Below are 141,737 nucleotides of genomic sequence, written 5' to 3'. Positions count from 1 at the left end.
TTCAGAATCAAAGGGGTCGTGACTAGGCTGTGGCGCCGTATATAGAGCATTGGACTGAGATGCAAAGGACCCAGGTTCGAAACCCCGATGTGACCACCTTGAGCGTTGGCTCATCTGGTTTGAGCAAGGCTCACCAGCTTGAGCCCAAGGTCGCTGGCTTGAGAACGGGAACACTCACTCTGCTGTACCCTCCTCCCCCCCCCCCCCCCGGGTCAGGGGACACATGAGAAAGCAATCAGTGAATGACTAAGGTGCAGCAATGAAGAATTGATGCTTCTCATCTCTCTCCCTTCCTGTCTGTCTCTATCTGTCCCTTTCTCTGTCTCTGTCTCAATCAAAAAAAAAAAAAACCCAAAAATGAATCAAAAGGAAAGACATAAGGGGGTTACATGAAATGCATTGGTGATAGAGTAGGGAGGAAGAAAGCAATGCAGGGATATCTCTGGGGTTGCATCAAAAGTGAAAATGGCCTGACCAGGTGGTGGCGCAGTGGATAGAGCGTCGGACTGGGATGCAGAGGACCCAGGTTCGAGACCCCGAGGTCGCCAGCTTGAGCGCGGGCTCATCTGATTTGAGCAAAAAGCTCAGCAGCTTGGACCCAAGATCGCTGGCTCCAGCAAGGGGTTACTTGGTCTGCTGAAGGCCCGGGGTCAAGGCACATATGAGAAAGCAATTAATGAACAACTAAGGTGTGGCAATGTGCAACGAAAAACTAATGATTGATGCTTCTCATCTCTCTCCATTCCTGTCTGTCTGTCCCTGTCTATCCCTCTCTCTGTCTCTGTAAAAAAATAAACAAATAAAAAAGAAAGTGAAAATGAATAGAGATAATTTTTTTACTTTGACAGTGTTTGAGGATGGAGACATATTAAAGTGGAGACTCCTTTGTGCATCAGTGTGGAGCTGTGGAGAAAGTGCAGGTTTTGGTGGCAGTGGTTAAAAATAGCCCATTTTAAAGAGGGTTTTCTTTTTTTCCCCCTAATAGGGGTTTCTGGTCCTCATAAGTGCATGTGAGGGGGAGGAGTGATAGTGATGTCACAATGGGAGAGATGGTGATCTCTGAAATGGCCAAGGTTGATTATGATGGCTGTCGAGGCAGACAAGGAGTAGACATAGGATGATACCGAGGGCAGGGCTTTGTTTCCCCTTCAGAATTTTGTGTGGTGCTTCTGTGGGGTTGGGCTGGTTACAGTCTTTTTTTTTTTTTTTTTTTGTGGCCTAGACAGAGTCAGAGAGGGATGTATAGGGACAGACAGACAGGAAGGAAGAGAGATGAGAAACATCAATTCTTTGTTGCAGTTCCTTAGTTGTTCATTGATTGATTTCTCATACATGCCTTGACCGGGGGGCTATAGCAGACTGAGTGACTCCTTGCTTGAGCCAGCCACCTGGGTCAAGCTGGTGAGCTTTTTTTTTTTTTCCTCAAACCAGATGAGCCCGCGCTCAAGCTGGTGACCTCGGGGTCTCGAACCTGGGTCCTGCACATCCCAGTCCGACGCTCTGTCCACCACACCACTGCCTGTTCAGGCTGGTTTTAGTCTTCCCTGTGGATAAGGTCATGGGCAAATGTCGTCATTTGTGGGTGTCACTCTTCCTAAAATAGATACCAGTGGTAGCAGATATTTTTTAAAAGTTTGAGTAGAGGGAAGAATGTTGTGGCTTCTGAGGGGACAGCAACACAGAGCAGAGTGGAAAGGAGTTATTCGTGTCTGAAATTCCCATGTGGATGTGAGTGGCAAATATTGAAGCAAAGATCAGAACAAGTCAGGGTACATTTTAGAGCCTCATTTGGGACTTTTCCTAGCTGTGGGTGCCCTCAGAGGATTGGGGTTGTGCTGGACCCTGTGTGCATATGTCGTGCACTCTCTGGGTGCCATGTGCCAAGTATATAGGTGTGTTCAGAGAGATCCCTGTGGTGTGGAATAGGAAGGTAACTGAGCCTGGGGTCTGAACATATGAAGGAAATACGGTTACTCACTCAGTGGTGTGCACAACTAGAGGAAGTTTAAGGTGATGGTGCTGGGTTCCTCATCCGGAGACTTAAGGGTGAAGTATAAGCTCATGATTTACTATGTCTTAGAGGCATGATCAAGGAGTTTGTAGTGGATTTTCTAGGCAACGATGATGGAACCCAGGTAGCATGGCCCAGAACTAAGGTGACATTTGTCTGCTCCCTCTTTCCACCCCCAACTCCACCCCATCTTCATTTCCATTTCCCTGTGTGCTTTCGCTGAGGGAGATAGAAGTGATGACAGGACTGAGGTGACCAGGCAGGCAGCGCTGCACCAAGCCGTGGTGTCTTCTCTAAAGTGTGGAGCCCTGGAAGGAGTGAGCGTGGGGAAGATTTTTATGGAGTTGGAATGCGGGTGCTCAGACAGACTGTTTCTGATTCACTTGTATTAATTCTGACAGGTTGATGTGACCTTTGAGGATGTTGCCCTGTACTTCTCCAGGAAAGAATGGTGCCTCCTTGATGAGGCTCAGAGACGCCTGTACCTTGAAGTGATGGTGGAGAACTTCACACTTATATCCTCTCTGGGTAAGATTTCCCCGGTGGCCTGGACTAGACTGTGCATTTTCCATGCCCCCAGTTCCCTCGGGGATGCTTCGTTGTCAGCAGGTGGACTGTGGGCTCTGCTGCTTCCCCAGTGTTCTGGGTACTTGCCGTCTTGGTAAGGCTTGTTTGTTTGCACCTCCCTCCCTTCCCCCTGCAGCCCCAGTAACTGCTGTACTGAGCTTTCATTGGGCAGGATTTGTAGTTGGTCATCTTGCAGTGGCCCGAATAGGTTTCGTCTTGATTAATTAGAAAATACATTATTTATATTCCTGTTGGTCATTTGTATATAATTTTGAGAAAAATGTCTCTACATCTTTAATCCCATAATTAACTACTTTTGGGCTCATGAGTTTTGAAAGGCTTTAATTTTTTATATATTAATTCCCATGAAAAGTATCAAGTCATCTTTGAATGGTTGGTAGAATTCACTAGTGAAGTCATTGATCCTGAGTTTCATTTTTGCTGTGATTCCTAACAGCAAAGTTTCCTTGGGGTTTTCACAGAACCAACCACTAGGCTCAAAGCTAACACAGCACAGTGGCTGCTAGAGGTAACTCTGGCCCTTGTTTTTGAACCTAGCCATCTTGACATGTGTTTGCTAATTTGGTCTCCCAATTAACCTTTCTGTGCAGGTCTCCCTCTCTGGCTCTTCTGTGTTGATATTTGTCTCTGCTGGGCTCTTATTCTTTCTTCTATGTTTGTTTTTTTCATGGACAGGTGTCTACTTTATGTGAAGAGGGGAATGAGTTGTATCTCCTCTTCTGCCATCCTACTGATGTCACTTTCATAAATCCTTTTTCTATGGCCAGTTTAGTGCTTTCTGACCATCACTCTCATAAGGTTTTGGGGGGATTTTTTTGTTTTTTGTTTTTATTAATTCATATGATCCGAATCCCATTAGTGGCTCAACTAGGGTTAAGGAGAATAGTCATTTGTGGATCACAGGAGGCACATGACTCCACCCTTAGCCAAGTGGGTTCAGATGGGGTTTTGGCTTGGTGAATGGCAGTTGCTGAGGATTTCATGCCAGGGCTTTAAGGTTGTAACTTTGGCACTAATTTGGCTTGATAGCATTTTGTTGACATTGTCATTGCCATAATTTAATCTGTTTGTCCTTGCTTATTAGTTAATCTATTTTTCAGCTTATTTTGGACACTTTGCCAATTATATCTAACAGTTGTCATTTCTACTCATATTTCAAACCCATTGGTAATCTTCACCTCTTTAAGCTTCACATGCCCATCTTTCCACTCACAGACCTTCCTTTACTACTTTACAACCCTGATCCGTGCCAGCAGAACCTTGAAGTTTACACATGCTCTTGTATTGGTGTTTACATCATGTGTTCTAATATAATTGATTTTTATGGGTTTGAGTACAGTTAGATTACTTCTGAAGAAAAGTCCTCCAGGAAGCTTCTTGCAGAGAAAAAAGTAGTGGACCCGGCCTTTATTTTTTTGTCTGATTATCTGCTGGCATCTTTCCTTGGTGAGGTCTCCACCACTGACTAACTTGTGGGACTAAGCCATAAGTAACTACCATTTCTTCAGAGTTTAACCTACTTTTCTTAAAGATTAGCCCATAGAACCATGCCTACCTGTAACAGATGTTCGTTTATGTTGAGAAATCTTCTTTCCTATAAGATCAACATGTAATTCACCAGCATTTCCTTTTGTTCAGGTTGCTGCTGTGGAGCAGAGGATGTGGAGGCTCCCACTGAACAGAATGCTTCTGAAAGGGTGTCACAGGCAAAGGATCCTAATCTGGCCTTGTCTTCCCAGAAGAGCCACCCCTGTGAGAGTTGTGACCTTGTCTTGAGAGACATTTTCAACTTGGTTGAGAAGCAGGAATCACACCTGTTGAAATCTGGCACATGTGGAGAACGATTTTATTTAAGTACAAAGTGTCAGCACCATGAGAATCCGTACGTGGAAAAAAACCATTTTGAAAGAAATGTGGACAAAGTCTCACTCACAAAGGGCCACAATGTCAGTGTGTCCCAGATGCTTCTTACCGGCCAAGTGGTAGGGCTGAACACCCTTACTGAATCAGGACATCTCCAACAACAGACTACTCCTACCAGGAACAGGCCAGATGAAACCTCAGAGTCTGGGGTGACTTTGCAAATAAGAGAAACTTATCATGAGAAAGTTTACACAGGAGAAAGACCCTTTGAGTGCAGTGAGTGTGGTAAATCCTATTTTAGTAGCAGTGGCCTTCGTTATCATCAGAGAGTTCACATAGGAGAAAGGCCTTATGAGTGCAGTGACTGTGGGAAATCTTATTTCTGTAGCTCTGTCCTTCGTTATCATCAGAGAGTTCACACTGAAGAAAGGCCTTATAAATGCAGTGAGTGTGGGAAATCTTTTATTAGCAACTCTAACCTTCGTTACCATGAGAGAGTTCACACTGGAGAAAGGCCTTATGAGTGCTGTGAATGTGGAAAATCTTTTATCAGGAACTCTAACCTTCGTTATCATCAGAGAGTTCATACTGGAGAAAGGCCTTATGAGTGCAGTGAATGTGGGAAATCTTATTTCACTAACTCTAAACTTCGTTATCATCAGAGAATTCACACTGGGGAAAGACCTTATGAGTGTTGTGAATGTGGGAAATCTTTTGTTAGGGAGTCCATCCTTCATTTTCATCAGAGAGTTCACACTGGAGAAAGGCCTTATGAGTGCCATGAATGTGGGAAATCTTTTATCAGGAAGTCTAACCTTCGTTATCATCAGAGAGTTCATAATGGAGAAAGGCCTTTTGAGTGCAGTGAGTGTGGAAAATCTTTTTCTAGTAGCAATGGCCTTCGATATCATCAGAGAATTCACACTGGAGAAAGGTCTTATGAGTGCAGTGAGTGTGGAAAATCTTTTCCCTTCAATTTTCAGCTGTCTAAGCATATGAGAGTTCACATTAGAGGACAATCTTAGAATGTAGTTTTTTAATAAGTGTTAACAACAGTGTAGGTAACTTGAAGGCTCCATTTGTCTAATTTTAATTATATGCACCCAAATGTCAATGGTATGGAGATTTTCCATAAGTTTTATTTAGATGAGAGGCATGTGTGTCTGTGTTATACTTTCTAAGGTGTTCAGGACTTTCCAGATTTATGTCTTTTTAAATTTGTGTTGCCAAAGGTAGTTCACCTGTACCATCTAGCAGGTGTCCACTGTTTACATCAGCCACTATCCTAATATCCTTAGAGAAGCTGATTTTTTTCTCTGATTTGTTGGAGGAAATGATCATGTAGCATGAGGTATTAGGGGATCAGCATTTATTTAACTGTGATAAGTTGTGACATGGACCTGACTCAGTGTTGACCTTAGAGTACATCATCTGCATTCAGCTTGCAGATGGAGCTGCCTTTTCAGGGACCTGGTTTCCTAAATACCTGTGATGAATATTTTCAATGTTGAAGTCACCAATGCAAGAAATGCCACAGCCATGATTCATGGTTTTGGAATGTTTTATTTACTGTGTTGTTTAGGTTATAAGTAGATTTTGTCTCTAGGGGCGTGAAGATGTCAAGAACTTTTTTTTATTATTATTTTTTTATTTTACATGAAGCTGGAAACGGGGAGAGACAGTCAGACAGACTCCCGCATGTGCCTGACCGGGATCCACCCAGCACGCCCACCAGGGGCGAAGCTCTGCCCACCAGGGAGCGATGCTCTGCCCACCAGGGAGCGATGCTTTGCCCACCAGGGAGCGATGCTTTGCCCCTCCGGGGCGTCGCTCTGCCACGACCAGAGCCACTCTAGCACCTGGGGCAGAGGCCAAGGAGCCATCCCCAGCGCCCGGGCCATCTCTGCTCCAATGGAGCCCTGGCTGCGGGAGGGGAAGAGAGAGACAGAGAGGAAGGAGGGGGGGTTGGAGAAGCAAATGGGCGCTTCTCCTATGTGCCCTGGCCGGGAATCGAATCCGGGTCCCCCGCACGCCAGGCCGACGCTCTACCGCTGAGCCAACCGGCCAGGGCCAGATGTCAAGAACTTTTACATGGCCTGACCAGGCAGTGGCGCAGTGGATAGAGCATTGGACTGGGATGCAGAGGACCCATGTTCAAGACCCCAAGGTCTCCAGCTTGAGCGCAGGCTCATCTGGCTTGAGCAAAAAGCTCACCAGCTTGGACCCAAGGTCTCTGGCTTGAGCAAGGGGTTACTTGGTCTGCTGAAGGCCAACGCTCAAGGCACATATGAGAAAGCAATCAATGAACAACTAAGGTGTCAGAACGAAAAACTGATGATTGATGCTTCTAATCTCTCTCCGTTCCTGTCTGTCTGTCCCTATCTATCCTTCTCTCTGACTTTCTCTCTGTCCCTGTAAATAAAAAAAAAGAACTTTTACACGGGTCTCAAACTTTCTCTGCCTTCAAAGGCACAGTGTGGTGCTGAAATCAACTTTTGCCAAATTTTTATTGTTGCCCATATCCTCCTAGAAAAGTGCCAAAGTGCCTGATATGTGGCCCTCCTGTAGAGCCTGTGTGCCGTGACTTTTTGGAGATTCAGATATCATTTTGGAATGTGAGTTGGTGTCACAACATCAGTTGCTTCTGGGAACACATGACATTTATTCTTGTTTACAAGGACTCCAGTATTAGTGAAAGAAAACATTTTTGGAATAGTTGCACAGGGCTGTGTGTTTTTCTTTTTTAATTCAGTGAGAGAAGGAGAGACAGAGACAGACTTCTGTATGCTTCCTGACTGGGATCCACCTGGCAATTTCACTAAGGGGTGATACTCTGCCCATTTGGGGCATTGCTTCATTGCTCAGAACTGAACTCTTCTTCGCGCCTGATGCAGTGGAGCATTGCTCAGGAGCCCAGGCCAACTCACTCTAATCGAACCATGGCTGCAGGAGTGAGAGAGAGAGACAACCAAGAGGGGGAGCAGTGGAGAAGCAGATGGGCACTTCTCCTGTGTGTCCTGACCAGGAATCAAACCTGGGACATCCGAATGCTGGGCTGATACACTACCACTGAGCCAACCAGCCAGGGCTAATGTGTGTTCCTCTTATCTTAGTATGTGGCAACAGTACAGCCTGCAGTCTTTGTCAGCTGATATCTTTTGCTGAATGGCTGGTAGGCTACACTCTGAAAGTGCTCCATCCCCTCACAAGGACCCTGACCTGAGCGGTTGTGCTGGATCAAGGTGTCATGAACCTTGCTATCTTCTAAAACCTGAAAGAACTTCCACCAGTCTGAATGGGGGAAATGGATGTCTGCTGTATTTGAAATGGAGGTCTGCTGTATTTGAAAAGTGGATAAAAGCATTTTTAATTTTTAAATAAGAGAAAGCTTCTTAGAGGATTACTATTGATTTTTAATTTTTATTGCATGGATACATACCCATAGTTTTTAGTTAGGTATAATATTTCATGTGATGTCAAAAAGATTCTGTGCTATTATGTAAGTCATTTTTCAGTATGACTATACCTCTTCATTCTAACTATAATTTGTGAATATATTACTAATCTTATTGCATTGACAATGCCATCCATCTCATCATCTTACCTATATATTTTTATTTATGTTGATTTTAGAGAAAAGAAAAGTTTGATTTGTTACTCCACTTATGCATTCAGTTGTTGATTCTTTCATGATAAAACTTGCAAACTTGGCCAGGGCTTCACATATAAATCGTTAAATATGTCTAACTCAGAAATTATGTTTTTATTCATTGACTTTAGAGATGGAGGAAGGGAAATAGAGAAAGAAACATTAATCTGTTTCTCTATGTGCCTCTGCAAATCGAAATGATGCCCTAATCAAGCTAAGCTAAACTGAAGTTTTCTTTATCATAATTACAACTTTTTCTTTCTTTCTTTCTTTTTTATTAAGCAATAGGCAGAGAGGAAGAGACAGAGTCCTGCATGTGCCCAGATTAGGGTCCATCTGGCAAGCGCCCTACCAGGATATGCTTGGCCCGCTGGGGTTGCTGCTCCATTGCTCAGCAACCAAGCTATTTTAGCTCCTGAGGCAAAGCCTCTGAACCATCCTCAGTGCCTGGGGCCAACTCCCTCAAACTATTTAAACCATGGCTGTGGGAGGGAAAGGGAAAAAGAGAAGAGAGGGGGGTGTAGAAGCAGATGGTTGCTTCTCCTATGTGCCCTGACAGGGAATTGAACCTAGGATTTCCACACACCAGGCCGATGCTCTCCTGCTAAGCCAACTAGCCAGGGCTAACATATTCACACTATCAAAGATACCAGTAATTATGCTTCAAAATAGAATTTTCTGTATTTTCAAAAATTTATTTTTCTCAATTGATATATGATAAACTCCCATTTTATGTTTACAGTATGCATCTTAGCTTTTTTGTTTCAAATGTTTGTCCTACATTATTGTGTTAGATTTGTCATATGTATGATGGTGTAACTACATCAATTGTTCAGTAAAATTTTCCAGATTCTCCAATGTGGACATGCATTGCTTGACTGAGAAGTGCTCAGTTGACCTTCACAGATAACAAATTTTAATAAACATGAAGTCAAAACCCTCTACCTGCAACATGATTGTAACTCAGTGAAGGCTCAGATGATGGTTTGCATTTTTTAGAAATAAGTATTTTAATCAAAGTATGTACATTATTATGTTTGACATAATGCTTAGGCACGCTTAATAGACTATAATAGTGTATGGTGTGAACATAAATTTTATATGCACTGGGGAACCAACAAATTAGTATGACTAGCTTTAGTGCCATTATTCACTTGGTTACACTGGAACAAAACCCACATTATCTCAGGAATGCTTGTAATTGCACTCGATGTCGTCAACATGTTTTCCACTTTTTGTAATAAACTAGTGACAGAGGCCTCAGATCAAATATAGGTTGACTAGTCACACCGCTGAATATGCAAAGCTGAGACTTCTGGTAGCATCAAGAGCAGATGTTTTAAGTATTAGCGTGTGTTTTGGGACATTAAGTTTCCATGGTGGGTCCAACTGAGGCGGTACACATAATGTTTTGTTTTTTGTCTACTTTCCTTAATGACATTCTGTTTGAAGGAGCCAGATGCCAGATGGCCAGATAAACAAGAAGCAGGACAGGGTGCCCTACATATTCAGAGCAGATCCTGAAGAAAGATATACAAGAGCCCCAGCTAAAGGAAGTCACACATGCACACCATACACAACTATGCCCCTAATAATAGACCCTGGGCAGTTGGCTCAGTGGACAGAGCATATACCTGCAGTACAAATGTCCCTGGTTCGACTCCTGGTCACAGCACATTAGAAATGACCATCTGCTTCTCTTCTCCTCCCTCTTTTCTTCCCTCTCTTCCCCTCTTGCAGCCAATGGCTCAAATGGTTCAAGTGTCAGTCCCAGGCACTGGGGATAGCTTGATTACTTGGAGCAACAGCCCCAGAGGGAGGTTGGTGGGTGGATCCTAGTAGGGGCGCATGTAAGAGTCTGTCTCTTTTCTCCTCACTTAAAAAAATTATCTCTCCTGGGTTGCATTAGAAAGCTCAATATTTTTGGTGTATTTTCAGGATGTATGCCCCAATATCCACACTGGGCAGGCCAGAAACTGAGAACAAGGCCCATGCTCCAGGCTGGAAGCCAGACCTGTTCTTAACCTTCTATATCTATCTGTCTCTTAACTTCCATTATCTGCAAACAAAGCAGTATAAATATCCCAACCCCTTACTCCATCTAAGCACTCATTCTTGGGGCAACCCAACCCCCCTTTGTTCAATAAGTACTGTATTTCTAATAAATATTCACTATGCTTGTTTCTGCAGTTGCCTTGTCTGTGAATTCTTTCTCCCAAAGAACACAAGACTGGAGGCTGAGGATTGAGATCTACTTTTGGAACGACCGTGGCCTGAGTGAACAGACAGTACAGCTCTTTTCAGGGTTTTTCATCCAATGTCATGTTTATCCACTGGACTATTATCTATTGTGCCAGCTGTCATTGAGGGTATTTGGTTAATGGTTGATGGTTAAATTTATGACTTTGCACTGTTTAGACATGCCTGTATATTACCTAATTTTATCAAGACATCTACGTTTATTACATAGAAAGTATCCATAGAGAAGAAAAATTTCTAATTTATATTTGTTTACCCTAAATCGCAGTCTGTGCATCAAAGTGAGAAAAGAGTTTGATACACCGCTTTTTCTGGCCATTTTCTTTTCTTTTCTTTTTCTTTCTTTTTTTTTCTGTATTTTTCTGAAGCTGGAAACCGGGAGGCAGTCAGACAGACCCCCGCATGCGCCCCACCGGGATCCACCCGGCACGCCCACCAGGGGGCGATGCTCTGCCCCTCCGGGCGTCGCTCTGCCGCTACCAGAGCCGCGCTAGCGCCCGAGGCAGAAGCCACGGAGCCATCCCCAGCGCCCGGGCCATCTCCGCTCCAATGGAGCCCTGGCTGCAGGAGGGGAAGAGAGAGAGACAGAGAGGAAGGAGATAGGGAGGAGCGGAGAATCAGATGGGCGCTTCTCCTGTGTGCCCTGGCCGGGAATCGAACCCTGGATTTCCGCACGCTAGGCCGACGCTCTACCACTGTGCCAACCGGCCAGGGCCCTGGCCATTTTCAAAACGTCATTTGGACAGGGACTCTTGAATTTCCCAGCAATTCACCTGGGGGAGGCCGAGGGTCAGCTGCACAAAAACAGAATCCCCGCCTTGGACTGCAGGAACTATATTACCCAGAAAGCGCTGCGCCGACGACCACAGATTACGCCAGAGAAGGTTCCCCACCAGTGTTTCCGCTCAGGCTCAAGGATCAGGGCCGGGCCTTCCGTGGTTCTTTGGCTCGTGGTTGGTCTCTGAAGAACTGTCAGCACTTCCGGGGCACTGAATCGCTGGAGATCGTAGAGAGCAAAGGCGCGAGATTCGAGATCGTGGTTCCCGGTGCACAGAAGGCATTGTGACTCTCAGCAACCCCGCCCCGGGCGACCTGCGCCAGGGCCGGCACCGGAACCGCCGAGACCTGAGCCACCTCCTCGCCCGCCGCTCCTGCCGGGCTCCTCACACCCCAACATCCAAAGGCGATGGCGGCCGCACTGAGGCGCCCGGCTGAGGTGAGTGAGTGCGCTGCTGGGCAAATGAGTTTGTAAAATTTCTGTTTTCTGAATTTCCTTCACTTTTTTGTTTTGTTTTGTTTTTTGTTGTTGTTTTTTTTTTGACAGAGACTGAGAGAGAATCAGAGAGAGGGAAAGACAGATAGGAAAGGAGAGAAATGAGAAGCATCAATTTTTTGTTGTGGCAATTTAGTTGTTCATTGACTGCTTTCTCATATGTGCCTTGACCGTGGGGCTACAGCAGACCAAGTAACCCTTTGCTCGAGCCAGCGACCTGGGTCCAAGCTGGTGAATTTTGCCCAAACAGATAAACTTGCGCTCAAGCTGGCGACCTTGGGGTCTCGAACCTGGGTCCTCTGCATCCCAGGCCGATGCTCTATCCACTGCGCCAGCACCTGGTCAGGCGAATTTGCTTCACTTTTATTGTTAAAAATGATGGCTCTTGCAGGTTAGCTAAGCGGTCGCGATTCAGCCCAGCGTGTGGAACTCCTGAACTCGATTCCCAGGCAGGGCATACAGGAAAAGCGCTCATCTGCTTCTTCACCTGTCCCCCTCTTCTTTCTCTCTGTTCTCTGTTTTCCCCTCCCGTAGCCAAGGCTCTAGTGGAGCAAAGTTAGCTCGTGCACGAAAATGGCGCCATGGCCTCCTCCTCAGGGGCTAGAATGGCTCCGATTGCAACGGAGCAACACCCCAAATGGGCAGAGCATCGCTCGCAGGTGGGCATGGCAGGTGGATCCCGGTTGGGCACATGCAGGAGTCTGTCTGCCCCCACCTTCTCAGAAAAAAATACCAAAATAATAAAATGGCAGTTCAGTGTGTGCTCCCCCGTCAGAGCAAGGCAGCTGATTGCAAATTGCGAGTTGCATTCCTTCTTGGGAAGCGCCATTGTTTGCTAATATTTGCTGGGGGAGAGGATTTCTCGCCAGAAAGTTTTCAAAGGAAAGAACAGAAGTGGAAAAGAGATTCTTCTCTCACAACTGGGAGGTGCAGTAGGATATCTTTTTTCTCCCTGAGAGGAGTGAGGCCCAGGCCCCCTCTTCCCTGAGAAGGAAGAAACAAAAAGAATACAAGAGAAAGGAGCCCGCAGGGGTAACTGATTCAGCCAGTGATAAATCAGCTACATCCCATACTTCGCATAATGGGTGCTTAAGAGTCACTTACAGCCTGACCAGGCGGTGGTGCAGTGGATAGAGCATCGAACTGGGATGCAGAAGGACACAGGTTCGAGACCCCGGGGTTGCCAGCTTGAGCGCGGTTCATCTGGCTTGAGCAAAAAAGCTCACTAGCATGGACCCAAGGTCACTGGCTCGAGCGGGGGGTTACTCGGTCTGCTGAAGGCCCGCGGTCATGGCACATATGAGAAAGCAATCAATGAACAACTAAGGTGTCACAACGAAAAACTGATAATTGATGCTTCTCATCTCTCTCCGTTCCCGTCTGTCTGTCCCTATCTATCCCTCTATCTGACTCTCTCTGTTCCTGTAAAAAAAAAAAAAAAAAAAGAGTCACTTACAATACAAAGCAAGAATAGTAGGATATATATTTAACTATGGCCAGTGATGTGGGAACCCCTTCCCCTTTGCTGACCCCACCGAAACTTTCCCTCCCCTCTCCTTGAGTCCTGGGAATCCTTAAAAAAAGAAATCACATGCCCATTGCTTAGATACTGTAAAGATATATAACCTGTAAGAATATCAAATTTAGGAAGCTCATATTTTAGAGCTACAAGCTTTACGTGCTCTGCTGGCTTTAATAAATTCTCAGTGGTAGTCAACCTAGTCCCTACCACCCACTAATGGGCGTTCCAGCTTTCATGGTGGGCGGTAGCGGAGCAACCAAAGTATAAATAAAAAGATAGATTTAACTATAGTAAGTTGTTTTATAAAGATTTATTCTGCCAAACTTAGCGAAAATCCGACAGAAAGTACTTGGTAAGTAATTATTATTATATGCTTTAACTTACTGTAACTCTGTTTATAAATTTTATAAAGTAAAGTTACTTCCCTACTTTATAAATCACCATTACTGTGGAACCGGTGGGTGGTTAGAAAATTTTACTACTAACAGAGATACAAAAGTGGGCAGTAGGTATAAAAAGGTTGACTACCCCTGATTTAAAGTTATCTGAGCCTGACCTGGAGGTGGCACGGTTGATAGAACATCAGATTAGGATGCAGAGGACCCAGGTTCTAGACCCCGAGCTTGCCAGCTTGAACCCAAGGTCGCTGGCTTGAGCAAGGGGCACTACCTCTGCTGTAGCCCCCTTGCCAAGGCACATGACAAAGCAGTCAATAAACACGTAAGGTGCCGCAACAAAGAATTGATGCTTCTAATTTCTCTCTCTTCCTGTCTGGCTGTCCCTCTCTCTGTCTCTCTCATGGAGGAATAAAAAAAGAATGTTAACTATCCTCCCGTGGGTTGCTTCCAGATACACCTGATCTCTTGCTCTCTAGGGGAAAAGCAGAAACCTGGCTTTCTTGTGGCTTTCCTGTCTTGGGGAGACAATAATAAACAGAATGGTCTACCATCCTTGGGCTCCACTGATTCTTTACCTTCTGCCTGAATTCAGTGAGAAACTTGCATGTGAATGGAATGATGCTGGCAGCCCTTGTCCTACAAGCAGTTAGTCACTGCCTGACTGGGAGGCAGAGGTGCTATTTTAGTGCTTGACGCAAGGCCATGGGGCCACATTCAGCTCCTGGGGCCAACTTGCTCCAGGTGAGCCATGGTTGCAGGAGAGGAACAGGTCATTGGATCTGTAGTATTTCTATAACAGGGTGGTTAACTTTCTCGAGGGCCAACATAAAATTTCTAGTAGATCGGTTCACGAACCAGCAATTGAAAAACACTGGCGAGGGTCTCATTTACCTGCCGTCCTTCATAACCCAGCAATTGTTGCTGAGGGCAATAAGAGTGATTCACCGGGACTGGGCTGTCTCTGAACTGGAGAGTCCTGGAGGGAGTTGTGCATGGGGAAGATTTATAAGAAGTGGAATTGTGGGTTCTCAGAAATATTGTTACAGTTTCATTTGTATTCATTCCTACAGGTTGGTGTGACTTTCGGAGATATTGCCCTGTACTTCTCCAGGAATGAATGGTGCCTTCTTAATGAGGCTCAGAGACGCCTGTACCTGGATGTGATGCTGGAGAACTTTGAGCTTAAGTCCTCGCTGGGTAAGAGCCTCATTATGCTCAGGGACCTGGCCTAGGATTTGCATTTCCTTTTGCCTTCTATCCCTGGAGGATGCATGTGTTCACATGTGCACTGTGGACACTACTTGGTTTTGCAGTTTTCTGGGTACTTGCTGTCCTTGGTAGGGCTTGTTTGTTTGCACTTCCCTCTTCTCTTCCTGCAGCGCCAACACCTGATGTACTGAACCCTCAGAGGGAAGGATTTGAAGTCAGTAGTCTTTCAGGGATCCTGATGAGTTCTGCCTTGATTAATGAAGAAACACATTTTTTTTATTATTGTTGATTCTTTTCCTTCCTTCCTTCCTTCCCTTCCTTCCCTTCCTTCCCTTCCTTCCCTTCCTTCCTTCCTTCCTTCCTTCCTTCCTTCCTTCCTTCCTTCCGCAGGGAAGCAGACTCCTGCATGCGCCCCAACTGGGATCCACCAGGCAAGCCTTTTTCCATGCAAAGCTCTGCTCATCTGGGGGCATTTGCTCCATTACTTGGCAACCAAACTATTTTAGCGCTTGAGGTGAGGCCATGTGACCACACTCAGTTCCTGGGGCCAACTTGCTCCAGCTGAGCCATGGCTGCAGGAGAGGAACAGAGAGACAGAGAAAGGAGAGGGAAAGGGTGGAGAAGCAGATGGGCGCTTCTCCTGTGTTCCCTGACCAGAAATCTATCCTGGGACTTCCACATGCCTGGCTGATGCTTTACCTCTCAGCCAACTGGCCAGGGCTTTTGTTGATTTAGTGTACATAAGTTTTAGAAAATTCTCTCTACGTTCTTAGCACCTTTTTGTTTTTTAAAGAGAGAGAGAGACAAAGAGAGATGAGTAGCGTCAACTTTTAGTTGTGGCACTTAAGTTGTTCATTGATTGTTTCTCATACATGCCTTACTGCGGAGGAGCAGCAGGTGGGGCACCAGCTGAGCTAGTGACCCCTTGCTCAAGCAGGTCATTGGGCTTCAGGCCAGTGGCCTTTGGGCTCAAGCCAGTGACTATGGGATCATGTTCATGATCCCATGCTCAAGTCGCAGCCTCTGGGTTTTTGTTTTTTGTTTTTTTAATAATGTTCATCTTAATCTTTATTTATTTGTTTATTGTGACAAGAACAGAGAAACAGAGAGGGACAGATAGGGACAGACAGGCAGGAAGGGAGAGAGATGAGAAGCATCAATTCTGCCTTGTGGCACCTTAGTTGTTAATTGATTGCTTTCTCATATGTGCCTTGACTGAGGGGCTACAGCAGACCGAGTAACCCCTTGATCAAGCAGTGACCTTGGGCTTCAAGCCAGTGAACTCACACTTAAGCCGGTGACCTCAGGGTTTTGAACCTGAGTCCTCTGCATCCCAGTCCAGTGTCCACCCACTGCGCCACCACCTGGTCAGGCACAACCTCTGGGTTTCAAACCTGGCACCTCGGCGTACCAGGTTAATGCTCTAGCCACTGCTCCACCACCAGTCAGGTTCTAAGCACCTTTTTCAAATGTTTGTTTTGGCTCTTGAGTCCTTTGAATGCCTGGTGTATGTTATATATTAATTTCTAGTTAGATACAGGTTCACATCTTTTTGCACTTTGCTGTATTGTGCTTTGTGAATAATTGCCGGTTTTATCAAATTGAATGTTTTCGGTGAGTCTGTGTTCAGCAAGTCTGCTGCCATCATTTTCCCAGCAGGCTCAGATACTGGTTACCAGTGTTAAAAGTAAAGTATTTTTAATTGAGTTATGTAGAATTTTTTATATAAGGCTATCACATTGTTAATATTGCAGTGTCATGTTAACGTAACTATTATTCACTGGAAAATCAAATCTTTGTGTGACCTACCACAATATTCACTTTGTTATGTTGATCTGAACGAACCCACGATTTCTCCAATGGATAGCTTTTTATGGTTGGCAATATGTTCTCTGATTCTGTAGATGGGCTTTTTATTTCATTTTGTTAATTGCTGTTGTTCTCTGCAAAAGCTTGTTTATTTGCTGTAGTCAGGACTATTTATTTTTGAAATGATTTCTGAAACAAATCTCTGAGGCTTTACTTTTACGTTGTGTGGAAGGAATTCTAAGTTTGAAAGACTGACATTTAATTCTTTAATCCATTTGGAAATAATTTCAACACCATTCATATAAGAAACTATCCTTTCTCTATTGTATGCCTTTTGGTTTTTATCAAAGGTTAGTTGAACATGTGTGCCTGGGTTCATTTCTGTGTTCTTTATTCTTTCCTATTGGACTACGTGTCTGTGTTTTTGTTGATAACCCCTAGTTTTATTGCTTTGGTTTTGTAATAGACTGACATCGGAAGTAGTATTTCTTCTGATTTGTTCTTGCTTAAGATTCCTATTGCTATTTGAGGTCATTTTAGGTTCCATACATTTTAGGATGCTTTTCTTTTCCCCCCCGTGTACAATACCATTGGAATTGTGATCGGGATTGTATTCACTCTGTTCGTTGCTTTGGGTATTTTTTTTAACATGAAATTTATTTTAATTTATTGTATTTACATAGATTCTAGTGTCCCCCCCAAATACATCCTCCCCTCCCTTATGTTCCCCAGAATGTCCACATGCCAGGCTGACAGTCTAACACTGAGCCAATTGGCCAAGGGCAAAAAAATTCTTTTTAATATTTTTAGATATTGATTTTAGGGATGGGATGAGGGAGGGAGAGAGAGAGACACTGATTTGTTGATGAACTTATTTGTGCATTCATTGGTTCCTTTTTGTTTGTGCCCTGGCCAAAGATCAAATGCACAAACAACCTTGGCATATCAGGATGACGCTCTAACCATCTGACTTACCTGGAGAGGGCTGCTCAATTATCATTATTTAAACTTTTCTTTTTAATCACTTTGTTTTGTGCTATCTCATTGTAACTAGGTTGCATTTTCCAAAGAATTCCTGGTGAGCCATTTTTCAGATGTGTTTGGCAACTCCGTATGTTTGATAAAATGTTTGATCATGGGTTCTGCCATATCTGCTATGACCTTTAGTGATTTTTAAATTTTATTTATTTATTAAAATTTTTTATCTTTCTGCCTGACCAGGCAGTGGCACAGTGGATAGAGCATTGGACTGGGATGCGGAAAGACCCAGATTCTAGACCCTGAGGTCGCCAGCTTGAGTGCGGGCTCATCTGGTTTGAGCAGAGCTCACCAGCTTGGACCCAAGGTTGCTGGCTCGAGCAAGGGGTTACTCGGTCTGCTGAAGGCCCGTGGTCAAGGCACATAGGAGAAATCAATCAATGAACAACTAAGGTGTCGCAACAAAAAACTGATGATTGATGCTTCTCATGTCTCTCCATTCCTGTCTGTCCCTATCTATCCCTCTCTCTGACTCTCTCTGTCCCTGTTAAAAAATATATATATATATTTTTTTTTTTTTCTACCTGACCAGGCGGTGGTGCAGTGCATAGTGCGTCAGACTGGGACGCAGAGGACCCAGGTTCAAGACCCCGAGGTCGCCAGCTTGAGCGTGGGCTCATTGGGTTTGAGCAAAGTTCACCAGATTGAGCCAAGGTCGCTGGCTTGAGCAAGGGGTCACTCGGTCTGCTGAAGGCCCCCAGTCAAGGCACATGTGAGAAGTCAATCAATGAACAACTAAGGAACCTCAACAAAGAATTGATGTTTCTCATCTCTCTTCGTTCCTGTCTGTCTGTCCCTATCTGTTCCTCTCTCTGACTCTGTGCCACCAAAAATAAAAAGTTTATTTTTCTTAATTTTTAGTTCTTTTTCCCTTTTTTCCAAGTGAGAGGAGAGGAAATAGTGAGACAGACTCCTGCAGGCACATGGACTAGGATCCACTTAGCAACCCCATCTTGGGCTGATGCTTGAATCAACCAAGGTATATTTAGTGCCCGAGGCTGACGTGCTCAGAGAAACCGAGTAATCCTCAGTGCATAGAGACCGATGCTCACACAGTGGAGCCACTGGTGCAGGAGGGGGAAAGAGAGGAGCAAGGGGCGAGGGAGGGGATAGAGCAAGAGATGGTTGCTTCTCTTGTGTGCCCTGAATGAAAATCAAACTCAGTATGTCCATATGCCGACACTCTATCCACTAGCCACCAGAGCCCCCTTGTTTGTTTGTTTTTGAGAGAAAGAGAAAGACAGGGAGAGAGAGACAGAAATATCGAGTTGCACCTGTGTGTGCCCTTTCTGGGGAATTGAACCGACCACCTTCTTGTTCCAGACCACTGCTCCAACCAACTGGACTATCCAGCAAGGGCAAAAAAAAGTTTATTTATTTTTGAGGGAGAGGAAGGGGCAGAGAGACAGAAACATCTATCTATTCCTGTATGTGACCTAACTAGGGGTCAAACCCACAACCTTTGTGTATAGCAGGGGTCCCCAAACTACGGCCTGCGGGCCGCATGCAGCCCCCTGAGGCCATTTATCCGGCCACCGCTGCACTTCCTGTAGGGGCACCTCTTTCATTGGTGGTCAGTGAGAGAAGCACATTGACCATCTCATTAGCCAAAAGCAGGCCCATAGTTCCCATTTAAATACTGGTCAGTTTGTTGATTTAAATTTACTTGTTCTTTATTTTAAATACTGTATTTGTTCCCGTTTTGTTTTTTTACTTTAAAATAAGATGTGTGCAGTGTGTATAGGGATTTGTTCATAGTTTTTTTTATAGTCCAGCCCTCCAACGGTCTGAGGGACAGTGAACTGGCCCCTTGTGTAAAAAGTTTGGGAACCCCTGGTAGATAGGGATGATGCTCTAACTAGCCGAGCTGCCTGGCCAGGGCCTTTTTTTTTTTTTTTTTTCATTTTGTTTTTATTTTGTGACAGACAGGAAGGGAGGGAGATGAGAAACATTACCTCATAATTGCAGCACTTTAGATCTTCATTGACTGATTCTCATATGTGCTTTGATGGGGGTTGGGAAGGGCTCCAGCTGAGCCAGTGACCCCTGGCTCAAGCCAGGAACCATGGAGTCATGTCTGTGATGTGGCACTCAAGCTGGTGAGCCTGCACTCCAGCTGGATGAGTCCGTACTAAGGCTAGCAACCTCAGGGTTTTGAACTTCGGTCCTCTGTGTCCAGGCCAATACTCAATCCACTATGCTACCGCCTGTTTTGATTATCGTGAATCTTTTTTTTTTTTTTTTTTAACAGAGAGAGGGATAGATAGGGACAGACAGACAGGAACAGAGAGAGATGAGAAGCATCAGTCATCAGTTTTTTATTGCAACACCTTAGTTGTTCATTGATTGCTTTCTCCTATGTATCTTAACCGCAGGCCTTCAGCAGACCGAGTAACCCCTTCCTTGAGCCAGCGACCTTGGGTCCAAGCTGGTGAGCTTTGCTCAAACCAGATGAGCCTGTGCTCAAGCTGGCAACCTCGGGGTCTCGAACCTGGGTCCTCCACATCCCAGTTCGACGCTCTATCCACTGTGGCACTGCCTGGTCAGGCTATCGTGGATCTTTACATAGTATAATATAAAGTCAGGTAGTGAGATACCTTTGGCTTTATTCTTTTTTTTTTTAGGATTACTTTGTATATTTTGTGGTCTTTTAAGGTTCCCTACAAATCTGGTGGTTCTTTTTTTGTTTTATTTCTTTTTTTAAAATGACATTTGGATTTTAATGGGGGTTGCATTAAATTTAACCTTTATTGCACATATGCATTTCAGTAATTGCTTGTTATTTACATTTCTCGTCATTAAACTTTTTTGATTTATACCATACATATCTAAAATTTCCTTATGAGTATGTACTTTATTTACTTTAAATATAATTTATTAACATGTTTGTAATGTTATTACTTTGAGAAAGCCTGACACATCATCTTACTGGACATCTTAGATATATCCGTAAAGGACAAATTATCTTTTACGATGATAATTATAATAGAATGGTTTTAAATGAAAGGAGAGATAGTGAGACAGACTTCTGCAAGTGCCTCCACCAGGATTGTCCCAGCAAACCCTTATAAAGCCATTTTTAGCTCCTGAGAATGGCACTCAACTGAGCTATCTTCAGCACCCATCAAAAACCAATTCAATGTGGCCGTGCCTGTGGGAGGGAAAGTGTTCGGTTAACATTCCCGTTGCCATAGCTTAATCTGTTTGTCCTTGCTTATCGCTTAGTCTATTTGTCAGCTTATTGCTGACAGTGCCAATTACTCAGATCTAACAGTTGTCATTTCTACTCACCTTCAAACCCATGAGTAATCTTTACCTCTTTAAACTTCACATGCCAACCTTTCTCTCACAGGTCTCTCTTTACTACTTTACAACCTTGATCCGTGCCAGCAGAACCTTGAAGTTTGCACATGCTCTTCTATTGGTGTTTATATCATGTGGTTTAATATAATTGATTGTTATGGGTTTGAGCACATTCAGTTTACTCTCTCAGGAAAAGTCCTGCAGGAAGCCGTTTGCAGAGGAAAAAACAGTGGACCTGGTCTTTATTTTTGTGTCCCATTGTATGCTGGCATCTTTCCTTGGTGAGGTCTCCACCACTGACTGACTTTTGTGGCTGAGTAATGAGTAACTACCATTTCTTCAGAGTTTAACTTACTTTTCTTAAAAATGATCCCATAGAATCATGCCTACCTGTGACAGATGTTCGTTTATGTTAAGAAATTGTGTTTCCTATACGGTCACATGTAATTCACCAGCATTTCCTTTTGTTCAGGTTGCTGCTGTGGAGCAGAGGATGTGGGGGCACCCACTGAACAGAATGCTTCTGAATGGGTGTCACAGGCAAAGGATTCTAATGTGGCTTTGTCTTCCCAGAAGAGCCACCCCTGTGAGAGTTGTGGCCCCGTCTTGAGAGACATTTTCAACTTGGTTGAGAAGCAGGGATCACACTTGTTGAAATGCGGTGCATGTGGAGAACTATTTTATTTCAGTGCAAAGTGTCAGCACCATGAGGATCAGTATGTGGAAAAGAAGCTTTTTGAAAGACATGTGGACAGGGTCTCAGTTGCAAAGGGCCACAATTTCAATGTGTCCCAGACGCTTTTTACCTGCCAGGAGGTAGGGTTGGACATCCTTACTGAATCAGGACATCTCCAACAACAGGCTACACATAACAGGGACAGTCCAGATGAAACCTCAGAGTCTGGGGTGACTTTTCATATGAGAAAAAATTATCATCAGGAAGTTCACACAGGAGAAAGACCCTATGAGTGCAGTGACTGTGGGAAATCCTTTTTTACAAGCAATGGCCTTCGATATCACCAGAGAGTTCACACTGGAGAAAGGCCTTATAAGTGCAGTGAATGTGGGAAATCTTTTTCCTGTAGCAGTAGCCTTCGATATCATCAGAGCATTCACACAGGAGAAAGGCCCTATGAATGCAGTGAATGTAGGAAAACTTTTATCTCAAAAACTGCTTTCCATCGTCATCAGAGAGTTCACACTGGAGAAAGGCCGTATAAGTGCAGTGATTGTGGGAAATCTTTTTCCAGTAGCACTCATCTTCATGGTCATCACAGAGTTCACACTGGAGAAAGGCCGTATAAGTGCAGTGATTGTGGGAAATCTTTTTCCAGTAGCTCTAGCCTTCATCGTCATCAGATAGTTCATACTGGAGGAAGGCCTTTTATCTGCTGTGAATGTGGGAAATCTTTTTCCACGAGCAATAGCCTTCATTATCATGAGAGAGTTCACACTGGAGAAAGGCCTTATAAGTGCAGTGAATGTGGAAAATCATTTTCCTGTAGCAGTGGCCTTCGATATCATCGGAGCAATCACACAGGAGAAAAGCCCTATAGATGCAGTGAATGTGAGAAAGCCTTTATTAGTAAAACTTTTTTACATAATCATCAGAGAATTCACACTGGAGAAAGGCCATATAAGTGCAGTGAATGTGGGAAATCTTTTTCCAATAGCTCTTACCTTTATTGTCATCGGAGAGTTCACAGTGGAGAAAGGCCTTTTGAGTGCAGTGAGTGTGGGAAATCTTTTTCCAGTCGCAGTGGCTTTTATTATCATCAGAGAGTTCACAGTGGAAGAAGGCCTTTTGAGTGCAGTAAATGTGGGAAATCTTTTTCTAGTAGCAGTGGCTTTCGATATCATGAGGGAATTCACACTGGAGAACGGCCTTATGAGTGCAATGTATGTGGGAAATCTTTTACCCTCAATTCTCACCTGTCTAAACACGTGAGAGTTCACATTAAAGGACAATTTTAGATCTATTGGAAATGTACATTTTTTTAAATAAGTGTTAACAGTGTAGGTAACTCTCAGGCTCCATTTGTCTAATTTTAATTTTATGCACACAAATGTCAATGGTATGGAAAATTTCCATAAGTTTTACTTAGTTGGGAAGCGTATGTGAGTCTATGTTGTACTTTCTAAGTTGTCTTGGACTCTTGCCAGATCAATGTCTTTGTAAATTTCTGTGGCAAAAGTTAATTTATCTGTACCATCTTGCAGTTTCCTACTGTTTACATCAGGAACCATTCTAATGTCCTTAAAGAAGCTGATTTTTTCCTCTGATTTGTTGGAGGAAATAATGAGTAGGTTGAGCTGTTACAGTATCACCTTTTATTTAACTCTGATAGTTGTGACAGGTCCTGACTCAGTGTTGACCTCAGAGAACATCATCTGCGTTCAGCTGGCAGCTTGCAGATGGACTGATTTTTCTGGGACCTCGTTTCCCTAAAGTTCTGTGATAAATATTCCCAATGTTGAAGTCACCAATGCAAGAAATGCCATAGCCATGTCTCATTGATCTTTAAAATAATGAAGGTCATTTTGTTTGAGTCCCCTTTAATTTTGGATTTTTTATTTACTGTGTTATTTAGGATACCAGTAGATTTTGTGTCTGGAGTCATGAAGAGGTCAACAACTTTTACATGGATCTCAAACTTTCTCTGCCTTCAAAGGCAAAGTGTGGTGGTGAAGTCAACTTTTGCCAAATTTTCGTTGTTGCCCATATCCTTCTAGAATAGACTGTCAGATTATATGGCCCTATGTGGAGTCTGGTTGCCATGAGTTTTAGGAGACTCAGAGATTACTTTGAAGTATTAGTAGGTGTCACAACATCATTGTTTCTGGGAACACATGAAATTTTTTCTTGTTTACAAGGACTGCCAGTATTGGTGAAAGAAATCACTTTTGAAAGTGTTGTCACGAGCTGTGTGGGTTTTTTTTTTAATTTAGTGAGAGAAGGGGAGACGGACAGTCTCCTGCATGCTCCCTGACCGAGATCCACCTGGCAATTCACTAAGGGGCTATACTCTGCCCATTTTGGGCATTGCTTCATTGCTCAGCAGCCGAGCTCTTAGTGCCTGAGACAAATGCAATGGAGCATTCCTCAGGAGCCAGGGCCAACTCACTGTATTCAAGCCATGGCTACAGGAGTGGGAGAGAGAGAGAAGCAAGAGAGGGAGGGGTGGAGAAGCAGATGACTTCTCCTGTGTGCCTTGACTGGGAATTGAACCAGGGACATCAAAATGCCGGGCTGACGCTCTACCAATGAGCCAACCAAACGGCGATATGTGTCCTAATGTCTACAATTTCACACTAACAAAAATACCAGTAATTATGCTTCAAAATTGAATATACCCTATTTTCAAAAATTTATTTTTCTCAAGTGACATGATAAACTATTTTATGTTTATATTATGCATCTTAGCTTTATTTCAAATGTTTGTCTTAGATTATTGTGTTATATTTGTCATGTTTGATGGTTAACTAGGTCAATTGTTTAGTAAAGTGTTCCAGATTCTCCAGTGTGGACATGCGTAGCTTGATTGTGATGTGCTCTGTTGAGCTTCACAGATAACACGTTTTCATAAACTTTAATCAAAGTATGTACCTTATGTTTGACATAATGCTTAGGCACACTTAGTAGACTAACACCGTATCGTGTGAACATAAATTTTATATGCACTAGGGAAACAACAAAGTAGTATGACGCTTTACTGCCATTATTTACTTGGTTACTTTTGGAACAAAATCCACATTGTCTCAGGAATGCTTGTAATTTCATTTCTTTGATGTCTTCTACATGTTCCCCATTGTGTGTAATAAACTAGAGGCAAGGGCCTTCCATCAAATATAGGTTGACTAGCCACACTGCTGAATATGCAGAGCTGAGACTTCTGATAGCATCAGGATCAGATGCTTAAATATTAGTGTGTTTTGTGACATTAAATTTGCACAGTTGGCACAACTGAGGCAGTGCACATAATGCTAGGTTTTTTATTAACTTTCCTCAATGACGTTCTGCTTGAAGGAGCCAGATCCAGATGGCCGGATAAACAAGAAACATGAAAGGGTGCTTGACACCAGTGAGAGCAGATCCTGAAGAAAGATATGCAAGTGCATCTGCGAAAGGAAGTCACACATGAATGCCATACAGAGCCTTGCCCTAAAAATAGGACCTGGCCGTCTGATCAGGCGGTTGCGCAGTGGATAGAGCATTGGACTGGGATGCCGAGGACCCAGGTTTGAGACCCTGAGGTCACCAGCTTGAGCAAGGGCTCCTCTGGTTTGAGCAAAAGCTTACCAGCTTGGACCCAAGGTCGCTGACTCAAGTAAGGGGTTACTCGGTCTGTTGTAGGTCCGCGGTCAAGGCACATATGAGAGGGCAATCAATGAACTAAGGTGTTGCAATACACAACAAAAAACTAATGATTGATGCTTCTCATCTCTCCGTTCCTGTCTGTCCCTATCTATCCCTCTCACTGACTGTCTCTGTAAATAAAATAAAAGTAGGACCTGGCCATTTGGCTCAGTGCATAGAGCATCAGCCTGGAGTACTAACGTCCCTGGTTTGATTCGTGGTCACGGCACACATTGGAAATGACCGTCTGCTTCTCTTCTCCTCCCTCTCTTCCTCTCTTGCAGCCAATGGCTCGGTTCAAGTGTCAGCTCCAGGAGCTGTGGATAGCTTGATTGATTGGAACAGCCCTAGATGGAGGTTGCTGGGTGGATCCCAGTAGGGGCGCATGTAGGAGTCTGTCTCACTCTCTCCTCACTTAAAAAAATTACCTCTACTGGGGGGCATTAGAGACTACTTAATATTTTGTGTTTTCTGTGTGTAGGACCCAGAAAACTGAGGGCAGGCCAGAAACTGAAAACAAGGCTCATGCACAAGGCTGGACGCCAGACCTGTTTTTTGTTTTGTTTTGGTTTTTTTTTGTATTTTTCTGAAGCTGGAAACGGGGAGAGACAGTCAGACACACTCCCGCATGCGCCCGACCGGGATCCATCCGGCACACCCACCAGGGGGCGACGCTCTGCCCCTCTGGGGGGGTCGCTATGTTGCGACCAGAGCCACTCTAGCGCCTGGGGCAGAGGCCAAGGAGCCATCCCCAGCGCCCGGGCCATCTTTTGCTCCAATGGAGCCTTGCTGGGGGAGGGGAAGAGAGAGACAGAGAGGAAGGAAAGGGGGAGGGGTGGGGAAGCAGATGGGCGCTTCTCCTGTATGCCCTGACCCGGGACTTCTGCACGCCAGGCCGACGCTCTACCACTGAGCCAATCGGCCAGGGCCTGTTTTTAATTTATCAATCTGTCTCTTAACTTTAGTTATCTCCTAACAAAGCAGGATAAATATCCAAACCCCTTACTCAATCTGGCCACTCATTCTTGGGTGAGCATCTGTCAGTACTACGTTACCCAGAAGATAATGCGCCAGGGCTCCATTGACGTTCAAGCGTTGAGCCAATGAAAACTCAGGGGATGATCGATTGTGTACTTGGCCCATCACGTCAGGGTGGGACTTCCGGTGTCCTCCGATAGGCGGTCCTTTTGGCGGCACTGGGTTGGGTCTGAAGTGACTGGACGAGAAGGTGCAGGAGGAGTTGTCCCCGTTGCATAGAGACGGGTGACAGGCAGTGCGGCGACTGTACCCGGTCGCCAGCCCCTTTACTCCCGGAGTCCGATGGCGCGGCCACGCTGAGGCGCCCGGACGCGGTGAGTGAGTCTCGAGTGAGGGTCACCTGTCAGGTCCTGCGGCCCAGGCCTGGCGTCCGGGCCCGTGAGACGCGCGTGGGTGACACACGGTGTGACAGGGTAGGAGAGGGTGACCGTGGAAACGTAGAGGGGCGGCCTGGCCGGGAGGATCCGGGAACCCCGAGGTCAGCCCTGTGTGTTCAGAGAACTGAGAATGTGAGGCCCAGTGTTCAGGATGCTGGGGTCCACCGAGAGTTGGGAATAGAAAAGGCCACACTTTCTTTAAACTTTTCTTTTTTTAATCTTTATTTATTCATTTTAGAGAGGCGAAGGATGGAGAGCAAGAGAGAGAGAGAAGGGGGGAGGAGCAGGAAGTATCAACTCCCAAAGGTGCCTTGACCAGACAAGGCCATGGTTTCAAAACAGCGTCCTCAGCGTTCCAGGTCGACGCTTTATCCACTGTGCCACCGCAGGTCAGGTCCCTTAATTAGACTTTTAAATAACTGGAAAGGGGGTATTAGGAGGCAGAGAGGCATTGAGGCTTTGTAGGGTCACTCAGCTGATAAGAGTCAGCACCTAGGGCCTGACCAGGCGGTGGCGCAGTGGATAGAGCGTCAGACTGGGATGCGGAAGTCGCAGGTTCAAGACCCCGAAGTCGCCAGCTTGAGCCCAAGGTCGCTGGCTCGAGCAAGGGGTTACTCGGTCTGCGGAAGGCCCGCAGTCAAGGCACGTATGAGAAAGCAATCAATGAACAATTAAGGTGTTGCAATGCGCAAAGAAAAACTAATGATCGATGCTTCTCATCTCTCCGTTCCTGTCTGTTTATCCCTCTCTCTGACTCTCTCTCTGTCTCTGGAAAAAAAGAAAAAAAAAAGGAGTCAGTACCTAGGGTTAAGACCAAGAAAAAATGCAGTCATCCCAGGTCACGCAGTTCCAAAACTGATGACCTGGGAGCCAAGAAGTCTTTGAAACCTGCTGTGGTCACCCACTTCTCAGGACCTCCTTTTTTTTTTTTTTTTTTTTTTTTTGGACAGAGACAGAGTCAGAGAGAGGGACAGATAAGGACAGACAGACAGAAAGGGACAGAGATGAGAAGCATCAGTTCTTTGTTGCGGCACCTTAGTTTATTGATTGCTTTCTTATATGTGCCTTGACCGGAGGGGCTACAGCACAGCGAGTGACCCCTTGCTCAAGTCAGCGACCTTGGGTTCAAGCTGGTGTGCCTTGCTCAAACCAGATGAGCCCGTGCTCAAGCTGACAACCTCAGGGTCTTGAACCTGGACTTGGGTCCTCCTCCTCCCCCCAGTCTGACATTCTATCCACTATACCACCACCTGGTCAGGCAGGACCTCCTTCACACCGATTGTTACCATCAGTACAGAAACACTTATGGACCCTGCAAAGGTGCGTGAGTGAAGGGTGTTTCAGAACCTCCTTGATCTTGATCCCACTCATGATCGCTGCAATTGTGGAGTCCTGGGAGTCTCTACCTATCTGTCTTCTAGCCCTTTGGAACTTGGACCTTGAACAAATCCTAAGCCCAGGGTCCTCAGACCAGGCTGGGGGTTATATAGTGGTTACTATTGCTAGCAACAAATCACATAAGGTATAAAGGCAGATTGCCCCAGATACAAGGTACGACTACATTTAGACTTGGAGGTGTGGGCAAGGGAACCTCAAGTCTCCTTTCTTTTATTATGAGAACAGTGAGCGAGAGGTCAGGAGTTAGGCCTAGGATGAAGATGTGTGTCTTATTTTGGAGGTGATGGGAACAGTGAGAGGTTTAGAGCAGAGGAGGAAGGTGATCTGACCAAACCATCCTCTGCCTTCCTGTGGCTGCGGCATGGAGAACAGGCTGGAGTTGTGTAGAAGGTGGTAGGAAGACCACGTTGGAAATGAGATGACTAATAGTCCAGGTGAGTGTTGGTGATGTGAACCAATGTGGTCATCTTGGAGGTGATAGAGGTGCATGAAATCTAGATCAGTTTTGTTTTTTTTTCAGTAGATCTACTCTGGTTTTCTGATTTGAAGGGAAAGGAGAAAAAGAAATCAGGGATGACTGCAAGGTTTTTGGGTTTAGCAGCTAAAAGGATGAAAATTTCATCAACTAGGATGGGGAAGTCAGTAGTAGGATTGATTTTCATTTAGTTAACTAGGGGTTTTGTTTTGGTTATCAGGGTATTAAGTGAGCAGGTAGACGTACAGGTCTAGGACTCTTAGGCGGTACTCAGGATGGAGACAATGGCAAAAGGTGGTGGATAGTATATGGACCAGGGTAAAGCTGGGTAACAGCTTGGGCGGCTGAAACAAAATACCTTTGTTTCTCACAGTTCTGGAGTCTAGAAAATCCAAGATCAAACAGCTGGCCGATTCTGTTCCTGGTGAGGAACTCTTCCTGTTCTGCAACTAACTGGACCCTCACATGGCCTTTCCTGGTGCAAACAGTGGTGAGAGCACAAGGTCTTTACCTTTCTCTTCAAAATCTTGCTAAATCTGTCCCATCATGTGGTTTCAAAGACCTCATCATGACCTTATATGAAACTAATTTCCCAAATTCCTACCTTTAAATACCATCACATTGGAGGTTAGTTCTTTCTTTTTTTTTTAAAAAAAAAAAAAAAGCTTATTGTATTGATTTTAGATAGAGGAAGAGAGAGACAGGAACACAATCTCCTCCTGTATGTGCCTTGACTGGGGATTGAACCAGCAACCCCTGTTCTTTGGGACGATGCTCTAACCAACTGAGCTATCTGGCCAGGGCAGCAGTTAGGTCTTAACAGGAATTTTGGGAGGACTTATATATTGTCTGGGACACTGTGGGTCATGTTTAGTAGGGTAGTCCTGGTCATGATGACATTAACAGCACCCCAGGAAGAGGAGAGTGGAGTCTGAGGACTGGGTCTCATGCATGGGCACCTAGGTGGGGCATCGTAAACATCACAAACACAGGTGAAGGAGAGAAGTGGCCATGAGAACAGTGTGGGAAAGGATAACCTGGCAGGTGAGCAAAGTGGCTGATTCACTGCTCTGGGTACTCAACCAGGATTTTGTTGTGACCTTGGTTGTGTTTGGGGAGTTTCACTCAGGTGGGTGGACTCATTTAGGGCACAAATAATCATGAGGCAGGGTCATGAAAAGTGTCTGAAAGGGTTTTTTGTTTGTTTGTTTGGTATTTTTCTGAAGTGAGAAGCAGGTAAGCAGAGAGACAGACTACCATATGTGCCTGACCAGGATCCACCCGGCATGCCCACCAGGGGGCAAGCTCTGCCCATCTGAGGCATTGCTCCGTTGAAACTGGAGCCATTCTAGTGCCTGAGGCGGAGGCCATGGACCCGTCCTCAGTGCCCAGGTCAACTTTGCTCCAGTGGAGCCTTGGCTGTAGGATGGGAAGAGAGAGATAGAGAGAAAGGAGAGAGGGAAGGGTGGAGAAGCAGATGGGCACCTCTCCTTTGTGCCTTGGCTGGGAATCAAACCCGGGACTTCGAAACGCTGGGCCAACGCTCTACTGCTGAGCCAACCAGCCAGGACATGTAAGGGTTTTGAATGAGATTTCGGAAGACGGAGGCATCAAGTGCAGCCCCAGTAAAAAAGAGTTATGGGGGCCTGACCTGTGGTGGCTCAGTGGATAAAGCGTCGACCTGGAAATGCTGAGGTCGCCGGTTCGAAACCCTGGGCTTGCCTGGTCAAGGCACATATGGGAGTTGATGCTTCCAGCTCCTCTCTCTCTCTCTCTCCCCCTCTTCTCTCTAAAATGAATAAATAAGTAAAAATTTAAAAAATAAAATAAAAAATAAAAAAAACAAGCTAAAAAAAAAGTTATGGGTGTATGAGATCCACAGTGATTCTGGGTGGCTGAAGCTAAAGCAAGGAGCAGAGTCAGGCAAGTAGACCTGTGGAGCAGGATTGTGGGTTGCTGATGGCAGTGGGGACCATTGGAGGTCTGTGGCAATACTCGATTCTGTTTAAATTTGCCAACCACTCTATATGCCATGTGTTGAATAACTAGGAAGGACAGAGAGATGCCTGAGTTGGAGGGAAAGGAAGAGTTAGTGACTGAGAGACAGGTGTGGTAGAAAGTGATGTCCACTGGAGAGGGAGTGAGTACTGATGGCCAGGGGGCGCCACCATTGAGGACATACAGTAAAACGTGAGCCAACACCCTTGTTTGTGTCTGGGAGGCATGATCTGGGATTCTAGCAGAGGGATTGCCTGACAAGGGGGAGCGCTTTCCTGCTTGCAGGCCCGGAACTCAGATATCTATTGCTCACCTGCCTGTTGTTACCATGGATGGACATAGTGATCAAAAGAATCATGAGAGCCCTGGCTGGCTAGCTGAGCAGTAGAGCATCAGCCCAGCATGTGGAAGCCCCAGGTTCGATTCCTGGCCAGGGCACACAAGAGAAGCGCCCATCTGCTTCTCCACCCTTCCCCCTCTCTTTCCTTTCTGTCTCTCTCTTCCCCTCCCACAGCCAAGGCTCCATCGGAGCAGAGTTGGCCCGGGCGCTGAGGATAGCTCCATGGCTTCCACCTCAGGTGCTACAATGGCTCAGTTGCTGAGCAATGGAGCAGCACCTCAGAAGGGCAGAGCATCAGCCCCAGATGGGCCTTTCCAGGTGGATCCTGGTTGGAGCACATGCGGGACTCTGTCTCTGCCTCCCTGCCTCTCACTTAAAAAAATATATAAATAAAAAGGCATGTTCATCTAGGATTCACAGAACTTTCATAGAGTTAATTCACCTTGTTATATTTGAACCTTTTGGTGTCTTTCATCTTACAGAAATTGTACACTTAAAAATACTCTCGGTCCTGGCCCTGGCTGGTTGGCTCAGTAGTGGAGCGTCGGCCTGGCGTGCGGAAGTCCCAGGTTCGATTCCCGGCCAGGGCACACAGGAGAAGCACCCATCTGCTTCTCCACCCCTCTCCCTCTCCTTCCTTTCTGTCTCTCTCTTCCCCTCCCGCAGCCAAGGCTCCATTGGAGCAAAGTTGGCCCGGGCGCTGGGGGTGGCTCTATGGCCTCTGCCTCAGGCGCTAGAATGGCTCTGGTTGCAACAGAGCATCGCCCCCTGGTGGGCATGCTGGGTGGATCCCAGTTGGGCGCATGTGGGAGTCTGTCTGACTGCCTCCCCGTTTCCAACTTCAGAAAAATACAAAAAAAACCCAAAAAAACTCTCATTTGCTTATTTTTAACTTTTGGTTTTTGCATTGCTTTTTAAGTATTTGCTGTAACTTTTGTTATAAGAAATATAATTCTATATGGTTTTATTATATGACCAATGAACATTTGTTAGAGCAGTGAATAAACATGACACCTCAAAATCCCTTTTTTATTTTTACTCTTTTGGCTAGTCTGAATGCCCTCTTTAACTCTTTCCCCAAGCTAGAATTGCTCAATGTACTCCTGAATGAGAAAGAAACAAATTTCCTGGCCTGTGGTGGTGCAGTGGATAGAGCGTTGATCTGGAATGCTGAGGTCACTGGTTCGAAACCCTGGGCTTCCCTAGTTAAGGTACATTTGGAAGTTGATGCTTCCTGCTCCTGCCCCTCTCTCTCTCTCTTTCCTCTCTGTTTAAAAATGAATAAATAAAATCTATTTATTTTATTTATTTATTTTTTTACAGAGACAGAGTCAGAGAGAGGGATAGATAGGGACAGTCAGGCAGGAACGGAGAGAGATGAGAAGCATCAATCATCAGTTTTTCGTTGCGACACCTTAGTTGTTCATTGATTGCTTTCTTGAAATATGTGCCTTGACTGCGGGCCGTCAGCAGACCGAGTAACCCCTTGCTCAAGCCAGCGACCTTGGGTCCAAGCTGGTGAGCTTTGCAGAAACCAGATGAGCCCACGTTCAAGCTGGCAACCTCGGGGTCTCGAACCTGGGTCCTCTGCATCCCAGTCCGACACTATCTACTGCGCCACCGCCTGGTCAGGCCAAAATTGAATAAATAAAATCTAAAAAAAAAGAAACCGGTTTTAGAGATTATGTCCTCAGAGTGACCAAGGTTCCAGTAGAGTCACATGTTCAACTGTATTCTAATCTCTTCTCAGACTAACATACTTATCAAATTTCACCCCGTTTTAAACTTTTCACCCTTCACTGGTATTTCCCCAGAGCTTTCCAACTCTATCATTAAAGAACTACATGAATGTTATTTTTGAATTTTGTGCAATTTCTACTTCACAACTATCTTTAGATAATCTGAAAGCTTCGTGCAGTAATGTCTATTCAAAAATAGGAGATGAGATCAGGCACCTTCAGGGTGGTATGGCCGTAGACCAAAAATAGGAGAAATGCTTTTCTCATAATAATGACTAGTGTGACTCTGGCCTGTTACTCAGTGGGTAGAGCATTGGCTTGGTGTTCAGACGTCCCAGATTTGATCCCTGGTCAGAGCACACATAAGAAGCAAACATCTGCTTCTCTTCCCCTCCCTCTTTCCTTCTCTCTTCCCCTTCTCTCTCTCTTTCCTTCTTGCAGCGAATGGCTTGATTGGTTCAAAGTAGGAGCTCCCCGAATTAGATCTTGCAGGTTCTGTACCTTTACAGTATCCAAGCAATGGGCATGTGATTCCTTTAAGGTTTCCCAGGACTCAAGAAGAGGGGAGGACGGCCCTGGCCGGTTGGCTCAGTGGTAGAGCATCGGCCTGGCGTGCAGGAGTCCCGGGTTCGATTCCTGGCCAGGGCACACAGGAGAAGCGCCCATCTGCTTCTCCACTTCTTCCCCCTCTCCTTCCTCTCTGTCTCTCTCTTCCCCTCCCACAGCTGAGGCTCCATTGGAGCAAGGTTGGCCCGGGCGCGGGGGATGGCTCTGTGGCCTGGGCCTCAGGCGATAGAATGGCTCTGGTTATGGCAGAGCAACACCCCGGATGGGCAGAGCATCGCCCCCTGGTGGGCATGCCGGGTGGATCCCAGTCGGGCGCATGCGGGAGTCTGTCTGACTGCCTCCCCGTTTCCAACTTCAGAAAAATACAAAAAATAATAATAATAATAAATTAAAAATAAATAAATAAGAGGGGAGGAGGGAAAGTTTCGGTGGGGTCAGCAAAGGGGAAGCGGCTTCCAGATCACGGGTCATAACTACATACAGATCCTACTTCTCTAAGCAGCTCTAAGCACCTATTTAGAGAACTATGAGATGTAGTTAATTCATCACTGGCCAACTCAGTTATCCCTGCTGGCTCCTTTCCCCTGTATTCTTCTGGTTTCTCCTCTCTCAAGAGAAAAGGGAGGCTTGCTCTCTCTTCAATCCTTGCTGCCCAGACACGGGTGTGGGTCTCAGGGCTGCCTCCTCTGCAGTGGTGGGATTCAAATAATTTAACTGGTTCTCGGGCCTTAATTACCATTTTAAGTATAAAAGAAGTGACATACCAAAAGATATTATTTTATGCATTTAATACTTAAATAAAAACAGTAAGAGGTATACAAGACAAGATTTTTATGAGTTTTTAAATAGTAATGAAAAAATATCAAATAGTGCCTTACAAAAAACAATAACTTATTTAAGATATTCCTATATTGCTTCTTGATTGGCGTCCTCACTAGCAATTTTTTTCACCTGTGGACGGAATGAACGTGACTGTGGGCGCTAAGAATACGCTGTGGCTCAGATGGATGTTAAAAAGGAGTAAGGAATGTCAATTTGTGATTTCCACATGGGGCGGCTGCCCAGGCGCCCACCCTAGAGAGAACCCTGATGACAAGTGCCATTTTAACCACCGGTTCACCGAACTCAACAAAAAATTAGGTGTCGATTCTGCCGAACCAGTAGGAACTGACTGAATCCCACCACTGCCTCTCTGGAGACAATTCTCTTACCCCTGACCCAGATGAATCTCACAAAAGTGACTTAAAGCTTCCCTCTACACATATTTAAAAAAGAAAGAAAGAAAGAAAGAAACAGAAGGGGACTCAGAATGACATTTCATGTGGCACTTAGATTTTGTTCTGGAGCCTTGGGGCATATCTGAGAGAAGACCTCTCCAAACATTTCTTCCATCCCCGGAGACTTCCGCTGAGAGACGCGAAGCCCGGCCGCCTAACTGGAGCCTGGAGGCACCATTTCCCAGCGCTCCTCGGGGTAGCAGAAGGCCTCAGTTCCAGGTTACAGCCCCGGGTGAACTACACGACCCAGAAATTTCTGCGCCGCGCGGTAGCGGAGCTGTATTGGGCATTTTTCTACGTGCGCGGAAAAAGCATGGGCGGGACTTCCGGAACTCACGGCATCTTCCTCGCCGCGGACATCTTGTTCACTCTTGCCATGCGCGACCGTGCAGAGGTTTGCAGTCTCTGCTTCGGGTCTGAGGGGAGGGGAGCGGATACCGCGGAAGGAGAACCCCGGTCCCCATGAGGAAGAGGCTCCGTGGCGGCGGCGGCCGCGCAGATGGGCCTGGCCTAGGTAGGTGCTTTGTCCGCGGACCTTGATGCGGCCCCAGCCCTCCACTGGGAATCCCAAGTCCCCGATGCGCGGTCATCGCTGAGGTCGCCGCAGCAGGCCAGGCTCCAGAGCGTTCGGGATGCCCACCCCTCCCCCATTTTCCAAAAGCCAGCGGGCGGAGTGACTTGAGTCGTGGCTTCTGCAAGGAGCAGCGTGTGAGCTGCGGCGTGATGGGGAGGGGCGAGGGCCTTCATTGCGAGGACGCCGGTCTGTATCCCATTGTTCGCTTGGCGGCGGTGGGGGGGTGATGAGGACAGAGGCAGGAAGGCCGGTGCGGAGGCCACAGGCTTTCAGGAGGAGGAGGAGGAGGAGGAGGTGGTGGTGGTGGTGGTTGTGGTGATGGAGCAGGTGCAGCGTGGGTGGAGGGAGAAGTCATTCACTTTTCTGGAGAGATTTCCCAGAAGCCACAGGATTTGATGCTGGGGTCAGATACTAGTTGTGAGTGGAAGTAGAGAATGGGGGGGGGGGGGAGGTGTCTCCCGAGTTTTTAATGTTTCCCCTCCAGTGGAAGCTAGAGCAGAAGAGCACCTTTCAGGGCGACCAGGAGTGGAATTTGGAAACATGGTAAATCTGAGGTGTCTCACAGTTGGAGGTGTCACATGGGCATCTGGACGCACTGGGCTGCAGTTCTGCAGAGGGAGAGGTGCTGGAGACCCCAGATGGATGAGGCCTGGAGTCAAACCATGGAGATCAGATTTAGGGGAAGAATTGTTTTTTTAAATGTTTTTTAAATTGTTATTGACTTATTTTTAGAAGAGAGGGGAAGTGGGCGAGAGAGAGGAACAGAAACATCGATTTGTTCTACTTATTTATGTATTCATTGGTTAATTTTTGTATGTGCCCGGACCGGAGATTGAATCCCTAACCTTGGCATATGGAGACAACATTCTCACCAACTGAGCTACCTGGCCAAGGTTAGGGGAAGAATATTAGGGATATTTTTTTGTTTGTTTTTGTGACACAGAGAGAGGGACAGATAGGGACAGACAGACAAGGAAGGGGGAAAGATGAGAAGCATCAGTTGTTCTTTGTGGCACCTCAGTTGTTCATTAATGGCTTTCTCGTGTGCCTTGAGTGGGGGGCTACAGCAAAGTGAGTGACCCCTTGCTCAAGCCGGAGACCTTGAGCTTCAAGCCAGCAACCTTTGTGCTCAAGCTAGCAACCATGGGGTCATGTCTAGGATCCCACACTCAAGCCAGACCCCATGCTCAAGCTGGTGAACCCATGCTCAAACCCATGACCTTGGAGTTTCTAACCTGGGTTCTCTGCATAATAGTCCGAGGCACTAGCCACCGTGCCACTACCTGGTCAAGGTTAAGGATGTTATTTTATGTGGCCCCTGAGGTGAGAGAATGGAGGGCAGGGGAGAAAGGGTGGAACATCCCTGAGATTCTCTCCATAAAGTAGGGCTCCTGGCATATGAAAGAGATATGGCTGATGTTAGCAGGAGAAGGCTATACAGTATTAGGAGCGTGACATGGGTGGAGAGCAAGGTGTGAAGTGTTACTGTTTTGCCATGGTGTGTGTACTTAGTGTGACCCATAGCTACTGTCTGTGGAGCAGAGGAATAGTCAGCCAGCCAACTGGAGCTTCATCCAGTCCAGTCCAGGGCCTTGGTACATTAGTTCCCCAGTATCTCAGGTTAGAAGAGATAATGAACATTTGTAATGAATCGCCACTAGCAGGCTCACCTTCAGATGAGTATATGCTAGGCAGGCTGGTTTAGTGAAAGGCAAATATATACCTGGCAAATATGTACGTAAGCAGGCAGTTAAAAATGAAAACATGGCCTGACCAGGTGGTGGTGCAGTGGATAGAGCATCAGACTGGGATGCAGAGGACCCAGGTTTGAGACCCGGAGGTCGCCAGCTTGAGCGCGGGCTCATCTGGTTTGAGCAAGGCTCACCAGCTTGGACCCAAGGTCACTGGCTCGAGCAAGGGGTTATTCGGTCTGCTGTAGCCCCATGGTCAAGGCACATATGAGAAAGTAATCAATGAACTAAGGTATCACAATGAAAAACTAATAATGATTGATGCTTCTCATCTCTCTCCGTTCCTGTCTTTCTGTCCCTATCTATCCTCTCTGAGATAGACTCTCTGTCTCTGTAAAAAGAAAAGAAAAGAAAACATGTAACCTGACCAGGTGGTGGCGCAGTGGATAGAGAGTAAACCTGGGACATTGAAGTCTCAGATTTGAAACCCTGAGGTTGCCAGCTTGAGCATGGGATCATACAGATGAACCCATGGTCGCCGGCTTGAGCTCAGGGTCACTACTTGAGCAAGGGATCACTAACTTGGTTAGAGCTCCCAAGTCAAGGCACATATGAGAAGCAATCAATGAATAAGTAAAGTGCTGCAACTACAAATTGATGCTTCTCATTTCTCTCTTCTGTCTCTGTCTAAAAAATAAAAATGAGAATATGTAGATAAGATAAACAGATTTGTACCCATGCTTAATAATTGATGTTTTTGCCTCTGAGTGCTGTATATTATTACAATGGCAAGTCTCAAATTTCCTATTTCCTTAAAAGGTTAAAAACAAATTCAGAATTAAAAAAAAAAAACCACAAAACTGTTACTTCATTTGCACCAGAACCATCTGCAAAGTGTTAAAGCTCACGGACAGTAAAAGCGAATATAAAGATTTTTGATCTGTACTGACATGTCTGATATAAACAGCAGCTCTGTTAGGTGGGTATCCCTGTTATTACTGCTTAACAGATGAGGATACTAGACACAGATTTTTTTTTTTATATATTCATTGTAGAGAGGAGAGGAAGAGAGAGAGAGAGAGGAGAGACAGAGAGAGAGAAGGGGGGAGGAGCAGGGAGCATCAACTCCCACATGTGCCTTGACCAGGCAAGCCCAGGGTTTCGAACCGGCAACCTCAGCATTTCCAGGTCGACGCTTTATCCACTGCGCCACCACAGGTCAGGCGCCACATCTTCTTTATCCAGTCTTCTATTGAAGGGCTTTTTGGTTGTTTCCATGTCTTGGCCACTGTAAACAATGCTGCAATGAACATGGGGCTGCATGTGTCTTTACGTATCAATGTTTCTGAGTTTTGGGGGTATATACCCAGAGGGATTGCTGGGTCATAAGGTAGTTCTATTTTCAGTTTTTTGAGGAACCACCATACTTTTTTCCGTAATGGTTGTACTACTTTACATTCCCACCTTCCCACCAACAGTGAATGAGGGTTCCTTTTTCTCCACAGCCTCTCCAACATTTGCTATTACCTGTCTTGTTAATAATAGCTAATCTAACAGGTGTGAGGTGGAATCTCATTGCAGTTTTGATTTGTATTTCTCTAATAACTAATGAAGATGAGCATCTTTTCATATATCTGTTGGCCATTTGTATTTCTTCCTGGGAGAAGTATCTGTTCATGTCCTCTTCCCATTTTTTTATTGGATTGTTTGTTTGTTTGTTGTTGAGTTTTATGAGTTCTTTGTATATTTTGGATATTAGGCCCTTATCTGAGCTGTTGTTTGAAAATATCATTTCCCATTTAGTTGGCTGTCTGTTTATTTTGTTGTCAGTTTCTCTTGCTGAGCAAAAACTTTTTAGTCTGATGTAGTCCCATTCATTTATCTTTGCCTTCACTTCTCTTGCCTTTGGAGTCAAATTCATAAAATGCTCTTTACAACCCAGGTCCATGAGTTTAGTACCTATGTCTTCTTCTATGTACTTTATTGTTTCAGGTCTTATATTTAGGTCTTTGATCCATTTTGAATTAATTTTCGTACAAGGGGACAAACTGTAGTCCAGTTTCATTCTTTTGCATTTAGCTTTCCGGTTTTCCCAGCACCATTTGTTGAAGAGGCTTTCTTTTCTCCATTGTGTGTTGTTGGCCCCTTTATCAAAAATTATTTGACCATATATATGTGGTTTTATTTCTGGACTTTCTATTCTGTTCCATTGGTCTGAGTGTCTATTTCAACGTGATAAAGGCTATATATGATATGGCCAATACCATGCTGTTTTGATTGTCGTGGCTCTACAATATAGTTTGAAGTCGGGTATTGTAATGCCCCCAGCTTCATTCTTTTCCTTAGGATTGCTTTGGCTATTCAGGGTTTTTTATAGTTCCATATAAATCTGATGATTTTTTGTTCCATTTCTTTTAAAAATGTCATTGGAATTTTGATGGGAATTGCATTAAATTTGTATATTGCTTTGAATAATATGGCCATCTTGATTATATTTATTCTTACTATCCAAGAACAAGGAATATTCTTCCATCTCATTGTATCTTTTTTGATTTCCCTTAACAATGTTTTGTAGTTTTCTTTAAATAAGTCCTTTGCATTCTTTGTTATGTTTATTCCTAGGTTGTTTTTTTTTGTTTGTTTGTTTTTTGGTTTTTTTTGCTGCAGTCGTTAAGGGGATTATTTTTTTTTTTAGGTCATTCTCAAATGTGTCATTGTTGGCATATAGAAAAGCTATGGACTTTCGTATGTTAATTTTGTATCCTGCGACCTTACTGTATAGGCTTATTGTTTCTAGTAGTCTTTTTGTAGATTCTTTGGGGTTTTCGATGTATAGGATCATGTCATCTGCAAAAAGTGATACCTTTACTTCTTCTTGTCCAATATGGATGCCTTTTATTTCCTTTGTCTTGTCTGATTGCTCTGGCTAGAACATCTAGCACCACATTAAATAAGAGTGGAGAGAGTGGACAACCCTGTCTTGTTCCTGATTTAAGGGGGAAAGCTTTCAGTTTTGTGCCATTTAATATGATGTTAGCTGATGATTTATCATATATGTCCTGTATCACGTTGAGATATTTTCCTTCTATACCGATTTTGTTGAGTCTTAAACATAAAGTTGTATTGTATTTTATCGAATGCCTTTTTTGCTTTGATAAGATCTATTGATAAGATCGTGTGGTTTTTGTTCTGTTTTGTTGATATGGTGTATTACGTTAACCATTTTACGTATGTTGAACCATCCTTGAGATTCTGGGATGAATCCCACTTGATCATGATGTATTATTTTTTTAATATGTTGTTGTATTCGATTTGCTAGTATTTTGTTTAGTATTTTAGCATCTGTATTCATTAGAGATATTGGTCTGTAGTTTTCTTTCTTTGTGCTGTCCTTGCCCAGTTTCAGTAGGAGGGTTATGTTGGCCTCATAAAATGTGTTTGGAAGTATTGCTTCTTCTTCAATTTTTTTGAAGACTTTGAGTAGAATAGGAACCAAGTCTTCTTTGAATGTTTGATGGAATTCACTAGTATAACCGTCTGGGCCTGGACTTTTATTTTTGGGGAGGTTTTTAATAGTTTTTTCTATTTCTTCCCTACTAATTGGTCTGTTTAGGCTTTCTGCTTCTTCTTGACTCAGTCTAGGAAGGTTGTATTATTCTAGGAATTTATCCATTTCTTCTAGATTGTTGAATTTAGTGGCATCAAGTTTTTCATAGTATTCTACAATAATTCTTTGTATATCTACGGTGTCCGTGGTGATTTCTCCTCTTTCATTTTGGATTTTGTTTATATGAGTCCTTTCTCTTTTTTCCTTGGTAAGTCTTGCCAAGGGTTTATCAATTTTGTTGATCTTTTCAAAGAACCAGCTCCTTGTTCTATTAATTTTTTCTATAGTTTTTCTGTTCTCTATTTCATTTATTTCTGCTCTGATTTTTATTATCTCCTTTCTTCGGCTGGTTTTGGGTTGTTTTTGTTCTTCTTTTTCCAGTTCCTTAAGGTGTGAAGTTAAGTGGTTCACTTGGGCTCTCTCTTATTTGTTCATAAAAGCCTGAAGTGATATGAACTTCCCTCTTATCACTGCTTTTGCTGCATCCCATAGATTCTGATATGTTGTATTGTCATTTTGTTTGTATATATCTTTTGATCTCTGCGCTTATTTTTTCTTTGACCCATTCTTTTTTTAAAAGTATGTTGTTTAGTTTCCACATTTTTGTTGTTTTTTTTTCCTCTTTTTTGCAGTTGAATTCTAGTTTCAAGGCTTTATGATCAGAAAATATGCTTGGTACAACTTTGATTTTTCTGAATTTGCTGATGTTATTTTTGTGGCCCAACATATGGTCAATTCTTGAGAATGATCCATGTACACTGGAGAAAAATGTATACTCTGTCACTTTGGGGTGAAATGTCCTATAGATGTCTATCATATCCAGGTGCTCTACTGTTTTGTTTAAGGCCAATATATCTTTATTGATTCTCTGATTGGATGACCGATCGATCTAGAGCCATCAGCGGTGTATTGAGGTCTCCAAGTATGATTGTATTTTTGTCAGTTTTTGTTTTAAGGTAAGTAGCTGTCATATATTTTGCTGCTCCTTGTTTTGGTGCATATATATTAAGAATTGTTATGTCTTCTTGATTCAGCGTCCCCTTAATCATTATGAAATAACCATTTTTGTCTCAGTACTTTTGCTGTCTTGTAGTCAGCATTATTAGATATGAGTATTGCTACCCCTGCTTTTTTTTGGATGTTATTTGCTTGGAGTATTGTTTTCCAGCCTTTCACTTTGAATTTGCTTTTATCCTTGTTGCTTAGATGAGTTTCTTGTAGGCAACATACAGTTGAATTTTCTTTTTTAATCCATTCTGCTACTCTGTGCCTTTTTATTGGTGAGTTTAATCCGTTTACATTTAGTGTAATTATTGACAGTTGTGGGTTCCCTATTGCCATTTTATACATTGCTTTCTGTTTGTTTTGTGTCTTATTTGATTCTTCTCTTTCGTTTTTCTATCCTTTCTTTTTGTTTGGTTGTATTCCATACTTCTTTCCGCTATTGCTATCTTTTTTAAATCATGTGCTTCTGTGGTGGTTTTTTCAAGCGTGGTTACCATTAAGTAATGAAATGGGTTCCTACCCTCTTCATTGTAATGCAGTATCTTGTGAGTACTTCTGTATTCCATCATCCTTTGCTACTGTTAATTTCTGTCCTCTCCCCTTTTTGTTTTAATTTTTTTTTTAGAGAGGTGAGAGAGAGAAGGGGGAGGGAGGAGCAGGAAGCATCAACTCCCATATGTGCCTTGACCAGGCAAGCCCAGGGTTTTGAACCAGCGACCTCAGCATTCCAGGTCGACGCTTTATCTACTGCACCACCACAGGTCAGGCCTGTTTGTTTGTTTTTGTTGTCAGAGTTTAAATTTGGTGTGGTTTTTTTTTGGTGGAGCTTTTACTTGTGGTTTGTTTTGGTTTTGTTCTTTGTGTCTGGTTGGAAAACCCCCTTTAGTAATTCCTAGAGTGGGGGTTTTCTGATGATAAATTCCCTCATCTTTTCTGTATCTGTGAATGTTTTTATTTCTCCTTCGTATTTGAAGGATAGCTTTGATAGGTATAGTATTCTTGGCTGAAAGTTCCTCTCTTTCAGGACTTTAAATATTGGGGTCCACTCTTTTCTAGCTTGTAGAGTTTCTGTTGAGAAATCCGATGATAATCTAATGGGCCTTCCTTTATATGTTGTATTCTTCTTTTCCCTGGCTGCCTTGAGAATTTTTTCTTTGCCGTTGGTTTGTGCCAATTTCATTATGATGTGCCTTGGAGTAGGTTTGTTGGGGTTAAGAAAACTTGGAGTTCTGTTTGCTTCTTGAATTTGAGGCTTTAGTTCTTTCCACAGGCTTGGGAAGTTCTCATCTATTATTTGTTTGAATACGTTCTCCATTCCATATTCTCTCTCTTCTCCCTCTGATATACCTATTATTCTTATGTTATTCTTTTTGATGGAGTCAGACAATTCCTGTAGGCCTTTCTTGTTTTTTTAAAATTTTTGAGTCTCTTTCTTCTTCTCTCTGTTGTGCCTCAAGTTGCTTGTCTTCTATTTCACTAATCCTACCTTCTATTTGGCCTGTTCTATTAGCTAAGCTTGTTACCTTGTTTTTCAGCTCGTGAATTGAGTTTTTCATCTCTGTTCAATTTGTTTTTATAGTTTCAATTTCCTTGGACATATATTCTTTGTGTTCGTTGAGTTGTTTTCTGAGCTCCCTAAGTTGCTTTTCTGTGTTTTCTTTTATATCTCTGAGTATTTTTAGGATTTCTATTTTAAATTCTTTGTCATTTAGCTCCAAGGTTTCCAATATATTAAATTTTTTCTCCATAGATTTTTCCTCATCTATCTGTGCTACCTGTCTTTTGTATCCATGATATTCGATTTCCTTTTCCTTAATGTCATCTGAGGGTGGTTTTGTTGGTAGTACTTTGCGTTTAGTGTGGAACTGCTGGAGGCTCCAAGGATAGATTTTTCTGTCTCTGGTTGAAGATCTTGTTGAATTTTGGGGGAGATTTTTCAGTATCGCTCCTTACGGCGCCATTTCTCTGACCTAAAAGCTGGATTTTCAGGTACCGATGGCAGTGGGGCCCATCAACAGCGGCAGCTGTAGTTCCGGATTCATTACGTATTCTCTAGATGCTGTGTGCAGATTTGGGTGGTGCCTAGATTGTCTGTGTCCATAGATAAGAGGGAGATGTGGTCTAAAGAGACATTTATATGGAGATGGAATCTTTATTATTTATTTATTTTGGTGACAGAGACAGAGAGGGGGACAGACAGGGAGAGAGATGAGAAGCATCAATTTGTCATTTCAGCTCCTTAGTTGTTCATTGATTGCTTTTTCATATGTGCCTTGACATATGTGCCTCTACAGCAGATCAAGTGACCCCTTGCTCAAGCCAGCGACCTCAGGGTTTCAAACCTGGGTCCTCCGTGTCCCAGTCTGACGCTCTATCCACTGCACCACTGCCTGGTCACGCGAGATGGAATCTTAATATATGGTCTGAGGGCCTCAGGGAGAGTGCTGAGCCCAAATTTGTGTAGGAGACACAATCTCTGGACTCGTAAAGGATTGGGCCGAGCATGCCAGGCCCATAATGTATAGTTCTGTCTACCTGCCTGCCTGTTCTAGGCTGGAGAGAATGATTCACGGGAAATGAGGAAGGAGCAGGCACCCATCAGGGGCCTGGTGTCTTGTCCAACTTAGGCAGCTGAAGGAAAGTATGTGGTGGATAGACCAGGGGTCCTGGGGAGACAGGTTGCCTCTCCCTTGCTTAGTTGTCTTCTTTACGTGGGGTAATATGACTTGAGGATTTGTTTGTCTTCTGGGAAGAGTGGGTAAGGGTCTGCATATGCCGATTTATGGGTCTGTGCTCTGCTCTCCCACCCCCCCAGGTTGCTGTTTCCTTCCTGTAGCTGGATCGTGGGCACTGCTTTTCTCCAATCCCTTACATAGGTCCTCAGAGCTTGGCTGTGTGTTCTGTCTCCTCCACTCCCTGTGTTCCCCCAGCCCACTTCCCCAAACCCTTGCCAGAAAGGGTGTCAAGGTCAGGAGTTTTGTGATCAGTCCAGTGGACACTTCCCTCCTTGGTGTCTCTGAGACTGGATTGCTCTGTCCACACTCATGACATCTCCGTGCTCTAGATTCGGTCTCCGCCTTTTGATATCCCCTTGGGACTACTCATGTCATGAATTACAGTCAAGGTCACTGCTTGTGGGACCAATTGGGTTGTTCCTGCAAGACATCCATCTGCCCCATGAGCAGGCTGCCCTGGGGCAGTGCTCTCACTCAGTGGCCTGCCTTCCTCTGTCACTTGTATCTTCCAGAGCCTCTGCAGTGACTTCATTGTAGCAGGGGAAAGAACTCAGTGCCTGGCTGAGAGGTCATGACTCTAGCTACAGCAAGAGGGGCTTGGACAGAGCCTGGGGAGTGTTTGACTTTAGGGTTGGCACTAGAAACGTATCCTGTGCCACTACTGTTAGGTGCCTAGGCTATAGGTCATACCTTATTCCTGTTGTCCCTCCCCACTTTGGACACTTCACATACTTGTCATTTCCATTTTAAGTCACTTTCTCCTGGGCCTGGATGTATATATTATATCAATACATTCTGTATAGCACTTACCTATTACCAATGGCCAAGGCCCTTTCAAAAGTTATTTGCAAGGAGGCCTGACCAGGCACTGGCGCTATGGATAGAGCATCAGACTGGATGCAGAGGACCCAGGTTTGAAACCTCGAGGTTGCCAGCTTGAGCCCAAGGTCACTGGCTCGAGCAAGGGGTCACTCCGTCTGCTGTAGCCCTCCATCAAGGCACGTATGAGAAAGCAATCAAAGAACTAAGGAGCCACAATGAAGAATTGATCCTTCTCATCTCTATTCCTTCTTGTCTGTCCCTATGTGTCCCTCTGTCACACACAAAAGTTATTTGCAAGGAAGAAGTTGAAGAGTCTATCTCCCTTCTCCCTAAGCTACACCCCAGCATTTTATCTTTGTCCTTTGTGAGGCCTTCCCCATTCTCTGACCCTTAGAGCATAGTAATACACAGCAACTCTTTCTTTAACCTAACCCAGAATCTGTTATCCTGCCAAACACTTCATAGACTCAGTCCTGGGTGTGCTGGACACACTTTTGTGATGGTGTTACTCTCTCTCACCAAAGTCAATATGCTCTTTTAACAGCATTTTTCTGTCTTCAGGTTGTTGGCCTCGAGTGAAGGATGAAGAGACAGCTTCTGAGCAGAGCGTTTCTGTGGAAGTGTTACATGTTCATCCTCCCAAGGCAGGTTCACCAACCCAGAAGGCTCACCCTTGTGACATATGTGGCCCCGTCTTGAAGGATATTTTGGATCCGGGTGAACACCAGGAAACACACCATGGACGGAAACCCTACTCATGTGAAGCATGTGGAAGACAGTTCTCGTTTGGTACAAACTTCCGCCAGTACCAGAAGCAGTACAATGTAGAGAAACCCTTAAGGAGAAACAAAGGCAAGACCTTGTTTGTGAAGAACTGTCAAGTTTGTGAAGAACTTCACCTGTCAGAAAAGCCCTCTACATGTGAGGAGGAGGAAAAGAACCTCCAGGCATGTCTGGAAAGTCGCCAGAAGGCCGCCCACAGCAAGAGGAAAACAAGGAGCACTGAGAGTGCGGAGGCCTGTCACATGGGACAGATGCATTACAACTGCAGCGAGTGTGGGAAGGCCTTCAGCCGCAAAGACACACTTGTTCAGCACCAGAGAATCCACACGGGGGAGAAGCCTTATGAATGTCGTGAATGTAGAAAAGCCTTCAGCCGCAAAGCTACACTTGTGCAGCATCAGAGAATCCACACAGGAGAGAGACCTTATGAGTGCAGTGACTGTGGGAAATCCTTTAGCCGCAAAGACAACCTTACACAGCACAAAAGAATTCACACTGGGGAAATGCCTTATAAGTGTGGTGAGTGTGGAAAATACTTCAGCCATCACTCCAACCTAATTGTACACCAGAGAGTTCACAATGGAGCAAGGCCTTATAAGTGCAGTGATTGTGGAAAAGTCTTCAGACACAAATCAACTCTTGTTCAGCATGAGAGCATCCACACTGGGGAAAATCCTTATGTTTGCAGTGATTGTGGGAAATCCTTTGGGCACAAATACACCCTCATTAAACACCAGAGAATTCACAATGAGACAAAGCCCTTTGAGTGCATTGAATGTGGAAAATTCTTTAGCCGAAGCTCTGACTTTATTGCGCACCAGAGGGTTCACACAGGGGAAAGGCCCTTTGTGTGCAGCAAATGCGGTAAAGATTTCATCAGAACTTCCCACCTCGTTCGGCACCAAAAAGTTCACACTGGAGAAAGGCCATATGAGTGCCAGGAGTGTGGGAAAGCCTATAGCTTAAGCTCCCACCTTATTCGGCACCAGAAGGTTCACAGTGCAGGAAGGCTTTAGGAGTCCTGTCAGCACAACAGGACTCTGGAGAGGAGCTCTGTGATTTCCTCTTGAGAGGAAGGAATCAAACAATTAAATTTCATATATCTGAACATTAACATTGGGGAAGATACCTTATGACTGAGACACAGGGGAAGCTTTCAGGGGCTACATTGCACTTTCAGACCTACTCAGGCCCCCTTGCCAGATACCAGTAGCTGGAACATCAATTCTCCCAGTTTCGTTACCCAATCAGAGAATGCAAAACTTTGTACTCTCCAGGCCCCAGGGGAATTACACTAAACCTGAGGTAAATCGGGGAGGGGGTCCATTCCCTCCCCACTGCCTGGTAAAGGTGTGGACATAACCCATTTTAGCCAAGAGGACCTCAGTTGTGTGACAGCAGGAAGTTTCCTTTCCTTGTGGATGTTATTGGTTTCATGCAATCATTTTTATAGGTTTTTCCAGGCTCTGGTGTTAACTGAACCTGGAGAACTTCTTGCCTCACATTGCTCTGTTTTGTGTGATAGTAAAGACATCATTTAAGCTACCTTTAATTCTGGAGGCCATTTTTACTGTTTGGAGTGGTTTGGAAACAATTACACTCTGGCAGACTGAAGAGGGGAATGAACAGTATTTGTGGGGTCCTCCAGCTGTGTGTGTAGGTTAGGAGAGAACAGTTCTCAATCCAGCTTTGGTGTTAATTCTTTGCTGACAGAAGAGTTTTTTATTTGTGTTTGTTTTCAAACAAATTTTTGAAATCAAACAAATACAACATTTAAAAGCAACATAGGGCTCCTGGCTGATACGCTCAGTGGTAGAGCATTGACCCAGTGTGTGGAAGTCCCAGGTTCGATTCCTGGTCAAGGCACACAGAAAAAAGATAAAAATAGCTTGGTTCTGAGCACTGGCCCCAGATGGGTCTGCTGTGACCAGCTCAGCCGTGGGCATGCACAAAAGGAAGGTGCTGCAGGACTTAAGAAAAACACACAAGACACAACATACAGAAAAGATGGGTACAGGGGACTCCAAGCCGCTAGGACTGAGAGCCCAGATCTCTATAGCCTCATCGTATTTATTGGTCTCTCTTCTCACCAAGTAGATTAGCAGAACCTGGGTCAAATTAGTCTACAATGGATTCAGGTGCAGAAGAAAGAAGACCGAGCAGGCACGTAGGGAAATGGCTATAGGGATCAGCTGCTTCCTATAAACAATCCTAGCAGTGCTTGCTGGAGCAGCATTCTGTCCTTGCAGGACTTGGTGTTCCAAAGTCCACACCCAAGACGTCTCAAGGATGCAGTTTAATCTCTCGGTCATTTTCCTATCTCCTTTTTGTTTTTGTATAGCCATGTAAGCAGTTTTTACAAGTCTCCTTCTACACCCATTGTCAGAGGGTTTGTTACGAACATCTGAGGACTTTTAGAAAAACATACTAAAATAATTCATATCCCAAGGAGACCTCCCAGTAATCAGTACCCCATTGTTTTATCCAAGAAATAGGGTTTAGGAATTGCAGACCACCAGAACAGTATAGTTGTAATTAGACACACTCCATCAGGGAATTGCAGGTCTCATTCTTGCTACAGCCTCAAACCGCATACCCCTTAGGGGCCCAACTGATCCCAGTTCCATAGGAACCAGTAAGTAGCAAGATACTTTTAGGCCTGTGATAATTTTCCTAGTGCATTTTTTCAATTTTTCAATGGATGGAATTCAATGGGCCGCTGTAGCATTGCCTGCAACTAAAGGTCCTGGAAGATTAGTAAATGAACGAATTAGTGATTCAGAAAAGGAAGCGGTGTTGTCAGACAGTTTGCTGTAATTGCGAAGAATGGCTAATAAGGGGTTGTGGTAAAGAAGGGTTTTTTTGTTTTTAAGATTTTTTTTTAATTTTTTTTTAAGTTTATTTATTTTTTACAGAGACAGAGACTGAGTCAGAGAGAGGGATAGACAGGGACGGACAGACAGACAGGAACGGAGAGAGATGAGAAGCATCAATCACTAGTTTTTCATTGTGCATTGCAACACCTTAGTTGTTCATTGATTGCTTTCTCATATGTGCCTTGACCGTGGGCCTTCAGCAAGCCGAGTAACCCTTTGCTGGAGCCAGCAACCTTGGGTTCAAGCTGGTGGGCTTTGCTCAAACCAGATGAACCTGTGCTCAAGCTGGCGACCTCGGGGTTTCGAGCCTGGGTCTTCCGCATCCCAGTCCGACGCTCTATCCACTGCGCCACCGCCTAGTCAGGCGGTAAAGAAGGTTTTAACAAAGCTGTTTCAATCATACTAGGGTCTCCACACAAAAGAAAATAAGGTAGAGAGCTCATGTGTCATAATTCCCACTTTTGGGCTAGGCCAATTAACATCTAATAATTTCTATAGGACATTTAAGGTCTTAATGCTATTTCTGTGTATTTGTACTTTTGGGGGTCATATTGTACTGCGGTCTACGATAGACCAGGACAGTCTGTTGAATCTTTTCAGGTGCTGTTTTTAAGCCAACAATTTGCAACTGTTTCTCTAAAGCAGAATAGTTGATTCTTCTTGGGTTGTTTTTTTTTTTTTTTTTAATTTATTCATTTTAGAGAGGAGAAAGAGACGGGGGAGGAGGTGGAATCATCAACTCCCATATGTGCCTTGACCAGGCAAGCCCAGGGTTTCAAACCGGTGACCTCAGCATTTCCAGGTTGACGCTTTATCCACTGCGCCACCACAGGTCAGGCTCTTCTTGGTTTCTTGCTGCTACAAGAATATCGTCCATGCCTGACCAGGCGGTGGCGCAGTGGATAGAGCATCGGACTGGGATACGGAAGACCCAGGTTCAAGACCCCGAGGTCGCCTGCTTGAGCGAGGGCTCATCTGGTTTGAGCGAAGCTCACCAACTTGAGCCCAAGGTCCCTGGCTCAAGCAAGGGGTTACTTGGTCTGCTGAAGGCCCGCAGTCAAGGCACATATGAGAAAGCAATCAATGAACAATTAAGGTGTCACAATGCGCAAGGAAAAACTAATGATTGATGCTTCTCATCTCTTCGTTCTGTCTATCCCTCTCTCTCTGTCTCTGTTTAAAAAAAAAAAAAAGGTATGGTCCATATAATGGGTGATGTAGCACTGAGGGAATTGTGACCAAACAGGTTCCAGGGCTTTTGCTACAAAGTTTTGACAAATAGGGCTGCTAAGCATGCCTTGTGGCAATACCTTTCACTGAAATCTTTTCATTGGCTCTTTAGCATTCAGAAGGTTCAGAAAAGGCAAATTTTTCTCGATCTTCCTGTGGCAAAGATATAGTGAAAAAATAATCTTTTAAATCAATCACTATTAATGGCCATTCCTTAGGTATTAAAGATGGGTTTGGTAACCCTCCTCGTAAAGCTCCCATAGTTTGAATTACTGCATTTACTGCACATAAATCTCAAAAATCTCCACTTTCCCAATTCTTAATCACAAACACTGGAGAATTCCATGGGCTAAATGATTTCTCTATGTCCTTTTTCTAATAGCTCTAATACTAATTCTTGAAGGGCCTCCAGTTTTTCTTAACCGTCATTGTTCAATCCAAATAGGCTTATCTGTTGTCCCTTTTAAAGGCATGGCTTGGGGTTTAGAGAGGAGGCTTTTGTGAACAGCAGCCACTAGAGGAAAATGCTACGGATATTCTATTCCTTGTCTATGGCCTCTTATTTTAGGCCGAAAGTTTTAATTTACTGGCTTTAGCCCTGCCAGCCTTCAACAGTCGTTTTAAGAGACAGATATAGGGACGGCATGTCATAACACTGTCCCCGTTCCCCATGGTTACCCTGTATTTTCCAGAGGATGTCCTTACCACTTTCCTGTTATGAACTTAACTGAGGCCTCTACTTCCCCTCGGGGTCCAGCAGTTATTTTCTTACCTTATTTATTGCTCTGGTGATCCTTCTTCCAATTGGGTCCCTGTTCGAGTGCCATTTGCCGCGACCAGCTCAGCAGTAGGCGTGCATGAAAGGAAGGCGTTGCGTACATGTACAAAAAAGATGGTCCAGGAGACTCCCAGCCTTGAGGACTCTGAGAGCCCAGATCTCTGCAGACTCATCATATTTTCTGGTCTCTTTGCTCACCAAGCAGATTAGCAGAGCCTGGGTCAAATTAGTCTACAGTGGATCCAGGTGCAGAGAAGGATGACCGCCCAAGGTTCCCCAGGCATGTAGGGAAATACCTCCAGGGATCAGCTGCTTCCTATAAACAGTCCTAGTAGTGCTTCCTGGGGCTGTGTTCTGTCCCTGCAGGACTTGGGGTTCCAAAGTCTACACCCAAGACGCTTCAAGGCTGCCATTTAATCTTTCTGCCATTTTCCTACAGGAGTCAATGGGTGGATCCCAGTTGGGGCACATCTCCTCTCTTATCTCCCCTCCTCTGACTTCAGAAAAAAAAAAGGCGCTGGCTGGTTGCTCAGTGGTTAAGTGCCGGCCTGGCGTGTGGAGGTCCCGGGTTTGATTCCCACAGGAAAAGCAACCATCTGCTTCTCCACCCCTCACTCGCCTCTCTCTTCTACAGCCATGGCTTAGCTCAGGGGTCCCCAAACTTTTTACACAGGGGGCCAGTTCACTGTCCCTCAGACCATTGGAGGGCCGGACTATAAAAAAAAACTATGAACAAATTCCTATGCACACTGCACATATCTTATTTTAAAGTAAAAAAAACAAAACAGGAACAAATACAGTATTTAAAATAAAGAACAAGTAAATTTAAATCCACAAACTGACCAGTATTTCAATGGGAACTATGCTCCTCTCACTGACCACCAATGAAAGAGGTGCCCCTTCCGGAAGTGTGGCGGGAGCCGGATAAATGGCCTCAGGGGGCCGCATGCTGCCTGCCGGCAGAAGTTTGGGGACCCTTGGCTTAGCTGGTTCGAGTACATTAGACCTGGGTGCTCAGGATGGCTCCATGGAGCCTCTATCTCAAGCAATAAAAATAGCTCAGTTGTGAGTAAGGCTTTAGATGGGCAGACCATTGGCCCTAGATGGGGTCGCCAGGTGGATTCTGGTCTGGGGCATGGGAGAATCGATCTATCTCCCCTCCTCTCACTTGGAAAAGAAAAAAAAATCAGAAATATTAGGACACAGATAAACCAGCTATATATAACAAAAAAATTACCAATTAAATATCTAGTTCCTAAAACTAGTAAACCAAGGAAAAGAATAAAAATTCATAACATTTTAAAAATTAAAAAGTGTAAAAGATCTTTGAAAGAAATTAATAAAGAAAAAATATATACTAATCAAAGAAAATGAGCACAGATACAGGTAGTTAGAATTAGCAATTAACCACCAAAATAGAAGAAAAGCATCACATGGGAATTTCTACATAATTCTTTTTAATAAAATATTAAAATTCAAAACTAGGCTATTCAAAATTTAGATTGAGCCCTGGCCAGTCAGCTTAGTCAGTTAAGAGTTTTGTCCCAAAACAACAACGTTGCAGGTTCAATCCCTGGTCAGGGCACAGGGAAGCAGCCAATGAATGCTTTCCTTCCTGTCCTCCTCCCTCTCTATTTCTTTCTGAAACAATAAGTCAAAATAAATTAGGCCCTGGACAGATAGCTCAGTTGGTGGAGAATTGTCTCAGAGCACCAAGGTTGCTGGTCCTGATCACGGCACTTACAGGAGCAGTTTGATGTTCCTCTCTCCCCTGCCTTTCTCTCAAAGAAAAAAAAATTTAATCTATTACTTTAATAATTTATACATATTTTATTTTTCACAAAGACAGAGAAAGGGACAGGCCCTGGCTGGTTGGCTCAGTGGTAGAGCATTGGCCTGGCGTGCAGGAGTCCCAGTTCAATTCCTGGCCAGGGCACACAGGAGAAGCGCCCATCTGCTTCACCCCTCCTCCTCTCCTTCCTCTGTCTCTCACTTCCCCTCCCACAGCCAAGGCTCCATTGGAGCAAAGTTGGCCCGGGCGCTGAGGATGGCTCTGTAGCCTCTGCCTCAGGCGCTATAATGGCTCTGGTTGCAACAGAGCAACGCCCCCTGGTGGGCATGCCGGGTGGGTCCCGGTCGGGCACATGCAGGAGTCTGTCTGACTGCCTCCCCGTTTCCAACTTCAGAAAAATACAAAAAAAAAAAAAAAAAAAAAAATGACAGAGAAAGGGACAGATGGGGACAGACAGGAAGAGAGAGATAAGCATCAATTCTTTGTTGCAGCTCTTTAGTTGTTCATTGACCGCTCTCATATGAGCTGAGTCAGTGACCCCCTTGCTGCAATAAAGAACTGATGCTTCTCATCTCTATCCCTTCGTGTCTGTCCCTCTCTCTGTCTCTCTCACTAAAAAAGAACCTGACCAGGTGGTAGTACAGTAGATAGAGCATCAAATTTAGGTGCAGAGGACCCAGGTTTGAAACCCCAAGGTTGCTGGCTTGAGCATAGAGTGGCTGGATTGAGTCCAGAGGTCGCTGGCTTGAGCAAGGGGTCACTCGCTCTGCTGTAGCCCCACCCCACCCCCGTCAAGGCACATATGAGAAAGCAATTATTGAACTAAGGTGCTACAAAGAAAATTTGATGCTTCTCATCTCTCTCTCTTCCTGTCTATCCCTATCTGTCTGTCTCTCTGTCACACACACACAAAAAGAAAAAACAAAATGTATAGATTTAAATAATTTTAGAAATAAATGGAGATAATTTAATATCCACATCAAATCACCGAACTCCAAAGCAGTCCTTTGACTAGATCAACTTATAATTGATAAATCTCTAGGTAAATTGATCAGAAAAAAAAAAATTACCAATATGAGCAATGAAAGATAACATGGCACTAGGTATATTAAAGACATTAAAAAGGATCATACATGCGGCCCTGGCCGGTTGGCTCAGCGGTAGAGCGTCGACCTGGCGTGCAGGAGTCCCGGGTTTGATTCCTGGCCAGGGCACACAGGAGAGGCGCCCATTTGCTTCTCCACCCCTCCCCCCTCCTTCCTCTGTCTCTTTCTTCCCCTCCCGCAGCAAGGCTCCATTGGAGCAAAGATGGCCTGGGCGCTGGGGATGGCTCTGTGGCCTCTGCCTCAGGCGCTAGAATGGCCCTGGACACAACAGAGCGACGCCCCAGAGGGGCAGAGCATCGCCCCCTGGTGGGCATGCCGGGTGGATCCCGGTCGGGCGCATGCGGGAGTCTGTCTGACTGCCTCCCCGTTTCCAGCTTCGGAAAAATGAAAAAATAAATAAATAAAAAGGATCATACATGACATTTTAAACAACTCTACAATTCTATAAAAACTAAAAATTGACCCCCCAAATTCCTGGAGATACTCCCAATTATTTAGTTTAACTGATGAAATGAGTAATCTGAAATGCCCTCTCTTATAGACACTGAATTGGTAATTCAAACATTTCCACGATAGCCTGAGCTGTGGTGGCACAGTGGATACAAGTGTCAACCTGGAATACTGCGGTCACTGGTCGAAACCCGGGCTTACGTGGTCAAGACAAATAGAACAATCAACTACAAGTTGATGCTTCCTGTTCCTCCTCCCACTATCAGCCTCTCTCTTTAAAAATCTAAAAATATATATATAAATTTCCCGCTATAATTTCATGCCAAGATGGCTTTGCTAGTGAATTCTTCTAAATATTTAGGAAGAAATAATTCCAATTCCACTCAAATTATATTTTTAAGAAGAAACAATGGAACTCTTTCCAACTAGTTTATGAGATCAGCTGTAACTTGATAACAAACCCAGCCAATACTATTAATAGAAAACTGCTCATGAAATAGATGCAACAAAAATTTTTTTTAATTATTTTTATTTATTCATTTTAAAGAAGAGAGAAAGAGAGAGAGAAGAGGGAGGAGCTAAGAAGCATCAATTCCCATATGTGCCTTGATCAGGCAAGCCCAGGGTTTTGAACCAGTGACCTCAGCATTCCAGGTCAACGCTTTATCCACTGCGCCACCACAGGTCAGGCAGATGCAACAAAATTTTACGAAAAAGAACAATGATGATCAATAGGGATTACTTCCTCACCACAGTGAGGTGAGATATAATAAAAATATAATTATATTTTTGCAAATACACATATTAAAACATATGCTTACATATAAAATACATGCCCTAAATACATGGAAATTACCTCATATAACATCAATACAATGATCAAAATGATAAAATTAAATATTGATGTAATAGTATTATATAATTCAAAACATATCCAAAGGTCAATTGTCTTGTCTTCCTTCAAGTTCAGACTGAAAGCCAGTGTCATTAAATTATATTTTTCATCTAATTTTAGATTTTTTCCCCGAGAAATAAAAATACAGAGCAAGACATTTAGGCATTAAAAATATCATGATCAGGCCCTGGCCAGTCGGCCTGGCGTGCAGGAGTCCCGGGTTCGATTCCTGGCCAGGGCAACAGGAGAAGCGCACATCTGCTTCTCCACCCCCCCCCCCTCCTTCCTCTCTGTCTCTCTCTTCCCCTCCCGCAGCCAAGGCTCCATTGGAGCAAAGTTGGCCCGGGTGCTGAGGATGGCTATGTGGCCTCCGCCTCAGGCGCTAGAGGGGCTCTGGTTGCAGCAGAGCAACGCCCCCTGGTGGGCATGATGGGTGGATCCTGGTCAGGCACATGCGGGAGTCTCACTGCCTCCCCATTTCCAACTTCAGAAAAATACAAAAAATAAAAATAAAAAAATATCATGATCAAAGTTTGTATAGGTGGTGAAAAATTAAATGCTCAATTATGAAAGCAAAATGATTCTAGGCCCTGGGTTCAATTCCCAGTCAGGGCACACAGGAGAAGCGCCCATCTGCTTCTCCACCCTTCGCCCTCTCCTTCCTCTTTCTCTTCCCCTTCTGCAGTCAAGGATCCACTGGAGCAAAGTTGGCCCAGGCGCTGAGGATGGCTCCATGGCCTCCACCTCAGGCGCTAGAATGACTCCGGTTACAACGGAGCAACACCCTAGATGGGCAGAGCATCAGCCCCTGGAGGGCATGCTGGTTGGATCCTGGTTGGGACAGTGGGAGTATCTCTGCCTCCCTGCTCGAAGATATACACTTATCAGGTTGCACCCTAGTGAAGACAAAAGGAAGATCTTGCTGAATAGGCAAGGAGAAAAGACAGGTTACCTAAGAAGAAATGTCCTTAAACTGAGTGAAATTAAAATAAAATAATGGAAAACAGAAGAAATCACAATGTTTTAAAGATGTAGGAATAAAATTACTCTCTACTAGGGTTGCCTATAATTCTAACCACTTCTATGAAAATATATGCAAATTGACTGGCTTGTGCTGGCACAGTGGATAGAGCACCAACCTGAAACGCTGAGGTTGCTGGTTTGAATCCCTCGGCTTGCCCAGTCAAGGCACATACAACACACAACCAATGAACAGCTAGAGTAAAGCAACTACTTCTCGTCCTCACAATACTATGTACAATCAATTAAATTTTTTTAAAATTTTATTTATGTGAGAGGGGAGAAAGCAGATAAACAGACCTCTGCTACCACCCCGACTGGGATCCACCCAGCAAGCCCTCTATGGGGCAATGCTCTGCCCATTGGGGGCTTACTACCATTGCTCAGCAACCAAGCTATTTTAGCACCTGAGGCAAGACTGTGGAGTCATCCTCAGTGCCCAAGGCCAACTTACTTAAGCCATTCAAGCCATGGTTGCAGCAGGAAAAGGGAGAGAGAGAGAGAGCGGGAAAAGAGGGGGAGGGGTGGAGAAGCAGATAGGTGCTTCTCCTGTGTGCCCTGACCAGGAATCAAATCCAGCACTTCCACAAGCTTGGCCTACCCTCTACTGATGAGCCAACTGGCCAAGGCTAATAAAAATATTTTAGCCCTGGCCGGTTGGCTCAGCGGTAGAGCGTCGGCCTAGCGTGCGGAGGACCCGGGTTCGATTCCCGGCCAGGGCACATAGGAGAAGCGCCCATTTGCTTCTCCACCCCTCCGCCGCGCTTTCCTCTCTGTCTCTCTCTTCCCCTCCCGCAGCCGAGGCTCCATTGGAGCAAAGATGGCCTGGGCACTGGGCATGGCTCTGTGGCCTCTGCCTCAGGCGCTAGAGTGGCTCTGGTCGCAATATGGCGACGCCCAGGATGGGCAGAGCACCGCCCCTGGTGGGCGTGCCGGGTGGATCCCAGTCGGGCGCATGCGGGAGTCTGTCTGACTGTCTCTCCCTGTTTCCAGCTTCAGAAAAATGAAAAAAAATATATATATATATATATATTTTTTTTTTTAAATATATTTTTAAATCAGTATTGTCTTTATATTCCACTTGAGAGACTTGGTTAAAACTCTTCGGTTTTTGCCTGACCTGTGGTGGCACAGTGGATGGGGTGTCGACCTGGAAACACTGAGGTCGCCGGTTCAAAAAAAAAGACCCTGGGCTTGCCTGGTCAAGGCACATGTGGGAGTTGATGCTTTAAAAAAAAAACACAAAAAAAACCTCTTAGGTTTTCAAGTAACTTTATAAACAATTTCTTTCTGTATAGTTATACCACCAACTCTACACAATCTTCCTAATGGTTTCATTCTCTTTTTATTCTGAGGAGGATACTTTAAATTATCAAGTCTTCCAAACTGAAGACCTGAATGTGAGAGATTCAGAAAAAGTCTTTAATATTTATATACTTTTCCTAACCCACTGGTGACTTCCTCTACTTATAACTGTTAGATGTATTTGTTCTTCTGCTTTACTATTAAAAATAGTAGTAGTATTTTTTAAGAGAGAGGAAGGGAAAGAGGAAGGAGAGACGAGAAGCATCAACCTGTAGTTGCTTCACTTCAGTTCATTGATCGCTTCTCATACATGCCTTGACTGGAGGGCTCAAGCCTGTGAACCCCTGCTCAAGCCAGCGACCACAGAGTCATGTCTATGATCCCACGCTCAAGCCAGTGACCCCGTGCTCAAGCCAGTGACCCTGTGCTCAAGCTGGCAAACCGGAACTCAAACAGCAACATTGGGATTTCAAACTGGGACCCTCAGCATCCCGGGTCGTTGTAGCCCTAAGTGTGACTCCAGCCCAGGGACTGGTGAACACCTCTGTTTTTGTGGCATTGTTTCCCAACTCTCAGGATCTTTGTGTTCATTACTCATGATACCCATGTTTCTAGGTGACACTTGGCTGACCGGGAAAGATTTTTTCCCCTCAATGTGGTTTAAGTCTGCCACCTTCTGCAGGGCACTACATTATTCCTGTCCTCCTTCCCATGCAAGTGACTACCAAGTGCATTTTTAAACATTTTTATTTCAATTACAGTTGACATTCAGTATTATATGGACTTCAGGTGTACAGCATAGTAGACATTTATATAACTTAGGAAGGGGATGCCTGACCAGGTGGTGGTGCTGTGGATGGAGCGTCGGACTGGGATGCAGAGGACCCAGATTCGAGACCCTGAGGTCGCCAGCTTGAGCGCGGGCTCATCTGGTTTGAGCAAAATCCCACCAGCTTGAACCCAAGGTCACTGGCTCCAGCAAGGGGTTACTTGGTCTGCTGAAGGCCCACGGTCAAGGCACATATGAGAAAGCAATCAATGAACAACTAAGGTGTTGCAACGCGCAATGAAAAACTAATGGTTGATGCTTCTCATCTCTCTCCGTTCCTGTCTGTCTGTCCCCGTCTATCCCTCTCTCTGACTCACTCTCTGTCTCTGTAAAAAATTAATTAATTTAAAAAAATCCAAAATATATATATATATTTTTTTTAATTTAACTTAGGAAGGGATCTCCCCAATAAGTCTAAAACTGCCTACCTGGCATAATAGTTACTACATTATTGACTATATCCCCTATGCTGTGTAGTCACTTTACATCCCCGTATTTTGTAACTGACACTATGTTCTTAAACTCTTCCCCTTTTTCACCCACGACCCAACAGCTTCCATATGGCAACCACCAGTTTCCTGTATGTATGAGTGTTTCTGTTTTGTTTGCTCGATTCATCATATATATGACTGAAATCCTATGGTATTTGTCTTTCCCTAGCTGACTTATTACACTTAGCGCAATACCCTCTAGGTCCATCTATATTTTCGCAAATGGTAAGATTTCATCTTTTCTTCTTTTTTTGGTATTTTTCTGAAGTGAGAAGTGGGGAAAGACAGATTCCTGCATGTGCCTGACCGGGATTCACCTGGCATGCCCTCAGGGGGCGATACTCTGCCCATCTGGGATGTTCCTCTGTTGCAATCGGAGCCATTCTAGTGCCTGAGACGAAGGCCATGGAGCCATCCTCAGCACCTGGGCCAACTCTGCTCCAATGGAGCCTTGGCTGCAGGAGAGGAAAAGAGAGAGATAGAGAGGGGGAAGGGTGGAGAAGCAGATGGGCACTTCTCCTGTGTGCCCTGGATGGGAATCAAACCCAGGACTTCCACATGCCAGGCCAATGCTCTATCACTGAGCCAACCGGCCAGGGCCTCCTGGTCCTTATAATCTTAAAACCTGTGATGTCACCCTACAGAATTCAGGACATAAACCACTGCATGACCTGTAGGGATGATGTTCCCGACCCGTGCTGAGCACAACTTGTGTACAAAAGAACTCAATGTTGCTCTCAGAAGCACTGAAGGTTGTCACAAAGACCCTTTCCTCAGGTTGAACTCTGAACCTACAAAAGTCCTGGCACCCAGTCCTGGCTAGGTAACTCAGCTGGTTAGAGCACTATCCCAATACACCAACGCTGTGTGTTCAATCCCTGCTTAGAGCACATAGAAGAATCCACCAATGAATGCATAAGTGGAACAACAAATCAATGGGTCTCTCTTTCTCCCCTTCCTCTAAAATACAAAAAGTTTTGGCATCCAAGTTTCAAATGAGGACCAGAAAGCTCTGCAGTCTCTCCTTCAAGGCTTTGAACAGTGATGCAAACTAGGCCAAAACTGAAGGGATATATTTTGCCATCATACTATTATACCCTCTGAGGCACACAAACTTTGGGATCCCAACAAAAGCTGTTCACCCCTTCTTGCTAGCAAACCCAGTTAACTTCAGAGCACCCCAAATAGTGACTAGAACCCCCAAGATTAAGGGTGGCTTGAACAATAAGACCTTTATTGTCATACAAACAAGAGCAATGGTAGGCACATTTCCTGGGTTGGTGACATGGAGGCTGGAAAATACCATCACAGAAGTCACGTGAGACGAACAATATCCCTGAAAAAATGTAGGCTATCCTCTCAAATATCCAACAGAGTCCTTTAGGCCAAAACTGGAAAAGGCCGTGTCCTAACACATCAGAGTAGAAAAAATAGTTAAAAGTTAAGTGCTCAGGCTGCTCATGAGTCATCCTGCAAATGACAGAATACAAGGGTTTACTTCCCTGAACATTTTGGCATGAATAAATGTTGCCCATTGTGGGCTCCAGCCAGGAGGTAGAGTTGAAATGGCTTCTGCTACACAACTTCCAGAGACATAAATCCAACTATGGCTCTAGACAGGTTAAAAAGTGCAATGCACGTCCCACATACCTAGCATTTATGTGGGTATTCAGATGTATTGAGGCTCAATATAGGAAAATGGTCCCTTCAGAAAGATCTCCTCCAGTGTTGGTGCACTGAACAAAAAAAACAGTGTATACATGTCCAGTTAAGACAGTTCTCCCATTTGAATCTGTGGTATCCAATAAGGTAAGTCTTTTGGTGGAAGTCCCACTCACTGCACTTATAAAACCTTTCTCTACTGTGAATTCCCTAGCTGTAATGAATGAGGCTAGACTTTGGTAAATGATTTCCCACATTTGACACACTCATAAAGACCTTCATCCAATGTGATAATGGTGTTTTAGAAGCCTGGAGCTGAAGGTAAATAATTTCCCACATTCCAACACTCATAAAGCCTTTATCCAGTGTGAACTCTTCGGTGTTTAATGAGGCTTGAGCTATGGCCAAAAGATTTCCCACATTCGCTACATTCATAAGGCCTTTCTCCAGTGTGAATTCTCCTGTGTTTGATGAGACTTGAGTTTTGAGTAAAGGATTTCCCACATTCACTGCACTCATAAGGCCTTGATCCAGTGTGAACTCTCTGGTGTTTTAAGAGACTGGAGCTGTAAGTGAAAAATTTCCCACATTCATTGCACTCATAAGGCCTTTCTCCAGTGTGAACTCTCCGATGCTGAAGAAGTGCAGAGCTTTGACTAAAAGATTTTCCACATTCGTTGCACTTATATGGCCTTTCTCCACTATGAACTCTGCGGTGTTCAATGAGGCTGGAGTTTTGAGTAAAGGATTTTTCACATTCGCTGCATGCATAGGGCCTTGATCCAGAATGAACTCTCTGGTGTTTTATGAGACTTGAGTGGTAGGTAAAGAACTTCCCACATTCATTGCACTCGTAAGGCCTTTCTCCAGTGTGAACACTCCGGTGCTGAAGAAGCGCAGAGCTTTCGCTAAAGGACTTCCCACATTCACTACACTCATAAGGCCTCTCTCCAGTGTGAATTCTTTGATGTTTAATAAGGTTAGACTTGTTGCTAAATAATTTTCCGCATAAGTCACATTCATGAGGCCTTGCCCCAGTATGAACTCTCCGGTGTTGAATAAGGCTAGAGCTTTGCCTAAAGGACTTCCCACATTCCCCACATTTGTAAGGCTTTTCTCCAGTATGGACTCTCCAATGGTCATTGAGGCTATAGCTTTTGCTGTAAGATTTTCCACATTCGCTGCACACATAGCATCTTTCTCTAGTGAGGACTCTCTGTGGCGGAGTAAGTGTGCATTTGCGATCAAAGGCTTTTGTGTATTCTCCAGAGTTGTAGAGGGTTTTTCCCCTGTGAGAGGTGGCCCCACACTCTGTTTTCCAGTTTGACTTCTTAGTGTGTGAGGCCTGGTGCTGAAAAAATCTTAAGCTGGTCAGGAAGTCCCTCACAACTTCCCCACAGGAGAAGGGCTTCCCTGACATGCAGAATTTGCAGTCCTTTGCAAACAAGTCTCTTCCCCTGTTGCTTCGGAAGCACGTCCCTCCTACGTGCTGGTTTCGATGCTGAGCTTCTGTACTGACATGCAACTGTTTCTCACATGCCCCCGTCTTGTCCAGTTTCTGTCCATGACGTCTTCCCTGGTGCTCAGTCAAGTGCATAATCTCTCTCAAGTCCACACCACAGATCTCACAAGGATGGGCCTTCTGAGGAGACACATCTGCCTTGGGAATCCTGACCTGCGACAATCCTGGTAAAGAATTGCTGTGCTCAGAAAGTGCCTCTTCATTCTGGGCTCCATGCCAACAACCTGAAAGCAAGAAGTGGTGATGAAGTGAAGTGGACGTTGCCTTTGGTAGGAGGGGGAAGTCCACACACATCTAACAAACCCAGGAACAAATCCGCGGCAGTGTGTCCTGGTCCAGGGAGTTAGTTCAAGCTGAGGGATTAGCAATACTGGGATATAGAGAACATAGAACAGGGAGAGGCCTTGTGAGGCAAAGGGCACGACCATGCAGTGTGACCCAGAGAGGGGAGACAGGGTATACGATTCATTTCTCAAATAATAACTTTCCAAAAAAACTTCTCCATTGGTGACACCTGAATGCTGTGTAAAAGGATGTATCAAGAACCAAGAAAACACAACTATAACAGGGCAGCAGGTATCCAAGAACTGTTTAAGAATATGCACACACCTCGGGACACAATGCACAGGGGCCAATGCAGAAGGCGCTACATATGGACTGGTGAGAAAAATGAGTTAGACACAGAATGGAGAGATGTAAGGTTAACTCCAGGCTGGAAGCAAGAGTAGAAGTGACAAGTGACACACTTGACAAATCAGCAAAGGGTCAAGAGAGGAGATCCTGGCCAGGTAGTTCAGCTGGTTAGAGCATCGTCCTGATACATCAAGGTTGCAGGTTTGATCCCTGGTCAGGGCACATATAAGAATCAACCAATGAATGTATAAATAAATAGAATAACAAATCGATGTTTTTCTCTCTCTCAAATCAACCAATAAAAAATCACAAAATAAAGGGAAGACAGAAATGAAATGTAGCTACTGGCATGGGCATCAAAATACTAGTCCAAGAGAATAAGTGTCTAGTATGATCTGAACACAGCACTGACATCATGTTCTCCTCCAGGTACCACTCCTCAGGGCCACGCTCCCTCTGAGCCATTTTGCTCAGCCTAGACTCCTGCACATCCTGTGAGTCACTGCTCTGCAACCCAATCCAACAACTCCATCAATGAGCAAATGCATGGCACCTTATACCAGTACTAAAGGACCAACGGCACCAATGAGTAGCCAGCACTAGCCCAGAGCAAACACAGCACATGACAGCCAACAGAAAACGAAATACTACACAGAAAACATCAGATGAGGGTCTTACAAGAACAGCCCGTGGTCCGTGTAATGAATAACCATGTCAGGGATGGTAATTCTTGGCTCAGGCAGGCCTGAGGAAATGCCAGCTAGAAGACCTGAACCTGGGCGGGCACACAGGTGCCTTGGATCTGGACGTCATCCCATGATGTAGAAGGCAAGTACTGTGGTCTCCATTATGTTCACTGGAAGACTGCTGACCACGATTCTTTCCCTGCAACTCTGCAGGGAAGCAGGAATTAGCTGCTCCAGGAAGGGGAGGGCAGGGCACACACCTCAGCCCCTACCAAGGGAAATGGGAAAGAAAGCAGAATTCTTGGCTCTGGTGGGAGAACAGACCTCCCCCTAGGGGAAGAGGGAAGGGTGGAACTACTAGCTCACAGCACAGGGGTGAGTTTGAAAACCTTACCCAAGGAGGTTATAAGTGCCAAGTTCTCCAGCATCACATCGTGGTACAGACGTCTCTGAGCCTCATCAAGGAGCTCCCATTCCTCCAAGGAGAAGTACACGGCCACATCCTCAAAGGTCACCCTGCCCTGGCATGATGGGGACAGATGAAACCACAAAACGCTCCTCTGCTGTGAACCCACAATCCCTTCCTCCCCGCATCTACCATACGCCTGTCCTCTTCCCAATCTCCCCATCTCAAAGGACAATCAAGCCCTGGTGCCATTGCCGCTGTTGTCTCCTCGTGGGCTCGCTGATGAAAGGATCCAGCCATCAGCAAGAGAAGGCAAGTGGATAAGCAGGTATCCCAGCTGTGGAGCTGGAATAGAGGGCTCACGCCAGGCTATCCCATTGGTGTGGCTAATGTCACATTAAATCTCGATACCAGGGCCCTGGAGGCATCAGGCATATCCCCTCTCCAACTACAAACAGTGTTTGAGACTGGAACCTAGTGCCACATGCCTCTGGAAATCACCATCTCACTATTCCACAACAGAGGCATCTCCCTGGCTTCCCGTGTTCCTTTTACTTTAACCACACCTCCTCTTCACCTCACTGGTGAGGGCGGGATTCCCATCTTAGGGTCATGAGGATGGCCAAACACACGGCACCTAACCCTATACAGAGGACACTACACACCACACTGGGCCACACCTGGGGGCTGTACTCTGAAAAGGAGTGAACAAGCAGTAGCTGTACCATGCAAGCTTTATAAAATGAAAGAGTGGGATACCGCCTCGATCCTGCAAAAGGGTGTGATTGCCTTCTTTGAATAACTATAGGCTGGTAGAGAACAGAAACCCATACAGAGTGAGAAGCAGAAACTACCGAGTCCCTCTGATGAGGTTATTTGAACTGGAGACCTTATTAATGGCAGGAGAGCAGGTAGGAGACCTTGCATTTGGGTCACTGGAGTCCCTCTCCAGCTTCTACCACATGGCAAGGCCTTAATTTCAGGCCTCATACCACAACTGGGCAACAGCATCCAATACTATCCTACGCCTGCCATAGTCTCCAATAACAACGCCGGCCCCAAATCATTCTTTGAAGACCTCCACGCCAGCTCCATTCCTTGCCTCAGACTTAGCCACAAAGAACAATAGGTAGAGCTCAGAAACTCATGGTTCTCTTCTGCTTGTGCTGCACGTGATGTCCCCTCAGTAGCCACAAACTTCCCATGTCTCTCATTCAAAGACAAGCCTCACTGGGGATCCACCAGAGAGGCCTAGTGATTCTCACGGTGGCCACATCTGCAGGTCCCAGACCTTATTCTCCAAGCTGAAAAGAAAACCCTGGTGGAGTTTAGAGCGGTGAATAAGCACCCACTCAAGCCAGAGTGTCATTTTGCCTTAATTACTCCTAAGCTGCTGCATCCATCTCATGTTTACTCTTCTGCCTTGGCCACTGGACAGACTATCCTATACCTGAAACACTCTCCTGCCATGGCCACTTACCTCCCTCATCTGTGTTTCAATGCCATCACCTAGGTATCCAAGCAAGAGGGCCAGTCCTAAGACCCTAATGTCCGTCCATTTCCTGGCACCCTAACAGCTTTACCACCATTATCAGAAAAATGCTCCTCTCAAAGGTGACCCACTCATTCCCGTGGGCCCACACAGCAGCCCTAACATTTCTGATGTCTCCATCCTGAACTGTTCCCCAGATTTCCAAAATTGGGTGTTGAGCTGCTCACTTCATGCCTCCACATAGTGCGCCCTAAAAAAATCTCAGAACACCCCGATATCTCCCATGAATATTACTCCTACTACCAATTTCCTCATCTAAGTTGGTAGAGTTTCCATTCTTACAGCTGCTAAGAACAAGCGTAGGATTATCCGAGTCCTCTGTTTTATACCCTCACAGTCCACAGCAGAAAACAAAAATGTGTCATCTTAAAAAAATAATGTCCAGCCCTGGCCGGTTGGCTCAGTGGTAGAGCGTCGGCCTGGCGTGCAGGAGTCCTGGGTTTGATACCCGGCCAGGGCACACAGGAGAGGCGCCCATCTGCTTCTCCACCCCTCCCCCTCTCCTTCCTCTCTGTCTCTCTCTTCCCCTCCCGCAGCCAAGGCTCCATTGGAGCAAAGTTGGCCTGGGCGCTGAGGATGGCTCTATGGCCTCTGCCTCAGGCGATAGAATGGCTCTGGTTGCAACAGAGCAACGGCCCAGATGGGCAGAGCATCGCCTCCTGGTGGGCATGCCGGGTGGATCCCGGTCAGGCGCATGCAGGAGTCTGTCTCTCTGCTTCCACGCTTCTCACTTAAGAAAAATACAAAAAAAAAAAAAAAAAGTAAACACCTCCATACCACCCTTGACATAGCCTTGGAACTCTGTGCTTGGGGTCTTCCTCCAGGCTCTCCAAACCCCAAAACTGAGGGGGAAAGCATTTAAGAGTCCGAGGACACACATTTCGGACACGACGTGGGTGGAGGTCGGGGCCAGCGAGAGGCTGGGAAACCCTACACTTCCCTGTGGTTCCTCTACCGCTCCTGCGGCTGCGGAACACGTGGAGAGGGGCCCGCCTCAGAGAAGCGATTTCAGGGCTCAATTCGACCTTTACCGGGTGCCCCTCAGTCTGTCACCTCTCCCAGCCCCGTCACACCGGGTGTCACCCACGAGCGCCTCACGGTCCGGGACGCCGGGGCCTGGGCTGCAGGACGTGACCGGCCCCCGCACCGGGGATCCGGGTTCGGAGGTGTGAGGCTGTGAGGGCCCGGGGGCCGCGCTCACCTCAGCCGGGCGCCTCAGCGCGGCCGCCGCCATCGGACTCTGCGGGTGGGGCGAGAGCAGCGGGCGAGGAGGCAGCCCCGGGCAAGGAACCTATCTCGGCTCCGGCGCAGGTCACCGACGAAATTCACAGGCGCGTCTCGGGGGCAGGGACAACGAGTCCCGCGTGTTTTTAACCGGGCACCTCGATCCTGACGCAGAACACTGGAGCCTTGAAGGACGAACAAAACCACGAACAGTTAATATGGCCGCCACGAGGGAGCCGGAAGTCCCGCCCCCTGAGGATGAACACCATGTGAAATGCACTTTTCTAAGTTCTCATTGGGTAGTGATGCTGCTGTTCTGCTCTGAACATTCTGGGTAATGTAGTTCGCACAGAGCCAGAAAATGGCGGGTATAATGAATGGTTTGTCAAAAAGTCCAGGCTAGGCCCTGGCCGGTTGGATCAGTGGTAGAGCGTTGGCCTGGCTTGCAGAAGTACCGGGTTCGATTCCGGCCAGGGCACACAGGAGAGGCGCCCATCTGCTTCTCCACCCCTCCCCCTCTCCTTCCTCTCTGTCTCTCTCTTCCCCTCCCGCAGCCAAGGCTCCATTGGAGCAAAGATGGCTTGGGCGCTGGGGATGGCTCCTTGGCCTATGCCCCAGGCGCTAGAGTGGCTCTGGTCTCAACAGAGCGATGTCCCGTAGGGGCAGAGCATCGCCCCCTGGTGGGCGTGTGATTGTCTCTCCCCGTTTCCAGCTTCAGAAAAATACAAAAAAAAAAAAAAAAAAAAGTCTAGGCTAGGCATGAAGGAGCATTGGGGAAATGGCATAACCAGGTACACTTTGCCTACTTTTTAAAGAGAACGTCATCATATTTATATGAAGTGCTCTCTGCAGCTAATTGCCAATGTTTTGGAGACATTATTTCTTACTCTAAAGCTCAGCATTTTCCTGGAGGTTAAAAAATATATATATATTTATATTTTGGGGGAATTGAATGTGGTACGTCTGCATGCTGGGCCAACCCTCTATTCACTGAGCAAACCGGCCAGAGCCTACAACCACCTTTCTTAAGCCACCATTCTGATGCATTTTCCCCCCCGACTTTGCCTTGGTAGTAGCTTCAGTCCCACAGTCTCTGCCCTCTACTCTGCAGCCAGAAGGAGTCTTGTAAGACCTTGTAAATACCACTTTCCTCCTTTGATCCAAACCTCCAGAAGAGACACCCAACTTCTCTGTCATTCCAGTCCTGACTCCTGCCTCCCTGCTCTTGTTTTTACCAGAAATAAAGGAGACCTGTGGTTTCTTTTTTTTTTTTAGTGAGAGAGAGAGAGACAGGAAGGGTGAGAGATGAGAAGCATCAATTATTTGTTGTGTCAACTGAAGTTATTTATTGATTGCTGTCCCATATGAGCCTTGACCAGGGGGCTCCAGCATGCAGACGTACCACATTCAATTCCCAATCATGGCAAACATGAGAAAAGAACATATGCTTCCTTTCCCCTTTATCCCTCTTCTCTCTCTTCCAAGTGTTGAGGATAGGTCAGTTGATTCTAGCATTGACCCCAAATGGGGTTGCCGGGTGGATCCCAGTCACAGCACATGCAGGAGTCTATCTCTCCTCCTCTCACTTAAAAAAAAAAAAAAAAAAAGTGGTTGTACTCTGGATGTACATTTCAAATTGAGGCAACTAGATTTTCTCTAGTGGAGGGAGAGGGGGTGACATGCAGGATTCAGGGATGACCCCAGGATTTTTGGTTTTAGCAGCTGTTGTAATGAAAACTCCATTATCTAAAATGGATAAGGATGTAGTAGGAGTAATATTCAGCAGGAGCTTTCTTTTGGCCACGTTAAAAGTTTAAGGTGTTTCAGAGATCACTGAGTGTAAGGAAGCATGAGGTGGGCAGCTGGACACAGAGTTCTGAAAATCTGGGGAAGTGTTCAGGATGGAAGCATCTAAAATGAGATGGGTTCCACATGGACCCAGGTGAGTGAGCTGTGGTCACACTTAGGAGAACTAATCTTTTTTTTAATTATAATTTTTAAATTTTTATTTATTAATTTTTAGAGAAAATGGGGGAGGAGCAGGAAGCAGCAACTCCTTCATGTGCCTTTACCAGGCAAGCCCAGGGTTTTGAACTGGTGACCTCAGCATTCTAGGTCGACGATTTAACCACTGTGCCACCACAGGCCAGGCTAGGAAGGCTAATCTTAAAGTTACAGTGGTAAAGCTATTAGAGGGCCAGGTAGGGAGGGGTAGTGGTGTCTATTTCTTGTGTAAATATTCAACACTACAGTAAATAAGCCATGATATGTGGTCTTGCCAATTTCCCCGGTGTATATAGGCTCACTGTGGCCAATTTTAAAATGCCAATTTGGCCTGACCAGGCAGTGGCGCAGTGGATAGAGCGTCAGACTGGGATGCAGAGGACCCAGGTTTGGGACCCCGAGGTCGCCAACTTGAGCACGGGCTCATCTGGTTTGAGCAAAAGCCCACCAGCTTGAACCCAAGGTCGCTGGCTCCAGCAAGGGGTTACTTGGTCTGCTGAAGGCCCATGGTCAAGGCACTTATGAGAAAGCAATCAATAAACAACTAAGGTGTGCAACGTGCAATGAAAAACTAATGATTGATGCTTCTCATCTCTCTCTGTTCCTGTCTGTCTGTCCCTGTCTATCCCTCTCTCTGACTCACTCTCTCTGTAAAAAAATTAAAAAATAAAATAAAATGCCAATTTGATGTCACTGAACATGGATTTGGAAAGTTACCAGTAGCCCGCCAATGTACTCTATCTACACCATACTACTTCAGAAGCCACATATAACCTGAAGAACATACAAAATAATACAAAGTAGAAAAATGATTATGAAGTGAGTTTTATATTTCTATTTTGAACAGTTTGAGGAATAACTGACTTGATGGTTTGACGCATTCTTGCATCTTTTCATATATATATATATATATATATATATATATATATATATATATATATATATATATATCAAGTGAGAGGCAAGGAGGCAGAGAGACAGACTCCCACATGTGCCACAACCGAGATCCACCCCACAACTCCCATGTGGGGCTGATGTTCTGCCCATCTGGAAACACTACTCCGTTGCTCAGCAACCAACCTATTTTAGCACCTGAGGTGAGACCATGGAGCTATCCTCAGCACCCGGGGGCAAACTTGCTCATTTGAGCCTTGGCTGCAGGAGGAGAGAAGGGGAAGGGGAGAATTGTAGAAGCAGATGATCATACTCTTGTGTTCCCTGACGGGGAATCAAACCTGGGACTTGTACATGCCAGGAAAATGCTCTACCACTAACCCAACCAGCCAGAGCCACATTCCTGCATCTCGAAACAAAGAGTTTCTTGCTACTTTTTTTTTGTATTTTTCTGAAGTGAGAAGCAAGGAGGCAGGCAGACAGACTGCTATATGCGCCCAACCCAGATCCACCCAGCATGCCCACCAGGAGGTGATGCTCTGCCCATCTGAGGCGCTGCTCCATTGTAACTGAAGCCATTCTAGCACCTGAGGCAGAGGCCATGGAGCCGTCTTCAGTGCACAGGCCAATTTGCTCCAATGGAGCCTTGGCTGCAGGAGGGGAAGAGAGAGACAAAGAGAGAAGTGAGGGGAAAAGGTGGAGAAGCAGATGGGCGCTTCTCCTGTGTACCCTGACAAGGAATTGAACCAGCGACTTCCACACGCCGGACCAACGCTCCACCAGAGACAACAGGCCAGGACCTCCTGCTACCTTTTTTAACTTATCCTCTCAACATATAAAATTACTCATACAATGACATATTATATCCTTTGTCATAGCTATTTTCAAATATATACAAAAATGAAAAAGAAAGTTTTATAAAGCTGGATAAACCTTTCCCCAATCTCTCATCATTATTTATCATTAAGTGGCCATTCTGTTTCATTTCTTCTCATATGAACTAGTGGGCTATTCTACTTATTCTCAGACATGATACCAAAAGATGCATAACCTCCTGAAAATATGATACATTTTTCCAATGTAAGAGCTCTTTCATAATGCCAATAATCATCACACAAAATAAAAATATTTTAAAATTTTTATTTACTGGTCCTGGTCGGTTGGCTCAGTGGTAGAGCATCAGCCCAGCATGTGGGAGTCCTGGATTCAATTCCCATCCAGGGCACACAGGAGAAGCTCCCATCTGCTTCTCCACCCTTCCCCCTCTCCTTTCTATCTCTCTCTTCCCCTTCCCCAGCCAAGGCTCCATTGGAGCAAAGTTGGCCCGGGAGCTGGGGACATCACCATGGCCTCCGCCTCAGGCTCTAAAATGGCTCCAGTTGCAATGGAGCACTGCCCAGATAGAGAGAGCATCACCCCCTGGTGGGAATGCCGGGTGGATCCATCGGATGCATGCAGCAGTCTGTCTCTCTGCTTCCCCGCTTCTCACTTCAGGGGGGAAGGGAAAGCAGTTCCAAATAAAGATCTAGATATTCCTTTTTTCTTAGAATATTAAGTGGGGAACCCTATATGGGCTCAACCATCACTCTCCTCATATCCCCTGAAAGGGGCAGCCTTGCCTCACTGGAAGTAAATATTGGCAAGCAGTGAAGCTATTGCCATTTGAATCAATAGGAATGCAGACTGAGTCACAAAAGACACATCCTGAGACTGACCACAGGATCACCCTTCTCTCCAGCTTTGTTTTCTTGCCTGTAGAGCAACGGCACTTTGAGTGAACACACCAGGGGCGAGGGTAATCCACAAAACCATTAGATTATTTTCTCTGCAAATGACCTTACTTATAAAAAAGTTATAGAGATCTCAAATGTCTGTATACAGATCACACAAGCCACAATCCCTAAAACATTTGTGGATAAACTTTCAGAAGAGACACCTTCATATTACTGCAGTCTCTTCTCGCTTCTAATACATTGATTCTGTCCAAAATGTGGTTCCACCTAACCTCAGTCTTGAAACAAATGACATCAGCCTATGAAATTTTGTACATCCTGGCATGTAGCTCATTCCAGGATCTGGGATGTGGTCTTTTCAACGTTGCTGGGAATTAGGTAGTATCTACTGTGAACAAGGAAATAAATCTACTGTTCAGAAGCACAACAAAGGCCTCCCCTTCAGGGTGATCTTTGACCACACCAATAATCGGGGCACTAGCCTGCATATTAGAACCACAAAGTCATGCAGCTTTTCTTTCAAGGCCTTGGGAAGCAATGCAAAATAAACCCATATTGCACAAAGAGTGGTTTTGAGCCATCATGTTCTTGCTTCTAAAGCACGGAAAGTTTGGGGTCCTCATAAAATGTATTCACCTCTAGATGATGACAGATCATAATTCTGCTTTCAAGTCACCCTGTACAGTGAACAGAACCAACAAAATAAGAATAAAAAGAACACATTGGCTGGGTGGGTCAGTTGGTTGGAACATTGTCCCAAAGAGCAGAGGTTGCCAGTTCGATCCCTGGTCAGGGCACATACAAGAACAGATTCATGTTCATTCCTATCTCTCTCTACCTCTCTCCCTAACTCTCTACCAAATCAATTTTTAAAAAAAGATATTTAATAAAAAAGAGAAAGCAAAAAGACCTCAACATAAAGATCATAAAACAGAGCAGTGTACATAGAACAAGCTGTTTCTTTTCTTTTTTTTTTTTACAGATGAGAAGCATCAATCATTAGTTTTTCATTGCGTGTTGCAACACCTTAGTTGTTCATTGATTGCTTTCTCATATGTGCCTTGACCGCAGGCCTTCAGCAGACCAAGTAACTCCTTGCTCGAGCCAGCGACCTTGGATTCAAGCTGGTGGGCTATTGCTCAAACCCAATGAGTCCGTGCTCAAGCTGGCAACCTCGGGGTCTCGAACCTGGGTCCTCTGCATCCCAGTCTGACACTCTATCCACTGTGCCACCACCTGGTCAAGCTCTTTTTTTTTGAGAGGGAGGGAGCCTAACCAGGTGGTGGCACAGTGGATAGAGCATCCAACTGGGATGTGGAAGACCCAGGTTCAAAACCCTGAGGTCATCGGCTTGAGCGTGGGGTCATAGACATGACCCAAGGGTCGCTGGCTTAAGCCCAAGGTCACTGGCTTGAGCAAGGTGTCACTCGCTCTGCTGAAGCCCCTGGTCAAGGCACATATGAGAAAGCAATCAATGAACTGAGATGCCGCAACAAATTGATGCTTTTCATCTCTCTCCCTTCCTGTCTGTCTGTCCCTCTCTCTGTTGAAAAGAGAGAGAAAGAGAGAGAGAGAGAGAAGGAAACATCAAGCTGTTCCTGTGTGTGCCCTGACTAGGAATCAAACTGGCAACGTCTGCACTTCAGGACAAACTCTAACCGAGCTATCTGCCAAGGCTTAATTTTTTTTTATATTGATTGATTGATTTTTTAGAGATAGAGAGAGGAAAGAAAAAGGAGAGAGAAGGGAAGCATTCATTTGTTGTTCCACTCTGTGAGGCATTCATTGGTAGCTTCCTGTGTGTGTGCCTTGACTGGGGAACAAACCCACAACTGTGTCACTTCAGGACAATGCTCTAAGCGACTGAGCAAACCAGCCAGGGCCAACAGTTTCAAGTCAGTAAATGAAAACCTGAAGAAATACACCACAGCATAATCTCAGAAAAACAATGTTGCTGGAAAATGTTTTCTTTCTTTGCTGAGGATGAATCTTCTGGACCAACACTAGTCAGAGAGAAGGAAAAGAAGATCCCACCAAGAGCTCAATGCATTCATCATTTCCTCAAGCAAAATAAGAGAACAGAGAGGTCAGTTTCCTAGCATGCTGGGGCCATGGCTGGTGCACACTGTGCAGCTGAGTCAGGTAATAGTGGTGAAATGGCTCCAGCCACAAAAACTGGACAGAAAAACTCACCTCAATCTGGTAATAACCCTGGTCACCTTATAAAGTGTAATGCAGCCCCTTAAAGCTGAGCTTGTACCCAAAACATGAAGCATCTAGCCCAGTGTATGTTCTGCTAAAAGGTCTACATTCAGATAAATGATTCTCAGTGTATTCCAGAGTTGTACTGAATGAGGAAGTAAAACACTTCCAGCACATGTATGGTTCTACTCCAATGTGAACTCTCCCACATGTTGTTATGAGTCGGGGGTGCAGAGAGAGAGATCAGCAGACGACATCATCATGGACTAGCAAAGGACCACCGCTTGCTCAGGCAAATGGCCCCGAGTTCATGCTGTGTCCTATTTTTATTCACAAGACTTCAAAAAGCTTGTCTACTGAGAAATTGGCATAACATCAAGTGTAACTTTTACTTAAAGATACATGGAGTACACCTGCATGTTAGCTTAATAACAATATAATATCAAAAGGCATTAATTGCTATTGCTCCTATGGTTCCCACAACATTCCTCTCTTTATCTCATGGGATAACCTTGAAAGGAACAGAAATCTTATGAGAATGTTTTACTGAGAAAAAGCCCAGCAACTGCCTTCAGTCACATGGACCTGTTTCAGTGACCCGCCTTCAAGTCACAAAACAATTCTTTTGGCAAAACATTCTTTTCTTGTTGGCTGTGTTCCCATCCAAGGCCATGCAATGGGTTATTCCACTACACCAGTGTTTCCCAACCTTTTTTGTGCCATGCCCCACCTTAACCTTTCTAAAATTTTTATGTCCCCCCTATGTAACATACATAATTTTTAACATTAAAAAATTGATTTGTTCACTTAATAAACATAAATGATAGGTTCTAGGAAGAAATCACTATGAAATTGTTAACAGGCCCTGGCTGGTTGGCTCAGCGGTAGAGCGTCGGCCTGGTGTGCGGGGGACCCGGGTTCGATTCCTGGCCAGGGCACATAGGAGACGCGCCCATTTGCTTCTCCACACCCCCCCTCCTTCCTCTCTGTCTCTCTCTTCCCCTCCCGCAGCCAAGGCTCCATTGGAGCAAAGATGGCCCGGGTGCTGGGGATGGCTCCTTGGTCTCTGCCCCAGGCGCTAGAGTGGCTCTGGTCACGGCAGAGCGACGCCCCAGAGGGGCAGAGCATCGCCCCCTGGTGGGCAGAGCGTCGCCCCTGGTGGGCGTGCCGGGTGGATCCCGGTCGGGTGCATGCGGGAGTCTGTCTGACTGTCTCTCCCCATTTCCAGCTTCAGAAAAATACAAAAAAAAAAATAAATAAATAAATAAAAATAAATAAATAAATAAATAAATGAAATTGTTAACAAAACACAGTAAGTAAAATTTCAAAACATATAATGAAAAACAAATTTAAATTCCAAATAATTTTAATACAGATTTTTCTATATTAATTTATTATTTTAATTTAGTGTGATCCTTGCGCTTGATGCTTGCTGCACAGAGATTTTATATTAGGTTCCAATTTGGTTAGCTTTAGTCTCAAGTCTCCACGTTGTGTTATATCCAGCTGACTTCTTTTTTTTACCAGTAAATCATTTACAGCACTAAATCCACATTCATCTAAAAATGAAGATGGAAACGGTAGCAATAGCTTTCTTGCACATTTGGTTGAATTTGGGTATTTGATTTCTGTTTCCTCACAAAGCCATGCCATCGCTCCTTTGATATTAAATAAAGCTTTAACTGACTCACCATTTTGCAATTCTGCGAGTTCTTCTTGATACTGCATATTTGATATATCAGACAAATCCACTAACATTGGCTGCATCATCCATATTGGGAAATTGACCCGTCCCGCAGGTCGAGCAACGGAGACTCTAAGTGGGGAGTGAGGATTCTACGAGGCAAGAGGCACAAAGAATGGAGACAAGACAGGATTCTGATTAAGTCTCATTTTATTACAGACAGGTTACAGATTATATAGGGAAATATACGTGAGAATAGCAAGCTGAGGAATGAGGATGTGATTTCATGAAAGCTGAAAAGACAAAGCCTATTCATAGAGAGAAATTTCCTGCACAAACAGGCAGTGAGAACTACCTGCAGGTATGCTTCTGTGAATCACCTCAGGGCGTAATGAGGCAAGTAAACAGCCAAGTTTCACTTAGGCAAGCTGTTCCTTTTACAGCTCCTCGGGGTATCCGCTGACCCCAACAGGTCCCCCTTTTTTGTTTTATTTAGTGAGCCTGGGGTTGCGTCTGTCTTAGGTCGGAGAGATCGCACTAGTGTCTACGAATGCTCTTACCCGTCATCGATCATCAAGATCTGTCTTAGGTGAGTTCGAACTTTCTAGTGTCTCTCAGTTGCCCGTCATTGACTGCCAACCCAGCTATGGCTTTAGGCCATTGTATGGAATGCCTTGATCGGCCTGATCCAGACATGATAATGGACCTGTATCTGTTGTGCCTTAGAAACGGCTTCTACTTGCTACTTAATGAAAGCCATGATTTTATTAAATATCATGGGCCTGAGGGATATAAAAAGAAGCAATCCTAACAGAGGACCTAATAAGGGGAGGAGGTAGGGGAGTATGCCATTGAGTCCACTCCAAAGAGGATTGTCGAACAGTTCTCTTCGTCTCTTCTCCAAGTCTTCTTGGAGTCGCTTGATCTTATCACGTACCACACTGGATTTGTTCGTGTAGAAGCAGCATTTTTCCTGCAAAGCTAAACAAATTCCTCCCTGCTCTGCAGTAAGTAAATCTAATCCTCTTCTATTCTGGAGGACTACCTCCGCAAGAGAATCTATCTGATCTTGTAGGTCTTGGATAGTGCTAGAAAGCGCTTGAACATCATCTATTAATTGACGGGATAACTTCATAGACATTCCTAACCCTGCTGTTCCAGCGGCAAGTGCACCAGATATCCCTAATCCTACTAAAAGGGGAATAAATTGTACAGCTCTTTTTGAGCGTCCTGCTAAATAGTCAAAACTAGGAATAGGAACTGGTTCGTCTCCAGAGATGACATCAATATCTGGTAATAAGGTGGCCAAAACCCAGATGCCTGTCCAATTCTGAGGCAAAGCTGGATAAGCTAAATTTCTACCAGATAAAAACCGCTCCTCTGGTAGGACATATAGATACATTATAGGTGATAAATCTACTGCAATTATTAAATGTTATAAAATCTATATCTATATCATAACTATTGTTTTGAAAATTACCCTTAAAGCATGTATGATTAGAAAAGCCTATAGGTTGCACTCCAAATGGTAAACTATAGCTACAGTTATTATTAACTTTTGATATAGATTGATTAGTAGGTAAGGCGAGGGGCATAGGAGTCCCTATAGTCATACATAACCAGCAATCAGCAGCTAAAGTGGGATAGAAATATTTAAAGCTTTATGCGTGGCATCTAAGATATCAATAGTTTGAGTATCTAAATCTACTCCTCTTGACTTTGGCAAAGCTAAAGGATGATAATTAAGTTTTGGATATAATTGTTCCATAATCTGTTCAATTCTCTTCTGAGCTATTAATTCTTTTATTTTATCTTGGGGCCTCCTCCATCAGAGACATGAATAGGAGCCCTTTTTGACCAACATACTGCTTGTTCTATTGTGCCAGAGCAGGATGCTTGAGCATACTATGAGATCCCCCTGGCTGAATTGGTCCCCAATCGCCCCCTATGGAACCTCCCCAAGTTTTCTGCAGTATAGCAGTAAAATAGGATTTGTTATTATAGGTGCATTCTTGAACTGATGTATAACATGATGAATGCATCTGATCTAAATAAGAGGTGCAGGGACATTGTCCTGGTATACCCTTAATACTGGGTATGATGGGTGGTTTATTTACACATTGCCACTTTGGGCTCTTCAAGCCCCCTAGCTGACTAGAATCTGCTGCTAAATAAGCAGTCTTTGTGCCACAATCAACTGTCTTGTATTGATTGTTGGGTAATATATAATCAGTGGCAGTTCCACCCTTGCAGTCACAAGGTTTTCCAAACATAGAGTCATATAAATCTTTCTTACTTACCGGTGCTTGTACGCCCACTTCTCCTGGAGCAATGTTGACGTAAATTATGGTTATGAACAGCAATCCTGCGGAGTTCTTCATGTCTGTAAGGAATTAGGCTACTTTTGGGTTACAGCAGAGTCTATTTGTTTTATTAATCTTTCTGGTAACCATCGAGCAGAGTGTGATTCTCTAGAATACACGCAATACTGAACCACGCCCCCATATAAGGACTGGATCAGGACCATGCCAGGAATTGTCTAAAGGATCTTTCCACAGAACGGAGGTGTACTTTGTTTGAGTGGATGATTGCCAAAACCTCTGAGCTGCAGAAAGTCCCTGTCTAAAGTTAAAAAATTTAAAATGAATAAAGTATGAGATAACAAATTACAGGGTGTTCCTTTTGTGGGGTACCATTCCCCCTTTTTTATTTAGAGTGCATTTTATGGTCTGATTAGCTCTTTCTACTATGCCTTGGCCTTGAGGATTATAGGGTATTCCTGTGATATGTTTAATGTGTAGTTTTGTACAGAAATCTGCAAAACGAGAACTGGTGTACCCAGGTCCATTGTCTATCTTTAAAGAATTTGGTTTTCCTATAAAGGAAAGGGCCGCTAACATGTGGGATATAACATGTTTAGTAGCTTCTCCTGTTTGTAATGAAGCAAAGATATAGCCACTAAATGTATCTATTGATACATGGATATACTTTAAGTTTCCAAGTTCAGGGAAATGTGTAACATCCATTTGCCATAATGCATTAGGTAATAGTCCTTTGGGGTTAACCCCCAAGTGTGGTGTAGGTGCTGTTTGCAAGCACTGAAGACAATTTTTTACTACTTGTCTAGCCTGTTCTTTAGTTATTTTGTGTATGAGTCTTAAAGTTTTTTCATTAAGGTGATGTAGCTGGTGAGTCTCTTGAGCTGTGGGAACATCAGCCTGTGCTATAAGGGCAAGGAACAAATTTTGTGTGCCAGCATCAGCCATTGCATTGCCTTTAGATAAAGGGCCAGGAAGACCAGTATGAGCTCTTAAATGTCCTATATAGAATGGTTGTGTTCTCTGATGGATTAAAGTTTGTAATTGTCTAAATAAATCGCTGGCAGTGGAGACAGTTTTGATTTGTCCTACTGTTTCAAGTAATGGAACTGAGTGTGCAATATAAGCACTATCTGTATAGATGTTTAAGGCCTGATTAGGAAATGTAGCAAATACAGCAATGACTGCATGTAGTTCAATGAGTTGAGCAGAAGAACACTGTGTATGAAATCGAGTTACTGAATTATTGACTACATAGACGGCTATTCCATTTGAGGATCTATCAGTAAACACCAACAAGGCATTGTCTAGGGGTTTGTGAGAAGTCTTAATAGGGAAAATAAATTCATGTCTATTTGCAAAATCTAGTAATTTATCAGGAGGATAGTGATTATCAATATGGCCACTATAAGAAGCTAGAGCAATGGGCCATGCCTCAGTGTTTTGCATTAGCCAATTTGTTGACTAGTGTAGGGTAAAATTAATTCATCAGGTTCCTTCCCAAAATAACATTTTCCTTGATTTCTGCCTATCATTATTAATTGGGATGTAGCCATGTAATATGGTTCCAGAACCGTTTTTGGTGATGCAGGTAAATGAAGCCATAACAAAGGAGATTTTTGCCAAAACACAGCTGTGGGAGATTGTTTAGTTGTACAGATTATTAATTTTAAAGGCTGTTCATAATCAATGAACATAGTGCCTTGATTCTGTATAGCTTGTTCTATTAGTTTCAGTGATTGTCGTGCCTCTGGTGTGAGTTGCCTAGGAGAATTGGGATTTGCATCGCCTTGCAAAATGTCATATAGAGGTTTTAGTTCATATTTGCTGAGTTTTAAATAAGGAATTAACCAATTAATATCTCCAAGTAGTTTTTGAAAATCATTGAGTGTTTGTAATTTATCTAGCCTTAGTTCTACCTTTTGTGATGTAATATGTGTTCCTTGCAATTGAAATCCTAAATATGTATAAGGGTCTGTTAATTAGACTTTATCAGGGGCAATGACTACTAGTCCATGATTCTGCAGAGCAGCTTTCATGTCTGCATAGCATTGCAAGACTTGAGACCCATTTTTTCCTGCTATAAGAATGTCATCCATATAGTGAATAATATACATTTGAGTCCATGAGTTTCTAACTTGTTGAAGAGCAGTGGCAACATAAGATTGACATAAAGTAGGGCTATTGGCCATACCTTGAGGAAGAACCTTCCATTGATATCGTTTCATAGGTTCTTTAAAGTTAATGGATGGCAAACTGAAGGCAAATCTTTTTTGGTCCTCTGGGTGTAAAGGAATAGTGAAAAAACAATCCTTCAAATCTACTTATTATTTTATAATATCCCAGAGGGATGGCGGCTGGAGAAGGGAGGCCTGGTTGTAAAGCTCCCATTAAAACCATAGTTTTATTAACCGCTCACAAGTCCTGTAATAGTCTCCATTTTCCTGATTTTTTCTTTATAACAAATATAGGAATGTTCCAAGGAGAGTTGCTTTCTATAATATGTCCAGCTGCCAATTGCTCCTGTATCAATTGATGTGCAGCCTGTAATTTTTCAGAGGTCAGAGGCCACTGATCAACCCACACAGGAATGTCAGATAGCCAACTTATCTTATCTGCATGAGCTACAGGAGAATCAGCAGCCCCTAGGAGAAATACCCTAAACCTGTTTTTTGAGAATTCCCGAAGGGGTTAAAGGCTCAATTATGCCCTGGTTATCTTTGCCTAAACCTTTCCCAGGAATGTGTCCTTGATTAAGCATTTGAGCTATAATAATGGTATTTGGACTGCCCATAATCATTCCCATTTGAGATAAAAGGTCACGTCCCCAAAGATTAATAGGAAGTCCTGCAATTACAAAGGGTTGAATAGTTCCTTCATGATTTTCTGAATCTTTCCATGTCAAGAGTTTTGAACTTCTTTCAGGGTTAGTGCTCTGTCCAATACCTTTCAAATGAGTAAAAGTTTCCTCTAATGGCCAAGAAGATGGCCAGCACTCCTTTTTTATTATAGTCACATCAGCCCCAGTATCGATGAGTCCCGAAAATTCTTTTCCATCTAACCATAGTGTCATAATTGGCTTTTGTGGGGTAATGGTTTCAGCCCAATATACATTAGATGAACCAAACCCTCTGGACCCTCTTTGTCCCCCGACAACTTTATTGCTAGTAGATAACATAGGCAATAACAGTAGTTGTGCAAAGCGTTGGCCAGAATTAATAGTATTAATATTGCGAGGAGAGGCAACCATAACTTTGATTTCTCCAATATAATCATTGTCAATTACCCCTGGGAAGACTTGTAAACCTTGTAGGGTGACACTACTTCGTCCTATAATGAGTCCAAATGTGTTTTCAGGTAGAGGCCCATAAACCCCAGTAGGGAGAGCTTGCACCCCCATCTCCGGGGTTAATACTGTGTAGGTGGAGGAACAGAGGTCCAATCCTGTGCTCCCTGGCGTGGCTCTGCAGAGGTCTGAATGGATTGTTGTGGGTTGGAGGAACAAAACTCATTGCCCCATAGATTTGCTTGTTTTTCAGGGCCTGGGGCTGGCCCCGCTTCCCGTTTCCCTGAATCTGAGGCAGTGGATTGCCTTGGGCATCTGTTTTGGACTTACATTCATTTGCCCAGTGATATCCACGCTTGCAGCGAGGACATAACCCAGGAGCTTGTTTGCCTTTAGATGAAAAAAGTCTTTCTTGCCCTTACAGTTTCTAGCAAAATGCCCTGTCTCACCACAATTATAGCACTTATTATTTCCCTGTTGTGCTAAAAACTGTTTAACTGTGAAACCTTGTAATGCTGCAGCCATGGCTAATCCTTGCTGATAGGCTGAGCCTATATCCGAACACAGGCGGATATATCCACTTAAATCAGTCTTTTTCTTATAGGGTCTTTTGGCGGCCTGACAAGCAGCGTTAGCACTCTCAAATGCAAGTTGTTTTACAAAGTCAGTCCCAGCATCAGCGCTGCCAAAGATTCTACCAGCTGCTGTAATCAATCTATGCACAAAATCAGCAAAAGGTTCGTCAGGACCTTGTTTGATATTAGAGAGGCGCTCATGTCTCCTTTAGTAGGGAGTTTCCTCCATGCTCTAGTGCCTGCGGACTGTATTTGAGCAAACAACCCAGGATCATATTGCATTTGATTATCACTAATAGCAAAATTTCCTTCTCCTATTAACATATCAAAAGTCCAACCATTATTGGCCTGAGCATTTCTTCTAGCTGTGTCTCTGCAAACTTCTACATATTCTGATTTCCACAGTAGATAATCGCCGCCTGCTAAAGTGGCACGAGCTAATGTTTGCCAGTCACTGGGAGTAAGCCAATGTTCTGCTATTGATTCTAAAATAGCCATTGTGTAAGGGGCAGTAGCTCCATATTGAGCTACGGCAAGCTTTAACTCTTTAATAACTTTAAAATCAAAACCTGCATGATGCCTCCAAGCTTGTCCTTGAGCATCAGTAGTTTCAGTGACCGGATATGCCTTTGGTCCTTCAGTTATTGACACAAGAGGAGCAGAAGGAGATTTAAGAGGCCTTTGTTTCTCATTTCCCTTAGTGGGAGGATGATTCTTATTGGTAGAAGGAGGCTTTCCAGTTTTAAGTCTTTCAAGCTGATTTATTAAGTCCTGATGTTCTTTTTCTAATTTAATCTGTTCTTTTAAATATTCTATTTTATCTTTTAACTGCTTTTGAGGATCTATGATAGGGAAAGCACTAGGAGCTGAAGGCCGTGGTGCTGTGTAAGGGGGTGGCCGATAATCATCATTGTGATATTTAGCTGCTTGTTCTGCTATCTCATCCCAATCAACTTCCTCAGGGTCTGCTTTAGACGACTCCTCCTCACTTTGATCTTCCTCATTTGTACTAGATTCATTAGAATTTTCTTTATCTACTTCTAATTCAGTTAATTTTGGATAAATTTTTGAGATTTCAGTTTTCTTACCGTGAGTTTTCTTTTTCTTATCTAATTTTTTTACATTTAGCCTTAGGGGGAAGGGCAGTGGCCACTTCTTCTTCAGTCTCTAAGGATATGAGATCTTCCTGATTCTTTTTCAGTTCTGGAGTTTTTGGATTAGATTTAACTTCTTGTAAAATAGCTTGTCCTTTTTCTACTACATTAGCTACTACAGGATCAGATTGTCTTTGTGACAATAATTCATTTATAAGATTCCAATAAGAAAAGGCTGTTACAGGGACCTTTTCAGGTCCGAAAGTATTATAATAATCCTGCATAGCATCACCTACTCGTTTCCATCTTTTCGGGTCAATAGTACCTTCAATAGGAAACCAGGGACAAAGATCTTTTATATAATCAAAATACTTGCATAACTGTTTAACTTTAACATTTACTCCTCGTGCCTTTAAAGCTTGTCCTAACTGTTCCACAAATAACTCATGCTGACTTATTTCTTGCCCCATGATCGTCGCATTTACTCACCGGCCCTGATTTTCTCAGCAGGTTCCCGAGAAATGTCCGGATTTGGGTGCACCCGATGCGACATCCTTCACTGGATCCCCTATCTTCGAGCCCCGCGTTGGGCACCACTTGACCCATCCCGCAGGTCGAGCAACGAAGACTCTAAGTGGGGAGTGAGGATTCTACGAGGCAAGAGGCACAAAGAATGGAGACAAGACAGGATTCTGATCAAGTCTCATTTTATTACAGACAGGTTACAGATTATATAGGGGAATATACGTGAGAATAACAAGCTGAGGAATGAGGATGTGATTTCATGAAAGCTGAAAAGACAAAGCCTATTCATAGAGAGAAATTTCCTGCACAAACAGGCAGTGAGAACTACCTGCAGGTATGCTTCTGTGAATCACCTCAGGGCGTAATGAGGCTTGAACTGCAGGCAAGTAAACAGCCAAGTTTCACTTAGGCAAGCTGTTCCTTTTACAGCTCCTCGGGGTATCTGCTGACCCCAACAGGAAATCAATTTGTTTTAAATCAGAAAATCTTTCTTTTAAATCAGCCGATAGAATATTCAAATGATTGACAATAACAAGTAAAGCGGTATCAGTTACTTCACATTTTTGGAGCTAATGAAACTGTTTAAAGTTTTTGTTGTTAATATGTTTCTGACATAACTCAATATTGGTAATGAAACCAAATATCTTTGCTTTTGCATCGACAAGAGTTTTATTTGTTCCTTGAAGTTGCTTATTTAATATATTTCGTTTTTCAAAGATATCGGCTAAATAACTCACAAATGCTTTACCATCTATTGTTAACAGATACTTCATTTCAGGTTTGTCGCTTAAAAAATCACTAAGAGTATCAAACAGTTCCATAAATCTTTTCAAACAGTTTCCTTTAGATAGCCATCTTACTTCAGTATGAAGTAAAAGTCTCACATGGTCTTCATTTTGTTCTTCACAAAATAGCTTGAAAAGACGCTCACATTTGGCACTAGCTTTAATAGCATTAACACACTTTATTACTGTATGTAATACTTCATTCAGAACAGGCGAGATGTTTTTAGCTACCAAGTTTTCCCTATGAATAACACAATGCACAAGAATCATTTCTGGATTTGCATCTTTCATCAATTTTAAGCAGCCATTTTTCTTGCCCATCATATTGGGAGCACCATCTGCAGCACAAGATGTTCTATTTTTCATTGGTATATCATTGACATCTAAGTAGTTTTTTAGCTTATTATATATATCTTTGGAGGTAGTGGTGCTTTCTAATCTTTTACAGAACAACGTTTCTTCAGCAAAATGTCCTTTATCAATATATCTTACGTAAGTTATCAATACTGCCTGTCTCTCAAAGTTGATTCATCCATTTGCAAGGAGAATTTTCTTGTTTTCAGCTTTTCAATAAGTTGTTTTTCAATATCCTCACTCATTTCGTCTATTCTTCTGCTAACAGAATTGTTACTGAGTGGCATAGCTTTTACATCTTTGTCATCTTTTTCAAGAACCGTTTTAAGAAATGCTGATATTGACGGTTTTATTAAATTCTCTCCTATAGTGTGATTTTCTCCAGTTTTAGTGATGAATAAAGAAATTTGATAACTAGCCTCAAGAACTTGATTATTAGTTGAAGTATGAGCAGTAAATAGAGACTTTAATGTTCTTTTTTCAAAATTTTTCTTTAAAGTTTTAAAGTAACTCAAATCTGAATTAATATGAGCACTATGTTTCGCCTTCAAATGCGCCTCAAGATGACCTCGTTTCATTGATTCGTTGGTCAAGCATTGCTGGCATAAAAGACAAAAAGGAGTCCGCTCATCGTGAACAGCGGGTATGAACTCAAATTTTAAATATTCCTCCGAATATTGACGAGTTTTTTTCTTGCTTGCACCACTCATTTTACTATGGGCTATAATAAAAATAAGATCAATTAAAAACTAATATTAAAATATGTGTTAAAATATATTCAATGTGACATAGAGTAAACGTATACTAAAAATTCATATTTATTTAAATGTATATAACACATTTACTACACTACCACCGCAAATCAAAAGGTATCTATATTTTTTCCACTTGACAAAATTTTCTGGAAAGTTATGCTTCTAAAATTAAAATTGTCGTGCATGCACTATTATAGCCCCAATAATATTTATAAAATATTATTGCTTTCTAGCCCCGATGCAAGAAGTACTTAATAAAGAGTTTAATATTGATAAAAATAAAATCAAATACTTACCAATTATATCTATACAATATATATATGTATATTTATTAAATCAACGAGCTTTTACAACAGTTTTGACTGACACTTATTTCAAATTAACACCAACTGAATGATGTGAAACACTACAGAAGTTGCGATGGGCCAATTAGATGAGAATAACTACGTTGTTTAGCGAGTTTTAAAACGTCCGGGGTTCCCCGCGGCAGACAGCACGGTGAACCAGGATGAAGTTTACTTGACGACGCCAATCACCCAGTTGATATTTTGGTCTCGTCAAACGAAATTATACTTAATAATTATTTACCGCAATTATTTAAGAATTGCATTTTTTGTTAAATTTGGCACTGATATCTAGCATTGCATTTAAATGGCCCGGGGCGAAAGAGTTAAAGTCGTGTCGAGTCCATTTTCAAATTGCCCCCCTTAACTATCGAATTGCCCCCCTGTGGGGCGTGGGCCCCACGTTGGGAAACACTGCACTACACCCACGTTTAAGGTGGTGGGTTTTGAGGCTAAAAGATTTCCCACATTCACTACACTCTTAAGGTCTTCCTCCCATGTGACCTCTCTGGTGCTGAGTGAGGCTTGAAGAATGGCTAAAGGATTTCCCACATTCACCACACTCATAAGGCTTTTCTCCAGAATGAACTCGACGGTGTTGAATAAGGTGTGAGTGTTGTCTAAAGGTTTTCCCACATTCACAACACTCATATGGATTTTCTCCAGTATGAATTCTCTGGTGCTGAATGAGGATAGAGGTATTGCTAAAGGATTTTCCACATTCGCCACATTCATAAGGTTTTTCTCCAGAATGAACTCGAAGGTGGAGAATAAGGTGGGAGCGTTGTCTAAAAAGTTTCCCACATTCACAGCACTCATAGGGCTTTTCTCCAGTATGTATTCTCTGATGTTTAGTAAGCGCAGAGCTTTGGCTGAAGGACTTCCCACATTCACTACACTCATACGGTTTTTCTCCGGTGTGACCTCTCTGATGTTGAATGAGGATATACTTGCGGCTAAAGCACTTCCCACAAATACTGCACTCGTTTGGCTTTTCTCCAGTGTGACCTCTCTGGTGTTCAATGAGCTTAGAGCTTTGGCTGTAGGACTTCCCACAATCACTGCACTGATATGGCTTTTCTCCAGTGTGAACCCTCTGGTGTTGAATGAGGGCAGAGCTTTGGCTGAAGGACTTCCCACAGTCACTACATTCGAAGGGCTTTTCTCCAGTATGAATCCTTTGATGTTGAATGAGGTTAAATTTGCGGCAAAAGCACTTCCCACACACACTGCACTCATAGGGCTTCACTGCAGCGTGAATTCTCCGGTGTTGAATGAGGTTAGAGCTTTGGCTGAAGGACTTCCCACAATCACTACACTCATAAGGGAATTCTCCAGAATGAACTCTCCTCTGTCGAATGAGGTTAAAGATTTGTTTTAAGGCATTCCCACAATCACTAGACTCATACAGACTTTCACCAGAGCAGACACCCTGATGCTGATCAAGTTTGTGGTGGCAACTGGCAACTTTTTCATTTTTACCACATTGGTGATTATTTTTTCCACTGTCAGAACCCTGCAATCTCCCACTGTCACTGTGTGGCTCCTCACTGTTAGGAGTAGCCTGGTGCTGAAGGAGTCCTGAGATGGCCAGGAAGTCCTCCCCAACCTTCTTACAGGTAAAAGGCGCCCCTGATACACAGAAGTTGCACCTGGTCACAAATGAGGCCCCATCCATATCTCCCTTCCAGGGCTCTTCTCCTCTGGCCTGGCTCTGTTGCTGGTGAAGGTTTGTACAGATACCAAAGCCTCTTGCACCTGTGTCACTAAAGAATGCTTTCTGCTCAAGGTATGCTTCTGGGAGCTCATTCAAGTGTGAAATATCTTTCAAGACTGAGACACAGAGTGCACAGGGACGGGTGTTCTGAGTTGCTAGAGGTGTCTCATAAGCACTGACCTCTGACTCTCCTACAGATAGACTTTTCTCAGAAGAGGGCTTCTTCTCATCTTCCGTTTTATGCCAACAACCTGAAAGCAGAGAAATGCTGAGAAAATGGATGCTGACTTTGGTGGAAGGAGGAAGTGCCTATACAAAGGTGTGTCAGACATAAATTGGTTCCATGGGTGTGTCTGAAAATAAGGTACCCAAGGGCAGGTTGAATAAGGGGCTAACTGGCATTACTGGGCCTCTGAAGATCACAAAATAGAGGAGACATCATCAAACAAAGGATACAGAGATGGCATCCACCACATGGAAGAGAAAGCAGGATGTCCAACTTATTCTTTTACTAACAGTGTTTAACAGGGCTTGTCTGCTGGAGACATGGGCAAGCTGTACAAAAGGTTATGGCCTTGGCCCTGGCTGGCTGGCTCAGTGGTAGAGTGTCGGCCCAGCGTGTGAAAGTACCGGGTTCAATTCCCGGCCAGAGCACACAGGAAAAGCATCCATCTGCTTCTCCACCCTTTCCCCTCTCCTTCCTCTTTGACTCTCTCTTTCCCTCTCATAGCCAATTCTCCACTGGAGCAAAGTTGGCTCAGGTGCTGAGGATGGCTCCATGGCCTCCGCCTCAGGCACTAGAATGGCTTCAGTTATAGTGAAGCAACGCCCCAGATGGGCAGAGCATCACCCCCTAGTAGGCATGCTGGGTGGATTCCAGGAGGGTGCATATGGGAGTCTGCCTCCCCGCTTCTCACTTCAGAAAAATACAAAAAAAAAAGGGGGGGGGGAATTAGCAGAGCCCATGGTCTAGCTGTAAGACAAATCTACCTCTGGAGAAAAAAAGGCAGGAAGGATGTCATCTCAAGAGAGATGTGAAGGTCTTACCCACAGATGCTACAAGGGCAAAGATCTCCAGCATCACGTCGCAGTACAGAAGTCTCTGAGCCTCATTAAGGAGCCCCCACTCCTCCTGGGAAAAGGCAATGGACACATCCTCCATGCTCATATCCTGTCATAATGGGAACAATTCATTCCATGAACAGCTTCTCTCCAAGGATGCCAAGTCTATCATACCCCCCACCATCTATATCCATCTGCTCCCTCACTGTATTTCACACCTCAGAAAAGTTATCAGCCTGACCAGGCGGTGGCACAGTGAATAGCGTGTCAAACTGGGATGCGGAAGACCCAGGTTTGAGACCCCGAGGTCACCAGCTTGAGCACAAGCTCATCTAGTTTGAGCAAAGCTCACCAGCTTGGACTCAAGGTCGCTGGCTTGAGCAAGGGGTTACTCGATCTGCTGAAGGCCCGCAGTCAAGGGACATATGAGAAAGCAATAAATGAACAACTAAGGTGTCAAAACGAAAAACTAATGATTGATGCTTCTCATCTCTCTCCGTTCCTGTCTGTCTGTCCCTATCCATCCCTATCTCTGACTCTGTCTCTGTTAAAAAAAAAAAAAAAAAGGTATTGGACCTTGGTGTCACAGGAATCACTGTCTCTCCCTTTATATTCCTATGGATACTGTGTGTTCCCCCAACACTATAACAACGGGTAAACAGATGATATTTTAGCTCAAGGCCAGCATGTTGCTTATTGTCAATATGGTAGGGCTCAGAAACATAGGTTACAGAGAGGTGACCATAGAGAGAGTGTGAATGATTTGACACTGATCTTGTAAGGCCTATTCTCTCTTTTTATTTATTTATTTATTATTTATTATTATTTTTTTTTGTATTTTTCTTTAGTTGGAAACGGGGAGGCAGCCAGACAGACTCCCGCATGCGCCTGACTGGGATCCACCCGGCATGCCCACCAGGGGGTGATGCTCTGCCCATCTGGGCTGTTCCTCTGTTGCAACCAGAGCCATTCTAGCGCCTGAGGCAGAGGCCATAGAGCCATCCCCAGCGCCCGGGCCAACTTTGCTCCAATGGAGCCCTGGCTGCAGGAGGGGAAGAGAGAGACAGAGAGGAAGGAGAGGGGGAGGGGTAGAGAACCAGATGGGCACTTCTCCTGTGTGCCCTGGCCGGGAATCGAACCCGGGATTCCTGCACGCCAGGCCGATGCTCTACCACTGAGCTAACCGGCCAGGGCCTCTGTTTGTTTGTTTTTTTGTGACAGAGACAGAGAGAGTCAGAGAGGGACACACAGGGACAGACAGACAGAAAGGAAGAGAAATGAAAGCATCAAGTCTTCACTGTGGCCCCTTAGTTGTTCACTGATTGCCTTCTCAGATGTGCCTTGACAAGAAGACAAGAAGGCTACAGCAGAGCCAGTGACCCCTTGCTCAAGCCAGCAACCTTGGGCTCAGGCTGGTGAGCCTTGCTCAAACCAGATGAGCCTGTGCTTAAGCCAGTGACCTTGGGGGTCTCGAACCCGGGTCCTCAGCATCCCAGTACAACGCTCTATCCACTGCATTACTGCCTGGTCAGGCAAAGCCTATTCTTGTGGATCCGATTGTACCTACAAGACAAAAAACAGATCATCACCCTTCACTCTTATGACCTCAGTCCCAGGGCTGTCAGACCATTAGTTGACACTACCCTGTATACCATACTTTTGTCACAAAGCGCCATTCCCAGATGCACAACTTCAAAGGTAACACAACCATGCCATGATGAGGACAGTTTGCTCCCTGATCAGCTTCTTTCCCTGGATTTTAATTTCACCACCTCCCTAATCTAGCCCCTCCTTACCGTTTGCCCTTTCCCATGCCAGCAGAGATTTTCAAGCCTGGGATGCAAAGATATTCACTTTTTTTGAGAGAGAGAGAGAGAGAGAAAGGCAGGAAGCATCAACTCCTAATCGCTTTCACATTAACTGAGCATTGATGCCTTCCAAGGGAGGAGAGCGAGAGGCACACACTTGTATTGTGCATGTGATTGCTTTTCGTACATGCTTTGACCAGAGCCAAGCCAGTGTCCCCTTGCTCAATCAAGCAAGTACACTCGGGCTTTTAGTGCCAGTGACCTTTGGGCTCAAGCTGCCAAGCTTTGGGAACATGTTGATGATCCTCTGCTCAAGCCAGTGACACCATGCTGATGAGCCCGCTCTCAGAACTGGTGACTTCAGCATTACAGGATGACACTTTTATCCAGTGTGTCACCACCAGTCGGGCAGATATCCACTATATCATATTTCTACTGATCAATGTATTAGCTTACATGAACAACAGGAAAGAGAGAAGAGAAATGGTATGTATAAGAGCTCTGGACCTGCCATGTAGGACCACACTGCCACTTGTTTTCAGGCTATTCTTCCGGTGTCCTCATATTATTTCTTCCAGGGTCCTGGGGCCGTAGACTCACACGCGCTGTCTGAGTGAACATCACTCTTTCTACCCTAGCCTCCTCATGCCCTGACCATAGTCATCTTGTTGGCCTCTCTACTCATTACTCAACATGTATGGTTCAGAGAATGCGCAAATTCAAACTGGTTCAGTACCACCCAGACTCGATGCTTCCCACTGAGAGAGGCAGCCTTGCATTCTGCTATAAAGACCTCTCTCTCAGACTGGTCCTAGCTTCAACCGCACCTACAGAGAACCATATAAGTTCTCAGATATCCACAGCCCTCCTCTAAGGGTGCTACAGTTGATGTCCCTTTACCAGTCAGTCTTCCTCTCTCTGTCTCACTGTCAGGAGGTCCAGCCCAAGTGGCAATCTACATCATACCCAGTGAGTCTCCCAGATGACCACGTATGCACCTGCTAATCCACCCACCTGCTGGCAACAACCGAGGCCACACACAGGGTCACAACAAAATCCTGATTGAGTTTAAAGGAGTGAATACACACCGGCCCGTCTCACCTTTTGTGAATTCCTCGTAGGTCATCAATCCATCTTGCTTCCCAATCATCCCTTGAAGGCTTTGGCGATTTGGCAGCCCACACCCTCTATCCCACTCTCTACAAGACCACTTCTGTCCCTAAGCTGTCACCCTAAGGTGACACCCACCTCCCAAAACCAGGGGCCCCAACAGAATACCCTGTCGTCAGGCCCACCTGCTTCTTTCTGGGCTGCTACTGTCATTATCACCCTGAACAGGATTCTGCATATTAAGGTGATCTACAGCTCCTCCCTGATCTATACACTCCTCACTACCAGAAATCTCCACCGTGAAATCCTCTTCAGAGTTTCAGACTCCCATGAACTGCTCTCTGAAACATCTCATACGCCTAACAGGCCCAACAAAAAACTCCTGATGTCCACAGTGAAAACTGCTTTGACTACAACAGATTTCTGCATCTCACTTGATGGTGCTTCCACACCTCCAGCTCTTAAAAAAAAACAACAACCTTCAAGTCATCCCAAAGTCCTACCTCCCTCCTCTCTCAACCTCAAAATGAGAAAACAGGTGGCCACATCTAAGACACTGACCCAGAATCGAACTGCTTCTCCCACCTCCACAGCCACTATTCTGGTCCAATCACCATCACACTCACCCAGACTACTGCAGCAGCCTACACCTTGGTCTTTCTAGCACCTTCCTCACACCCACAGTCTTCCCCATGCTGCTGCCCACAGGGAATCTGTATAGTAGGACACAGGCCGGATCAGCTGTCTCCACAGCTCCAAATCTCCCATTGCTCCTAACTCATGCACGATAGACACCCAACTTGTCACAAAGCAGCTCTAGACTTGACTCCTGTCCCTCTGTTCTCAATTTCTATAAGAAAGGATACCTACCTGCAGGTCCCTGAACCAGCTCAGTCTCCCAGCCAAGTTTTTTGCATATTCTGGTATCCATGTGTGGGAAGACCTCCTACATCTCACTCCACTGGTTGCCAAAAAACAGGAACCAGTCCTGGGAAGTAGGACCCTGGGTTTGGTGTGTGTTTAAGGTCCCAAGGTTCCAGTAATGGGTGACTAGCAAAACAGTCCCAGGCCATACCAGTGGGAGGTCCTAAAATAAGGTCCACAAACCAGCACCCATAAGCTATTCTGCAGTTGCAGGACTCTGTGGAAAGAGAAAGATCTTTTGTGAGCCTGGCAGTCACTCTCAAGATCCATGGGCTCAGGCCACTAAGTGTCCTTATCCAGGAGAGATGACCTCATTACCTCAGGGCCTTAGACCTCAGGCCAGGCTCTTCTTGCCAGTTACTTACCTTCTTTACAGGACATCACCTACCTGTCCCTAACTGCGATCATCTCTCTTTCAGTCTGTCCTTCCTCTGAGCAGTTTTTGGAAACCTTTAAAATTCTACCTCAGATAGGCCTGACCTGTGGTGGTGCAGTGGATAAAGCATTGACCTGGAACACTGAAGACGGCAGTTCAAAACCCTGGGCTCGCCTGACCAGGCGGTGGCACAGTGAATAGAGGATCGGACTGGGATGCAGAAGGACCCAGGTTCGAGACCCCAAGGTCGCCAGCCTGAGCGCGGGCTCATCTGGCTTGTGCCAAAAAAAAAAAAAAAAAAAGCTCACCAGCTTGGACCCAAGGTCACTGACTCAAACAAGGGGTTACTCGGTCTGCTGAAGGCCCGCGGTCAAGGCACATGTGAGAAAGCAATCAATGAACAACTAAGGAGTCCCAACGAAAAACTGATGATTGATGCTTCTCATCTCTCTCCGTTCCTGTCTGTCTATCCCTCTCTCTGACTCTCTCTCTGTCGCTGTAAAAAAAAAACACAAAAAAACCCTGGGCTCGCCTGGTCAAAGGACATATATAAGGTGACCTAAGGTGACCAATTGTCCTCCTTCAGTGAAGACAACCCTTCTTTTGGAAGTTCCTTCCTCCCTCGAAAAGTGTCCTCCTACATGTCCTTTTTTATATTGGAAAATTAATCTGTAAATGTCCATATTTGATTGATGAAGAGTCAATCTGTTGCATGTGATGTGACGTATTTGTATCTAAATGAGTACTTTATTCTTAAAATTATTAAAAATTAATAGGCATGTAAGCTTTTATATTACAATATAAAATATTACAAATGTTTTTATTATGCATTGATCATATTCTAGTGCAGGGGTCCCCAAACTTTTTACACAGGGGGCCAGTTCACTGTCCCTCAGACCGTTGGAGGGCCGGACTATAAAAAAAACTATGAACAAATCCCTATGCACACTGCACAAATCTTATTTTAAAGTAAAAAAACAAAATGGGAGCAAATACAATATTTAAAATAAAGAACAAGTAAATTTAAATCAACAAACTGACCAGTATTTCAATGGGAACTATGCTCCTCTCACTGACCACCAATAAAAGAAGTGCCCCTTTCGGAAGTGCGGCGGGGGCCGGATAAATGGACTCAGGGGGCCGCATGTGGCCCGCGGGCCGTAGTTTGGGGACCCCTATTCTAGTGTATTAGTGTTGCAATCAATAAATGTTCCTTTTATTTACAATATTGTTTTCAATATTGTAATTTTTGTCCTTTCCATTGTAAAAATGTTGGTCACCTTAACATATGGGAGTTGATGCTTCCTGCTCCTCCCCCCTTCTCTCTCTCTCTCTTTCTCGCTCTCGCTCTCTCCCCTTCGCCTCTCTAAAATGAATATTCAAAATCCTACCTAAGATAAAGTCTCTCCTTTGGTCACACCCTTCCATGGCCCCCAGCATCCTGAGAATGAAAGTAAAACTACTCAGAACCAACCCTCTGGCACCCTGACAAACCGGTGTCACCCACGAGCACCTCACGGTCCGGGACGCCGCAGCCTGGGCTGCAGAACGTAAACGGCCCCCGCACCGGGCTCCGGGTTCGGAGGGGTGAGGCGGTAAGGGCCTGGGGTACGCGCTCACCTCAGATAGGTGCCTCAGCGCGGCTGCCGCCATCGACTGCGAGGCCCGGGTACCAGTTAGGAGCGGTTAAGACTCAGGGTTAAGACCCGACTCTGCACGCGGGACGACGCCCTTGACTCCTCTTCAGCTGAGACCCGCAATCTGCAGCCTCTGACTGGGGAACACTTCTGAAGAGGTACACTGGACAGCCACGAGAGGGACGCCGGAAAACCGCCCAAAGTAGGTGGGCCCGCCGGGAAATGAAGCTATCCTGATCTTTCATTGGCTCAATCCCGCCATCGTTGGGCGCATTCCTCTCTGGGTAATGTAGTTTCCCCAGCAGCAGAAGTTTCCTTAGCATCCTAGTCGCTGACCTTGACAAATAGTTTTTTTGGGTTTTTTTTTTAGATTTTAGTTATTCATTTTTAGAGAGAGAGAGTAGAGAAAGAGAGAGAGAAGAGGAGGAGGAGCAGGAAACATCAACTCCCGTATGTGCCATGACCAGGCAAGCCCAGAGTTTTGAACCAGCAACTTCAGCATTCCAGGCCCATGCTTGATCCACTGCGCTACTCCAGGTCAGGAGACAAATAAAGGGTTTTTTTGTGATACAGCCAGTGGCACTAGGAAGTGACAAGTTTAGATTTCAGGTCCCAAGTTTTATGGGAACGTTGTCTCCTACGAACCACTTGTATGGAGACATTATTTCTTTTTCTTTTTTTTTCCCCCCTGTATTTTTCCGAAGCTGGAAACAGGGAGAGACAGTCAGACAGACTCCCGCACGCGCCCGACCGGGATCCACCTGGCACGCCCACCAGGGGCGACGCTCTGCCCACCAGGGGGCCATGCTCCGCCCCCCCCGGGCGTCGCCCTGCCACAGCCAGAGCCACTCCAGCACCCGGGGCAGAGGCCAAGGATCCATCCCCAGCGCCCGGGCCATCCCCGCTCCCATGGAGCCCCGGCCCCGGGAGGGGAAGAGAGAGACAGAGAGGAAGGAGGGGGTGGGGGCGGGGAAGCAAATGCGCGCCTCCCCCACGCGCCCTGGCCAGGAATCAAACCCGGGTCCCCCGCACGCCAGGCCAACGCTCCACCGCCGAGCCAACCGGCCAGGGCCGAGACAATATTTCATTTTAAGAGAGAGGGGAAACATGGATTCGTTGTTCATTTATTTATGCATTCATTAGTTGATCTTGTATGTGCCCTGGCAGGACACCAAATTGAACCTCAGATTGTGACTGTATTTGCTTTTTTTTTTTTTTATGTATTTTTCTGAAGCTGGAAACGGGGAGAGACAGTCAGACAGACTCCCGCATGCGCCCGACCGGGATCCACCCGGCACGCCCACCAGGGGCGACGCTCTGCCCACCAGGGGGCGATGCTCTGCCCCTCCAGGGTGTCAATCTGCCGCGACCAGAGCCACTCCAGCGCCTGGGGCAGAGGCCAAGGAGCCATCCCCAGCGCCCGGGCCATCTCTGCTCCAATGGAGCCTTGGCTGCGGGAGGAGAAGAGAGAGACAGAGAGGAAGGAGGGGGTGGGGGTGGAGAAGCAAATGGGCGCTTCTGCTATGTGCCCTGGCCGGGAATCGAACCCGGGTCCCCCGCACGCCAGGCCGACGCTCTACTGCTGAGCCAACCAGCCAGGGCCTTCGCTTCTTTTTTTTTTTAAATTTTTTAAATTTTTTATTTTTTTACAGAGACAGAGAGAGAGTCAGAGAGAGGGATGGATAGGGACAGACAGACAGGAACGGAGAGATGAGAAGCATCAATCATTAGTTTTTCGTTGTGCATTGTGACACCTTAGTTGTTCATTGATTGCTTTCTCATATGTGCCTTGACCACGGGCCCTCAGCAGACCGAGTAACCCCTTGCTCGAGCCAGCAACCTTGGGTCCAAGCTGGTGAGCTTTTGCTCAAACCAGATGAGCCCGCACTCAAGCTGGTGACCTTGGGGTCTCGAACCTGGGTCCTCAGCATCCCAGTCCGACGCTCTATCCACTGCGCCACCGCCTGGTCAGGCTGCTTCTTTTTATTTTTAATTTTATTTATTTATTTTAGGGGGGGGAGAGAGAAGAGTAGGGGGAGTGACTGTATTTGAGTAGGGAGAGAAGAGAGTTGGAGCAGGAAGCACCAACTCCTATATGTGCCGTGACCAGGTATGCCTAAGGTTTCCAATCCACGATGTTAGCGTCCCAGGTCGACACTTTATCCACTGCACCACCCCAGGCCAGGCGTGACTGTATTTCAAAAGAGCATTTGTAGAAAGGTAAAATAAAGCCAACAGGGTGGACCGTTGTCCTTACAAGAAAGTAGGATGCAGACAGACAGAAGAATGCCCATGTGAGAACACAGAAGACGGCCATCTGCAAGCCAAAGAGAGAGGCCTGAGGAGAAACCAACCGAGCTGACACCTTGGTCTGGCTTCGAGCCTCTAAATATGGGAGAACACAAAATTTCTGTTGTTTCAGTTGCCCAGTGTGAAGTACTTTGATACCGCTGCCAGGGACCATCACAGGGACTATCATCAGCTAGGAAGGAGAAGATATGCAGGGCACCCTCAGGATGAAGGGGGACCCAGTGTTAGGGTAGGTTGCTATATATTAATAAAGAAAGGGAGCACAAGGAATAGGACATCGAGTCTAAACACCAGGGAGCTGAATTGGACAGTAAGTCCACTTCCTTCATTAGAATATCACAGGTTCACAAACTCCTCAGGGAAACCTCCACCCTTGAAAAATCCTCAATGAGGACAGGATCATAATTAGTCATTACTGTGGAAGGAAACATGTGCGCGCGCACGCGCACACACACACACACACACACACACACACACACACACACACTCCTCTCCTGGACACATGCCCAGAAAAAAACACTTCTAACTTCAGAAAAATACAAGAAAAAAAAAAAACACTGTGTATTGAGGTTATCAGAATCCTTACCTTTTGGAAATGCATTAGTAAAAAGTTACACATTAAAAAAAAAAGTTACACATTTACATATGTGGGATTTAAAAAAAATTATTGAGTTTAGAGACAGAGAAAGAGAAAAACAAAAAAAACCACAATTGCTTATTCTATTCTTTTTTTAACAGAGACAGAGAGTCAGAGAGAGGGATAGACAGGGACAGACAGACAGGAATTAAAAGATGAGAAGCATCAATCCCTAGTTTTTCGTTGTGCATTGCAACACCTTAATTGTTCATTGATTACTTTCTCATACGTGCCTTGACCACAGGCCTTAAGCAGACCGAGTAACCAACCCCTTGCTCGAGCCAGCGACCTTGGGCTCAAGCTGGTGAGCTTTTGCTCAAACCAGATGAACCCTTGCTCAAGCTGGCAACCTTGGGGTCTCGAAGCTGGGTCTTCTGCATCCCAGTCTGACACTCTATCCACTGCGCCACCGCCCGGTCAGGCTATTCTACTTTTTTATGCATTTATTGGTTGCTTCTTATATATTCCTGACTGGAAATTGCTAGAATAGCATTCATGGTGGTTAGTTAGTCTTTTCTATTTATAGATATATTTTAATTTTTTATTATATTTTGTGACAGATTAGGACAGACAGGAAGGGAGAGAGATGAGAAGCATCAATTCTTTGTTGAGGCTCCATCGTTGTTCATTGATTGCTTTCTCTTATGTGCCTTGACGGGGGGGGGGGGGGGGCTACGGGCAAGTGAGTGACCCCTTCCTTGCTCAAGCCAGCGATCTTAGGCTTCAAGCCAGCAGCTTTGGGATTTCGAACCTGGGACCTCAGTGTCCCAGGTTGATGCTCTATCCACTGCGCCATCACCGGTCAGGCTATGGATATACAGATATTGATGGACTTACGACCTATGCAACTTACGACCATTCGACTTTACGACCACAATCACTAGCCACGACTGCTCTGTGTCTGGCAGCACAAGCGTTGCCCAGTTGGGTGTACGACAATGCAGACCAGCTTCAGGCAGCACTACCATCTCTGCGTGTACCATTTCAACTGTTATCCCAGACTCGGTACAGCAATTTGTGTTTTGTGTCTTGGATATTTTTCATCAAACCCCTCCCAAGATGTCTACCAAGAGGAAATTGTCTTTGTCTATGCCTCAGCCTGCCAAGAAGGAAAGAAAGGCCATCAATCTCAACAGGAAAATGAGCGCGGGCTCATCCGACGTGAGCATGGGTTCACCAGCTTGAGTGCAGGGGCGCTGGCTTGAGCATAGGATCATAGACATGACCCGAAGGTCACTGGCTTGAGCAAGGGGCCACTCGCTCTGCTGTAACCCCCTGGTCAAGGCACATATGAGAAAGCAATCAATGAACAAGTATGAAGGAGGAAAGAAAGTGAATGTGATCGCACATGTTTATGAAAAACCAACTCTGATAACCCCAACTGCTGCCTCAGATGACAACATCAACAATCCGCAGCTAAGCACCAGCAGCCAATAAAATGTTTTGTATGTTTATATATTTTGATGTTTTGCAATTGGGAAAATGTTTCCTATGGTATTTTTTACACCTGTACTTTGTATTTTTATATGCACCTGTATTTTGTAATTTTGTATGTTTTGCAAATATTAAACCAGTTGTACTGGTAATTCAGTGTTTTACTTAAACTTGACAAATTAAAAAATAAGAAACAAAATGGTGTAGAGATGATACAAATGAACAAAGAAAATTATGATATATAACAATAATGAAAGAAAATTATGATAAAATATGACTTAAAGATTTTTTTTTTTTTTTTTTGTATTCCTCCGAAGCTGGAAATGGGGAGAGACAGTCAGACTCCCGCATGCGCCCAACCGGGATCCACCCAGCACGCCCACCAGGGGCGACACTCTGCCCACCAGGGAGCGATGCTCTGCCCCTCCGGGGGGTCACTCCGCCGCGACCAGAGCCACTCTAGCACCTGGGGCAGAGGCCAAGGAGCCATCCCCAGCGCTCGGGCCATCTTTGCTCCAATGGAGCCTTGGCTGTGGGAGGGGAAGAGAGAGACAAAGAGGAAGGAGGGGGGGTGGAGAAGCAAATGAGCGCCTCTCCCATGTGCCCTGGCCAGGAATCGAACCCGGGTCCCCCGCACGCCAGGCCAACGCTCCACCGCTGAGCCAACCAGCCAGGGCCAACTTAAAGATTTTTATAACATCATTTCACAGTACTGTACATATAGCCTACTCAACTTACGACCAAATCGTGTTAAGACTGGTCTGTCAGAACCAATCGTGGTCGTAAGTCAAGCACTAGCTGTATTGTATTTGAAAATAGCCATTACAAAAATAGAATCTGTCCTTACATCAGCAATATGGTGAGAAAGGAGCACTGAAAAGGGAAGAAGGTGCTTGGTTTCAGGGATGAACGCATGCATGGAAATATCAAAAATGCATATATAAAAAATATGTACCCCCTGGCCAAGTAGATCAGTAGGTTAGAGCATCATCACAATATGACAAGGTTCCGGATTTGATCCTTCAGTAAGGGCATATCAAGAATCAACCAACGAATGCATAAACAAGTAGAAAAACAAAACAATGTTTCTACCAGTTCAATTAAATGGCACATTTTCAGAAAATTTTACTTAAGTCAAACTTTTTTTAAAAAAATGCTTAAAACTGCCTGACCAGGCAGTGGCGCAGTGGATAGAGCGTCAGACTGGGATGCCGAGGACCCAGGTTCGAGACCTCGAGGTCGCTAGCTTGAGCGCAGGCTCATCTGGTTTGAGCAAAGGCTCACCAGCTTGGACCCAAGGTCGCTGACTCCAGCAAGGGGTTACTCGGTCTGCTGAAGGCCCACAGTCAAGGGACATATGAGAAAGCAATCAATGAACAACTAAGGTGTTGCAATGTGCAACGAAAAACTAATAATTGATGCTTCTCATCTCTCTGTTCCTGTCTGTCTGACCCTGTCTATCCCTCTGTCTCTGTAAAAAAAAAAAAAAAAAAAGCTTAAAACTTATCATTTCCCAATCATTTTACTGTTTTACTAAAATTCTTCAGGTTCTTTGTTGCTACTATATCAGTATGTTGGAAATAAAATATAATGGTGTGCTACTGGGATATTTAAGCATCTCCATGTTCTGTGATATCATATTCATAGTTAAAGATTGACCATGATAAAAATATTTATATCAGGGAAACTGAAACCTAGAAAAAGATTTGAAACCTAGAATTCAATGTGAATTACTTCATGTTTACCCTTAAGGTACTGGAAAGTATGTTAACAATGCAGATGAAAATTTTAAGTGTATGGTACAAGTAGTCGTTAAATTTTATATAGAATAGAAAATTAAGGGAAAAAATTTCCTTCCAGTAGTAAAATAAAAAAATAAATAAAGAATTGCTCCATATAGGAAACAAGTTACTCGGGTCATTGAAAAATGAGCAAAATGCCTGACCTGTGGTGGCACAGTGGATAAAGCGTCGACCTGGAAATGCTGAGGTCGCCGGTTTGAAACCCTGGGCTTGCCTGGTCAAGGCACATATGGGAGTTGATGCTTCCAGCTCCTCCCCCCCTTCTCTCTCTCTGTCTCTCCTCTCTTTCTGTCTCTCCCTCTCCTCTCTAAAAAAATGAATAAATAAAAAATTAATAAAAAAATGAGCAAAATTTGAACATGTCTTTTATTCCTGCACTGTCTTCCTATTGGTTACAATAATCATAAAAATAAAAAAGGTTAGATTCGCCTGACCTGTGGTGGCGCAGTGGGATAAAGCATGGACCTGGAACACTGAGGTCGCGGTTCGAAACCTTGGGCTGGCCTGGTCAAGGCACATATGGGAGTTGATGCTTCCTGCTCCTCCCTCTTCTCTCTCTCTGTCTCTCTCTCTCACTCCTCTCTCTCTAAAAAATCAATAAATAAAATATTAAAAAAAAAAAAAAAAAAGGTAAGATTCGCCTGACCAGGCGGTGGCACAGTGGATAGAGCATCTAACTGGGATGCGGAGGACCCAGGTTTGAGACCCCGAGGTCGCCAGTTTGAGCGTGGGCTCATCTGGTTTGAGCAAGGCTCACCAACTTGAGCCCAAGGTCGCTGGCTGGAGCAAGGGGTCACTCACTCTGCTGTAGTCCCCTGGTCAAGGCACATATGAGAAAGTAATCAATGAACAACTAAGGTGCTGCAACAAAGAACTGATGCTTCTCATCTCTCCCCTTTCTCCCTGTCTGTCCCTACCTGTCCCTCTCTCTGTCTCTGTCGCAAATAAATAAAAATTTTAAATGCCCATCATCATGAATTGTTAGGAAAATGAAACAAAACCAAAATGAGTTACTACTACACTGATTTCTAGGGCTAATATGTGAAAAGATTTACCCTAGCAAGAGTTAGCAGAATGGCAGCAGAACAGGAATGTTTATATACTGTGGGAGTGTGCAAAGACAAAGGGAATTACCATTATATACCATAGTTCTGCATTTCTTACAATAAAAAACATTCAACTACGTTGTAACAATTTGAGAAATAAAACATAGAACTGAATGTAAATATTCATAGCAGCTTTATTTGTAATTTCCTAAACCTGGAAATAATCCAAAACATAGACAGATAAATGGATACACAAAGTGATTACCCATAGGATAGAATGCTATTCAGCAATAAAAAGAATAAATTATTTACATAAGCAGTATTTTTGAATCTCAATAACTACAGCATGAAGGAAATCAGTATTTGTTAAAGAGTATACACCTTATGATGCCTATAAAAATTATAGAAAATACAAACTAATCAATTGTAATAGAAGATAAATCAATGATTACCTGGAGTGCTGAGGAAGACAGGGACACTATAAATGGGTAGGCAATAAATACATATATGAGTGACGGATGAGCTCATTTCATGTGTGACGATTTCACAGCTTTATCCATGTCAAAGCTCACAAACAATACACAACACATAAGTGCACTTTGTTGCAGGTCAAATATACATATACCTGAATAAAGCTTTTACAAGTGGTTCCAGTCCTGGCCGGCTAGGTCAGCTGGTTAAAACGTCATCCCGCTACACTGAGGTGGTAGGTTCAATGCCCAGTCAAGCCACCTGTAAGAATTAACCAGTGGGTGCTTGGAAAGGTAGAACAAAAAAATTATTCTTTCTTTCTCTCACCCCATTCTTCTTGCCCTCTAAAATCAATACATTTAAGAAGTTAAAAATAGTAAAATAAAAGTGGTTCCTAATGAAGACCTAGATACACTATTTTTTCTAAAAATTACATTGGCAACATTATATAGACTCTACCATCTATGTCCTCATGTCCTAGAAGAAGTACCCTTGCCTCAGTAGCAGCAAATATTGGCAAGCAGTGAGGACTACTGCTATCTGAAACAACAGGAATGCTGAGTGGGTCACAAAAGACAAATCCCCGGACTGATCACAAGACCATCCTTCCCTCAAGCTGTTTCCATGCTTGTGAAACAATAATCTTGAGATGAACACTGCGGAAAGTCTAAAGGATTCCACAAAACCATTAGATTATTTTTTACTGCCAGTGACCTCAGCTACAAAACATAGTAATGGAGGTCCTGAGAATGTCTGTACACACAGATCACACAAGGCACAGTCCCTGGTAACATCTGTGGCCGAGCTTTCAGAAGAGGCACCTTCTATCTCATATAAGTGCAGTCTCTTGCACTCACTATTAATTGTTTCTATTCCAATTGCAATTTCATTTAACCCTAAGACTCTTACAACAAATGACACTAGCTTATGAAATTTTGTACATCATATAACCTGGGGAAAGGTCCCCGAACCATTGCTGTGAAAGATAATGTTTACTGTGAACATGAAAATAAAATTCCATATTGTTCACTGAAGCACAATAAAGGCAACTCTTTAGGCTGACCTTTTTTTCTTTTTTTATTTTTCTGAAGTGAGAAGCAGGGAGGCAGAGAGACAGACTCCCGCATGCGCCCAACTGGGATCCACCTGGCATGCCCACCAGGGGGCGATGGTCTGCCCATCTGGGGCGTTGCTCCGTTGTAACCAGAGCCATTCTAGCGCCTGAGGCGGAGGCCATGGAGCCATCCTCAGTGCCTGGGGCCACCTTTGCTCCCATGGAGCCTTGGCTGTGGGAAGGGAAGAGAGACAGAAAGGAGAGAGGGAAGGGTGGAGAAGCAGATGGGCGCTTCTCCTGTGTGCACTGGCCGAGAATTGAACCCAGGACTTCTACACGCCAGGCTGACACCCTACCACTGAGCCAACTGGCCAGGGATAGGCTGATCTTTCACCTACCCAATATTCATGGCACCAAGCTGCAAATTAGGACTACAAAATCATGCAGTTTTCTTTAAAGGCCTAGGGCAGCAATGCAAAATATGCCAGTATTTGACAAAGAGCCATTTCCTGCCATCAACGCTCTTCCTTCCGAAGCATAGCATTTTGGGATCCCCAAAAATATCTGTTCACATGTACATGCTGACAGATCACAATTCTGCTTTCAAATCATTCTGTGCAATACATATAACCAACCACAAAGGTAAATATACACAAGCAAAAAGACTCACAAAAAGAGAAAAAAACCAGAGTAGTGTACAGAAAGAAGTTTCCAGGTTGATGAATGACAACTTGGAAAAAAAAAATTATTTATTTATTTTACGTGAAAGGAGGAGAGACAGTGAGGCAGACTTCCACAAGTGCTCCAATTGGGATCCACTCGGCAACCCCATCTGGGGCTGATGCTTCTTGAGTACTGAGCTATTTTTAGCTCCTAAGGCTGATGCAGTTGGACCAACTGAGCTACCCTCAGTACACGGGGCCAGTGTTTGAACCAATCAAGCCACTGGCTGCAGGAGGAGAAGAGGAAGAGAAGGGGGAGAGAAAGGGGAGAGGGAAGGGTAAAGGGAGTGGGAGAGAAGCAGATGGACGCTTTTCCTGTGTGCCCTGACTGGGTATCGAACCCTGGACATCCATACGTCGAGCCGATGCTCTATCCACTGAGCCACTCACCAGGGCTACACCTGGAAAAATTAATCACAGCATAATGTACATAATGTTAAAACAACCATGACCATGAAAAAGTTAATCATTCTTAGCCAAGAATGGGTCTTTTGGACCAACACTGGGAAGGTTCATTCCTTAGCCTAAGCTCACTTCCAAAAGCTCAGTGTATTCTTAACTGCCTCAAGTTAAAGGGAAAGCGCAGAGGTCAGCTTCCCTGAACACACTGGGGTTGTGACTGGTACATGCTGTGCAGGTGAGCCAGGTAGGAGAGGTGAAATGGCTTCAGCCACAATTACAACACTCTGGTAATAGCCCTGGGCAGGTTAGAAAGTGTACTGCAGCTCCTTAAAGCCTTGTTTGTACCTGAAAATGATGAGGAACTTAGCACAATGCCTGTTCTGCTAAAACAGGTTTAAAATTCAGGTAAATGACTCTCAAAGAGTCTCCTCCAGTGCTGATATACGTACTGAGTAAGGAAATAAAATACGCCCAGCACATTTCAAACTGGTCTTCAATGTAAACAAACTGATGTGTAGAAGTGAGATTTACAGCTAAAAGATTTCCCACATTCACTCCACTCATAAGGTCTTTCTTCAGTGTGAACTCTTGGGTGCCTAAAAAAGGTGAGATTTGTGACTAAAAGACTTCTGACATTCACTGTATTCATAGTCTTTCTCCAGTGTGAATTCTGCTCTAAGTGAGACTAAAGAAATTACTCAAGAATTTCCCACAAACACTACACTCATAAGGCATTTCTCCAGTGTGAGCTCTGTGGTGTTTAATGAGGGCAGTTTTGGCTTAAGGACTTCCCTCAATCACTACACTCATAGATAGGGCTTTTCTGCAGTGTGAACTCTCCGGTGTCGAAAGAGGTAAGATTTGCGGCTAAAAGATTTCCCACAATCACTACACTCATAAGGCCTTTCTCCAGTGTGAACTCTCTGGTGTCGAATGAGGTTAAATTTATAGCTAAAGCATTTCTCACAACCATTGCATTCATAAGGCTTTTCTCCAGTGTGAACTTTGTGGTGTCGGAAAAGGCCAGAGCTATTACGAAAGGATTTCCCACACTCGTTACACTCATAAGGTCTTTCTCCAGTGTGAACTCTCTGGTGCTCAATGAGTCGAAAGGAATTGCTAAAGTATTTCCCACACTGGTTACACTCGTAAGGCTTTTCTCCAGAATGTACTTGATAGTGTCGAAGAAGGGAGCTGCGTTGGCTAAAGGATTTCCCACATTCACTGCATTCGTACGGCTTTAAACCAGTATGAATTTTCTGGTGTTTAATGAGAGTAGAGGTTTGGCTAAAGGATTTCCCACATTTTTCACACTCATAAGGCTTTTCTCCTGAATGAACTCGACCATGTCGGAGAAGGTAGCTATGTTGGCTAAAGGATTTCCCACATTCACTGCACTCATACGGCTTTTCTCCAGTGTGAATTTTCCGGTGTTTAATGAGAGTAGAGGAATGGCTAAAGGATTTCCCACATTCACCACACTGGTAAGGCTTTTCTCCAGAATGAACTCGATGATGTTGAATGAGTTGGGAGCGATTCTTAAAGGATTTCCAACACTGATTACATTCATATGGCTTTTCACCAGTGTGAATTTTCTGGTGTTTCATGAGGATAGATTTGTAGCTAAAGCATATCCCGCAAACACTGCACTCATATGGTTTCTCTCCACTGCAAATTCTATAATGATGAATGAGGCTAGAGCTTTGACTGAAGGACATCCCATAATCACTCAACTCACTAGGCATTTCTTCAGTGTGAATTGTCCTATTTTGAATGAGGTTAAAGATATGTTTAAAGTCTTTCTCAGATTTTCTACACTCATAAGGCTCTTCTTCACAAACACTGACACCATGATGTTGAACATCTTTGTGGCTGTGGCTGGAAGCTTTTTCACAATGACCACACTGGTGATGACTTTTTCCACTGGGAAAGGCCAGCCCACTCCCACTGACACTGTGTGGTTCTTCACAGTCATGAGTGACCTGGTGTGGGAGAAGGCCTGAAATGGCAGGGGCATCCTCCCCTACCTTCCTAGAGAAGAAAGGAGCCCCTGAGGGGTAGAAGGTGCAGCTGGTCACAAACGAGGCCCTGTCTGTATCTCCTTTCCAGGGTGTCTCCCCACCGGAATGCCTCTGTTTCTGGTGAAGGTCTGCAGTGAAAGAGAAGCCTCTGATGCACGTGTCAATGAAGAATGTTTTCTCCTCAAGGGATCCTGCTTGCAACAGAGCCAGGTGCAAAGTATCTTTCAAGACCGAGCAACGCTTCTCACAAGGATGGGCCTTCGGAATGGCTGAAGGTATCTGATAAGCACTGGCCTGGGATTCTCCTTCTACAGATACATGTTGCTTGGAAGGGGGCTCTTCCTCTTCCACTTTATGGCAACAACCTAAAATGAGAGAAATGCTAGGAAATGGATATTCAGTTGGGTGGCAAAGGAAAGTCCCTTTACAAAGGTGTGTCACACATACTATGTTCGTTCCATGGGAATCTCTGAATAGAAGGGACCTGGAGGCAGGGTGAATAGGGGCTGCTGTGCAGTCCTGGGCCTCTGAAGATCACAAAATTGGGATGACTGCACCCAAAATGAACACAAAGAGGGCATGCGCTACATGGGACAGAAGTAGGATCTCCGATTCATTCTTCTGCTAGTGGCATTCAGCAATGTTTGTCAGCTGTTGACATGGGCAAGTTGTACAGAAAGTTATTTATGTACTTTTCCCAGTAAAAAAAAAAGTAGCTTCCCTTTCAGGGTTACTTAAAAATGCATGCGATGGCCCTGGACAGTTGGCTCAGCGGTAGAGCATAGGCCCAGCATGTGGAAGTCCCGGGTTTGATTCCCTGTCAGAGCATACAGGAGAAGCACCCACCTGCTTCTCCACCCTTCCCCCTCTCCTTCCTCTCTATCTCTCTCCTCCCCTCCTGCAGCCAAAGCTCCATTGGAGCAAAGTTGGCTCAGGCACTGAGGATGGCTCCATGGCCTCCGTCTCAGGCACTAGAATGGTTCCAGTTGCAACGGAGCAATGGCCCAGTTGGGCAGAGCATCTCCAAAGGAACTCGTGATGTATGAAGGCTAGAAAGTAGCCAGGAGTCAGAAAGTCAGAAATAAAATGACAAGCAACAAACTTAAAAGTATGGGAAAGAAAATGCAGGAATGGCCATGACTGGATAGCTCAGTTGGTTAGAGCATCGTCCCGAAGTGCAGAGGTGGCGGATTTGATCCCTGGTCAGAGCACATACAGGAACAGATCTATGTTTTTGTCTCTCTCTCCCTTCCTCTCTCACTGAAATCAATAAATAAGAAAATTTAAAAAAGAAAAAGAAAATGTAGAAATGAAGTGTTACCAGTGACACTTGAACCAAAACACTACTGTACACACTGCAGGTTCCTAGTATGATCTCAACACAGATCGTAGGTCATACCCTCCTCCAGCTGCTACTCACCAGGGCCAGGCTTCCTTGGAGACCATCTTGCCACCCTCTACAAACCCAGGGCTCTCCACTCACCTTCTATTGTAAAACTACTCAGAACTTGAATAATCTGAGTTTTCAAAGACAACAGAGGTGAGCAGCTAGCTGAGCCCAGAGCGACTAGACATACAATAGTATTCAGAGAAGAAAATATTACAAACAACACTGATGAAGGGAGTTACCAGAACAGCTCACAGTTCATACAAGTAATGACCATGACCTCGCATGGGCAGTCACAGAGAACCATTAGCTACACAAAACGAGCAGAACTGGAGGTCACTGTTCTGGACAGAGTCACAAGGAGAGAACAAGCAAGGTGGCTTCCACTACTCTGCCTGGAAGACTACTGACTCCCAGATACTTCCCTGCACTTTTTTTTTTAAGTAGAGGGGAGATAGAGAGACATGCACCCCAAACGGGATCCATTCAGCAAACTCCATCTAAGGCCGATGCTTGAATCACCTAAGCTATTCTCAGTATCTGAGGCCAACACTCAGACCAACTGAGCTGTCCTCAGTGCCCAACACTCAGACCAACTGAGCTGTCCTCAGTGCCCAACACTCAGACCAACTGAGCTGTCCTCAGTGCCCAGTGCCGATGTTTGAATCAATTGAACCACTCACTGGCTGTGAGAGGAGAAGAGAGAAAGAGGGGTGGAGAAGCAGATGATCACTTCTCATGTGTGTCCTGACCGGAGATCAAACCCAGGACGTCCGCATGCTGGGCTGACGTTCTATCCACTGACCCAATCAGCCAGGGCCACTTCCCTACTTTTTTTTGAGGCAACAGGTTTTCAGAATGTTCAGGGAGTCCAGCACTGGCAGCCAAAGAACATATGACAAGAAAGTGGAAGACATTAGTAAAACCCATGGTCTGGCTTTACTAAAGAAAAATTTAACTCTGAAAAAAAAAAAAAGAAGCCTGACCTGTGGAGGTGCAGCAGATAGAGTGTCAACATGAAATGCTGAGGTTGCCAGTTTGAAACCCTGGGCTCACCCAGTCAAAGCACATAAAACTAGCAAGCAATGATCAACTAAAGTGAAACCACTATGAGTTGATACTTTTCTTTTCTCCCCACCCCACCTCTCTCTGGAAAACCAATAAATAAAACCTTTTATAAAAAAAAAAAAAAGAGCATAGGACATCACCTCAGGACATTAGGAGAGATGTGAAGGTCTTACCCACAGATGCTACAAGTGCAAAGATCTCCAGCATCACATCGCAGTACAGAAGTCTCTGGGCTTCATCCAGAAGCCCCCACTCCTCCTGGGAGAAGGCAATGGCCACGTCCTCAAAGTTCATATCCTGTCATAATAGGGACAGTTCATTCCATGATCAGCTTCTCTTCCAGGATTCCAAGTTAAGCATACCCCCACCCTGCACAACCAGGTGCTCACCCAACTCCCCATCTTCGAGAAGAAACTAGGCCTTGGTATCATCAGAGTCACTCTCTCCTTCTATTCCCATTGATACTGTGTCATCCCACAACAGGCAGATATGCAAATAAAGGATACCAGAGCTCGGGACCTTGGTTGTAGGCCAGATTGCCTCGTGTCCATATGGTGTCACAAACATACCATATTTTTCGCTCCCTAAGATGCACCTTTTCCACCCAAAAGTGGAGGGGGAAAAATGCCCATGCGTCTTATGGAGTGAATGTTCTTTTTTTTTTTTTAGCTGCTGCGGGTTCCCGGACAACAAGAAGAGTATTTGAACATTAAAGTCTCTTCTCATTTGTTAATAACAGTACTAATGGTTGTTAATACTGCCGTTGAGTTTGCATGGTTGACATATTATTGTGGTATATTTTATTAAACATTTTTAATAACATACCATTTAGTTCAGTTTTTTTTTTTCTTATTATTTTCCTCCTTAAAACCCTAGGTGTGTCTTATGGTCAGGTGCGTCTTATGGAACAAAAAATATAGTAGGTTAGGCAAAGAAGTTGATCATAGAAAATGTGTGAGTGGTTTCATACTGGTCTTATTAGGCAATATGGGTGATACCCCAGAGTTGATCTCCAAAACATAAAAAAACATGGCATAGACCTTCACCCATATGACCCCAATCTCAGGCTCCTGATGCCATCAGTTTACATTACCCTTGCTCTGCACCTATCTTTGAATGACACCTCCCTTCTACAGCTAAATTCCCAGAGGCACAATGTCAAAAATACCCAGCCCAGCCATGGCAGGGACAGTTTGTTCCCTGATCCCCTCCCTCCCCAGGATTATAATTCCACCACCTAATATATCCCTTGCGCCCTGGCCGGTTGGCTCAGCGGTAGAGCGTCGGCCTAGCGTGCGGAGGACCCGGGTTCGATTCCCGGCCAGGGCACACAGGAGAAGCGCCCATTTGCTTCTCCACCCCTCCGCCGCGCTTTCCTCTCTGTCTCTCTCTTCCCCTCCCGCAGCCAAGGCTCCATTGGAGCAAAGATGGCCCGGGCGCTGGGGATGGCTCTGTGGCCTCTGCCTCAAGCGCTAGAGTGGCTCTGGTCGCAACATGGCGACGCCCAGGATGGGCAGAGCATCGCCCCCTGGTGGGCAGAGCGTCGCCCCTGGTGGGCGTGCCGGGTGGATCCCGGTCGGGCGCATGCGGGAGTCTGTCTGACTGTCTCTCCGTTTCCAGCTTCAGAAAAATGAAAAAAAAAAATATATATATATATATATCCCTTGCTTTCCCCTTTCCTTTCCCCATGCCAAGCATGTAGGACCCCAATAACCCCTTTATGGGGGCACTTCCCCTGGGGGTCCCCTCATCATTTCTTTATAAAAAATGCACCAGGCCTTGGCTGGCTGGCTCAGTGGTAGAGCGTTGGCCTGGCATGTGAAAGTCCTGGGTTTGATTCCTGGTCAGGGCACATAATAGGAGAAGCACCCATCTGCTTCTCCACCCTTCCCCCTCTCCTTCCTATCTCTCTCTTCCCCTTCCGCAGCCAAGGCTCCATCGGAGCAAAGTTGGCCCAGGTGCTGAAGATGGCTCCCTGGCCTCCGCCTCAGGCGCTAGACCAGCTCCAGTTTCAGCGGAGCAATGGCCCAGATGGGCAGAGATAGCCTCATGGTGGGCATGCCAAGTGGATCTTGGTCGGGCACATGCGGGAGGCAGAGAGACTTCTAACTTCGGAGAAAAAAAATCCTCAGATATTCACAGCTCTTCTCCACAGGGACTGCACTTGACGTTCCTTCTTCAGGCACAGCCTATCTCTCTCCACCTCATACTTACTGGAAGCCCATCCCTAGGGGTCCTCTACCACCTCATGATGACTGAGTCTCACAGATGACCACTTAGGCCATAAGGTCATCTGCCAGAATAACTGCAACACCCAAGACCACACCAACGTTCACACACACACACACACACACACAAATCTCACTGAGTCTATAGCCAAGTGAACTCACACGAGGCCCAATCTCATCTTGTCTGAATTACTCTTTGGCCACCCATTCATCTAAAGTCCACTCATCCCTTGAAGGCCTTGGACACCTGCCAAACCATTCTCTCTTCCCACAATCTACATGACCACTTCTGTCCCTAAGCAGTGTTTTGACTCCCACAATCTGGGACCTCATCAGGAAACCCAGTCCACAGGTCTACCCTCTTCTTTCTAGGCTACTACCGTGTTTCCCCGAAAATAAAACGGTGTCTTATTTTCAGGGGATGTCTTATTTTTCCATGAACAAGAATTCACATTTATTGTTGAACAAAAAAATCAACGTTTATTAATATACTGTAGTCATGTCATCACAAACATCAGCATAACCAGCCAAACTCTGAATTCCATCAAGAATTTCTTGGGACTCTATTTCCATGTACAACCATCTAAGGTACTACCATTATTATCCTGATAGATTCTCCATATGAAAGTGATCTACAGCTCCTCCCTGGTCCATACACTCTCCACTACTTACTGGAAAAATCTCCATCCTGTACTCCTTCTCAGAGTTCCAGATGCTAATGAACTACTATCGGAATGTCTCAGACCCTTAACGGACCAAAAAGAAAACACCTGACATCCCCAATGAATATTATTACTCTTAACTAGTATGGCTTTCTCCATCTCACTTCATGGTGCTTCCTTAGCTCCATTGCTATAACCAAATCTTCACAAATCCCTCCTACCTCTTCTCTCTTTTTCAAAATTGGAAAATCCTGGCGGCCACACCTAGAACACTGATGGAGAATCTAACTGCTTCCCCCACCTCCACGGCCACCATCCTGATCCAGTCACCATTATTACACTCAGGCAGACTATCAGAACAGTCTCCGCCCTGGTCTTTCTACCACCTCCCTCATACCCACTGTTTTCCACGCTGTAGTCACAGGGATTCTAATGAGACCTGGGTAAGATCACCTGCCTCCACGGTACCACATCTCCCATAGCTCCCATCACCTGCAAAACAGACACCCAACTTGTCACAAAGCAGCTCTAGACCTTGTTCCTGTACTTCTGTTCTCAGTTCCTATAAGAAAGGGGCCCTGACCGGTTTGCTCAATGGTAATGCGTCAGTTCGGTATGTGGAAGTCCTGGGTTCGATTCCCAGCCAGGGCACACAGGAGAAGCGCCCATCTGCTTCTCCACCCTTCCCCTTCCTCCTTTCTCTCTGTCTCTCTTTTCCCCTCCTGCAGCCAAGGCTCCATTGGAACAAGTTGGCCTAGGTGCTGAGGACGGCTCCATGGCCTCTGCCTCAGGTGCTAGAATGGCTCTGGCTGCAATGGAGCAACAGCCCAGTTGGGCAGAGCATCATCTCCTGGTGGGCATGCTGGGTGGATCCCAGTCAGGCGCATGTGGGAGTCTGTCTCTCGGTCTCCCCACTTCTGGAATGGAATGGAATGGAATGGAAGGGAAAGGAAAGGGGAAAAGGGAAAGGGGAAGGGAAGTAAGAAAGACTGACTTGCTGGTTCTTGAATCGGCTTCGACTCCACACCAAGGCTTTGCACAAGCTGGTATCTATCTATGCCTGGGAGGATCTCCTATGTCTCATTCCCGATTGCCAAACAGTAATAACTTTATCAAATCCTAGACCTGGACTTAGGACCCTGGGCTTGTTGTCTGTTCAAGGTCCCCAGATCCAAAGGCTGGAAGAATGGTCAAACAGTCCCAAGGCCATAAGAATGTCAGGCCCTGAAATAATCTCCATAAAGCAGCACCCCTAAGAGATTCTGCAGTTGGAGGAAATCTGTGGAAAAAGGTCTGTTGAGGGCCTGGCAACCACCTCCAGGATCCATGAGGTCCAGGATCCAAGGGTATTTAGGCCGCTGAATACCCTTGCCCCGGTGGTGTCGCAGTGGATAGAGCATCAGACTGGGAAGCAGAAGACCCAGCCAGGTTTGAAACCCCAAGGGCGCCAGCTTGAGCCCAAGGTCACTGGCTTGAGCAAGGGGTCACTCAGTCTGCTGTAGCCTCCTGATCAAGGCACATATGAGAAAGCAATCAATGAACAACTAAGGAGCCGCAAGGAAGAATTGATGCTTCTCATCTCTCTCCCTTCCTGCCTGTCTGTCCCTCTCTCACTGTCTCTGTCTGTGTCACACACAAAAACAAACAAAAAACCCTTGTCCAGCCCCGGGATGAATGCATTAATTAGCTCAAGGCCTGAGTACTCTCGCCAGTGACTCATCTTTTCGAAGACGTCACCTTCCGTCCCTAACTGCGATCCTCTCTCTTCTATTGTTCTTCCCGGACACTTTCTGGGAAACTTCAGGACCCTACCTCAGACTGTGCCGCTCTTTGGTTCACAACCCTCCAGTGTCCTGAGGACGAAAGGAAAACTCCTCAGGCCACACGTACCGTCCCCTTCTCCGTCGCCTTTAGACATAAAACGCGGGTTTCCCCGAGTCCTCCCAGCTCCGCGGCCCCTCTGCCTGTCACCCTGTCACGCCATCACACCGGGTGTCATCCACGAGCGCCTCACGGTCCGGGACGCCAAGGCCTGGGCTGCAGGACGAAACCGGCCCCCGCACCGGGGCTCCGGGTTCGGAGGGGCGAGGCAGTGAGGGCCCGGGGGACGCGCTCACCTCAGCCGGGCGCCTCAGTGCGGCCGCCGCCATCGGACTCTGTGGGCGGGGCGGAGGCTGCCAGGCGCGGAGGCCCCGATCTCGGCTTGTGGCGGGTGGCCAAGCCCCGGAGCCGCCTTTGCACCTTCCGGACAATCTTCCTGCCGCCCCCCTCAGTCCTGAACAGAGCGGAGAGGACAAAATGACCGCCACGAGGAGGACGCCAAAAGCCCCGCCCAACCCCGTTGGGCCAAAAGGGAAATGCATCTTTTCTGTATTTTCATTGGTTGGATCCCGTCAACGTTTTGGCGCATTACCCTCTGGGTAAAGTAGTCCCCTCAACCGAAAAGATGTCGTTAGCGAACTTGGATTTTCATTGGTTGGATAGCTGTCAACGTTTTTACGCATTGGCTCCGGGTAATGTAGTTCTTTCAGCCGCAGAGATGGGGTTAGCGATCCTGGATTTTCATTGGTTAGATCGCTGTCAACGTTTGGGCGCATTGGTCTCTGGGTAATGTGGTTCCATCCGCCTCCCAGGCCGCGTTAGCGGCCCAGTCACACTGACCTTGGGGGAAAAAAATGGGTTGAGACCTCCAAGGAGGTGCACTTGGAAATGTCAACTTCACGTCGTCGTCGTCGGGGCGGTTTGCAGGTTTCTGGGGAGTGTTATCTGCAACTGACGTTGATGGGAAATATTGTTTCAGACTCCGTGAAGCTCACAATGTTCCCTGAGGGAAAATGTATTATTTCAGTTATTTCCAAAGACCGCAAATCTAAATGGACATATATTCTCATTCCAACACAAAGTGCATCCACTCTTACATTTTTAAAAAAAGATATTTATTTATTCATTTGAGAAAGGAGAGAGACAGGAGGAGGTACAGAAGCATCAACTCCCATATGTGCCTTGACCTGGCAAGGCCAGGGTTTTGAACTGGTGACCTCAGTATTCCAGGTCCACGCTATATCCACTGCGCTACCACAGGTCAGGCCTGAAAGTGTTAACCATTTAATGCCAATTCATAAGCACGGAATCTGTAAGTGTTAGTGAATTTTGTAATCCTGTATCTTCAGTGCGGGCCATGACTTGAAATAGAAAGGAGGGATTTAGATAGCCCTCAAGGAGGAGAACAAGGAGTTATCTCTGCCTGGGTTCCCACAGAGAATATCTCTCCTGCTTGTATCCCTGGTGACGGTCTAATCCATAAAACATTGTTTATCCATTCAGTATTTCCTACTCAATTTTAAGATATATTCCATTTCTTTAGGAATCTCACATATTTCTCATGGGGTATAGGGGTAGTGACTGGAGTTCTCAGGAGGAGAACATGTGCAAAGGGTGCATCTGAACACCATCATCTCATTTCATCTTGCAAGGAACAGATAGATGATCATTTCTCTGGTGATGGCTGGGACTCTTGTACATGAGAAAGATAATTGTGAAATGCAACTTACAGAGTTATTATTAATGATTATGTAGTTGCTCGGAGGAAACATCACTGAAGAGTTAAGACCTCAAATAATTTTTATCAACAGACACTGATGTGTGTGTTAGGCTGAACCGAATCTTGGTAATGGGAATCAGGTTCCATTTTAGTGGATTTGTAGTGCTTTCCCATTGAAGTTTTAACTTACAATTTAATTTTAAGTGAGAGGAGGAGAGATAGAGAGGTAGACCCCTACATTTGCCCCAACCAGAAACCACTTGGCGACCCCCATCTGGGGCTGATGATTGAATCACCCTAGCTATCCTCAGCACCAGAGGCTGACACTGGGTCCAACTGAGCTATCAGCACCCAGGGCCGACACATGAGCCAATGAAGCCACTGGCTTGAGAGAACAGAGAGAGAAAGGAGAGAGGAAGGGGAAGAGAAGCAGATGGTCACTTCTCATGTGTGCCCTGACCGGGGATGGAACCCAGGACGTCTGCATGCTGGGCCAACTGGCTAGGGCCCACTTATAATTTTATAATAACTCATGTGAAACAACACTTCTAGACCTAATAATCATATGTTGTTTAATGAAGACTCTGCTTAAATATTTTTGTCTTTTTCTTACTGATTTCTAAGATTTCTCTTATATTCAAGTTTTTCAGTTAAATATTCACAAGTTTTTCCTAATACTCATCATTGCAATTTTTCTTTCTTTTTTTTTTTTTTTTTTTTTCATTTTTCTGAAGCTGGAAACAGGGAGAGACAGTCAGACAGACTCCCGCATGCGCCCGACCGGGATCCACCCGGCATGCCCATCAGGGGTGGTGCTCTGGCCCCCTGGGGGTGATGCTCTGCCCATCCTGGGCGTCGCCATATTGCGACCAGAGCCACTCTAGCGCCTGAGGCAGAGGCCACAGAGCCATGCCCAGCGCCCGGGCCATCTTTGCTCCAATGGAGCCTTGGCTGTGGGAGGGGAAGAGAGAGACAGAGAGGAAAGCGCGGCGGAGGGGTGGAGAAGCAAATGGGCGCTTCTCCTATGTGCCCTGGCCGGGAATCGAACCCGGGTCCTCCACACGCTAGGCCGACGCTCTACCGCTGAACCAACCGGCCAGGGCTCATCATTGCAATTTTTAATCATTTTGAGATAATCAACTGTATTTCCTCATGTATAAGATGTACCCTTTCCAAAAAATTTGGGGTCTAAAAAATTTGGATGCATCTTATACAGTGGTTGTAGATTTTCTTACTTGCATTTCCCACGTTTTTGTGCTTGTTTTTGGCCTCACTGTTGAAGACAGTGATTCATCATCAGACACAGATGAGGACAAGGTAATGGATGGGAGTTTTGACAGTGATGAGGAGTTTTATGAATTTTATGGTGAATAAAACTTGAGTTCAATCACTTTATTGAGTACATTTTTTTTTTCAAATTTTGGGCCCCCAAATTAAGGTGCGTCTCATACAAGGGGAGATACGGTATATGTAATATAATCACAGTAGTTTTGGAGTTGTCTTGAATTAAAATTAGCAATTCCTTAAGACTCCAATATTTAGTTTTCTTATTTATTGATTTTAGCGAGAGAGGAATAGAGAAAGAGAGAGAAAAACAGGAACATTGATCTGTTCCTGTATGTGCCCTCATGGGGGATTGAACTGGTAACCTCTATGCTTCAGGATAACACTCCAACCAACTGAGCCATCTGGCCAGGGCTACACCAATATTTTAGTTAACAATTTATATACTGTATATTAACATTTCCCTATTCAAATAGCTATAGAAATTCTTTCTTCTGATTGAACCGTAACTGAAAATGAATTGGGTCTGGCAATATTCCTAGGAGATACACACCCATAAGGATGAAATTTGGGGACTGGTTTGGCCAAACCCTTGGGCTTCAATGAAGTACTGAAAATCTAGTCAGTGGGGCCTGACCAGGAGGTGAAAAATCAATCAACAGACAACTAAGAAACCGCAACAAAGAATTGATGTTTCTCATCTCTCTCCCTTCCTGTCTGTCCCTCTCTCTGACTCTCTCTGTCTCTGCCAAAAAAAAAGAAAGAAAATCTAGTCAGTGGGAAATGAGATACTTGTGACTCATAGCTCATAATGGCATCATAATTAATGTGTTATCTGGGGCTGATTATGCTGGAGTCGCAAGTGCGGCACATAAGCCCTGACCACATAGCATGGTTGGTTAGAGCAGTGGTCGGCAAACTCATTAGGCAACAGAGCCAAATATCAACAGTACAATGATTGAAATTTCTTTTGAGAGCCAAATTTTTTAACTTAAATTATATAGGTAGGTACATTGTTATTAACTTAATTAGGGTACTCCTAAGCTGGCCAAAGAGCCACACTCAAGGGGCCAAAGAGCCGCATGAGGCTCACTAACTGCGGTTTGCCAACCAAGGGGTTAGAGCAGAGCTCAGGAACCTATGGCTCGCGAGCCAGATGTGGCTCTTTTGATGGCTGCATCTGACTCGCAGAAAAATCTTTAATAAAAAAATAATGTTAAAAATATAAAACAGCCTGACCTGTGGTGGCACAGTGGATAAAGTGTCGACCTGGAACGCTGAGGTCGCCGGTTCAAAACCCCGGGCTTGTCTGGTCAAGGCACATATGGGAGTTGATGCTTCCTGCTCCTTACCCCTTCTCTCTCTCCTCTCTCTCTAAAAATTAATAAATAAAAATAGATATAAAACATTCTCATGTATTACAATCCATTTCCTACCGCTCATGTTCATGGTTGCGAGTGGCTGGAGCCAATCACAGCTGTCTTCCGGGACACCACCAAATTTTTATTGGATAATGCGTAATGTACACAGGTCGTTGTATGGCTCTCATGGAATTACATTTTAAAATATGTGGCATTCATGGCTCTCTCAGCCAAAAAGGTTCTCGACTCCTGGGTTAGAGCATTATCCTGAAGTGCAGAGGTTGCCAGTTTGATCCCTGGTTGGAGGACGTACAGGAACAGATTGATGTTCCTGTCTCTCTCTTTCTTTCTCTCCCCCTTCCAATCTCACTAAAATCAATAAAGATTTAAAAAGCCCTGGCCAGTTGGCTCAGCGGTAGAGCGTCGGTCTGGTGTGCAGGAGTTCCGGGTTCAATTCCCGGCTGGGGCACACAGGAGAAGCACCCATCTGCTTCTCCATCCCTCCCCCTCTCATTTCTCTCTGTCTCTCTTTTCCCCTCCCGCAGCCGAGGCTCCATTGGAGCAAAGATGGCCCGGGCACTGAGGATGGCTCTGTGGCCTCTGCCTCAGGCGCTAGAATGGCTCTGGATGCAACAGAGCGACGCCCCAGAGGGGCAGAGCATCGCCCCCTGGTGGGCATGCTGGGTGGATCCCGGTCGGGCGCATGCGGGTGTCTGTCTGACTGCCTCCCCGTTTCCAGATTCGGAAAAATACAAAACAAACAAACAAAAAACGCCTGACCAGACGGTGGCACAGTGGATAGAGCATTGGACTGGGGTGTGGAAGGACCCAGGTTCGAGACCCCAAGGTCACCAGCTTGAGCGTGGGCTCATCTGGCTTGAGCAAAAAGCTCACCAGCTTGGACCCAGGGTCACTGGCTCCAGCAAGGGGTTACTCAGTCTGCTGAAGGCCCGCGGTCAAGGCACATATGAGAAAGCAATCAATGAACAACTAAGAAGTCGCAACACGCAACGAAAAACTAATGATTGATGCTTCTCATCTCTCCGTTCCTGTCTGTCCGTCTCTGTCTATCCCTCTCTCTGACTCTCTCTCTCTGTCTCTGTAAAATAAATAAATAAATTTTTTTAAAAATAAAGATTTAAAAAATAATAACAGCACATGAGTGCTTCCAATGGGAAGTAGATGAGCCATTGTACAGGGGAACTAATTTGTGGTCAGATTATAAAAACTGAAGAGGTGTAGTGTGCCCTCAAACTATATAAGTAAATGTTATACTAGATGCAAAATACAGAGAAGTGAAACAGACAGCAAAATTTGAATAATACCCTGAACAGGAGGTGGCACAGTGGATAGAGTGTCAAGCTGGGATAGGGAGGACCCAGGTTCAAAACCCCAAGGTTGCTAGCCTTAGCCAGGGCTCGCCAATGGAGCGCGAGGTCTTTGGCTTGAGCGTGGGATCACAGGCATGATCCCATGGTCGCTGGCTTGAAGCCCAAGGTCACTGGCTTGAGCAAGGGGTCACTCGCTCTGCTAGAGCCCCCTGGTCAAGGCACATATGAGAAAGCAATCAATGAACAACTAAGGTGTCGCAATGAAGAATTGATGCTTCTCATCTCTCTCCTTCCTGTCTGTCCCTATCTGTCCCTCTCTATGTCTCAAACACTTGAATCATAATAGCTTATAGGTTAGAAATGATTTAGTAGTTTTCTTTTTTTTTTTCTTTTTTAATTGATTTGTTGATTTTACAGAGGAAGGGGGGAAAAGAGAGAAAGAAACATCAATCTGTTTCTGTGTGCCCTGTCCCGGGATTGAACTGCCAACCTCTGCATATCTGGATGTTAACTCCAGCCATCCAGCCAGGGCTAGAGGGTTTCTCTTAATGAAGGCGATGGGACCTGACTGCCTCCCATTCAACTGCCTTTCACTTTTGAGAAAAATTAGGCCTTGACATCTATCCAAGGTTATGGTCCTGCCCCATCCTCAATGGTTCATGGTTCAGCAAGACAAACGCTGACACGAAAACTTCCTAGAAATGGGTCTAAATTGCAGTGTGGGACCATGTTATCTAGCCAAGAGGTTGGTCATCACTGCATTCTTTACATTGTGACCAGGAAGGGCAAGTGTGAAGGAAAAAGGGGCCACATACGAAACCCGACATGCTCTGTGGAGGCCTACATGGCAGACTTACAAGCTCCGAGACCTAAAGTAATCACACGGATGGTCTGAACCTCAAAGCTTTCTAGTAGGGCAAGCTAACAAAAGTCACTGTTTACCTTAACTGAGCCTTTTATTTTATTTTATTTTATTGCACGAACAATAACATATCAGATAACATACCTTTATTTATTTATTTATTTATTTATTTATTTATTTATTTTAGGTGAGAGGAGGTAAGATAGTGAGGCAGACTCCAGCATGTGCCTTGACTGGCATCCACCTATCAACCCATCTGGGGCCAATGCTTGAATACCAAGCTATTTTTAGCACCTGAGGCTGTCATGCTTCTGTGGAGCTATCCTCAGTGCCAGGGGACATACTAAAACCAACTGAGCCACTGGCTGCGGGAAGGGAAAAGGGAGAGAAGGGGGAGAGGGAGGGGAGAGAGAAGCAGATGGACACTTCTCCTGTCTGCCCTGACTGGAAATTGAACCAAAAATGTCCATATGCCTGGCTTATGCTGTATCCACTGAGCCACTGACCAGGGCATCATGTTAGAATAATGTGCCCTTGAAATGTAAGAATAATCTTTTTCTAATGTTTATCTTATTGATTTCTAAAGAAAAAGGAAGGGAGAGAGGGAGATTGAAACATCAACCTGCTCCTGCACATGCTCTGACCAGGGATCGAACCAGCATCCTCCACACTTCAGAATGATGCTCCAACCAACTGAGCTATCTGGCCAGGGCAGAATAATCTTTTCCAGATCCCTTAGGGAACAACCACAGCACTAAAGCAAAGACCACAAATCCCCTCCTTGTTATCATCGTGTTAATTATCCACTGTTAACTATCCTATACCTGACTATGTAAAAGAAGTATGTGTCGCCTGACCAGGCGGTGGCGCAGTGGACAGAGCGTCGGACTGGGATGCAGAGAACGCAGTTTCAAGACCCCAAGGTCACCAGCTTGAAGGTCACTGGCTCCAGCAAGGGGTCACTCAGTCTGCTGAAGGCCCGCGGTCAAGGCACATATGAGAAAGCAATCAATGAACAACTAAGGTGTTGCAACGCGCAATGAAAAACTAATGATTGTTGCTTCTCATCTCTCTCCGTTCCTGTCTGTCTGTCCCTATCTATCCCTCTCTCTCTCTCTCTAAAAAAAAAAAAAAAAAAAAAAAAAAAAAAGCTTGTGTCTAGCATGGCCACACAGCTCGGTGGATTAGAGCATTGCAGGTCCGATCCCTGGTCAGAGCACAGACAAGAACAGACTGATGTTTCTATCTCTCTCTCCCTTCTTCTCTCTCTAAAATCAATCAATAAATTTCTTTAAAAAGTATATGTCCAGATATTTTACTTTTAATCTAATCTCAGACTTCCCTGCTTTGCTTTCTCCCACCTCATTACTCTATCACCAATGGATTTCACGTAACCCCCTTATGTCTTACCCTTCAATTCCAATGTAGACAATAAAGCTGTGTAACTGCCATTTTCTCAATTCATTTAGATTTTCCTTCCCGGCAATGGTCATCAGTTTGGCTCAACTAAACAATATTCTTACGGGTTGGGTCGCTTCGTATGTTGACTTCTACTTGGCATCGTTCCGAAGCCCACCCAGGCTCACATTGTAGGCCAGACCTGGGCTCTGTAGCATAAGGGGCGCATTGGGCTCCACTGCTCCACATTTTTCATCAGGCAGTTTTGGGTGAGCTTTGCTTGGACTTCTTTTTTTTTTTTTTTTGTATTATTTTTTTCTTTTTCTTTTTCCTTTTTTTTTTTTTTTTTTTGTATTTTTCTGAAGCTGGAAACGGGGAGAGACAGACAGACTCCGCATGCGCCCGACCGGGATCCACCCAGCAAGCCCACCAGGGGGCGACGCTCTGCCCACCAGGGGGCGATGCTCTGTCGTGACCAGAGCCACTCCAGCGCCTGGGACAGAGGCCAAGGAGCCATCCCCAGCGCCCGGGCCATCTTTGCTCCAATGGAGCCTCGCTGCAGGAGGGGGAGAAAGAGACAGAGAGGAAGGAGAGGGGGAGGGGTGGAGAAGCAGATGGGCGCCTCTCCTGTGTGCCCTGGCCGGGAATCTAACCCGGGACTTCTGCACGCCAGGCCAACACTCTACCACTGAGCAAACCGGCCAGGGCAGTCAGACTCCCGCATGCGCCCGACCGGGATCCACCAGGCATGCCCACCAGGGGGCGATGCTCCGCCCATCTGGGGCATTGCTCTGTTGCAACCAGAGCCATTCTAGCGCCTGAGGCAGAGGCCACAGAGCCATCCTCAGCGCCCAGGCAAACTTTGCTCCAATGGAGCCTCGGCTGCGGGAGGGGAAGAGAGAGACAGAGAGGAAGGAGAGTGGGAGGGGTGAAGAAGCAGGTGGGTGCTTCTCCTGTGTGCCTTGGCCGGGAATCGAACCCGGGACTCCTGCACACCAGGCTGATGCTCTACCACTGAGCCAACTGGCCAGGGCTTTTGCTTGGAATTCTTGACCTTCCTGGTTTTGAGGGGTTTTTTTTTTTTTTTTTGTATTTTTCTGAAGTGAGAAGCGGGAAGGCAGAGAGACAGACTCCTGCATGCTCCTGACCGGGATCCACCCATCATGCCCTAGGGGGCTTTGCCCATCTAGGGCATTGCTCCGTTGCAACCGGAGCCATTTTAGTGTGTGAGGTGGAGGCCATGAAACCGTCCTCTGCGCCCGGGCCAACTTTGCTCCAATGGAGCCTTGGCTGCGGGAGGAGAAGAGAGAGACAGAGAGAAAAGAGAAGGGGAAGGGTGGAGAAGCAGATGGGTACTTCTCCTGTGTGCCCTGGCTGGGAATCGAACCCAGGACTTCCACACACTGGACCGACGCTTTACCGCTGAGCCATCCGGACAGGGCATGGGCCTCTCTGTTTTAAGGTAGTAAGAAAACTAGGGAACAAAGGTGGGTATGGGTTAAAATATATGAATTGACAGCCTGACCAATACTCTAAACATTCACTGAAGCAACCAACCAGTACTGACATATATTTTTATGTATTTAGGTTCTCAAAGTCCATACATTTGGAAGTAGATCAAAGAAAGTTTACATATTTACTTGTAGAAATTTTAAAATATTGATTTGAGAGACAGAGAAAACACCAATTTGTTGTTTCAGTTATTTATATGTTCAATGGTTCCTGTTATATGTACCCTGACCAGAAATTGTGAGAATGGGATTCATGGGGATTTGTAACAGTCTTTCCTATTTATATATATATTTGAAAATAGCCATTACAATGGCAGACCGTGTCCTTCCATCAGAATTTTTTTTTTAATTTTATAAGTTTTATTGCAAACCTGCGCAGGGACTGCAGGCAACCCACGCAAGGGAACACTGCAGCCTTTTTTTTTTTTTTTTTTTTTCCATCAGTAATTTTATAAGTGAGAAGAATCACTGAAAGGGGCAGGAGAAACTTGGTTTCAGGGAATAGACCATGTATGAAAATGTCAAAAATGTACTTAAAAAAAAAAGTACAAAAAAACACACACACAGCTCTGGCCGGTTGGCTCAGCGGTAGAGCGTCGGCCTGGCGTGCAGGAGTCCCAGGTTCGATTCCCGGCCAGGGCACACAGGAGAGGCACCCATCTGCTTCTCCACCCCTCCCCCTGTCCTTCCTCTCTGTCTCTCTCTTTCCCTCCCGCAGCGAGACTCCATTGGAGCAAAGATGGCCCGGGCGCTGGGGATGGCTCTGTGGCCTCTGCCTCAGGCACTAGAATGGCTTTGGACACAACAGAGCGATGCCCCAGAGGGGCGAAGCATCGCCCCCTGGTGGGCATGCCGGGTGGATCTCGGTCGGGCGCATGCGGGAGTCTGTCTGACTGCCTCCCCATTTCCAGCTTTGGAAAAATGAAAAAACAAACAAACAAAAATCAAAACAAAAAACAACACAGACACAAAAAAACACGCACAAAAAAAGTACAGTCTGGCTAAGTAGCTCAGTTGTTAGAGTTTTGTCCCTATACATCAAATTTTCTGGTTTGATCCCTGGTAGGGCACAAAATCAACTGATGAATGCATAAGTAAAACAATATGATGTTTGTGTGTGTGCAAGTGTCTCTTGCTTTCCAAGAGCAATTTTTAAATGGTACATTTTTTGCCTGAGCAGTGGTGGTGCAGTGGATAAAGTGTTGACCTGGAATGCTGAGGTTGCTGGTTCAAAACACTAGGTTTGCCAGGTTGAAGCAACTACTATGAATTGATGCTTCCTGCTTCTCCCGCTTCTTTCTCTAAAAATAAATAAATAAAATTTTAAAAAAGAAAAAGTACATTTTAACTCAATGATATTTTAGTGAAAAAATATTTTGTATACTTTTAAAACTTGACAGTTCTCGTGCCTAACCAGGTGGTGGCGCAGTGGATAGAGCATTGGACTGGGATGCGGAAGACCCAGGTTCGAGACCCTGAGGTCGCCAGCTTGAGCGTGGGCTCATCTCCTTTGAGCAAAGCTCACCAGCTTGGACCCAAGGTCGCTGGCTCGAGCAAGGGGTTACTTGGTCTACTGTAGCCCCATGGTCAAGGCACATATGAGAAAGCAATCAATGAACAACTAAGGTGTCGCAACGAAAAACTGATGATTGATGCTTCTCATCTCTCTCTGTCTGTCCCTATCTATCCCTTTCTCTGACTCTCTCTCTGTCTCTGTCCCTATAAAAAATAAAATAAAAAAAAAAACTTGACATTTCTCAATTATTTTACTGTTTTATTAACGATGTTCTTGAACTTCTATGTTGCCACTGCATCAGTATGTTGTGTTAGAAATATAATAGTGCCTGACCTTACGGTGGCGCAGTGGATGAAGCATCAACCTAGAACACTGAGGCCACCAGTTTAAAACCCCAGGCTTGCCCGGTCAAGGCACATATGGGAGTTGATGCGTCCCGCTCCTCCCCGGTTCTCTCTCTGTCTCTCTCTCTCTAAAATGAATAAAATTTTAAAGCAATCTAAAAAAAGAAATAAAATAGTGTGGTACTGGAATATCTTCCCATATTTATGTTCACGGACATCATATTAGCAGTTTGAAACTGATGACAATGAAAGTATTTACACTAGGGGAACTGACAAAGATTACAAACCTAGAGTTGACTTAATGTATTATTGAATGCTTAGACTTGAAAAACATGGTGGAGAATATGTTAACAATGAAGAATAAACTTATAAATGTATGATGAAAGTGGGCTTTAAATAGTACAAAGATTTTAAAAAATGAGGAAAAATATTTCCTTCCAGTATTAAAAAAACAATGAATATGGCTGAGAATTTACTCTGGTCCTTGAGACATGAGTTGACTTCCAACATATTTATATGTCTCTATTGCTGCACTGTTTTCCTATTGGTAAAAATAATAAATTCATAATAGGCAAAAGAAGCCTTGGCCGGTTGGCTCAGAGGTAGAGCGTAGGCTGAGCAAGGGAAAGTCCCAGGTTCAATTCTGATCAGGGCACACAGGAGAAGTGCCCATCTGCTTCTCCACCCTTCCCCCTCTCCTTCCTCTTTATCTCTCTCTTCCCCTCCTGCAGTCAAGGCACCACTGGAGCAAAGTTGGCCAGGCCGCTGAGGATGGCTCCATGGCCTCTGCCTCAGGCACTAGAATGGCTCCAGTTGCAACAAAGCAACATCCCAGTTGGGCAGAACATCGCCCCCTGGTGGGCATGCCGGGTGGACCCCAGTCGGGCGCATGCGGGAGTCTGTCTCTCTGCCTCCCTGCTACTCACTTCAGGAAGAAAAAAAAAAAAGGCAAAGGATTCTGAGCAGACATTTTATTAAAAGAGATGAAAAGGATAAATAAATGAATCAAAAAATGCTCACCATCATAAATTCTTGTGAAATGGAATTGAAACCAAAGTGAGTTACCATTACATTGATTTCTGGGGGAAAAAAAATTTAAACAGATTAACCACAGCAAGTGTTGGCAGGATGGCAGAACTGGAATGTTCTGTAGGAGGTTGGGAAGGCCTAGGGAATGTCCATTTTAAATCACAGTTCCACATTTCTTATGATGTCAAACATTCTTACACTGAAAGATTTTGGAGAAATAAGACACATATCTATATAAAGAACCAAATGCAAATATTCATAGCACCTTTATTTCTAATGCCCCAAAATTGAAAATAACCCTACCATAGGCAGATTGATGAATAAACAAAGTGGTGATCTATAGAACACATACTACTGAGCCACAAAATGAATCAATTATTCATATAAGCACTGTTGTTGAATCTCAAAATAACTGCAGGATAAAGAAAACCAATCTACTAAAAAGGATTCAACTTCTGATGCCTATAAAATGATTTTAAAAAATACAGACTAATCTATTGTAAAGGAAAATAAATCAATGCTTGCTTAGAGGGTGGGGGGAGGCAGTGAGATTTAAAAAGGACAGGAGATGAATGCATACATGGGTGACAGACAGGTTGATTTCCTGTGTGATGATTTCACAACTTTATCAGAATCTCAAAGCTCACCAACTAGGACATCTTAGGTACATGCACTTTCTTGCATGTCCATTACACACATACCTGAAAAGAGCTTTAGAAAGTGGTTCCAAATAAAGACCTAGATATACTTTCCTAGAAAATCAGGGTGGCAATCCTGTATAATAGACTTTACTCTCTGTCTCCTCAAGTCTGGGGAGGAGCACCCTGGCTTCTGTGAAAGTTAAGTATTGGCAGAGTGAAGACTACTGTCATCTTGGGTCAACAGGAATGCTGAGTGGGTCACAAAAAGACACATCCTGGGACTGATTACAAGACCATCCTTCCCTAACAGCTGTTTTCTTGCCTGTAGGGCAATGGACTTCAAGTGAACACCCCAGAGAGGCTGCTAGGGGAACCCATGAAACCAGAGATTACTTTTTTTGGCCAATGACCTCAGCTAGAGGAAATAGTTATGGAGGTCTTGAGAGTATTTATACACAGAGATCACAAAAGCTAAAGCCCCTGGAAAATCTGTGGATGAGCTTTCAGGAGAAATGCCTTCCATCTAATTTGTGTGTGTGTGTGTGTGATAGAGACAGAGAGAGAGTCAGAGAGAGGGACAGATAGGGACAGACAGACAGAAAGGGAGAGAGATGAGAAGCATCAATTCTTCGTTGCGGCACCTTAGTTGTTCAGTGATTGCTTTCTAACAGGTGCCTTGACCCAGGGGCTCCAGCCGAGCCTGTGACCCCTTGCTCAAACCAGTGACCTTGGATTCAAGCCATTGACCTAGGGCTTCAAGCCAGCGACCTTTGGGCTCAAACCAGTGACTATGGGGTCATGTTTATGATCCTGCACTCAAGCTGGTGAGCCTTGCTCAAGCCAGAACAGCCCGCGCTCAAGCCAGAGACCTCAGGGTTTCAAATCTGGGTCCTCCACATCCCAGCCCAATGCTCTATTCACTGCACCACCACCTAGTCAGGCTCCTTCTATCTAATTTATTGTAGTCTCTTCTACTCACTATTAATAGAGTGCTTCTGCCAGAATTGTGGTTCCTCCAAACCCTCAGTCTTACAACAAATAACACCAGCTTACAAAATTTTGTATATCATGCCACATGGCTCCTTTGCAAAATCTGAGGAGGAGGTCTGCTAAACATCACTAATAATTAGGTAATATATACCTAATTTTATTCCATTTTGTTCACAGAAGCTCAGCAAAGGCAACTCTTCATAGTGACTTCTAAACTCCTGAATAATCATGGCAACAGACTGCAAATTAGGAACTGAAAGTCATGTAGGTTTTCTTTGTAGGACTTGGGCAGGAATGCCAAATAAACAAAGTGGAAAAGAGCGATTTTCTGCCATCCTGTTGCCTCTTTTAATTTTTTTTTTCCTGAAGTGAGAAGCAGGGAGGCAGAGAGACAGACCCCCACATGTGCCCAACCAGGATCCTCCCAGCATGCCCACCAGGGGGTGATGCTCTGCCCATCTGGGGCGTTGCTCCACTACAACCAGAGCCATTCTAGCACCTGAGGCAGAGGCCATGGAGCCATCCTCAGCACCTAGGCCAACTTTGCTCCAATGGAGCCTTGGCTGCGGGAGGGGAAGAGAGACAGAGAAGAAGGGGAGGGGGAGGGGTGGAGAAGTAGATGGATGCTTCTCCTGTGTGCCCTGGCCGGGAATCAAACCTGGACTTCCACACACCAGGCCAACGCTCTACCACTGAGCCAGCCAGACAGGACCTGCTGCCTCTTTCAAAAGATAAAGTTTATGATCCTCACAAAATGTGTTTACTTCTACATGGTGACAGATCACAACTCTGTTTTGAAATCATCCCAGTGAATAGAACTGCCAAAATTAAAAAGTACAAAAGCAAAAAGACATTTACAAAAACATCATAAACCAGCCCTGGCTTGTTGGCTCAGTGGTAGAGCGTTGGCTGGTATGTGGATGTTCTAAGTTCAATTCCCAGTCATGGCACACAGGAGAAGTGACCATCTGCGTCTCCACTCCTCCCCCTCTCACTTCTCTCACTCTCTTCCTCTTTCTTTCTCTCTCTCTCCACCCATCTCCTGCAGCCATGGCTCGACTGAAGAGAGTTGGCCCGAGGCACTGAGGATGTCTCTGTGACCTCTACCTCAGTTGCTAAGAATAGCTCAGTTGCTGAGCAATGGAGCAATGCCCCAGATGGGCAGAACATCACTGGTAGAGAGCTTGCCAGGTGGATCCTGGTTGGGTACTTGCAGGAGTCTGTCTCTGCCTCCCTCCTGTCAATTAAAAAAAGAAAAATTAGGCCCTGGCCGGTTGGCTCAGTGGTAGAGCGTCGGCCTGGCATGCGGAAGTCCCGGGTTCGATTCCCGGCCAGGGCACACAGGAGAGGCGCCCATCTGCTTCTCCACCCCTCCCCCTCTCCTTCCTCTCTGTCTCTCTCTTCCCCTCCCGCAGCCGAGGCTCCATTGGAGCAAAAGATGGCCCAGGCGCTGAGGATGGCTCCTTGGCCTCTGCCCCAGGCGCTAGTGGCTCTGGTCGCGACAGAGTGACGCCGCAGATGGGCAGAGCATCGCCCCCTGGTGGGCGTGCCGGGTTGATCCCGGTCGGCGCATGCGGGAGTCTGTCTGACTGCCTCCCCGTTTCCAGCTTCAGAAAAATACAAAAAAAAAAAAAAAAAAGAAAAGAAAAGAAAAGAAAAATTATAAACCAGAGCAGTGTACAGCAAGCTGTTCCCAGGTTGTTGAATCACAACCTGCAAAATTCATCACAGCATAACGTAAAAACAAACAAAAATCCCTGAAAGAGGCAGTCCTTTTTAGCTGAGAATGGGTTCCTATGTCAGAGAGAAAATAATAAGAATCCTACCAAGAGAACAGTTTATAGTGCAATGCAGCACCTTAAAGCCTCACTTGTACCTCAAACTAATGAGGAACTTAGCCCAGTGTATGTTCCGCTAAGAGTTTTAAATGTAGGTAAATGGCTTTCAAAGAGTCTTTTCAAGTGTTGTAATATTGAGTGAGGAAATAAAACATTCCCTGCATATCTAAGGCTTTTATCCAGTATGAACTCTCAGGTGTCTAAGAAAGTGATATTTTCAGCCAAAAGATTTCCCACATTCACTTCACTCAAGGGTTTTCTCCAGAATGAACCTGAGAGTGTAGAATAAGGGAGTAGTGCTGTCTAAAAGATTTGCTACATTCATTACCTGTGTATGGCTTTTCTCCCGCATGGATTCTCTGGTGTTTTTTGAGGACAGAGATTCTGCTAAAAGATTTTTCACATCTGGTACATTCATAAGGCTTTTCTCTATGAATTCTCACCAAGAATTCTCTGGTGTTGAGCAAGGTAAGCGTTACTGCTAAAAAGCTTCCCACATTTGCCACACGTGTAAGGTTTTTCTCCAGAATGAACTCGTTGGTGTACAAGAAAATTGGAGTGTTGGCTGAACGATTTCTCACATTCACCACACTCGTATGGCTTTGCTCCCATGTGCATTCTGTGGTGTCGAATAAGGTTAGGCGTACTGGTAAAAAAATTCCTATAGGTGTCACACTTGTAAGGCTTCTCTCCAGAATGAACGCAACAATGGGAGATAAGGTGGAAGGGCTGTCTGAAGAGTTTCCCAAATTCGCTACATTTGTATGGCTTTTCTCCAGTGTGAACTCTCTGGTACTGAGTGAGGAAATATTTTCATCTGAAGCATTTCCCACAAACACCACATTCGTACTGCTTTTCTCCAGGGTGAGTTCTCCGGTGTTCAATGAGCCTAGAACTGTTGCTAAAGCACTTTTCATAATCACTACATAAGGCACTTCTCCACTGTGAACGCTCCTCTGTCATATGATGTTCAAGGTCTGCTTAAAGGCATTCCCGGACTCGCTACATTCATAATGTCCTTCTCCAGAGCAGACACCCTGATGTTGAACAAGTTTGTGGTTATGGCTGGCAGCTTTGTCATATTCACCCCACTGGTGACGATGGCATTTTTTACCATGAAAGGCCTTCCCAGTCTCATTCTCACTGTGTGGCTCCTTGGTGTTAGGAGTCTGGTGCTGAAGAAGGCCTGAGATGGCGGGAAGTCCTCCCTACCCTCCCTACTGCCGAAAGGTGCCTCTGATACATAGAAGCTGCAGCCGGTCACAAACAAGGCCCCATCGTATCTCCGTTCCAGGGCTTCTCTGAACTAGCGTGCCTCTGCCGCTGCCGAAGGTTTGCACTGAAAGAGAAGCTTCTCAAAGATGCGTCACGGAAGAGTGCCCTCTGTTCAAAACATGCTGCCTGAAACTCAGTCGGGTGCAAAATATCTTTCAAGATGGAAACACAGTGCTCACAGGTACGGGTCTTCTGGGTCTCGGAACCTGTCTGAAAATCCTTGCCCTGTGACTCTCCTTCTACAGATAGACTTTGCTCAGAAGAAGGCTCCTCTTCTGTTTCATGCCAACAACCTGAAATCAGAGAAATATTGAAAATAACGCACATTGACTTTGGTGGGAGAGGAGACTAGTCCCATTACAAAGGTGTGTCACGCATAATGCACTGGATCCATGGGAACGTCTGAATATAAGGGACCTGGAGGCAGTTTGAGTAAGAGGCTGCTGCTGGGTCTCAGAAGATGACAAAATAGAGAAGACCTCACCAGAATAAAAAACACAAAGATGATGGCATGCACCTCATGTAACAGAAGTAAAATCTCTCATTCTTCTGCTAATGGTGTTTAGTAAGGGCTTCTCTGCTGGTGATATGGGCAAACTGTGAAGGTTGGTACTTTTCTCAGTAGAACTCAGTAAATTAGAAGTTTGTATGCATGACTCTGCTTAAGAATCTCTGCTCAGGCCCTGGCCGGTTGGCTCAGTGGTAGAGCGTTGGCCTGGCGTGCAGGGGTCCCGGGTTCGATTCCCGGCCAGGGCACACAGGGGAGGCGCCCATCTGCTTCTCCACCCCTCCCCCTCTCCTTCCTCTCTGTCTCTCTCTTCCCCTCCAGCAGCTGAGGCTCCATTGGAGCAAAGATGGCCCGGGCGCTGGGAATGGCCCCTTGGCTTCTGCCCCAGGCGCTGGAGTGGCTCTGGTCACGACGGAGCGACACCCCGGAGGGGCAGAGCATCGCCCCCTGGTGGGCAGAGCGTCGCCCCCTGGTGGGTGTGCCGGGTGGATCCCAGTCGGGCGCATGCGGGAGTCTGTCTGACTGTCTCTCCCCGTTTCTAGCTTCAGAAAAATACAAAAAAAAAAAAAAAAATCTCTGCTCATCTCATAGCACATGGACAGGTTGATGTTGGAGAATACTGCCCAGGGAGCTGTGCTGACAAACAAGAGATTCACGAAGGTCACAACAGTGAAGGTAGCCAGAAGCCAGGAAGTCAGATAAAATGACAAGTAAGCCTGACCAGGCGGTGGCGCAGTGGATTGAGCGTCGGACTGGGATGTGGAGGACCCAGGTTCGAGACCCCGAGGTCGCCAACTTGAGCATGGGTTCATCTGGTTTGAGCAAAAACTCACCAGCTTGGACCCAAGGTCGCTGGATCGAGCAAGGGGTTACTCAGTCTGCTGAAGGCCCGCGGTCAAGGCACATATTGGAAAGCAATCAATGAACAACTGAGGTGTCGCAACGAGAAAATGATGATTGATCCTTCTCATCTCTCTCCATTCCTGTCTGTCTGTCCCTATCTATCCCTCTCTCTGACTCTCTCTCTCTGTCTCTGTAAAAAAAAAAATAATAAAAATAAATTAAAAAATAATAATAAAAAATAAAATAAAATGACAAGTAAGCAGCCTGACCAGGCAGTGGTACAGTGGATAGAGTGTTGACCTGGGATCCTGAGGACCCAGGTTTGAAACCCTGAGGTGCCCGACTTGAGCGTGGGCTCATTAGGCTTGAACGCAGGGTCATAGGCATGACCCCATGGTCGCTGGCTTGAGCCCAAACGTCACTAGCTTGAAGCCCAAGGTCACTGGCTTGAGCAAGGGGGTCACTAGTTCAGCTAGAGCCCCCTTGTCAAGGCACATAGGAGAAAGCAATCAATGAACAACTAAGGTGCTGCAACAACAAGCTGATGCCTCTCATCTCTCCCTTCCTGTCTCTCTGTCCCTGTCTCTCTCTCTCTTTCTCTCTCTCATTCACTCATTAAAAAAAGAAAAGAAAAGGCCCTGGCCGGTTGGCTCAGCGGTAGAGCGTTGGCCTGGCGTGCGGGGGACCCGGGTTTGATTCCCGGCCAGGGCACATAGGAGAAGCGCCCATTTGCTTCTCCACCCCCACCCCCTCTCCTTCCTCTCTGTCTCTCTCTTCCCCTCCCGCAGCCAAGGCTCCATTGGAGCAAAAGATGGCCCGGGCACTGGGGATGGCTCCTTGGCCTCTGCCCCAGGCGCTAGAGTGGCTCTGGTCGCAGCAGAGCGACACCCCGGAGGGGCAGAGCATCGCCCCCTGGTGGGCAGAGCGTCGCCCCTGGTGGGCGTGCCGGGTGGATCCTGGTCGGGCGCATGCGGGAGTCTGTCTGACTGTCTCTCCCCGTTTCCAGCTTCAGAAAAGTACAAAAAAAAAAAAAAAAAGAAAGAAAGAAAAAAAAAAAAGAAAAACACAAGTAAGCAAAGTGTCAAAAATGGTACAGAAGAGGTAGAACTGAGGTTCTGCCAGTGGCAATAGCATCAAAAAACTATTAAACACAGGGCAGGTTCTAGGTATTATCTGAACACAGGCCATATGCCATGCCCTTCCCTAATTGTCACTTAAGGCCAGGCCCTCTCTGACACCATGCTGCCATGTCAACCCTGTGAAAAATCCCAGGCTCTTCTTGCACTTTCTATTGTAAAACTACACAGAACCTAAAAGATCTCAGTCTTAATGAAAGACACCAGAGTTGTCTTTACTTTGGGCCAGCACTGACCCAAAGCAACTTGGCACACAATAGTATACAGGGAAGAAAAAATTACAAACAACTGCCCTGGTTGGCTAGCTCAGCGGTAGAGCATCGGCCCGGCATGTGGAAGTCCTGGGTTTGATTCCCAACCAGGGCACACAGGAGAAGTGCCCATCTGCTTTTCCACCCTTCCCCCTCTCCTTCCTCTCTCTCTCTTTCTCTTCCCCTCCCACATCCAGGGCTCCATGGGAGCAAAGTTGGCCCAGGCGCTGAGGACAGCTCCATGGTCTCCACCTCAGGTGCTAAAATGGCTCTGGTTGCAATGGAGCAACACCCCAGATGGGCATGCCAAGTGGATCCCAGTCGGGCACATGCAGGAGTCTGTCTCTCTGTCTCCCCGCTTCTCACTTCAGAAAGATACAAAAAACAAAAAAAATTACAAGCAACTGAAGGAGGGTCTTATAAAGACACCCCACAGTTCATGTAAGTAATGACCATGGCCTAGCACGGGCAGTCTCAGAGAACCATTAGCTACAGAAAGGGGCACATGGTAGGCCATGTGTCTAGACATAGTCACACTGTCAGAAAGAGGGCAAGCAAGGTGGGGTCCATTTAATTGCCTGAAAAGCTTGTCACTCCTAGACAGTTCCTACAGTTTTTTTTATAAATTTTTTTAATTAATTATTTTATTTATTCATTTAGAGAGAGGGGACAGAGAGAGGGGATGGGAGAGCAGCAGGAAGCATCAACTCCCATATGTGCCTTGACCAGGGAAGCCCAGAGTTTTGAACCGGCAACCTCAGCGTCCCAGGTCGACGCTTTAACCACTGTGCCACCACAGGTCAGGCCAGTTCCTACAGTTTTTGACACCAAAGTATTAGAGATGCTTAAAGAGTCTGTGATTTGGGACACAGCACACAACTCAACACTGACTAGCCACAACACATATGACAAGAAAGTGAAATGAGCCTGACCTGTGGTGGCGCAATGGCGTAAAGCATCAACCTAGAACACTGAGGTCACCAGTTGAAACCCTGGGCTTGTCTGGTCAGGCACAGATGGGAGTTGATTCTTCCTGCTCCTCCCCCACTTTCTCTGTCTCTTTATGTCTCTCTCCCCTCTAAAAAGGAATAAATAAATAAATAAATAAATAAGAAAGTGAAATGAGCAGATGCCACAGTTTGGCTGTTACAGAGCATATGCTAGTTCTGGAAAAAAGAGAAAGGCAGGACATCACCTCAAAACTCAAGAGGAGCCTGACCTGTGGTGGCGCAGTGGATAAAGCGTCGACCTGGAAATGCTGAGGTTGCCGGTTCGAAACCCTGGGCTTGCCCGGTCAAGGCACATATGGGAGTTGATGCTTCCAGCTCCTTCTCTCCTCTCTCTCTCTCTGTCTCTCCCTCTCCTCTCTAAAATGAATAAATAAATAAATTTAAAATGATGTTGCTAATGCTAAGTTAAAAAAAAAAAACTCAAGAGGAGAGGCCCTCGCCTGACCTGTGGTGGCGCAGTGGATAAAGCGTCAACCTGGAAATGCTGAGGTAGCCGGTTCGAAACCCTGGGCTTGCCTGGTCAAGGCACATATGGGAGTTGATGCTTCCAGCTCCTCCCCCCTTCTCTCTCTCTGTCTCTCCTCTCTCTCTCTCTCTCTCTCTCTCTGTCTCTCCCTCTCCTCTCTAAAAAATGAATAAATAAATAAAAAAAAACAAAAAACAAAAAACAACAACAACAAAAAAAAACTAAGCTAAAAAAAGAAAAAAAAGAAAAAAAAGAGGAGAGGCCCTGGCTGGTTGGCTCAGTGGTAGAGCGTTGGCCTGGCGTGCAGGAGTCCCGGGTTCGATTCCCAGCCAGGCACACAGGAGAAGCGCCCATCTGCTTCTCCACCCCTCCCCCTCTCCTTCCTCTCTGTCTCTCTCTTCCCCTCCCGCAGCTGAGGCTCCATTGGAGCAAAGATGGCCCGGGTGCTGAGGATGGCTCTGTGGCCTCTGCCTCAGGTGCTAGAATGGGTCTGGATGCAACAGAGCGACGCCTCAGAGGGGCAGAGCATTGCCCCCTGGTGGGCATGCCGGGTGGATCCTGGTTGGGCGCATGTGGGAGTCTGTCTGACTGCCTCCCGGTTTCCAGCTTCAGAAAGATGCAAAAAAAAAAGGAATTAAAAAAAAAAAAACTCAAGAGGAGATGGGAAGGTCTTACCCACAGATGCCACAAATGCAAAGATCTCCAGCATCACATCAGAGTACAGAAGTCTCTGAGTCTCATCAAGGAGCCTCCACTCCTGGGAGAAGGCAATGGACATATCCTCAAAGTTCATATCCTGTCACAATGGGGACAGTTCATTCCATGATCAGGTTCTCTCTGAGATTGCAAGTTCACCAAAACCCCCACTCACCCCTTCCACATCTAATAATTCACTTGATTTCCCACATCAGAGAATATACCAGGCCTTGGTGTCACTGGAGTAACTCTCTCATTATAGTCCCATGGATACTGTTTTCCCACCTCAGTAATAGCGGATGGGGAGATACATGATACCTGAGCTCTGGGCCTGGCATGTACCCAATTATTGTCTCTAGTCAATGAGATGGGTGTTAGAAACATATGTTTAGGGAGAGAAGGTGGTCACAGAGAGGGTATGAGTGATTTGACCCTGGTCTTATTGATCACTGTATTACTCCTCAACATAGACAGGTGGGCAGGTAAATGGCATGTAAATTCTGCACTTGGCATGTAGGACCAGAACACCTCCTTTTCTCAGGCAATTCCCCTGAGGCTTCCAATGTTTCTTTTTTTGTTTGTATTTTTCCAAAGTGAGAAGCAGGTGTGGGGGGGGGGCAGACAGACAGACTCCCACATTCATCCGACCAGGATCCACCCAGCATGCCCACCAGGGAGCGATGCTCTGCCCATCTGGCACCTGGGCTGTTGCTCTGCTGCAACCAGAGCCATTCTAGCACCTGAGGCAGAGGCCACAGAGCTGTCCTCAGCGCCTGGACAACTTTGCTCCCATGGAGCCTTGGCTGCAGCAGGGGAAGAGATAGAGAGACAGGAGAGGGGGAAGGGTGGAGAAGCAGATGGGCGCTTCTCCTGTGTGCCCTGACAGGGAATCGAACCCAGGACTTCCACACACCGGGCCGATGATCTACCGCTGCCAATGTTGTTTCTTTGACACTACCAGACATAAGCTCAACATTCAATCTCTATTATATCAAAGCCAGGGCCCTGGTTCCATGATTCATACATATTCCCTGTCCAAGTGCACATTACTCTTCCTACCATAACTCTCTCTCGCGACGGTACTTCTACAGCCCCAGCCTCTTTTTGCCTTGTACCATAATCGTCTCCACAGCCCCTCTACTCATGACTCAGCCTATGTGGTCCCAAGTATCATTGGCAAATTCAAGCATCATCAAGTATTACCCCGACTCTGATGGTCCCTACGAACATAGGCAGTCTTGAGTCCTTCTGCAAAGGTCTCCCTCCCTACATTCCTCGATTCAACCTCACCTGCCAAGAATCATTTCATCACTCCAATTCCAGCCCAAGCGGTGCTCTTTCCCCAGGACTACTGAGTTTCCCCGAAGATCACTTATGCCCCTACACTAATCCTCCAGCCTGACTGCAACACCCCAGGCCACCCCAAAATCCTGGTGAGTCTTTAGAGCAGTGAACATGCATGAGGCCCCATCTCATCTTCTGTTAATTACTCTTCGGCCACCTATTCATGTGATGCCCACTCATTCCATGGAAGTTGTGGCCACGTACAAAATCATACCCTTCACCACCATCTACACGACCACTTCTGTACCTAAGCTGCGTGTGACAAACACAGCTCACAACTACATGCCTGAGATATCAGGGCATCCAGTTCTCAAGCGTACCTTCTTCTTCCCGGACTACTACTACCTTGATCATCCTAACCAGGATTCCTCATATCAAAGTAATCTATAGCTCCTCCTTGGTCCATAGCCTCTCCACTACCCTTTAAAGGCGTCTTCATCCTGAACTCCTCAAGAGTTCCAGATGCCAGTGTTACTGCTCTCCAAAACATCCCATACCCTTAAAAGCTCCCACCCCCCAAAAAAACTGATATCCCCAATGAGAATTACTCTTACTACTGTGGCCTTCTCCATCTCCGTTGAAACCAAACCTTCAACTCATCCCTCTGACCTCTCTCTCTCAGCGTCAAAATTAGAAAACACAAGTGGCTACACTTAAAACACCAACCTAGCCCTGGCCGGTTGGCTCAGCGGTAGAGCGTCGGCCTAGCGTGCGGAGGACCCGGGTTTGATTCCCAGCCAGGGCACACAGGAGAAGCGCCCATTTGCTTCTCCACCCCTCCGCCACGCTTTCCTCTCTGTCTCTCTCTTCCCCTCCCGCAGCCAAGGCTCCATTGGAGCAAAGATGGCCCGGGCACTGGGGATGGCTCTGTGGCCTCTGCCTCAGGTGCCAGAGTGGCTCTGGTCGCAACATGGCGACGCCCAGGATGGGCAGAGCATCGCCCCCTGGTGGGCAGAGCGTTGCCCCATGGTGGGCGTGCCGGGTGGATCCCGGTCGGGCGCATGCGGGAGTCTGTCTGACTGTCTCTCCCTGTTTCCAGCTTCAGAAAAATGAAAAAAAACAAACAAACAAAAACAAACAAACAAACAAAAAACAAACACCAACCTAGAATCCAGCTGCTTTTCCCACCTCTACAGCCACCATCCTAGTCCAATTACCATCACACTCACAGAGATCATCACAGCAGCCTCCTCTCTGGTCTTTCTACCACCTCCCTCACACTGACACTGTTTGACGTGCTGCAGCCACAGAGATTCTAATGAGAACTGGGCCAGATCACCTGCCTCTACTGCTCCCAAACTCCCATTCCTTGGCCCTGGCAGGTCGGCTCAGTTAATTAAAAGCATCGTCCTGAAACAACAAGGTTGTGGGTTCGATCTCCAGTCAGGGCACACACGGGAAGCAGCCAATGAATACTTGACTGAGTGGAATAAAAAATGAGTGTTTGCCTGACCAGGCGGTGGCGCAGTGCATAGAGCGTCGGACTGGGATGCAGAGGACCCAGGTTCGAGACCCCGAGGTCGCCGGCTTGAGCACGGGCTCATCTGGTTTGAGCAGAAAAAAAAAAAAAAAAAAAAGCCCACCAGCTTGAGCCCAAGGTTGCTGGCCCCAGCGAGAGGCTACTCGGTCTGCTGAAGGCCCGCGGTCAGGGCACATATGAGAAAGCAATCAATGAAAAACTAATGATTGATGCTTCACATCTCTCTCCGTTCCTGTCTGTCTGTCCCTCTCTCTGACTCACTCTCTGTCTCTGTAAAACAAACAAACAAAACAAAAAAAATGAGTGTTTCCCTTCCCCCTCCTCTCTCTCTCCCTCTCTCTGAAACAATAAATCAAAAGAAATTATACCTGGCTGGATAGTTCACTTGCTTGGAGCATCATCCCGGAGCAAGGAAGTTGCTAGTTTGATCCCTGGTCAGGGCACATGCAGGAGCAGCTCGAAGTTCCTGTCACTCCTTCCCTGCCTCTCTCAAAACAAAACAAAACAAAAAACCCCATTCCTTCCATCACCTGCAAAACTGACACCCAACTTGTCACAGAGCTGCTCTAGATCTGACTCCTGTTCATTGTTCCCAGTTCGCATAAGAAAAAAAAAGGATACCTGCATGTCCCAGGACAAGCTCAGCCTCTGCACCAAACAGTTGCACATTCTGGTAGCTAGGCCTGGGAGAACCTCCCAGATCCTATTCCACCGGTAGCCAAATATAGGAACCACTTCATATAACCCCAGTCTGAGATTTCAAGATGAGCCCTACACAAGTACTTGGATGAGTGGCACAACAGTCCCAGGCCATAAAAGTGGGAGGCCCTGAAATATGCTCCACAAACCAGTTACCCCTAAGCGATTCTGCAGTTGCAGGAAATTTGTGGAAAAAGAAGGATCTGTTGAGAGCCTGGCAACCACCACCAGGGTCCATGGGCTCAGGCCTGGGTTCATGTGACCTCGATATGACCGCCTTACCTCATGGTCTCAAACCTTTGTGTGGATCTTGCCATTTTTTTTTTTTTTTTTTGACAGAACGTCACCTTCCTGTACCTAACGACTATCATCTCTCTTCTATCATTGTTCTTCGTTTGAGCAGTTTTTGGAAAACTTCAGATCCCGACCTCAGACAATGTCTCTGTTATGTCCACAATGCTTCAATGGCCCCTGGGCCGTCACCTTTTCCATTGCCTTTCGACACAAAACATGGCCTGTATTTCCCAGCTGAGCGATCAACCCAGCATGCCCACCAAGGGGCTATGCACCGCCCATCTGGAGCGTTGCTCAGTAAACCAGCTCTTGCCAACACCTGATGGAGGCCATGGAGCCATCCTCAGTGCCCGGGCCAATCTTGCTCCAATGGAACCTTGGCTGCGGCAGGAGAAGAGAGAGAGAGAGAGGAGAGGGGGAAGGGTGGAGAAGCAGATGGGTGCTTCTCCTGTGTACCCTGACCAGGGATTGAACTCGGGATTTCCACACACCGGGCCGATGCTCTACAGCTGCGCCAACTGACCAGGGTCACCCCTCTATGGGTTTGTTTTTTTTTTACTATTTTCTTTTTTATTTAAATAAATTGTTTCCAAGATTAATAGCTATGAGCCAATCTTTATTTTAAAATTTTATTTTTATTGATATCAGAGAGGAAGGGAGAGAAAGAGAAAGAGAGAGACATTGATCCGTTTTTCCACCTTTCCATGCCTTCATTGGCTGACTCCTGCATGCGCCCCGACTGGGATCGAACCTGCAACCTTGGAATGATGCTCTAACCAACTGAGCCAACCGGCCAGGGCAGCAAATCTTTATTTTTAATATCCTGCTAAGGCAAGATATTTTACTTTAAAATTTCTTTTTAATATCCTATTTTATAGTAAAAAATTATGTGGTATTCTTATGCTCAAATACTAAAAGTAATTTTTAGTCCCAACTGAAGTTGGTACTCTAAGATTAAAACAAAATTTTAAATGATATTTATATAATAAATATATATATATATATATATATATATATATATATATATATATATATATTTATTTGTATTTTTCCAAAGCTGGAAACAGGGAGAGACAGACAGACTCCCGCATGCACCCGACCGGGATCCACCCGGCACGCCCACCAGGGGGCGACGCTCTGCCCACCATGGGGCGATGCTCTGCCAGACCAGAGCCACTCTAGCGCCTGGGGCAGAGGCCAAGGAGCCATCCCCAGCGCCCGGGCCATCTTTGCTCCAATGGAGCCTCGCTGCGGGAGGGGAAGAGAGAGACAGAGAGGAAGGCGAGGGGGAGGGGTGGAGAAGCAGATGGGCGCTTCTCCTGTGTGCCCTGGCCGGGAATCGAACCCGGGACCCCTTGCATGCCAGGCCGACGCTCTACCACTGAGCCAACCGGCCAGGGCAATAAATATAATTTTAGTCACTAAGTTCTTCATCACTGAAATATGTGCTTTTCTTTATCCTTGGGCGTCTTGAATCATCCGACATTGAGGAATCCCCTGAACTGGGTTTCCATTTTTTTTTGCTCTTCTTCAATTTTGGCTTGCTGAAAAGCAATGGCCTGAGGCTGTCAAGAGCAGGATCTTCCCCTTCATCTTCACTTTCTTCTACTTCTTCTTCTGGTTCAGGAATTTTGTTTTTTCTTTTTCTTTCTTCTTTGGAGGTTCACGTTCTCCAAGCATATTTTTAGGACAGGCATAACTTAAGTGTCCACTTTCCTGTTTGTTGTTTATTGCCTTGGTACAGTTTTGTGCAGAGTCTTTATCCAAAAATAAAATAAATGCAACACCTTTACTCTTCCTGGTATCTTTATCTTTCATTATGGTAACCTTGACAACTTTGCCATACTTAGAAAATAGCCGGTATAAGTCACTGTTGGTCAGGGAAAAGGGCCCCCTCCATGTCTTTACACAGAGGCTTTGGAGCCTGTCATCCTCTCCCATGCCCGTCACGCCGTGTATCACCCACGAGCTGGCACCTGCTGGGTTAAAATCGCGCGATTTGGAAGATCTAACTAGTGAACAGACCTGAGGGATCCAAGAGGTCAAAATGACCGCGAGGAGGAGAACGCCGGGAAATACGCCTGTTGTGGGCTTTCATTGGCTCGAATTTGTCAAGTGGGACGCATTGCCCTCTGGGTAATGTAGTTCCTGCAGCCGCTCACTTAGCTTTGTCTTAGTCATGGACCTTGGAGAATGAAGTGTTGTGGCGTCCCCCAGTGGCAGTGAGAAATTGACGAGCTTGGGGCGGTTCTCAGGTTTCTGGGGAGTGTTGTCTGCAACCCATCACAAGTTTGGCGACATTATTTTCTTTTATTTTTGGAGACATTATTTGAAACTCGTGAAGCTCAGATTGTTCCTCCCCGAGGGGGAAAAGTATGATTTCAGGTATTCCCAAAGATTAAAAATCCAAATGGGCCTGACCTGTGGTGGCGCAGTGGATAAAGCGTCGACCTGGAAATGCTGAGGTTGCCGGTTCGAAACCCTGGGCTTTCGATACAGGTAGCAGTATTGCAACCTCTGTGCATCACAACGATGCTCTATCTAACTGAGCTGTCAGCCAGGTCTTCAGTCAGATAATCACAATTATCTGACTGTGCCTAGTCAAGGCACATATGGGAGTTGATGCTTCCAGCTCCTCCCCTCTTCTCTCTCTCTCTCTCTCTCTCCCTCTCCTCTCTAAAATGAACAAATAAAAAAAATTTTTTTTTTAATTAAAAAAAAATCCAAATGGACATATATTCTCATTCGGACACAAAATGCATCCACCCTTAGCTGGAATGAGTTAAGCATTTCTGCCAGTTCAAATGCATGGAGTCAGAAACATTAGTGGACTTGGTAACTCATCCCGTTCAGTCTGTACTATGGCTTAGAAGACAAGATAACGAGGGATCTGGGTTCCCCCAAGGAGGGTCAGGAGAGATTCTCTGCTTCTGGTTCCCACAAAACAATACTGCTACCTGTATCGTCACTGACGGTGTTCAATCTACAGAAAAACAGTTTACCCATTTAGCATTTTCTACTCAATATTCTAAGGTACATTCAGCGGTTTGAGAATCTGACATATTTCTCAAACGGAGAGCAACTTATCAATTTTTTTTTTTCATTTTTCTGAAGCTGGAAACAGGGAGAGACAGTCAGACAGACTCCCGCATGCGCCCGACCGGGATCCACCCGGCACGCCCACCATGGGGCAATGCTGTGCCCATCCTGGGCGTCGCCATGTTGCGACCAGAGCCACTCCAGCGCCTGGGGCAGAGGCCACAGAGCCATCCCCAGCGCCCGGGCCATCTTTGCTCCAATGAAACCTTGGCTGCGGGAGGGGAAGAGAGAGACAGAGAGGAAAGCCCGGCGGAGGGGTGGAGAAGCAAATGGGCGCTTCTCCTGTGTGCCCTGGCCGGGAATTGAACCCGGGTCCTCCGCACGCTAGGCCGCCACTCTACCGCTGAGCCAACCGGCCAGGGCAACTTATCAAATTTTGTTTGGGGATGGGATAGTG

The 141,737-nt window shown here is 45.4% G+C and overlaps 6 protein-coding genes, 1 long non-coding RNA gene, 1 other non-coding gene and 1 pseudogene across 13 annotated transcripts in view; 5 read left to right on the top strand and 4 right to left on the bottom strand.

Annotated features, from left to right (window-relative positions):
• LOC136399484 (zinc finger protein 211-like) overlaps positions 1-6,015 on the top strand; it is a 14,597-nt gene extending 8,582 nt beyond the window's left edge. For 3 of the 4 annotated variants that reach the window (XM_066374690.1, XM_066374689.1, XM_066374688.1), the window contains 2 exons: positions 2,413-2,539; positions 4,238-6,015. In XM_066374690.1, coding sequence (XP_066230787.1) covers positions 2,413-2,539; positions 4,238-5,487 — 1,377 coding nt within the window. In that variant the 3' untranslated portion in view covers positions 5,488-6,015. The remainder of the gene's footprint in view (positions 1-2,412; positions 2,540-4,237) is intronic. The other variant, XM_066374691.1, reaches the window with a different exon arrangement.
• Positions 6,016-11,026: 5,011 nt separating this feature from the next.
• Positions 11,027-23,291, top strand: LOC136399466 (zinc finger protein 256-like). The gene is made up of 3 exons (XM_066374650.1): positions 11,027-11,586; positions 14,634-14,760; positions 21,395-23,291. Exons 1-3 carry the CDS (start codon positions 11,557-11,559, stop codon positions 22,894-22,896), a joined length of 1,659 nt encoding a protein of 552 aa, XP_066230747.1. The 5' UTR covers positions 11,027-11,556; the 3' UTR covers positions 22,897-23,291.
• A 3,192-nt stretch (positions 23,292-26,483) lies between these two features.
• Positions 26,484-29,209, top strand: LOC136399511 (uncharacterized). 2 transcript variants are annotated; one of them, XR_010750163.1, is made up of 3 exons: positions 26,484-26,631; positions 27,780-28,014; positions 28,941-29,209. It is a non-coding gene; the product is annotated as an uncharacterized lncRNA (long non-coding RNA). The 2 variants fall into 2 exon arrangements; XR_010750162.1 differs by having other exon boundaries at positions 27,771-28,014.
• A 4,980-nt stretch (positions 29,210-34,189) lies between these two features.
• ZNF134 (zinc finger protein 134) lies at positions 34,190-47,251 on the top strand. 2 transcript variants are annotated; one of them, XM_066374662.1, is made up of 2 exons: positions 34,190-34,882; positions 45,484-47,251. In XM_066374662.1, the coding sequence occupies exons 1-2, from the start codon at positions 34,531-34,533 to the stop codon at positions 46,719-46,721; spliced, it is 1,590 nt and encodes a 529-aa protein (XP_066230759.1). In that variant the 5' UTR covers positions 34,190-34,530; the 3' UTR covers positions 46,722-47,251. The 2 variants fall into 2 exon arrangements, with proteins under 2 accessions (XP_066230759.1, XP_066230760.1); XM_066374663.1 differs by having other exon boundaries at positions 34,815-35,002.
• A 10,310-nt stretch (positions 47,252-57,561) lies between these two features.
• LOC136399474 (zinc finger protein 154-like) lies at positions 57,562-66,388 on the bottom strand. The gene is made up of 3 exons (XM_066374668.1): positions 66,140-66,388; positions 63,375-63,501; positions 57,562-61,885 (listed from the first exon to the last, which is right to left on the bottom strand). The coding sequence occupies exons 1-3, from the start codon at positions 66,170-66,172 to the stop codon at positions 60,498-60,500; spliced, it is 1,548 nt and encodes a 515-aa protein (XP_066230765.1). The 5' UTR covers positions 66,173-66,388; the 3' UTR covers positions 57,562-60,497.
• Positions 66,389-84,892: 18,504 nt separating this feature from the next.
• Positions 84,893-93,532, bottom strand: LOC136399469 (zinc finger protein 154-like). Its single transcript, XM_066374657.1, has 3 exons — positions 93,333-93,532; positions 87,480-87,603; positions 84,893-86,683 (listed from the first exon to the last, which is right to left on the bottom strand). Exons 1-3 carry the CDS (start codon positions 93,363-93,365, stop codon positions 85,197-85,199), a joined length of 1,644 nt encoding a protein of 547 aa, XP_066230754.1. The 5' UTR covers positions 93,366-93,532; the 3' UTR covers positions 84,893-85,196.
• A 7,220-nt stretch (positions 93,533-100,752) lies between these two features.
• Positions 100,753-112,906, bottom strand: LOC136399461 (zinc finger protein 551-like). Its single transcript, XM_066374639.1, has 3 exons — positions 112,711-112,906; positions 107,877-108,000; positions 100,753-105,613 (listed from the first exon to the last, which is right to left on the bottom strand). The coding sequence occupies exons 1-3, from the start codon at positions 112,741-112,743 to the stop codon at positions 104,034-104,036; spliced, it is 1,737 nt and encodes a 578-aa protein (XP_066230736.1). The 5' UTR covers positions 112,744-112,906; the 3' UTR covers positions 100,753-104,033.
• Positions 112,907-127,664: 14,758 nt separating this feature from the next.
• TRNAA-GGC (transfer RNA alanine (anticodon GGC)) lies at positions 127,665-127,740 on the top strand. The gene has a single exon. It is a non-coding gene; the product is annotated as a tRNA-Ala (tRNA).
• Positions 127,741-139,655: 11,915 nt separating this feature from the next.
• Positions 139,656-140,182, bottom strand: LOC136398255 (zinc finger CCHC-type and RNA-binding motif-containing protein 1 pseudogene; annotated as a pseudogene).
• Positions 140,183-141,737: the final 1,555 nt, after the last annotated feature.

The sequence above is a fragment of the Saccopteryx leptura genome, chromosome 3, assembly GCF_036850995.1.
Source record: "Saccopteryx leptura isolate mSacLep1 chromosome 3, mSacLep1_pri_phased_curated, whole genome shotgun sequence".
In the NCBI taxonomy this organism is placed as follows: domain Eukaryota; kingdom Metazoa; phylum Chordata; class Mammalia; order Chiroptera; family Emballonuridae; genus Saccopteryx; species Saccopteryx leptura.
This window is presented reverse-complemented; position numbering and strand designations above follow the sequence as displayed.

Excerpts from the sequence above, each read along its gene's own strand:
- ZNF134 (XM_066374662.1), top strand. The coding sequence starts at position 34,531 with ATGTGGCACTTAGATTTTGTTCTGGAGCCTTGGGGCATATCTGAGAGA. Across the intron at positions 34,883-45,483 it reads CCATGCGCGACCGTGCAGAG|GTTGTTGGCCTCGAGTGAAG; the intron begins GTTTGCAGTCTC and ends TTCTGTCTTCAG.
- LOC136399461 (XM_066374639.1), bottom strand. The coding sequence starts at position 112,743 with ATGGCGGCGGCCGCACTGAGGCGCCCGGCTGAG. Across the intron at positions 108,001-112,710 it reads CACTGAGGCGCCCGGCTGAG|GATATGAACTTTGAGGACGT; the intron begins GTGAGCGCGTCC and ends CTATTATGACAG. Across the intron at positions 105,614-107,876 it reads TGCACTTGTAGCATCTGTGG|GTTGTTGCCATAAAGTGGAA; the intron begins GTAAGACCTTCA and ends CTCTCATTTTAG.
- LOC136399466 (XM_066374650.1), top strand. The coding sequence starts at position 11,557 with ATGGCGGCCGCACTGAGGCGCCCGGCTGAG. Across the intron at positions 11,587-14,633 it reads CACTGAGGCGCCCGGCTGAG|GTTGGTGTGACTTTCGGAGA; the intron begins GTGAGTGAGTGC and ends TCATTCCTACAG. Across the intron at positions 14,761-21,394 it reads TGAGCTTAAGTCCTCGCTGG|GTTGCTGCTGTGGAGCAGAG; the intron begins GTAAGAGCCTCA and ends CCTTTTGTTCAG.
- LOC136399469 (XM_066374657.1), bottom strand. The coding sequence starts at position 93,365 with ATGGCGGCAGCCGCGCTGAGGCACCTATCTGAG. Across the intron at positions 87,604-93,332 it reads CGCTGAGGCACCTATCTGAG|GATATGAGCATGGAGGATGT; the intron begins GTGAGCGCGTAC and ends CCATTATGACAG. Across the intron at positions 86,684-87,479 it reads TGCCCTTGTAGCATCTGTGG|GTTGTTGGCATAAAACGGAA; the intron begins GTAAGACCTTCA and ends CTCTGCTTTCAG.
- LOC136399474 (XM_066374668.1), bottom strand. The coding sequence starts at position 66,172 with ATGGCGGCGGCCGCGCTGAGGCGCCCGGCTGAG. Across the intron at positions 63,502-66,139 it reads CGCTGAGGCGCCCGGCTGAG|GGCAGGGTGACCTTTGAGGA; the intron begins GTGAGCGCGGCC and ends CCATCATGCCAG. Across the intron at positions 61,886-63,374 it reads GGCACTTATAACCTCCTTGG|GTTGTTGGCATGGAGCCCAG; the intron begins GTAAGGTTTTCA and ends TCTTGCTTTCAG.